This window comes from Coregonus lavaretus (genome assembly GCF_964263955.1).
Source record: "Coregonus lavaretus genome assembly, chromosome: 16".
NCBI classification, from domain to species: Eukaryota; Metazoa; Chordata; class Actinopteri; order Salmoniformes; family Salmonidae; genus Coregonus; species Coregonus lavaretus.
The window spans coordinates 19,170,188-19,314,366 of record NC_140003.1 but is presented as its reverse complement, the minus strand read 5'-3'; the positions used below and the strand labels follow the sequence as shown (position 1 = coordinate 19,314,366).

The 144,179-nt window shown below is 42.5% G+C and overlaps 2 protein-coding genes and 1 pseudogene across 3 annotated transcripts; all 3 read right to left on the bottom strand.

The window, feature by feature from the left end:
- Nucleotides 1-31,432: 31,432 nt before the first annotated feature.
- LOC311143483 (ADP-ribosylation factor-like protein 4C) lies at nt 31,433-33,427 on the bottom strand. The gene has a single exon (XM_084179309.1). The coding sequence runs from the start codon at nt 32,815-32,817 to the stop codon at nt 32,239-32,241; it is 579 nt and encodes a 192-aa protein (XP_084035435.1). The 5' UTR covers nt 32,818-33,427; the 3' UTR covers nt 31,433-32,238.
- Nucleotides 33,428-64,203: 30,776 nt separating this feature from the next.
- Nucleotides 64,204-119,630, bottom strand: LOC311143258 (SH3 domain-binding protein 4). The gene is made up of 5 exons (XM_084179072.1): nt 119,519-119,630; nt 86,078-86,307; nt 83,591-85,980; nt 66,746-66,934; nt 64,204-65,248 (listed from the first exon to the last, which is right to left on the bottom strand). Exons 2-5 carry the CDS (start codon nt 86,202-86,204, stop codon nt 65,024-65,026), a joined length of 2,931 nt encoding a protein of 976 aa, XP_084035198.1. The 5' UTR covers nt 86,205-86,307; nt 119,519-119,630; the 3' UTR covers nt 64,204-65,023.
- Nucleotides 119,631-139,063: 19,433 nt separating this feature from the next.
- On the bottom strand, nt 139,064-139,773 carry LOC311143373 (annotated as a pseudogene). Its single transcript has one exon. The product of its transcript is annotated as an uncharacterized misc_RNA (transcript).
- Nucleotides 139,774-144,179: the final 4,406 nt, after the last annotated feature.

The following is a 144,179-nucleotide window of genomic DNA, read 5'->3' as shown; positions in this document are numbered from 1 at the left end:
ATTTATATATTTACAAAAATATATATATGGGGGATTGGAAATTATGCAGACAATTACATAAAATAAAATAAAACTTAGAAGATGGCACTAAATGCTGAAACGTTGGTTATGTTTACCCACTAAATCGTTGGGCGCATACAGTATATAGAGTGTGTGACTTTCTTTCTTTTTATACAGTTTATTCTCTGTTAGTCAGCACCTCTACAAACATTTTGGGGTGTGCGTCAGCTCATGCTTTTTACTAGTATCTAAGCAACCAACTCAATGACCATAGGAGCTTTGAGTATTCGGGATAACAGGTTGGCCTATGTTGTCATTGTTGAATACAACGCTCTCTAAATTATTACCTTTATGAAGAGACCCTGTCTGGTTTGGTGAGTAGCTACAGTATCAGACGATGCCATTTCTCATTATAGGTCCCAACCAGCTCCTCTGCAGGTATTATTATATGATCCAACCGTTAACAGCCTTCTATTCCCCTGGCCTTCCCATCACTAATCATGGTTAACGAGGTAGAGGCTTTCTGCTCTGCCAAATGTCCTAATCATCTCTAGTCTTTGTAGACTGAGTAGTCTTTGTATTCCTACGGTCCACAGGCTACACAGCCTATAGGATTACACTAATAATATTAAAAGAAAATGGGCTGCAAGTCATTACTACCATGTCACCTCGATTATCAAATAGTGGTATAACATTTTAGCCTTCTTGAGAAAAGGTGAAACCGTAAATATTTTGGTGAAGATGAGTTGTTGTAAGCTTGAGTGTTAAGAACAGAAACATCTAGCGCAAGATACTATCTTTGTGACTTCTTCTAAACTGAAAAAAGGAGGTCTGAAAATTTACGTGTGTGTGGGTTTGGCTGACGTATCAATGATTACTCAAGAGTCATTTGCAGTAAGAATGATCTACCTAGAATTACCAGAGAAAAAAACAGCCCTTGATAAATAAATAAAAATCTCTGTCTGAGGCAACCTTGGAGTCACACATTTTTCTCCAAACTTTCCCATCTCTCACTGTAATTGTCCGTATAACACCACAAATGATCACCCTGCACTGACAAGTTTAGTAGACAACACCCCGTGAACTTTTAGAGCACTTTAGAGAGCTGTTCAAGCTAGAAATAGCAGAACCAGACTCAGCACATGCACTCAAGGCTGACGATGCAAGTTAAGACGTGTGTGCTCACATCCTATACATATACACACCTCTTCACTGATGTGACTCTTGCCTCAGATACAGTAGCTTACCCTTGAATTATCATTTAAACTTCCTGCAGCACCACTGCATATGTCACAACACAACCGTTATGGGCAGCAAGGCACAGCTTTTATTACACCCAGATGCAACCCAATTAGTTACAGTGCCTTCAGAAAGTACTCATACCCCTTGACTTATTCCACATTTTGTTGTGTTACAGCCTGAATTCAAAATTGGTTCAAGATTTTTAAAAATCTCGCCCATCTACACACAATAACCCATAATGACAAAGTGAAAACATGTTGTTTTATTTTGTGCAAATTTATTGAAAATGAAATACAAAAATATCTCATTTACATAAGTATACACACCCCTAAGTCAATACTTTGTAGAAGCACCTTTGGCAGCGATTACAGCTGTGAGTCTTTCTGGGTAAGTCTCTAAGAGCTTTCCACACCTGGATTGTGCAACATTTGCCCATTATTCTTAAAAAAATTATTCAAGCTCTGTCAAATTGGTTGTTGATCATTGCTAGACAACCATTTTCAGGTCTTGACATAGATTTTAAAGTAGATTTTGTACAGATTTTACAGTTTTGACTTGTAACCCAGCCACTCAGGAACATTCACTGCCTCCTTGGTAAGCAACTAGAATGGAGAATTGGCCTTGTGTTTTAGGTTATTGTCCTGCTGAAAGCTGAATTCATCTCCCAGTGTCAGGTGGAAAACAGACTGAACCAGGTTTTCCTCAAGGATTTTGCCTGTGCTTAGCTCCATTCCGTTTCTTTTTTATCCTGAAAAAATCCCCAGTCCTTAACGATTAAAAGCATACCCATACCATGTTGCAGCCACCACCATGCTTGACAAAATGGAGCGTGGTACTCAGTATTGTGTTGTATTGGATTTGCCCCAAACATATAACACTTTGTATACAGGACAAAAAGTTAATTGCTTTGCCAAATGTTTTGCAGTTTTACTTTAGTACCTTGTTGCAAACATCTGAGTTAGGAAGGACGCCTGCATCTTTGTAGTGGCTGGGTGTATTGATACACAATCCAAAGTGTAATTAATAACTTCACAATCCATGATATTCAATGTCTTATTTTTTTTAATATATATTTTTTCAACTACCAATAGGTGCCCTTTGCGAGGCATTTGAAAACCTCCCCTTTGTGGTTGAATCTGTGTTTGTCACGTTCATTTAAGGACGGGTCAGACCAAGGCGCAGCGTGAAAGGCATACATGTTTATTTCATCGATAAACACACGAACAAACCAACGAAACGTGAAGTCCCACAACTAATGTGTGCCACCAGGCTACTTAAGTATGATCCCCAATCAGAAACAACGAGCGACAGCTGCCTCTGATTGGAAATCACACCCGGCCAAACATAGAAACACACAACATAGAATGGGCACATAGAAAATACAACATAGAACTCCACACCCTGACTCAACATACTAGAGTCCCATAAGTCAGGGCGTGACAGTGTTTGAAATTCACTGCTCGACTGAGGGACCTTGCAGAAAATTGTATGTGTGAGGTCCAGAGTTGAGCTAGTCATTAAAAAATCATGTTAAATACTATTATTGCACACAGAGCGAGTCCATGCAACTTATTTTGTGACTTGTTAAGCACATTTTTACTTAGGCTTGCCATAACAAAGGGGTTGAATACTTATTGACTCAAGACATTTCAGCTTTTACATTTTTATTCATTTGTAAAAAATTTGAAAAACATCATTCCACTTTGACATTATGGGGTATTGTGTGTAGGCCAGCGACAAAAAAATGCAATTGATTCTGTTTTAAATTCAGGCTGTAGCACAACAAAATGTTACGGTTCGGCTCTGTTGGTCCTGTTCCTGTTGGTGTTCCTTCCCCTTTTCTCCCCTGTGTGTGTTGTTTGTGTCTGCCTCCCCCTGCTGTGCAGTCAGAGGTTCTAGGTCAGCGGGCGTGGCCATTCTATCATCAGATCAGTTACATCAAGCTGCAGCTCATTGGCACCAATCAAGCAGCAGATATCTACCCGGGCTGGACACCTCTCCAGCGCCAGTTCGTTCCTACACTTCCAGTGGTAACTTGGCCCGTACAGCACTCTCAGTGTAGTTGTACTCTCTCAGTATTATTGTTGTTCCTGCCACGTTTTGTAACCTGTCTCTCCTTCGACCAGATCTCGTCTGTTCCTGCTGCCTGCCTGCCTGCCTGCCTGCCTGCCTGCCATTCCCACGCCGCTACCTGCTCCTCTGTTGCCTGATATCCTCGTTATCCAGCTCTCAGGACTACTGGCTCTCCACCCCACTCAGCTCCTACCCCAGCCTGAAGCTATTCCACCCTGACTACTTCTCTCTGCCAATACACGTTGAATAAACTACATCCTAATTTTACTCTCTTTGTCCGTGTGTCCGTCTCTGCACCTGAGTCCACCACCCAACCTAACACAAAATGTGGAAAAATTCAAGGGCTGTGAATACTTTCTGAAGGAACTGCATATGATAAGGCAGGAAACACACAAAATAATATACGACTCAACGTTCAAACTGCTTGGAAAATGACCCACGCCAAGCTCTTACTGTAATATGGTATGTTTGTTCCACAGGAGGTTCGTGGCACCTTAATTGGGGAGGACAGGCTTGTGGTAATGTCTGGATTGGAATAGGTGGAATGATATCATATACATCGAACATATGGTTTCCATGTGTTTGACGCCATTCCATTTACTCCGATTCAGCCATTATTATGAGCCGTCCTCCCCTCAGCAGCATCCACAGGTGTGTTCAATAATATAGGAAGTTGGGCGTAAAAGCAGCATTATAACTCAGAAGGTCAGAATTTTCACATAAAAAGGGAAACCAGTCCCTGGTGGTGTTCATAAGTAGGACATCATCAGTGTTAGATTGTTGTACCCTGGGACTTTTGTAAGCCCAGAGGGGAAGTTATTTTATAGGCCAGGCTTGATCCCAGTTAACAGGGGGCTCCATCTCCATGCCTCCATTCACAGCGTGGTGGTTTGGACAGGTTTTGGATTTACGTTCTCCATCTGGGGACCTCTCCGGCCCCCTCCCCTGACCCCTCTCCTCTCACCCCACAAAGGGAGGGTGGAGGAGGGTAGGGTGGGCTCTTATCAGGGGCCTGGCTCTGAATAGCAATGTCATCCTGGGAAACCTCTGCTGAAATGAAAGCAGACAACAGGACCTTTGTGTTGGGGTCTCCCTTTACCCCTGACCTCCACCACTACCCACCACCATACACCATACTAACTGCAACTATAGGCTGCCTCTCATCCTTCCCTCTCACATAGCCCCGTACCTAGTCATTCTATCCCAAGGGAGAGGTACCTTTCTTTCCCTGTCTCCCTGTATATCTCTCTTTGTGTCTCTCCCTCCCTCCCTCCCTCCCTCCCTCCCTCCCTCTCTCTCTTGTGCACTCTCTCTCAAGTTACTACCTGGCTAAAGACCTACCAATACCTCCACTCCCTCCCCCAAATCTCCCCAACTGGTAAAGATCCAACGGAGCAATGTACTCCTCCTGACGGATGGCATTTCAGCCCAGGATCAGCCGTTGTGACTTAGTCCAGAGCTCTTTGCTGTGGAAACAAAGGCTGTAGTTCCACCTGTCCCGTCAAGCACAATGGCTGAATGAGGCTCCCTCTCTGTAGGGGATGTTTGCACAGGCTCTGTAAAGGTAGCCCTCCGTCAGTGCTTCAGAATTAGTCAAGCCTTCAAAGGGCTTACTTTACACAGCATATGTTTCTGGGACAGAGGAAGAAACCCTGGGAAAGTGTCTAGCACCGAGACTCAAGCTCGTTCCAGGCAATTATCTAACCTTGTTGTTATATGCACTTTGGCCCTTTACTGGGTAAGTGTCCAACCAAAAACACCATAGGTTTTACTGACGTGTTCCTTTTAGAGAAGGTATAGGTTTACAGAATTAGTTTGTATTTTTGCCTTTATTTGAACAAAGTAAAAGGTGTTACCACACAGCAATGAAAGCCAAAATGCACATTCTGGTTGAAAACAGAACCTTCCCGTCCATCACCCCTTTAAGGACTGGAGAACAGAGAGCTTGGGTCACTGGCTAATATAAGAGTGGAGGGCTAACTTTGTGTCTACAGAGAGTCAGGTATCTGGCACTGACAGACAATATCCTGCTCAAAGCTGTTGATCTCTGCGCAATGATTGCATAGCTGGATGGTAGTAAGCCAATGTGGTTTCACATGATGGTGACATATAGATTTCTCATCCATGAGAGCAGGAATGTTCCAGAGAGGAGGATCAATTAATCTAATTTGAGTGGAGAACAGATAAAGAAATAGGACTGGAGTAGGTCTAATGCAGAGGAGGCTGTTGGGAGGAGCTATAGGAGGATGGGCTCATTGTAATGGCTAGAATAACACGTTGTTTCCATGTGTTTGATACCATTCCGTTGATTCCATTCCAGCCATTACAATGAGCTCGTCCTCCTATAGCTCCTCCCACCAGCCTCTGGTCTAGTGTAGCAGTGAAGGCGTAGGAACAGTCAAAGGACAGGACTTTGGTGGCGTCTTTCACCTACTTCCATCAGTTGGTTTCCATTGGCAGGAATCTCCATGTGTTCCTCTGTTGTTGTTTTCCAGATAGCGTCAGAGGCATCTCTAGTAGTTGAATAATTTAAACTCTTAGCCGCCTGCATTTAAGGCCCGTCTCACAGCTGAGTGGGTAGGGTAGAGTAAGCTTCTGGCAGAATGGATCGGGGGGGAAAGGGGGAGTTCTCGTGACATTTCTCAATGATTCATGGAGCAGAGCTCATTCAATAATTCAAGGGTGGGCTTTATGAATGTGTTCCCCCTGACTTTGAACCGGAAATATCCCTACTACTCCCATAATCCCAACTACTATCGTGCCGTTGCCACTGATGAGGAGTGACATCAAATTGCACGCACCTCCTGATATTGCCATGCTGAGGGTGTCCCAGGGTTAACAACACTGGCAACCAATGAAAAAACTGGATGTCAGTCACCAACCAATGAAAAGATTGGATGCAGTTGTGACATCATCAATGTACGTCACTTTAATTTGGAAGAACATTTAAAATGGTCAAATTGTGGTACCAATATAATAGTAAAAGGTCACTAACAACACCTAATCGACTGGACAGAGATATTATTTTCTACATCACATGGACATCCATTCCTCATTTGTCATGTGACAGGAGCTCTGTTAGCGTAAATTATGTGAAATTGCTCAGATTACAGCCATTTCCTCAAAAGCCATTAGGCCAGTTTCAAATAATCAATTTTCACATCAATAATTTACTTTGAGAATGAGATCATGCCTCTGTGCCTCCTGAAGTGAATGTAGCGTGTCCCCAGAGGAGAGTGGAGGGTGTTTATCACATCACCCCCTCATTTCACCAGATTAGACACCAGCAGACAGCAGGCTCTGGCTTTGGGGAGAAAATGGCCTCCAGTCCCTGGCTCAGCCACAGCTATTGAACTCTGCTACAGACTGATTTCCCTCCCTTTTGATGAAGGTCTTGAGGGCTGAAACGTCAGGGTTTTAGTCTAAATAAAAATAAAACCATCAGCTTTTAATTGTCAGCGAGAGTCACGTCTATTTTTCTCTTCGATGCGTGTGATTTTTGTCTACATCTCTTCTCATGTTGATTGAAGCACTGGCTACTGTACTTCCCTCCTCATTTCCATTACTCACAATGGATTTTGAGAACAGAGTGAGTCAGATTACCATAATGATAAAACTTCTGAGGTAAATTAGTACCTTTCCTCAAGAAAATGACAGTGCTGTCCACCAGGATATTTAGCATGTAACCCTCTTCCTAACAATAGAGCATTGATGGAGGATCATAACCATATTGGAGAGTGACTCTTGTGCCAATTTCCCAACCCTCTATTCTCATGAGAGAACTGCAACACTTACTATAAGCATTACTAAGAGCCAGTGGATACTTCTTGGTCCAGAAGACAACAGCTGTGACTGACTGTGATTTACATTTACATTTACATTTACATCATTTAGCAGACGCTTTTATCCAGAGCGACTTACAAATTGGTGCATTCAACTTATGATAGCAAGTGGGACAACCACTTTTTTACTCCTTTTTTTTTATGGGGGGGGGGGGGGGGGGGCAGTGTGGGAGTGTGGGGAGGTGGTGGGTGTGTGGGGGCGTGGTGGGGTGTGTGGGGGCGTGGTGGGTGTGTTGATTTCTCTACCTTATCCACCCTTAACAGCCAAAGCAAATCGCTGCTAAACCAAATCCATATATATTTTATCTCCCTTTAGTCTTGTGCAGTTGGCTGTTGGCGATGATACAGTTTTCCCCCCTAAGGTTAGCCTCGCGGGTAAACTAAAGGCCAGCCTGAGCTAGTGTACAGTATATGCACCAATAATATAATATAATAATAATATAATATAATATGCCATTTAGCAGATGCTTTTATCCAAAGTGACTTACAGTCATGCGTGCATACATTTTTGTGTATGGGTGGTCCCGGGGATCGAACCCACTACCCTGGCGTTACAAGCACCATGCTCTACCAGCTGAGCTACAGAGGACCAATGACTCATAGACTAGCAGCTAAACTTGCTATACCAGCCAGGATTAAATCCAGGAAAAGAAAACATTTACATAATCAATTAAAAGTCATAGACCAACTGTGATGCATAATAAACTTAACCAAACAATCCAAAGGACTTACAGTGTATGACCATGATGTCATGATTGCGTCATGTCCACTCACTGTATATAATCCTTTCTCAAGATGAAGGCAGAGATGCAGAGTAAAATAAACCATAGGGCTTATTGAGGAAGAAAGGTTTGTGTCATCAATGACGTGAGATCCGTTGGTTAGCTTAGCAAAGACCACGAAGGGTAAAGAAAGCTTCAGAACTTTGGAAAACCCATTCACTTACATGTGTTTTGCTTGAAATTAACATGCTATATTTTTGTGTTTAAATCATATTTCATGCCATCTTAACTGGCTGTATAATAGATCCTTTAGTACAGCACTGATAATATTCAACTTCGACTTGAAGAATGTCTTGTACTATAAATATTTGTCTAGCTGGCTATTGCTAGCTGGTTGGATGGGCAGCTAGGCAGGTTGGAACTGCATAGCTAGCTAGCTAGCTACCATTACAGATCGACAAACAAAGCAAAAAGTATTATGCACGCAAGATAAAGCTAGCTTGCAAACTTAGCTAGATGGGTTATGAAACAAATGCCTAATTCAATAAATAGTTAGCTAGCTAGCTTGTTTGCTGTCTTTGGGTTGCTTGAGAGTTGTAACGTTCAACATGCTCAACAGCTAGCAGTAGCTTCCCCAGATCTCGACACAATCCTGTCTCTAAAGCTCTGTGGACAATTCCTTTGACCTCATGGCTTGGTTTTTGCTCTGACATGCACAGTCAACTGTGGGACCTTATATAGACAGGTGTGTGTCTTTCCAAATTATGTCCAATCAATTGAATTGACCACAGGTGGACTCCAATCAAGTTGTAGAAACATCTCAAGGATGATCAATGGAAACAGGATGCACCTGAGCTCAATTTCGAGTCTCATAGCAAAGGGTCTGAATACTTATGTAAATAAGGTATATATATATTTTTTTTAAATAAGGTATTTCTAAAAACCTGTTTGTCCATTATCTTTTATACATACTCTCTATTTGGTTTTAATAGTTTAAGTTTACACTGACAACGTTTTTCCATCCTGAAAATGTATTTCTAAAAAGTTGTATAATTGTTTTCTATGCACAAAAATGACATCCTGCGACCCACCTGGGCCCCGACCCACAGTTTAAGAACCACTGCTCTATAGGATCACAGCAGTGCTCTTTGAACTGGCTGGATGATTCACCAACATGGAGTAAGTCAGCCCAGCTGGCCAGGGCCAGGGAGGGGGCTTCTATAAACATTATTTGACAGGGTGAGGCTGGACGATGGATCACCAATGCCTCAGGAGAAACCATGACACCACTGTAGGGTCTCCCCCTTTCCCTCTATGCACAGAGACCTTGTGAGCATTTAGGGGTGTTTGCCTGTCTGTAACCCTGACCTCTGTCTAACTGTGATTCTGGGTTGGAGATAAGGCAGAGCTATAGGTGGATTTACATTAGTAAAATATGTCTGGTGAGTTCTATCTCTCTTCTACATCAGATTTGCTACTTTTCTGTTTACACCACCCTTGGATGTGGTGTGACCAAAGCCACATTCCTGCTTCATGTGTGAGTGCAGCTATTGGTATACCGTAAATACCATAGTATACAGACAAACAAAATAAGGATAGCAATTCAAACTATACAGGAGCTTCTCATCTAAACCATATTGCACATACTGCAATGATTCACAAATATTTGGATATTTGAAAAGCCTTTCATTTTTAATTTGGCTAATAGAGCAAAAATGCTGTCCAATAGTATTACGGTAATTAAGGTAATTCTGTCAGGGACATGTGGTGTGGGAGAGCCTTTGTCCTTAAACTGCACCACTCAGCGGGGAGTATTTGGTGTAGATGTCTACCACACTACCTCTGGAGGTAGTGTGGGAGACATCTCTTAAAGAGAGTTTTGAATACAGATCCGTCTCTTTACACTACAGAAGTATCTCTCTTGGACCTAGTTTGTGTCGTCAAAGTAGTGTAGTGTAAAGAGGCCCTAATCCTTTAAAAGCAGACTGGATCAGGGAGCTACAGTATATGATGTAAGGGTTTTTCCTTACACAATCTATCACTGCAAAAAATCACTGCAACACTTAACAAAGAGCTGCAGTCAGTTTCAGAATGGGTGGCAAGTAATAAACTAGTCCTAAATATATCAAAAACTAAAAGCATTGTATTTGGGACAAATATTTAGCTAAACCCTAAACCTCATCTAAATATTGTAATGTATAATGTGGCAATTGAGCAAGTTGAGGAGACTAAACTACTTTGTGTAATCCTAGATTGTAAACTGACCTGGTCAAAACATATTGATGCAACGGTTGCTAAGACGGGGAGAGGTCTGTCCTTGATAAAGCGCTGCTCTGCTTTCTTGACATCACAATCAACAAAACAAGTCCTACAGACAATAGTTTTATCACACCTGGACTACTGCCCAGTTATATGCTCAAACACCACAAAGAGGAACATAGGCAAATTACAGTCGGAGTGATTGACTGCATCACAACTTGTCTTTGTGAGAGGTATTGACCTGTTGAAAGCACTGAACTGTCTGTTCAAACAGCTAACACACCGCTCAGACACCCATACATACCCCACAAGACATGCCACCAGAGGTCTCTACACAGTCCCCCAAGTCCAGAACAGACTCTGGGAAACGTGCAGTACTACATAGAGCCATGACTACATGGAACAACGCGGACAGTGAAGAGAAAAACACACACACACACAAACACACACGCATACGCACACACACTCTAACACACACACTCTACACACACACATTGTAATGTTGTGGTTTTGTAAATGTTATATTGTAAATTTGTAATAATAGAGTAATAATGTAATAATGTCTATTTATTGTTAGATTTTTGATATAGGCTGTTTTTGTGTTTTGTTTTGATATAATTGTTTTAACCCTGTTTGGACCTCAGGAAGAGTAGCTTCTAATGGGGATCCTAATAAATACTATCCCCTTATGAAAGATAGCAAAAAGGATAGTTAATTCTTAAAGAGTTAAGATTAAGAGGATGTTAAAACCACTATACAAGTCTCACTTTCTAACCCTTCATTGCTCTCTCTCTTTCAAATCTCTTTTCATTAATCAGCTTGGTGCGGCTTAGTGAGAGAGATATCCAGGCCCAGCCACGGCTCCGGGAGAGATCAGCGCTGCCACCGTAATTAAATTCATAATGAGAGACCAGAAATCAGTCAAGGACACAAGCACTAATGATGTCCCCTCCACCCCTCTCCACTTTTAGAAATTCTCCACCACAGAGGAATAGGGATATCACTGATGGAATGACCCAGAAAGATGAGAAGGCCCTGTCAAATAAGATCTGTTGTGTAAGATGTGCCATTTAATTAAACCTCAACTAAACTATAAGCTTACAGCTAGTAAAATGAATGTTATTTTGCATGTAAAAGCCTATAGGCCAAGCTATGCTTTGGTTGGTCATTTGGTATGCCTTATTTACTACATTTCCTTTGGCCGATTGGACTAATGAAAAGTCAATATGTCGTCTTTCATGCCTTTCTTAGAAGAAAAGCAAAGTACAAACTTTCCGGATCCTATGTGGGAGCAGTCCACTCCAAACAGTTTGTACACAGTTGTACTTCTTGGTGTTGGGCTTTGTCTGATGTCTGAGTGCAGTAGGGCTGATTGGCTCACTAAACTAGAGCTGTCACCATGGAGAGAGAGAAAGAGAGACACACCCACAGAGAGAGAGAGAGAGAGAGAGAGAGAGAAACAAAGAGAGAGAAGCAGAGAGAGAGAGAGAGAGAGAGAGAGAGAGAGAGAGAGAGAGAGAGAGAGAGAGAGAGAGAGTGCCGCCAGGGCACTGAACTCTATTCACTAGTAATCCGCTGCATTCCGACGGCTGCATAGCCTCTCCTAAACACCCCTACACCGATAGACAGCTGGACTGAGACCAGCTGACTGGTTGCTATACATTTACATTACATTTACGTCATTTAGCAGACGCTCTTATCTAGAGCGCTATGTCAACCTCTTGCACCCTTTCATCCTGAAACAATCGGGCTGACCACAACAATCCCCCTTTAATCCAATCCCCAGTCTGTCAGTCCAACAAAGTCATAGAATAACGACCCAGACTTTTTTGATAGCCTAATGTGTTTTTGAGGTGTGGTTCTGCTCACATCAGTCATTCATTGTATCATTAGACAATTCCAATTCCAATGCCCCACTTTCTACAACAAAGTAATGACATCTCTACAGACCCAAACAAACGGACAATAAGACAGACACCTTGCTTTCATTTGCTTTCTTTCTGCTCTATCCCAAACCTCTCTGTCAGTCTGGTTGCTGGGGAAACAACTCTCCTGATCCACTCGCCAGACAGAGAAAATAAATCGATAGAAGGCTATATCTAGCATGACTCCTCACTTCTCCTCAGAGGCTGGTTATAGAAGTACTGGAGCACTAACATCAGTCTTGCATTGCCACAAAACATTTCATTTCAATGTACAGTATGTCCTGTTTGATATGACATGTATTGGGATTGACAGGAGCTACCTGAATCTCTTCACATAGAAAGACAGCCAGACAGACAGATACAGACAGAGGCCATACCATGTGACCTTTACTATGACTTTATGGTTGATTACTAGAAAAAGGTCTCATTACAATGTGCGAGGAATAGATTACGGTTAAAGACCTAACTGGCTCTATGTTTCCTTGAAAAGACTGACAAATATAAGAATTTCTCTCTGCATATTTTTTTCTTCCCTACCGAGAAGTGATAATGACTTCTTCTTGATATCCTCATCTCACATATGGGATGTGAGAATCTGGTAATCGCACCTCTGAACTGTTGATATCTTCTCTTTAGACGTTGGCTTCCTTTTCCACTCTCCACGTCTCCACGACAACTGCCTACTGTCAGCAAAAAACAAAGACTTAACTAAGATTAGGAAAACACACACGCTGTGGGGATGGAAATATAACAGCTTGCCAGTGAATTGGGCAAACAGACTGAAGTCCAATATGTACACTGCTCAAGAGGCCCCCTGCCTGCGTAAATTGTAAAGTGTGTGGATATGGATATAAAACACCCAGACCATCCGTTTCTCATTCTTGGAAAATCAAAGGCTTCTGTATGAATCAGTGTGTCACGTTCGTTGAATGACGGGTCAGACCAAGGCGCAGCGTGATATGCGTACATGTTTATTCAACTTAATAAACACACGACAAAACAAGAAACGAAACGAAACGTGAAGTTCTAAGGTAGACACACAACAAACCTTAACCGGACCAAGATCCCACAACTAGACAGTGCCAATAGGCTGCCTAAGTATGGTCCCCAATCAGAGACAACGAGCGACAGCTGCCTCTGATTGGGAACCACACCGGCCAACATAGAACTAAACATGCTAGATCCTACACATAGAAAAAGCACAATAAGGAATATACACACCCTGACTCAACATATAAGCGTCCCCTGAGTCAGGGCGTGACACAGTGTCTTTTTTATAAGAACATAATGGCATTTTTTTGCTCAATTTGCACCTCAGCATGAGGTCCTGAGAGGTATTCATATGAGAGATAATGAGGAAGAGGAATCCTAGTGTAATCATCAATTATGCATCTGACATACTGGGCTGGGGTGTCTGCAACCATAGATTTCACTCCTCTGGCCCATCAGTGGTCAGACCTCAGAGGGTGAACAACAAAGCTTTAGGACAGCAGTTAAATCTGGAAGTTCCAACTCCTTGCCAATGGGTTATCACAGTACAGCTCAATCTCTCAATCTGGGGCCAATCGGAAATGGTATGCCTAGTGCAAAAAGTATATCGTGCCAAAAGTAGTGCACTTTGTAGGAAATAGGGTGCCATTTCAGACCAAGCCTGGGTGTTCCAGATCCCGGCCAAAGGGTCATCATGGCAAGCCCTGCCCACACAGACACTCACATACACTTACTGCCCTCTCACACAGTGACTAGCTCTCCAAAGACAGCGCTACATTCTCTCAGACCAAACAAACCCTGAGATGTTTTCATTTGTCTCACCAGCAGGCCAGCATGACGCATCTGTTGGTCCTTCTGTAAACACACTGGCCTGTAAAAGCTTTCCACTCAACTTCTCTACTGCTCTGCCTGGTCTGGTATTATGGCTTGAGGATTTCTTTGGAAATCAAAGTCTGTCAGGATGGAATTAAAACAGATGGCCACATCAACAGATGTGAGACAACTGATGAACACATTTGACATCTTGATATTCATTATGATGTGCATTGTTGTTTGTTGAACCATTCCTTTACAGTACGATAAGAATGTATAATGATTCATATTTCATTTATATGTAAATAATGTTAATTAATTTCACTATAATGTATCTCAGGGTTACAAGTAAGAGATTGGACCAGTCAGAGGGGTCAGGGTGTGGTCTCTAGGGGTTAAAGGTTCAAAACACATTCTGGGTTCATTTCATTGCCATTACATCCCCTTGTCTCTATCAGAGATGGATGACTTATATGTTACATGTGGTTCAATATTAATTATGGATGTTATTGTGCTGTCTAGTGTGCGATCATTCTGCCTGCCATCACAAATGGGTTTCCACCATCCAGACAAGTGCTTCCAAAGCAGCCTACATGTGCCTCCAATTCTGTCCTGTGATGGACACTCTCCTCCATGCTAGCTTTTACCTCTCCCCCACTCTAGTGTGAAGGGTCGGGGGCTCTGCGCTTGCCACTACAACAACAGATACTTTCAGCTCTTTCACAAATGTTGTTCAAAGTCTATACACACAAAACCACACCCACGGACTCCTCTGGGACATCTATAGAGTGACTCACTCTCATGTTAATCTAATTTCAACTCTGATAAACTAGTTACAGTACATCTACTAATCTGGAACCAGACCTGTCAAGAGGAAAGTAAGAGGAAACAAAACTTGTGGCAGAATCTATGCTACACCATCTAATTTACGAGAAAGGGGAGTGTGAGAGCATCAGAACATTGTTTTCACAGCTGAACCATTTCATTCCATTCCACAGCCATTCCATGGTCTGAGTATCATCATCTTTCACACCGGTGTCACTATACTACATCTCCCACAGAAATGATACAATCATTCTTTTTCACAGTAACAGACTGACAGAGAGCAAAGTCAATTATTTGGGGTTAGTGTCCAAATCCATCGCTCCAACCCCTTCACTCCCCTTCATGGTTTAAACTTGTGTTTAATGGACCTTGTTACAACTCTCTGTCTCTACTCAAGTGCTGCATTAAATGGAGCATCCAAGTTATTTTGGCACCGACCGCCTGTATCTCTGCATTTGATAACCAGAAGAAAAGGGCATGTTGCAGCCATTTGTTAACAGGCCCTGATTCTATTCTTCAGCTTTCATGTCTGCTGATGAAAATAACTTGACAACAACCACATTAATCACACTGGTAATGAATCCCAGTTAACATATTTGTTATGTGACTACTTAAAGGAGGATCTTAATTGGATACATTCAAGCTGCAGCTTTGAACTGTTCCAGCTTATCCTGTTTCTTGGTCCATCGATTATTGCGTAGGATTTAAACTCCTCTCCTCATGAACACCTGAGAGATCTACCACCGGAGAAAACCTCTCACTGAAAACTGAAACAGGAAAGCCTTTGATTGTGAATGTAAATATATCAACCTATTGCTATACATTTTAATGTAAAGTAAACAAGAACTCACAGGAAGTTGCAACACCGTGATAACATTAGAATGCTATGTATCTACCCTATTTTTATTTAAAAAATGTAAGAGTACTCTAACAAACAAATGAAACAGTTGAGGGTTATTGTTCAGTTTCCAGGCACTAGCAAGCCTCTAAATCTCTAAAGGTCGGTGGTGTTCAGCATGGCCGAATGCTGTTTGTTTACCCAGCTCCAACAGGGCCTCAACGACCTCTCACCTCTGACCTCTAACCCCTGATCCCCTACCCACCCCCTGACTGAAAAGCACTTCTCCAGAAGGACTCTGGTCAGGGCCTGTGGAATCCTGCCACATTACTTTATACCAGCCGGCCCATTCTGAAAGGTGAACCCTGACCTCTCCTCCAATAGGAATGTTCCACCATGTTCCCCACAGAATGAACTGAGTGTGGCATTTAGCACACGGCTCCCAGCGATGGAGTTCCGGCAGAGACGGCAACAGAGCCTGGCAGAGACAAGGACAAATGAGTTACTCAGAGAGAGTGCAAGGTCACAAGATAGCGCTGTTCATTATAGTCACTATGTTATGCAACAAGTCAGAATGGACTGAGGGGAGAGCAGACATTTACGGGGCTTATACAGTGAGGGAAAAAAGTATTTGATCCCCTGCTGATTTTGTACGTTTGCCCACTGACAAAGACATGATCAGTCTATAATTTTAATGGTAGGTTTATTTGAACAGTGAGAGACAGAATAACAACAAGAAAATCCAGAAAAACGCATGTCAAAAATGTTATAAATTGATTTGCATTTTAATGAGGGAAATAAGTATTTGACCCCTCTGCAAAACATAACTTAGTACTTGGTGGCAAAACCCTTGTTGGCAATCACAGAGGTCAGACGTTTCTTGTAGTTGGCCACCAGGTTTGCACACATCTCAGGAGGGATTTTGCCCCACTCCTCTTTGCAGATCTTCTCCAAGTCATTAAGGTTTCAAGGCTTACGTTTGGCAACTCGAACCTTCAGCTCCCTCCACAGATTTTCTATGGGATTTAGGTCTGGAGACTGGCTAGGCCACTCCAGGACCTTAATGTGCTTCTTCTTGAGCCACTCCTTTGTTGCCTTGGCTGTGTGTTTGGGGTCATTTTCATGCTGGAATACCCACCACGACCCATTTTCAATGCCCTGGCTGAGGGAAGGAGGTTCTCACCCAAGACTTGACGGTACATGGCCCCGTCCATCGTCCCTTTGATGCGGTGAAGTTGTCCTGTCCCCTTAGCAGAAAAACACCTCCAAAGCATAAGGTTTCCACCTCCATGTTTGATGGTGGGGATGGTGTTCTTGGGGTCATAGGCAGCATTCCTCCTCCTCCAAACACGGCAAGTTGAGTTGATGCCAAAGAGCTCGATTTTGGTCTCATCTGACCACAACACTTTCACCCAGTTCTCCTCTGAATCATTCAGATGTTCATTGGCAAACTTCAGACGGGCCTGTATATGTGCTTTCTTGAGCAGGGGGACCTTGCGGGCACTGCAGGATTTCAGTCCTTCACGGCGTAGTGTGTTACCAATTGTTTTCTTGGTGACTATGGTCCCAGCTGCCTTGAGATCATTGACAAGATCCTCCTGTGTAGTTCTGGGCTGATTCCTCACCGTTCTCATGATCATTGCAACTCCACGAGGTGAGATCTTGCATGGAGCCCCAGGCCAAGGGAGATTGACAGTTCTTTTGTGTTTCTTCCATTTGCGAATAATCGCACCAACTGTTGTCACCTTCTCACCAAGCTGCTTGGCGATGGTCTTGTAGCCCATTCCAGCCTTGTGTAGGTCTACAATCTTGTCCCTGACATCCTTGGAGAGCTCTTTGGTCTTGGCCATGGTGGAGAGTTTGGAATCTGATCGATTGATTGCTTCTGTGGACATGTGTCTTTTATACAGGTAACAAGTTGAGATTAGGAGCACTCCCTTTAAGAGTGTGCTCCTAATCTCAGCTCGTTGTCACGCCCTGGCTCTGGGGACTCTTAAATGTTGAGCCAGTGTGTGGATTTTCATTGTTTAGTTTTCTATGTGTTTCGTTCTAGATCGTTTATATCTATGTTGGCCAGGGTGGTTCCCAATCAGAGACAGCTGTAGCTCGTTGTCTCTGATTGGGGACCATACTTAGGTAGCCTTTTGGCATGTTAGTTTTGTGGGATCTTGTTCCGTAAGGTTTTGTGTATAACCTAGGACTTCACGTATCATTTGGTTTATTGTTTTGGTTCGTGTTGTGTACGCAATAAAGTATGTACGCTTATCACGCTGCGCCTTGGTCCGCTTCATCTGTCGACGATCGTGACACTCGTTACCTGTATAAAAGACACCTGGGAGCCAGAAATCTTTCTTATTGAGAGGGGATCAAATACTTATTTCCCTCATTAAAATGCAAATCAATTTATAACATTTTTGACATGTGTTTTTATGGATTTTGATGTTGTTATTCTGTCTCTCACTGTTCAAATACACCTACCATTAAAATTATAGACTGATCATTTCTTTGTCAGTGGGCAAACGTACAAAATCAGCAGGGGATAAAATACTTTTTATTAAAATACTTAAATTATTTGTTTAAAAGCCTTCCTCTTTGGACAAAGTCTAAAAACAGTAAAACCGTGGTTTAAAAGTTGTTTTAAAGTTTGTAGCTCGGCTTTCAACAATAGAAACAGAGTGAGTAAAGATTGCATCTATTTTCAAAGGGAATGCTGAGATGGTGAAATGATACACAGTGTACTGCAGCTGGAAAATGTCTGTTTAATTTCTTATATAAAGGTCACACAGGCTTTGATGCAAACACATCACTTCAAGCTCAGCGTACATCATGAGATTATGACAGTGTCGTCTTTGTGGAGCGATTTCAACACACTTTGGTTACACATGAGGAAATGTTTCAATGTCTGTCACAAGGTAAACGCTAAACATGTCATTTTTTTCTGTACGAAATAACTGCTCAGCAGAAAATTGACATTGGGAACAAAAATTGTTTCAATTCCCAATGTGTGATGAAAATGAGTGTGAAAGTGCTATAAGAAAAAAAGGGGCAGGGACTGTCCTTACAGAACCTTTTCTAGAAGTGGAACAATGCATATTGTGTAATGTATAGCAATGGTTTGTCTAGGTAAAACGGCTTCAATGCACTAAAGCGAGACTGGCTTAGATTTAAGACTAGAGTGAGGTCAGTGAAGCTCTTTCAGAAATGGCTCTTTCATTCAGTAAGGAGGGAAAATACATCAGTACAAAGGCTCCTGTTGTAAACCACACACCTGGCAAGGCAACTGATCAAAGCACTTTAACTAGAGTTCAGGCCCAGGTGTGAGACAATAAGGCAATAAACCTATCAGACTGGACAGATTTACGAACAAACGTGCTGTGTGTTGATGTGTGTGTGTGTGTGCATGCCTGCGTGCGTATGTATCATAGCCGGTGAGTAGGTGTGTTTTCTGCAGCAGTAGACAGCTTGTCTGCTTGTGAAAGTCAGTGAACCACGCAGAACAGAGAGTGGCTACAGACATGAACCAACCCACTGTGACTGCTGCAGTTCCTGCCAATGGGCTGGACCTCACGTCACCTTGCCTCTGGGTGACCTGCTCTAACCACAATTCACCACAATGTTCTAAGTCTGTCTGCCACGTTTCAAACCATGTTGCAGGTTGTTCCACAGGGACATGGTGGATGAAGTCATACTGTACACATCAAAGGGAAATCTGGTCACATGTCGTGTACAGTACTTAGATGGAGCTACAGGTCAGAGGAGGAAAGGACACCACTCCATGTTGTCAAAGATAAGACAAACAACATTCATCAGTGTGTAAACACAAGCATATTATAAACTACTGTATCTTCTCTCAGATAGACTACAGGAGAATCCATACCAACGAGGCCTCTCCATCTGTGCGCACCTTGGCTGTTACGGATGGGAATACTGCTGTCATTCATGGCCAGTTATGTTTAACCCAATCTGCTGCTTATCTTGTAGTCATATCTGTGTCATCTGAGGAGAGATTAAGGAGAGAGGCGAAAGACAGGGAAAGAGAAAGTGTTGCAGTGCGTTCCTAGGGCGTATTTGATACACGTCCACAGAATAATTATATGGACAAATGTTAATGTTTTCTTATTTGAAATGAACTACCATTGTTTCTCTGACCAGTTATGCTAAAATGAGGTGATACTGTAAATCCTTATAAAAACCTAATCCCTTTTACAATTAGTGAAGCTAGCAGACTATAGTAGACTATCAACTAAACTGGCCAAGCATAAGAAAGTTGGCCAGATAGAATATGTGTCCATTTTAATTAATTAATAGGTGCTTGCTGCTTGGCGCAGACCATCATGAAAATGTAATTCCTCTATGAAGCCTTTCATTTGAACTGCACCAGAGGGTGTGTGTGACCGTTCCACAAGAAAGCTCCATGTCTTTCACCAAGATGTATAGGTCACCATCAGCCCTTAGCAAACTAGATTGAGAAAAAGTTGTAAAACGTAGTAAAACAAAAGAGCTGACATCTGCTGATAAACTGTACAAGCTGTGTTTTTAACTGAGGGAAGTAACAGAGGAAAACAGTGATTTGAAACCAAAACACTTGAATATTCTGTTTGTAAGAAGTGTGGATAAGTAAACAGAGATAACAATAGACAATACACATCTGTACCAGTCTGAGGAAGAATGAGGAAGGAATGAAATAAATCAGAAAAGTGAGAGAGCGAGACAGAGTGAGTGGGAGAAGAGAAGCAGAAGAAAACCAGGGCAACAAAGAGTCTGCTTCATTTCCATGTGAAAGAAGTTTCCCTGCTTGGCCCAGCAAGACTCATGGAAGGAAATCATTTTCACTTACTCAGTGAGAAATGAGGCAGGGCACGACACTACTGGGGTGTGTATCCCCTCACCCCAACACACACACACACACACACACACACACACACAACTACACAAACGTACACTTCTCCAAAATCCCCCTCCTGTTGCACCAACTGAACCATTCATACCCACCCACTCATTCCCCTCTACCTCCACTGCAGTCATCCTTATCACTACCAACCACCTCATAAGACTGGTAAATAAAATTTAAATTCCAATATAAGGCATTTGCAGGCTTTCCTCCTCCTTCAAACCCAATAGGAGGTGAAGGTGGTAGAATAAATTGAGGAAACAGGACACTTCTGATGACAAAGTGTGGCACGTATTTTCACCCAGCGAAGCAAAAAGTCAGATTTAAATGTATTAAGCTGCTGAGCTTGCCTACCGGGTGCAGAAAGTGCAGCAGTATGAGCTCTTTAAACTGTTCTGTACCCACACATACATGTCCGAACACAACAAAACACATTGACAACACAGTCATAAAGGAGAATCCTCCCTCTCCATCTTGTACGTTTAATTTGTAGGTTTTGCAGAGGCACTTTAGCTGAGTGACCAGCCTCTAGCCCAGCCGATAATTGATGTCCCCAGTCAGCCATGTCTTCCTTATTCAACGTTTGACAGGGTCCTTTTGTCATCAGATTAAATGTATAATTAATCCACACATTACTGGCCCGAAAGGAAGGACAGGAGCAGAATAGATCCTGATTTCCCAGTGTGTGTGTTGGGTGGAGAGGAGAGTGTTGGTGCTAAGATGGATGTGCTGTAATGCTAGCTTTTGTCCATAGCGTAGCGTTAGCACAAGGTGCTAAGATAAATGGGCTGTAAAGCTAGCTTGTGTTAGCACAAGTCCCAGAAGCCTCTTCTCTCACCATGTAGAGGCATGATCCCTAGAGCACAGCTTTGAGCACGACTCTCTGACAGACTAAACTGTACACCAGCAGAACACATTAATCAGTCTCCTCACTGAAAACACTGCAGTGGGGTCTCCAAGTAGAAGGAAAGTGAAAAACATGGATTTAGTCTTATATGAATGCACGCATACATGCCCATATAAAAAAAGCACTAAATACTGTAGTATTCCTATATTTACATACTATAGCATTCACTGTAGTGGTTTTTCAGACATTACTGTAGTATTTACTATAGTGTTTTTGTTTTATTATCTTTGACACATAAGTGGAGGCTTTCTCCTTGAGGAAACCTACTGTAGAAATACTAAAAGAATACTAAAATGTTCCATAACCTGTAGGTACAGTGCCTTCGGAAAGTACTCAGACCCCTTCCCCTTTTCCACATTTTGTTACGTTACAATCTTGTTCTAAAATAGATTAAATAAAACAATTTCCTCAGCAATCTACATACAATACCCCATAATGACAAAGCAAAAACAGGTTTATAGAAATCTTTGGAAATGTATTAAAATAAAAAACAGAAATACCTTTTGAGACTTTTGAGAACTGTACGTAGAGCTCCGAGACAGGATTGTGTCGAGGCACAGATCTGGGGAAGGGTACCAAAAAATGTCTGCAGCATTGAAGGTCCCCAAGAACACAGTGGCCTCCATCATTCTTAAATGGAACAAGTTTGGAACCACCAAGACAATCGGGGGAGAAGGGCCTTGGTCAGGGAGGTGACCAAGAACCCGATGGTCACTCTGACAGACCTCTAGAGTTCCTCTGTGGAGAACCTTCCTGAAGGACAACCATCTCTGCAGCACTCCACCAATTAGGCCTTTATGGTAGAGTGGCCAGATTGAAGCCACTCCTCAGGAAAAAGCACGACAGACCACTTGGAGTTTCCCAAAAGGCACCTAAAGACTCTCAGACCATGAGCAACAATATTCTCTGGTCTGATGAAACCAAGATTGAACTCTTTGTCCTGAAGTGTCACGTCTGGAGGAAACCTGGCACCATCCCTACAGTGAAGCATGGTGGTGGCAGCATCATGCTGTGGGGTTGTTTTTCAGCGGCAGGGACTGGAAGACAAGTCAGGATCGAGGCAAAGATGAAGGGAGCAAAGTACAGAGAGATCCTTGATGAAAACCTGCTCCAGAGTGCTCAGGACCTCGACCCTAAGCACAGCCAATACAACGCAAGAGTGGAAAAAGTCAAGGGGTCTGAATAATTTCCGAAGGCACTGTAGGTAGGTAGGTAGGTAGGTAGGACTGGGGTTTGAACAGTTAATTCAGAGCTTCTGCTCTTTTCTATAATCTGTAGGAACACAATATGGTCTATATTTGGCATGTAGGTTTCTCACTCATGGGTGGCACAAACTGGGATATGGGGAATGGGCAGGGAATATGCAAATTAAATACTGTAGTATTTGCCATAGTTTAAAAGTGTTGTGTTTTTGCGGACTGTAGTGTTATTGCGGACATTGCTGTAGTAGTTACTACAGTGATTTTTGCGTATAATACTGTAGTATTTACTATAGTATTCTACAGTATACTAAAACATTCTATAGTAAGTAATACACATGATTGAGGGACACTACAGTGTGTAGTGTAGTATTCTACAGTATACTACAGTTTACTACAGAATTCTATAGTAAGCTGTAGTATAGTTTAATGTGGGTGAACACACACATATGCACGCATACACACACCTTAAATCTCACATTCACACTGACCGACTATCCAGATAAACATCTCCCCATCCCGTCCATTTTCTAATAACCCCTACACATACACATAGCCAGGTCGAAGTTGTAAATGAGAACTTGTTCTCAACTGGCTTACCTGGTTAAATAAAGGTTAAATAAAAATAAAAACACACACACACACGTACACCACACACACAGCATTTCCCACTAATCCTGATGCCAATTGAGAGGATTAAATGGTAGAGTGGGGGTGCCGTAGAGTTTACCCAAGACTTGCAGTCAGGGCTCTGTAAACACTTCACCCTCCCCCTGTGGCTCGGCGTGACTCGAGCCTCCGGCCTTGACAGACTAGACTAGATGCCCTCGGCCACGTCTGGGAGTGTACAGGCAGTAAGACCGTGGAGGCTGCTGGTTTGATACCATTCAATTCACTCCATTCTAGCCATAATACTCAGTTCCAGACATTATTATGAGCCGTCCTCCCCTCAGCAGCCTCCACTGCAGTCAGCCATGTTGTGAGGAGACAGAGACAGAGAGAGAGACAGAGAGAGAGAGAGAGCGAGAGCGAGAGCGAGAGAGAGAGAGAGAGAGAAAGAGAGAGCGAGAGAGAGCGAGAGAGAGAGAGAGAGAGAGAGAGAGAGAGAGAGAGAGAGAGAGAGAGAGAGAGAGAGAGAGAGAGAGAGAGAGAAAGCTGCCTGCATGGCTGCATGACCATTCATCCTGTGTGACTCAGCAGCTATCTGCCAGACCTGAAAAGGTCATGGACAAATTATCTGGTGGGAAGACTAGTGGTCGCTGGGCCTTGACAGATGATGTTTGCTTAAACCCCCGGCTGGCTGTACCCCGGCTTCCTCATCCCTTCTCACCCATCCCCATCCCCCTTTAGCCTGTGTGAGCATTTCTGTGCCTGTTTGCTCCACATGCTAATTTCACCCAAAGTGTTCAGCCTCTGTCAGTTTCGCTGGCTGTTCTGCCTGCACCAGCACCATTATTATTTTAATTGAGGAGGCTGTGTGGTTGTGCATGGCTGTGTGTGTGTGTGTGAGTGTGTGTACATTAAATCTATCCATTGTCTTTGTCTGCATTCATTACCTATTACCTGAGTCAACTCAGCAGTTTACCGAATATTACTAACTAATGTTAATGATTACCACCAATCTAAACACCATTTAGCCTTCAGTTGGTCAACGGCAAGTTAAAACTACACCAGTCCAGCTCAGTAAAATAACTTAGCATCCAAACATCACACTACATCTAGTTCAACAGATCAATTTCCCTTACTAGTGTCCATACTAATAGTGTGTACTTAACCAGGGCCGGCCATAGCTTTTTGGGGGCCCTAAGCGAGATCTGGTTTTCGGGACCCCCACCTCACGGGTAAAACTTTTGGTGGTCCCCCTCTTGACGGCAGAGATATTTTGTTATTTTATTTTTACATTTCCTGTAATTCTCTCCATTTTGCCATGAGGCATAGAGAAAATGTTGTGGTTTTAAAGCAAATTGGGGGGGTTGGGGTCCCCCTAGCGGCCGGGAGCCCTAAGCGACCCCTTATATCACTTATGCCCAGGGCCGGCCCTGTACTGTCTTGGTCAGTTCTGTCTTGATCACACTAATGATGTCTGAGGCAATAAATGAAGCTTTAGATAGATATACATGCATACGTCATACAGTGTTTATTTAGGCTGCTGAACACACACACACACACATACACACTGACCTACATATACCATGCAGGGACCACACAAACAATACGTGTCTTATCACCCCTGCAGGACACAATGCAGCTGAGAAAACATGCAGTCACAAGAGCTGTTGTGTTGGCACAGTCACATAGCCACATATCTACAGTACACACACACCAGGGATAATGGTTTTCCATGTGCTATCAAACAGGGTCATGGAAAAAAAGGTTTCTGAATGAAGTAATGCAATTGAGGAACAAAGGAATGAGGCAATGACGGAATGCTCCCAGCCAGCAGCATACCACCCTGCATCTCACTGCTGGCTTGCCTCTGGAGCTAAGCAGGGTTGGTCCTGGTCGGTCGGTCCCTGGATGGGAGACCAGATGCTGCTGGAAGTGGTGTTGGAGGGCCAGTAGGGGGCTCTCTTCCCTCTGGTCTAAGGAGAGCCCAATGCCCCAGGGCAGGGCAGGGAAGGGGACGTAGCCCTGCTTAGGGTGCCGTCTTTCGGATGAGATGTTAAATGGGTGTCTTGACTTTCTGTGGTCATTAAAATTCCCATGGCACTCATCGTAAGAGTAGGTGTGTTAACCCTGGTGTCCTGGCTAAATTTACAACCTGGCCCCTTTCAATCATGTCCACCTAATCCTTACCCCAATTGGCATATATCACTTCTCATCTCTCCAACATGATAGCTGATGTATGGTGAGTGTTCTGGCATAAAATGGTTGCTGTGCATCATCCAAGTGGGTGCTACACATTAGTGATGAAAGAGATGAGTTTCCCCCTTACTATGTAAAGTACTTTGTGCATTTATGTAGGTGGAAAGGTGCTATAAAAATGCAATCAATTATTGCTCTTGGTTCATAACAGACAACTGAATCCATGGGAATTATCAACAGTGAACGATTCAGTGGTATTGATTGCAGGGTGAGTGCAAAAGATTACATTTAGGAATCTGGAATAATATAAATGGCATGTTAGCCTTACTTTTTCTTAGAAATGTAACCGCATTTCTATGACCAATAAGAACAACACAGCAAGCAAAACAGGAAAATAAAGAATGTCATGTTGCTGGATAGTTATGCAGTGTGTTTGTCCTCCTCACTCCTGTTGAGGCGGTTTCTTTTGCCCTGACACGACGACTCCTATTGCTGTGAGTGGATAATTAGAGAGCTAGTGGAAAACAACAAAGAAGGGAGGAGGAGGAAGAAAAATAAACAAAGAAGAAGGTGGGAGAGCAGAGTTAGAGGCGGAATTGCATAGTTGTACTGTAGCTAACAAAGATTAAATGTTTCTAATATGGTCACCAACTTAGTTCTTCTGACCCTATCTGAATATTTTAAAATTGTACATATCATCCTTGAAAGAATAATACAGTATCTGCGAGGGGAGTGCTATGTCCTGCACAAACATGCCTGGGGCACATAAGAGAAAATAGCTACTTTATAAGAACACACTGTCATGACAGAAATTAGTGTACCGCAACTATCCCTCTAGTCTCCAGTGTCCTCTCCCCTCACTAGATGTTATTGTTGGCCTAACTATACATCTCCATCAGCATTATCTTTGCTTCATAAGGTTTATTATACCAGGAGATTAAGGAGTATCTCTTAAACAGACACCCTAACTAATAACATCCTGGACTTCCCCCTCAGATATCCTATTACATATCTGAGTTCAAATTGGGAATGTGCATGAGTGAGTGTGTATCCAACTGTTAGATGTGTGCAACTAACTAACTGCTTATGACCCCTTATTAACCTTCCCTTGTATATTTAGATACAAGCTAATAAAACAAGCATGTCAAATGTCTTGGGATGTTTTGGACTTCTCCGTTCACTATCTCTGGCTTCTTTACATCCTGCATAAACTAACCCATTGTCCAGGTGAGAAGCTATGTTGAATATGTGTCCTGTATGCCAGCCACCATATAGGCTATTGAAGGAGAACAACGAGGAAAAATATAAATCATTCTGAATTGCAAAACGTTCATGATCATCGTCACAGTAGAGTGAGAGTGAAGCATTGCCTTTGGATTGCAGCACACAGTGTTGTTATACTGACATACTGTCATATCCCTCTTCCCCCACTACTTCAGCCTTACCATCTTTCCATGTCTAATTGAAGATTCACTTTTAAAATGGATTACCATTGAAGTTGAATTTCCATCAAGTTTAGGCCGGCGGCCACCACCCACCTCCAACCCTCTTCTCCAGTATCAGACAAGAGGCTGAGGCGAGCCCCTCACACTCCTCCACAATTATACACAGCTCATGAAATAATAATCCCTTTATTAATAGATGTTTGTTGTTACCGTAGGTATTTTGGTAACCGTCTCCCCGGCAACAGCGAGCTATTGACACAACTGTGCCACCCAAAATGGTAATGTGGATTTCACTTATTTGTTTCTCTCCTTCTGTGTCAAATGAATGGAGAATAATTATTAGAGCAAAGAAGAATCAAGCTAAGCAAATAATTACAAACTGATACATTTAGCACATCATTAGCGCCCAGTTGGAGAGCAGGCCCTGTGAAATAGGGAACCATCTGCTTTACTGGTGGGGTGGAGTAACTGTACACTACTGCCTTGCCATCGTCTCTCTTGACCCGTGAAAGGTCTTTGTAACAGTATAACCACGTCCTTATCAAGAGAAACTAGCCTATAGAAGGGACAAAACAAGCACTTTTGGAGGTCACATTGTTGTCCAGGCTCAAATGTACAGCAGATCCTCTTTCTGAATTGCAGAACACTGGAGATAAGATATGATATCAGCTAATTTCCATTTATTAACATATGCATGTTCTTGGTATGTTTTGGCAACAGAATGTTGTTGACTCTCATTGTTATTCATGTGTACACGTAGTCCCGTGTAGCTCAGTTGGTAGAGCATGGCGCTTGCAATGCCAGGGTTGTGGGTTTGATTCCCACGGGGGACCAGTATGAAAAAAAATATTTTAAAAAATGTATGCACTCACTAACTGTAAGTCGCTCTGGATAAGAGCGTCTGCTAAATGACTAAAAATGTAAAAAATGTTGAAGGAAACAACAGTAGTTCATTACCAGGCATTAAGTGTGAGGAGACAAATGGGTATTGGATTCACTCCTGTCACCTCTGACCTTTCCTCTCATTAGCACTCACATCTGTTCGATTGAGTGTAAAATCTATCACCTGACAAATAACCTTTGTATATACAATCCATTTATGATGATCAAACTCCGGTAAACCCTCACAGGCCAAACATTTAGATTAGGAAGTTGATGATTAAAAAATAAAAATAATAGTGAATAATAGTTACAAAACTATTTTTTGTTATGCAGTTACAACCAAACCAAAGGGTTAACAAAATGGCCAGGTCTCTAAAACCACTGAGGGTTTGCCCATTGCTGTTGTTACCATAGAAATTGGATGTCCTAAGAAGACCACCTCAGGCTGTTCTTTAGTGCTTTCACAATGGCTTCCTTTGCTCAGTGTGGTCTCTCTCTTTCTGGTAATACACCAGTTACTATTGAGTCATCTGTCAGAGCCTGTTTACCCAACAGGAAAACATGTGCTGTATCTACAGTACATTTTACATTTACGTCATTTAGCAGACGCTCTTATCCAGAGCGACTTACAGTTAGTGAGCGCATACATTTTTCAGTAAAGAGTAAATAACATCAAAAGGACATGCACACACACATGCTCTCTTTCTCCCTCTGTACTTCACGCAAATCGGGTCAACTGATGGAAAAACAACACATGGCCTTTGAGTGAGGGAATATACTGAAGTAAGAACCGCAGGTTTCTATCCCCATCCTCATGAGTCATGACTAAGAACTATTTTCACAGTGTTAATGGTCAGAATATGGCACTGCCATGGTCGATACATACAAAACATAGTTACACACAGTCTGACTGATCAGGTAACCATCCCCTCCTGATTAACCTCCTGTGACCTGACCTATAGAGCAAATACACTACCAGGGTATGGCTGGCAGGGTCACACACAAAGTACAGCAGGTACTGTTACCTCTCTGACTCAGGGGGAATGTTCACCTACCAAGGGTCATGGCTAGAAGGGATACAGCTTTTGTTCAATTAATGTCAAAAGTTTTTGCATTTTATCTAACCCTAACCGTTTTCCTAACCTTAACCTAATTTTCCTAACCTGCTATGTTAATTATCCTAATCTGCTGCATAAATTCTCCTAACCTGCTACGAAATGTAAAATCTGACTAAAGCTGTATTGCGTCTAGTCAAAACCCCTCCCAAGGAATCTCTTTTCTTATTTCACACTCCAATGGATATCCTAATCACTAACAGGGAGAGGGGATGAGGAGGTTTGTGTGTGTGTGTGTGTGTGTGTGTGTGTGTGTGTGTGTGTGTGTGTGTGTGTGTGTGTGTGTGTGTGTGTGTGTGTGTGTGTGTGTGTGTGTGTGTGTGTGTGAGAGAGAGAAAGAGAGAGAGCACACGCACGTGTATGAGTGCCAAAGAGTGAGAAAGACTGCTGTGTGCGTATGTATGTGCCTTAGCTGAGAGTGATTGAGTAAGTGAGAGTGATACAGCATGCTAGGAAAATCAACAGTTTCCAAACTCTGGTACACACAAAGATAGTTACTGCTACACAACAGGGAATTTAATGACTACTCCTAACAAGGCCTGTGCACGAATACATCTGACAACGCATTGCAGCTCTAAAAATGACACACAAATTAACCTTTGCTTTGCTTGATGTTGGATTAGGAATACAAAATAATGTTGAGACTCATCCAACACCAACGGGTAGGCCTATCCAAAACACCTACAGTTGAAGTCAGAAGTTTACATACACCTTAGCCAACTACATTTAAACTCAGTTTTTCACAATTCCTGACTTTTAATCCTAGTAAAAATTCCCTGTCTTAGGTAAGTTAGGATCACCACTTTATTTTAAGAATGTGAAATGTCAGAATAATAGTAGAGAGAATGATTTATTTCAGCTTTTCTTTCTTTCATCACATTCCCAGTGGGTCAAAATTTTACATGCACTCAATTAGTATTTGGTAGCATTGCCTTTAAATTGTTTAACTTGGGTCAAACGTTTCGGGTAGCCTTCCACAAGCTTCCCACAATAAATTGGGTGAATTTTGGCCCATTTCTCCTGAAAGAGCTGGTGTAACTGAGTCAGGTTTGTAGGCCTCCTTGCTCGCACACGCTTTTTTCAATTCTGCCCACAAATTTTCTATAGGATTGAGGTCAGGGCTTTGTGATGGCCACTCCAATAACTTGACTTTGTTGTCCTTAAGCCATTTTGCCACAACTTTGGAAGTATGCTTGGGGTCATTGTCCATTTGGAAGACCCATTTGCGACCAAGCTTTAACTTCCTGACTGATGTCTTGAGATGTTGCTTTAATATATCCACATAATTTTCCTTCCTCATGATGCCATCTATTTTGTGAGGTGCACCAGTCCCTCCTGCAGCAAAGAACCCCACAGCATGATGCTGCCACCCCCGTGCTTCACGGTTGGGATGGTGTTCTTCGGCTTGCAAGCACCCCTTTTTCCTCCAAACATAACGATGGTCATTATGGCCAAACAGTTCTATTTTTGTTTCATCAGACCAGAGGACATTTCTCCAAAAAGTACGATCTTTGTCCCCATGTGCAGTTGCAAACCGTAGTCTGGCTTTTTTATGGCGGTTTTAGAGCAGTGGCTTCTTCCTTGCTGAGCGGCCATTCAGGTTATGTCGATATAGGACTCATTTTACTGTGGATATAGATACTTTTGTACCTGTTTCCTCCAGCATCTTCACAAGGTCCTTTGCTGTTGTTCTGGGATTGATTTGCACTTTTCGCACCAAAGTACGTTCATCTCTAGGAGACAGAACGCATCTCGTTCCTTAGCGGTATGACGGCTGCGTGGTCCCATGGTGTTTATACTTTCGTACTATTGTTTGTACAGATGAATGTGGTACCTTCAGGCGTTTGGAAATTGCTCCCAAGGATGAACCAGACTTGTGGAGGTCTACAATTAGTTTTCTGAGGTCTTGGCTGATTTCTTTTGATTTTCCCATGATGTCAAGCAAAGAGGCACTGAGTTTGAAGGTAGGCCTTGAAATACATCCACAGGTACACCTCCAATTGACTCAAATTATGTCAATTAGCCTATCAGAAGCTTCTAAAGCCATGACATCATTTTCTGGAATTTTCAAAGCGGTTTAAAGGCACAGTCAACTTAGTGTATGTAAACTTCTGACCCCCAATTATAAGTGAAATAATCTGTCTGTAAACAATTGTTGGAAAAATTACTTGTGTCATGCACAAAGTAGATGTCCTAACCGACTTGCCAAAACTATAGTTTGTTAACAAGAAATTTGTGGAGTGGTTGAAAAACAAGTTTTAATGACTCCAAATTAAGTGCATGTAAACTTCCGACTTCAACTGTACATTCTAACACCAACTCACAAACCACCATGGGTATGAGCATGTGTTAAATAGACACATTTTGGGAGATCAAGTGACAACATTGAATAGATTCCCATGAGTTTACTGATAGACTGTGACCACCCCTCCTGTCTTCCTCTCCCCTCCCTAATACACACCTATGAAATGTGAGGATCTCTCAGGGGAGATGTAGAGACAAACCAATCCATGAGTTCAGGTCAATAGTTCACCACGTTTAAAATACATCTACTGTTGATCACCATCATCCTGGCCAGCTGTTGACATTATCCTCTTACTGTAGATTACATTTACATTCCAATATCACATTATGGAAATAAAAGTAATCAGTCACAATGCATTGTGTATATATTTTAATATTCAAAAAATACTTCAATTTTGGCTTTCTTGTATATACACAGCCTGGTTTATGCTATACAGTGTAGTACTCTACTATTCTGTTAGGAAATGAAAAGTGCAAAGTAGTGGACCACGTTGCAGGCAATGTTATCCTCAGTCCACCACGGCATAGTAAACTTCAACGCTCCAAAGCCTTGTTGACATCTGCATTAATAAACCCATACAGGGACTGAGGTGTGACTTTCAGACATATCTAATAATACAGACATATCTTGGTTTCAGTTTTTTTTTTCTCTCTGAATGAACAGGGTCCATTTCATTGTGACCCACATCCACTTAACGTGCAAAGTAAAACTTGCTGTCCAAAGAAGCATTCCGTCAGAATATCCATAGTCCCATCACAGTATAGGCCTATACTGTATGGGATGCTTCTTCAAAAGAACATGTTGAGCTACAGATGTATAGTCCATGATAAAGCAGCAAATGAGGGGCCAGCCCGCATTCATGTATCAATGCTTTTGTTCCTATGATAAAAGTAATTTCAAGTTTGTTTTGGTTAACCTTAGTAAATATCTTGCACCAATAGAAGCACCCTCTTGCGTGCAAAAGCATCATTCAGCTATAGGATTCACAGCGTCAGCAACTTTTACAATAACCCAATGAAAGGAAATACAACAATCACCGCAAAGTAAATGTCATTTTAGGGCAACATTGGAATACCCAAATAGCATTTAGATACAGTAATTTTGCGTAGGTTTAGGTTAATGCATGGTTCGGTTCATAGGCTACGACCAATGGGCGGTAGTTATCGTTTCTTCTTTTGCTTCAAAGATTTTCTCCGTTTTACTATCATCTCATATAATTTGTCCATACCCTCGTGAAGTCCCTCGCCAATTATGGCGCAGCAAGGTTGGACGTGGTACGTGGTGGATGGGGTGAGCTCGTGGAGAGCCAGCTGTTTTTCAATGTCAGCGACTGGAAGAGATTTGGGCAGGTCCTGCTTGTTGGCTATCACCAGCAGCGGTGTGCCCTGGTTCTCTGCGAATTTGGTAACTTTATGCAGTTCTGTTTTAGCCTCCTCCAACCGGTCGACGTCTACCGAGTCCACCACATAGATGATGCCGTCCGTGCACCGACTGTAGGATTTCCATAGGGGTCGGAGCTTCTCCTGGCCTCCGACGTCCCAGAAGTGACAGCTGATCCCCTTTGCCGTACCATTACTGAGTTTGATTTTCTCCGTGTTGAATCCAATTGTTGGCACGGTGTTTACGAATTCGTTGAATTTCAGACGATAAAGAACAGTCGTTTTGCCAGCCGAATCCAACCCCAGCATCACAATGTGAAGGGATTGGAAAGCAGATATGTTGGAGAAACTGTTGCCCATTTTCAATAGCAGGTGAAAGGAACGTCTAGCTCCTCTGTAGCACCTATGTGATGGCCTAATACAGCGTTTCAATGTTCAATAGGCTCGTCGATTAATCCACAACAATGATAGCCTATCAACAAACGTAATGTCAATGTGTTTACAGGCCCGATGTGCGCTCTGGCTGGTTCATCCTCGTTTTGCCCTCAGAAGCATTGGGGAACAGTGTCCTCGTCTGTAGGATTAGAATTCTCCTCCACACTCCAGTTAAGATTCATTCCATTTTGCAACTGTATAACTCCTAACACTCACCAGACAGCTAAAGGACGATCCTGGTGGGTTATAACAAACACGCTGCTTGCTGTCTCGCACTGCTGTTTTCCCCGTGAGCACTGCGCACTTGTCTCCCGTCCCCGCGTCTCTATAGGCAAGTTGGCTGTCCAAAAAACGAGCCTCCGGTCCGGGATTGAAGAACATAAATCAAATCCACCTGCGAGTCGTGGATGAGTCCAAATTATCCCGAGAAATGGCTACACTGCGCCCATAAACAACATTACAATTATTGCAGCTATGAATTTGGGTTGATGTTATGAGCTCTATGGTAGGCTACGTCACGGCACATGTGGTCCGACTCTTACCACTGCGGCCGAAGCATACACACTGATGAGAGGACGAGGGAGCAGAAAGTAAAACAGCGCAGTAGCCTGCCTACCATAACATACGCTCCACCCATTCGGGCCATGCCAATCAAAGTGCACATTTATTATTATGGTGGCCACATGCACGTTGCTATGGCCACATGCACGTTGCTATGGTCGTCTTTATCGACATGCATATCGAAATCCATATAGCTAGAAATGTATAGGCGTAATAAATAGTCTACCCCTTTGCGTAACTCTAATTTGATTCGATTCACCAATAGGCCTGTGGATGATTAAAGTGAGAATATTCCAGATCAGATAATGATAACGAAAATGTATACAGTGTAAAGCAAAGGCCTAGGTTTAAAGCATAAGCATATACAGCTATACAAGCTAGTGATCAATTAGAAGGCTATTAGTTATTACATTAATAGGTATTTTAATATTGAGAATGAGCACCTTATTGTAGGTATTGGCTACGAATTACTATTTCGATGTCACTTTATGTACATAACATTGGTATAACGTAAAAACGATTGGTTCTAGTAGTATGCCTAATATCGTAAATAAATGCACAATTAAACGAATAACTAGAACTGACATATTCAGTAGATAGCGTTAGTATAGGTTTAACAATTTCAGAAATCCCTCCTGAGATTATAATGCAATATTTTTATAAGGGTAGAGAGGTTTTTTGAAAAAAGGCAATACATGGAGGACGACGCCACCTTCTGTCGAAGCCCAGCAACAACAGACCATAAATAAATAGAAGCATGCTTAGTCGCTTAAGCGCATGTGCGCTTGTTATTTTGTGGGGACTGGGGACATTTCAATGACACATCAAGTCATGTTTGAGTAGGTTCATAAACAAATCCACTCTTATGTGATAGGCCTCCCCTAACCTATAGGATAGAATAGGTTTATGTTCAGAAGGGGTAAAGCATTTCCCTTTGTGTTGGTTAAACCTGGTTAAGCTACAAGAGCATTAGTTTACTAACCATGATACAGGAATTTGAGGTGACATCAATGTTTGATGTTCATGATTATCATTCAGCTATAGGGTTGAGGATTAAACCTTCAAGAGTGTGCAAAGCTGTCATCAAGGCAAAGGGTGGCTATTTGAAGAATCTCAAATATAAAATATATTTTGATTTGTTTAACACTTTTTGGGTTACTACATGATTCCATATGTGTTATTTCATAGTGTTGATGTCTTCACTATTATTCTACAATGTAGAAAATAGTAAAAATAAAGAAAAACCCTTGAATGAGTAGATGTTCTAAAACCTTTGACCGGTACTGTATATACTGTATTCTAGTCATGGCTCATCCCATATAACTACTGCTATACACACCTTTTCTATTCACATACTGTCCATACGGTCTTTACACACCATTCACATACATATATATTATTTATATTCTGGACTCAGGTCTGGAAGCTATTTTCCTGCAATTCTATCCATTTTGCTATGGGGTTTTGTATTGTGTATTTAAAGTGCATTCGGAAAGTATTCAGACCCCTTGACTATTTCCAAATGTTGTTACGTTACAGACATATTCTAAAATTGATTAAATCGTTTCCCCCCTCATCAATCTATGCACAATACTCCATAATGACAAAGCAAAAACAGTTGTTTAGAAATGTGTGCATATTTAAAAAAAATACAAAACTGAAATATTACATTTACATAAGTATTCAGATCCTTTACTCAGTACTTTGTTGAAGCACCTTTGGCAGCGATTACAGCCTCGAGTTTTCTTGGGTATGACGCTACAAGCTTGGCACACCTGTATTTGGGGAGTTTCTCCCATTCTTCTCTGCAGATCCTCTCAAGCTCTGTCAGGTTGGATGTGGAGCGTCGCTGCACAGCTATTTTCAGGTCTCTCAAGAGATGTTAGATTGGCTTCAAGTCCGGGCTCTGGCTGGGCCACTCAAGGACATTCAGACACTTGTCCCGAAGCTACTCCTGCATTGTCTTGGCTGTGTGTTTAGGGCCATTGTCCTGTTGGAAGGTGAACCTTTACCCCAGTCTGAGGTCCTGAGCGCTCTGGAGCAAGTTTTCATCAAGGAACTCTCTGTACTTTTCTCAGTTAATCTTTCCTTCAAACCTGACCAGTCTCCCAGTCCCTGCCGCTGAAAAACATCCCCACAGCATGATGCTGCCACCACCATGCTTCACTGTAGGGATGGTGCCAGGTTTCCTCCAGATGTGATGCTTGGAATTCAGGCCAAATTTCAGGTCTCTCTGAGATGTTTGGTCGGGTTCAAGTCCAGGCTGGGAGACTGGGAGACTAGTCACTGTACCATAAAGGCCTGATTGATGGAGTGCTGCAGACATAGTTGTCCTTCTGGAAGGTTCTCCACTGTGTTCTTGGGGACCTTCAATGCTGCAAACATCTTTTGGTACCCTTCCCCAGATCTGTGCCTCGACACAATCCTGTCTCGGAGCTCTACGGACAATTCCTTCGACCTCATGGCTTGGTTTTTGCTCTGACATGCACTGTCAACTGTGGGACCTTGTATAGACAGGTGGGTGCCTTTCCAAATCATGTCCAATCAATTGAATTTACCACAGGTGGACTCCAATCAAGTTGTAGAAACATCTCAAGGATGATCAATGGAAACAGGATGCACCTGAGCTCAATTTGGAGTCTCATAGCAAAGGGTCTGAATACGTATGTAAATATGGTATTTTTCTGTTTTTTATTTGTAATACATTTGCAAATGTTTCTAAAAACCTGTTTTCATTTTAGAATAAGGCTGTAATTTAACAAAATGTGGAAAAAGTCAAGGGGTGTGAATACTTTCCGAAGGCACTGTAAATAAGGTGTTTCTGTTTGCAAAATGCATAAAAACCTGTTTTTGCTTTGTCATTATGGGATTTTGTGTGAAGATTGATGTGGATAAAAAAAAAAAAAATTCAGAATAAGGCTGTAACGTAACAAAATGTTGAAAAAGTCAAGGGGTCTGAATGCACTGTATATGCTGTATTCTCCACATAGCTCATTCTAATGTTTCTACTACTGTAGAGTGCATTTTAGTTACACTGTTTATACACACCCCATATTTATTTATATACTGGATTCTTGATATAGCTCATGCTAATATATCTACTACTGTACATATAATTCCTAGAATATCCTGTGTAAAGTCATCCAGTGTAAATGCGTATAGATTGCATGTGGATTACTGTTACCGTGCTATTTGGGTTGTTAATTGGATTCTTTCCGACATTTCTTGATTTCTTGTTCTTTCAGTTTTTTGTTTTTTTTCAGTTGATTAGTTGTGTACATGTTTGACATTTTACTGCATTGTTAGGAGCTAGTGACATTTCGCTGCACCTGCTATAACATCTGCTAAACGGTGTACTTGACCAATCAACTTTTATTCGATTTTTAGATCTGATAGGTTTACATTAAACTGTCAAAAACAGTTGAAAAACATTTGTGTCGTCATTCACTCTAACCCTAAAAAGCCACAGAAAACCAACTGTAATCCTGTTGTATTCTATTATCCTTCATTCCACAAATACACAGAGATATGCACATTACAGAACAGAACAGAACACATGCACATACTGTATCTGATAGCAGCCCTATCCTATATGTTCCTGGTTGGGTCTGAAATTCAAAAAATAAGCGGAAGGGCATTAAAGGGCATAGGCTATACAAATGAATGCACCACTTGATCCTAGTTAACAAACAGATCACCGACCATTTCGAATGCCAACGTACCTTCTCCGCTATGCAATCCGGTTTCCGAGCTGGTCATGGGTGCACCTCAGCCACGCTCAAGGTCCTAAACGATATTATAACCGTGATCGATAATAGACAGTACTGTGCAGCCGTCGTCATCGACCTGGCCAAGGCTTTCGACTCTGTCAACCACCGCATTCTTATTGGCAGACTAAATAGCCTTGGTTTCTCAAATGACTGCCTCGCCTGGTTCACCAACTACTTCTCAGATAGAGTTCAATGTGTCAAATCGGAGGGCCTGTTGTCTGGAACTATGGCAGTCTCTAAGGGGGTGCCACAGGGTTCAATTCTTGGGCCGACTCTTTTCTCTGTGTATATCAATGATGTCGCTCTTGCTGCTGGTGACTCTCAGATCCACCTCTACGCAGACGACACCATTTTGTATACATCTGGCCCTTCATTGGACACTGTGTTAACAAACCTCAAAATGAGCTTCAATGCCATACAACACTCCTTCAGTAGCCTCCAACTGCTCTTAAACACTAGTAAAACTAAATGCATGCTCTTCAATCGAACGCTGCTGGCACCCGCCCACCCGACTAGAATCACTACTCTCGACGGGTCCTAGAGTATGTGGACAACTACAAATACCTAGGTGTCTGGTTAGACTGTAAACTCTCCTTCCAGAATCACATTAAGCATCTCCAATCCAAAGTTAAATCTAGAATCAGCTTCCTATTTCGCAACAAAGCCTCCTTCACTCATGCTGCCAAACATGCCCTCGTAAAACTGACTATCCTACCGATCCTTGACTTCGGCGATGTCATTTACAAAATAGCCTCCAACACTCTACTCAGCAAATTGGAAGTAGTCTATCACAGTGCCATCTGTTTTGTCACCAAAGCCCCATATACTACCCACCACTGTGACCTGTACGCTCTTGTTGGCTGGTCCTCACTACATATTCGTCGCCAAACCCACTGGCTCCAGGCCATCTATAAATCACTGCTAGGCAAATCCCCGCCTTATCTTAGCTCATTGGTCACCATAGCAACACCCATCCGTAGTATGCGCTCCAGCAGGTATATCTCACTGGTCATCCCCAAAGACAACACCTCCTTTGGCCGCCATTCCTTCCAGTTCTCTGCTGCCAATGACTGGAACGAATTGCAAAAATCTCTGAAGCTGGAGACTCTTATGTCCCTCACTAACTTTAAGCATCAGTTGTCAGAGCACCTTACCGATCACTGCACCTGTACACAGCCCATCTGAAATTAGCCCACCCAACTACCTCATCCCCATATTGTTATTTATTTTGCTAATTTGCACCCCAGTATCTCTATTTGCTCATCATCTCTTGCACATCTATCATTCCAGTGTTAATACTAATTGTAATTATTTTGCACTATGGCCTATTTATTGCCTTACCTCCATAACTTGCTACATTTGCACACACTGTATATATATTTTCTGTTGTATTTTTGATTTACCCCATATGTAACTCTCTGTTGTTGTTTTTATTGCACTGCTTTGCTTTATCTTGGCCAGGTCGCAGTTGTAAATGAGAACTTGTTCTCAACTGACTTACCTGGTTAAATAAAGGTTAAATAAAAATAAAATAAATAATACAAACCTAAAATAGCCTACGCATATTCAATTTCAGCAACTGATGTTTGATGAAGTTCGATATTAAAGTCCTTCCAACCCTTTCCATGCCATGTTTCCTCTAAAATGATCAGACAAATCTTTAAAGTATTGAATTTTGTTGTTGAATATTGATTTAATTGAGAACATATGGGAATAAGGAAGTGATTGTTAATTGCCGTTAGCGGAGTTGCTATGAACCCAGATTTATATGAATGTAAAAGGGATCCTCCTTAGTTGGCTGTCCTCCACAGGCCTTGTTTTATATAATATAATGGAGTAGCAACAGAGGAGTGCTCACTCTGAGACTGATGACTGGAGGGGAGGGGGCCTCTCTCTATCTTTTCTCTCTCTCGCCCTATCTTTTCCCTCTTCAGTCCTCACCCTCCATTTCCCTTCCTCCCAGCAGACATGTGCGCGTGCACACACACACAGTTTTGTATTGCTATCCTTGTGGGGACCAAATAATTGATTCCCATCCAAAATCATATTTTCCCTAACCCTAAATATAACCCGAACCATAACCCCAAAATCAACCCTTAACCTAACCGTAACCCCTAACCCTAACCTTAATTCTAACCCTAACCCTAATTGTAAACCTGACCCCTAAGCCTAAAATAGCATTTTTCCTCATGGGGACTGGCAAAATGTCCCCACTTGTCAACATTTTCCTTGTTTTACTATCCTTGTGAGGACAAACACACACACACACACACACACACACACACACACACACACACACACACACAATGTATTTCTCTACGTTTCAAGATTTGAAGGCTTTTGTGAGGAACTCATTATCACTGCCTCATCGGTCTGAAATTGTAAGGTTTTCAGTACATTATGCTTCAGGTTTATGGTGGAGATCAGCAATGTGACATTAGGTTGGCTGGTAATAACTTCATACATTTATGATGGCAATAATGTTTTAGCACTTCATCACTTCACTGAAACTTTAACGCTCAAAGAACCTAAATACATTTGAATAGTTGTCCACTAGATGGCAGAATCTAACACAAAACACATGCATTAAGTTGTCGCTATGTTCTCGAGAGGTTATACCAGTAAGCTAAAATTGCACTATTTACACTAGCCAGGATCCGAGATTAGGGTCAGGTCTAGTTCACAACTGAAATAGAGTTGGTTTAATACCATCTTTATCTTGTATTTTCACAGCCGCAGTAAAACACACATGCATACACTTGTGTCTCCAAAGTCAACCACCATACCATGTAACACCAGTCAAAGCAGCAAAAACACACTCACATGCTAACACTCACACTCCCCCAGGTATTACTGTTTATCACTATTCCTATGTGCAAAAACATTGCATCACCTCCTCTCTCTCGCACACACGCACACACGGACGTACCCACGAGTGCACATACACACATACTCCCAGGTGTGTTTCATCCTGCAGCAGGAGTTAGAGGGAGGGAGGAATAGTTTTTTTCAACCTGGAGTCTTAGAGGAGACCCAACAGATGTGCTGTCAGTAACGATCCATCTCCTTTTAGTTACCTCCGCTCCTCCTGCTTTTGATAAGACCTCTTAAAGTTTCATTAAAGTTTCATTTCAAGAAGCTGCAATCATTGAGTGCTTTCGGAGTAAATCCTACAATTTCCCATGAGAATAATAAAAACGAATATTTTGTTATGTGATTTATTCATTTCACCAAGAATTTCGTTGTAAGATTTTTCTTTGTGTGGGAGTGAGCCTTACCCCAAATATTTGGACCGTGCTTGGACATGTTTTTTGTTAGTTTCGGTCAGCCTAAGTCTTTATAGTACACCACAAGGTGTGGTTAAATCGTGTTAGTCTACACTCCAGTTACTACGTTGACTTGTGCAAATTTCATGCCTAGTTGCAGCTCATCATGTCTAAACATGGTATCGTTTTGATACAAAGACAAGATATTAAACATTCATGAGTTAAACGAATGGAACTAGGTCACATTGAACTGTGTGCCATGGTACAAACCAACGGCCAGTGCTGGAAAAAGTACCCAATTGCCTTGAGTAAAAGTAAAGATACCTTAATAGAAAATGACTCAAGTAAAAGTGAAAGTCATACAGTTAAATACTACTTGAGTAAAAGTAAAAAAATATTTGGTTTTATATGCACTTCAGTATCTAAGGTAAATGGAATTGCTAAAATATACTTAAGTATCAAAAGTTATGTTAAGCAAACCAGACGGCACCATTTTCTTTTTTCTACATTTACGGATATCCAGGGGCACACTCCAACACTCAGACATCCTTTACAAACCTGTTTAATGAGTCCGCCAGATCAGAGGCTTTAGGGATGACCAGGGATGTTCTCTTGATAAGTACGTGAATTGGACCATTTTTCTGTCCTGCGAAACATTCAAAATGTAACAAGTGCTTTTGGGTGTCAGGGAAAATGTATGGAGTTAAAAGTACATTACTTTAGGAATGTAGTGAACTAAAAGTTGTCAAAAATATAAATAGTAAAGTACATATACTCCAAAAAACGACTTACAGTAAGTAGTACTTTAAAGTGTTTTTTACTTAAGTAATTTACACCACTGCCAACAGCACCATCTTTGTAGCTCTGGTAACTACTGTACTTCTTCCATAACTAATATGACACACCAGGTTTTCCACCATCTAGAACCAGTACGAGTACCAACACACCAGGTTATCCACAATCTTGATTCAATACCAACACACAATGTTTTCCACAATCTAGAACCAGTACCAACACAGCACACCAGGTTTTCCACAATGTAGAATCAATACCAACACACCAGGTTTTCCACCATCTAGAACCAGTACCAACACACCAGGTTTTACAACATCTAGAACCAGTACCAATACCAGCACACCAAGTTTTTCACCATCTAGAACCAGTACCAACACACCAGGTTTTATACCATCTAGAACCAGTACCAACACACCAGGTTTTACAACATCTAGAACCAGTACCAACACACCAGGTTTTTCACCATCTAGAACCAGTACCAACACCAACACACCAGGTTTTACACCATCTAGAACCAGTACCAACACACCAGGTTTACCACCATCTAGAACCAGTACCAACACCAACACACCAGGTTTTACATCATCTAGAACCAGTACCAACACCAACACACCAGGTTTACCCCCATCTGGAACCAGTACCAACATACCAGGTTTTACACCATCTAGAACCAGTACCAACACACCAGGTTTTACACCATCTACAACCATTACCAACACCAACACACCAGGATTACCACCATCTAGAACCAGTACCAACACACCAGGTTTACCACCATCTAGAACCAGTACCAACACCAACACACCAGGTTTACCACCATCTAGAACCAGTACCAACACCAACACACCAGGTTTACCACCATCTAGAACCAGTACCAACACCAACACACCAGGTTTACCACCATCTAGAACCAGTACCAACACCAACACACCAGGTTTACCACCATCTAGAACCAGTACCAGTACCAACACACCAGGTTTACCACCATCTAGAACCAGTACCAACACCAACACACCAGGTTTACCACCATCTAGAACCAGTACCAGTACCAACACACCAGGTTTACCACCAGCTATAATTGATGAATAGATTAAGGAGGACAAGATAATGAGAATAATAATGCCTAGATCTTCAAGGACACACACACACGCACGTATGCACAACACACACACACACACACACACACACACACACACACACACACACACACACACACACACACACACACACACACACACACACACACACACACACACACACACACACACACACACACACACACACACACACAACCCCCTGTACAGTGCTCCATTTATCTCTAGAAATGTCTCCTGAAGTTCACTAAGACATACCACAGACTTCTTTCAACCAATGCTCTTTGAGGATGTTCTCATGCTGCCATGCTAACCAATGCGCCTTTTAATGTCCATCTTTTTAATCATTCACTACTATCGCTGGGGTTGAAATTTACCTGCTGAGGTTGAAATGAATACAAGTGAGATCGTATCTATAATACACTCAAATTACTTCTGATGTAACTATGGACTTTTAGTGTATAACGTTAGTCCTCAAGATTCTTATAGGCCCCATTTTCATGAGCTTCCTCATTCATAGAGTACTACCACCCATGTTTACCCCACCCATTGAACAACACACATTATACATTCTTACACATTGAACAAGAGGAACAACAATTCTGTATCTGAATGAATATCCATAGATTTCTACACATGTAGCATATGCTGCTACATTATCACAGGCACACAGGACCACCCACCCATGCTGACTTTAAAAGAGGTCCATGTTGATATTCTTCTGAGGCTGACAGTTGGAGAAAAAAGCCTAGGTTATGTCATGGTAGGTACACCTCGCCGTAAGCTGTGATGGGGGATAATGGTAGCTGACATCCCCAGCTTGCATCCCTGAAGAGAGCATCCTGTCTTCTATCCTCAGGTGGAGCGTGAGAGTGCTTTCTGGGGGTTGGGAGAGAGGGAGTGGGGATGTATGGAGGATAGGAAGATTAAATGAAATCCCACTTTCATGCTTCATGTATCAACAAAAGCATTGAAATGCTTTGATGGAAAGGTGGAGGATGGAGGATGTAGAGTGTGTGTGTGTGTGTACTCACACATTGTACTTGTAGTTGGTGTACTCGCACATTGTATGTTCAGCAGAGACAAGGCCGAGGAGGTAAGATGTGAGAAAAAGCTACTCAATGTATGGCAGTAGTGTATACGTTGTGGAGGGTTGGTGTTATAGCATTACATGATCTGAGAAAGTAGAGCAGACACCACTATGACATGGAGAACCTGTAGACCTCTGCACAAAGCCGAGCAGCCCATAAAGTGGCTTTTAATCAATGATGCTACCTAGGTCTTACAATGAGTGTCATGTATGATTCTGGCCTATTGGCTTTGCAGAGGGAGGATGGGAAAACCGGTGAAGGTAGTTGAGTCCCAACTGTGACAGATACATTTTTCAACTTTCTACAGAGAAAGAGATTACTGATATGGTGAGTTTGGGTTCATGTTTGGGAGGGTAGCCACTACGTTACTGCTGTTGATATCAAAGCTTGGCCTAGTTCATCAACCTCCCATCCCATGGCACAGAAATGTACAGTAGTAGCTGAAAGGGAAGCTGTGCCAAAGAGACTCTGGGATGATGGCATCCATTCAGGCTGTGGCCTCGTTCCCCACATGTTAACATGGTAAATGTTTTATGGGCGGCATGGCGGCAGACAATCAGCTGATTCACCAGGGTCTTGTCAGAGAGGGGCTGCATGGGAAGGAAGGGACGGAGATGGCTTCTGTTTGACATGGGCTGGCCTACTAGAGAGCATTCTGGGAAGGTTGGAATATCCATTAAGATCAGGCCGGGGGGGACATGTTTTGGATACAGGAGTAGGATGCCATTCGTACTTGTGGTCCTCTGTAGCTCAATTGGTAGAGCATGGCACTTGTAACGCCAGGGTAGTTGGTTCGATCCCCGGGACCACCCATACGTAAAAATGTATGCACACATGACTGTAAGTCGCTTTGGATAAAAGTGTCTGCTAAATGGCATATTATTATTATTCATTTTCCGCCCTGCTCTTACACACTTCAAGCATAGTAATATCACCTCATTGCAGAGATAAGAAATTCAAGTTTCCACAAAGAAAATTACCCTAGTATTAGAAGCCAGCAGCCTTTCCAAATGTATCCCAGCCAAATCAACATAAGCTGGCCATACATTACACCATTTTAAACAGCGATTTTGCAACGATTTGGGTATCCACAAGCAATTTCTGGGATCGCAGGTGAATTGTATAGTCGCAGGCTCCGACCAAGATGTCGTAGGTTGCATAATGTGAGCTGATGAAAGATATGCAAATTATGGTTCTTGCTCTCTCCCGATCCGCATCTTAGGTCCCGATAGTTCTTCTGACACGCTAGCCATTTTCATATCGTGTGTAGTGAAGGAGGTGCTACAATGCGACTTGTGCGACTTGTGCTCCTTTGCTCGGCTACAACCACAGATAAGAAGGGGCATTCATATCTTGTATAGGTTGTTATCAATAAAATGTCACAATACAGTGCAGAGCGTTCGATTTGCCTGCTGGGGGACAAGGAGCTCTCCCAGCTCCGCTAAAACCATTGACAACTGCGTGCCGTTTTCAAAGGATTGTTAAATTCATTTTAACTATTTGGTTGTAATATCATCACCTCTTCAAGAGCATAGTCAGAACTACAAATGTCAGATTATTCCATGCAAAACAATTGCGCACATTTAGCTCCATCATCAGAGTTATACAGCAAGTAACTACATGCTTTTCATGATCAGTAAACATCAATTGATCATGTAATTTCAGATAGGTGAGGGTAGCCTCACGATATCTCTCAATATTGGCCACCATGAATTGGATATTTGAGTGATATAAAATAAAAGTGAACTATACCTGACAAATATGAGTGGTTTAGATTAACTTCCCATCCTTGTGGACTCTGGCTGTCAAGCAGCAGAAGGGAGAATTTGCCGATGTAGCCTACTGTTAGCTGATCATGTTTGCTTTGCAAGCTCAGTAGAAATGTTGTACAGTTGGCTAAACATAGTGGTAAGTAGACCTAATGTACTTTTTTCTACAAACAGTGTAGGCCTACCTAGCGAAGTTACCTAGCGTCCTCTTTTCAACATAGTTTTTGAGTGTTTAATCACGATTGCTGCTGACAGACATGATAGGCTACATTGATTGATGGACCACGTCAAATTGGCTAGCTAGCTAATAACTTTCAGAGGATAAATTAGATGGCTATATCCAAATATTGCTTGATTTGCTTACCATCTTGCTTGCCATCTATAATGGTGATGACAGTAGTCCGACTTATAACTTTATCAGGATGAGGACTTGCCGATGTCAAGCTCTTTCCAAATGCCTAAATGAGACATGTTGTTTGCTTAGCTAGCTAGCTACATGCCAAATGAATAGGTTACCCTCATGTATCTGAAATTGCATGATCAATTGATGTTTATTGATAATGAAAAGCATGCAGTTACATGCTGTATAACTCTGATGATAGAGCTAAATGTGGAATAATCGTAAATGTGTTGTTCTGACTATACGATTCAAAGGTGATGATATTAAAACCAAATAGTTAACAATTATTTAACAATCCCTTGAAAACGGCACGTAGTTATCAATGGTTTTAGCAGAGCTGGGGGCCTCCTTGCCACCCAGCCACCAAATCGAACGCTCTGCACCGTATTGTGACATTTTTTTGATAACGATCTGTAGCTCAAGGGCCACGACACATCTGGAAATCCCAGGAAAGGGGAGGGGTCTAGACAGGTCGCAATGTGAGAAAACTTGCATAATGTGAGCACACTGGTCAGCAGACTTCAGGATAACAAGATTATGCAGACAATTTGCATAATGTGAGTGCTCCCAAGATGTAAAGATTTTTGTTGTCGTCTAATGTATGTCTAGCTTTAGCTGTCACTCAAACTGGGGGACATACTAATAGACTCTGCCTCAGGATGCAACACATTTCCCACTGATTTTACCCTTCCACACAGCTGTCTGCAGAGATGGCAATCTAATAGGCGGACATTACTCCTCTATTAATGTGAATATGCCAAGCCATCTCGCAGCCACAGTTTGCTGATTTCATTTACATACCATGTGGCGTATAAATAAATGGAGAGGCAAAAAAAATTTGGATGCAGAATTAATAGCGTCAGTTAATGGTGTCTGTGATGCCAACTAATAATGAACATTCATGCTCTAACAAACCCCATCACTCAATGTTTAGATATTTTAGTTTACTGGTATATTATTGTTGTTCATTAAAGCCATTTGTGCACTTTGTATCACAAACACTAGTAATTGAATACATCAATCGCCTGTGGTTTTTGACAGTAATACATCCTATAGTTCTCATTTGCATTCTCAGATTCTGTCGCTAGGAACAGCATATAGCACCCCATACTTCCCTCTCTATTTTCCTCTATCCAGCTCTATAAACCCCCTGCTGTGTCTCTCTCTCTCTCTCTCTCTCTCTCTCTCTCTCTCTCTCTCTCTCTCTCTCTCTCTCTCTCTCTCTCTCTCTCTCTCTCTCTCTCTCTCTCTCTCCCTCTCTCTCTCTCTTTCTCTCAATTCAATTTGAAGTGGCTTTATTGGAATAGGAAACGTGTTTACATTGCCAAAGCAAGTGAAATAAACAATAAACAAAAGTCAGAGGACACAAAACAACATCAACAATATTGTAAATCCCTTCTCTTCTCTTCTCTTCTCTTCTCTTCTCTTCTCTTCTCTTCTCTTCTCTTCTCTTCTCTTCTCTTCTCTTCTCTTCTCTTCTCTTCTCTTCTCTTCTCTTCTCTTCTCTTCTCTTCTCTTCTCTTCTCTTCTCTCTCTCCCTTTCCCCATCTCTCTCCCCAAGCACTCACAAACACACACACTCTTCAACACAAAGGCTAGGGAGATTTGCTAGTGCGCTCTGGGGGTTGCCATGGCTTCAGTGTTTACTAGGAGCACAGTAACTGTGTTTCTTTCAATAGGTGGTCTCTCTAGTCTCTCTGCCTCTAGTAGCAGGGGAGAGAATATAAGATTGGTTTTCATGTCCTCTGATTGCATCTCCATTTACAGCAACAATACAGTTGTTGTTCGATGGATAACGTCTAAATAGGAAAGAGATCATAATGACAGAGGGAAGCTATCATCAATGTAATTGCTTTAGCTCTTCTTCACGCCTTTATTTCTCTGAGAAGAGTTAGAGAGAAAGTTAGACAGATAACGTTAGAGAGAGAAAGCGAGATACAGAAAGACACTGTCAAAGAGAGAGACATGACAGTACACGCTGATCCCTTCCATTCTCCAGCTCCTGCTCCAGACAGTCATCAGACTCACTCCAAACAACCTCAAAGCTGGACTGAGGCCTAAGCTGCAAGCCCCATAAGAAATCACGAGGCAGAAACAAGACAGGGTCCTCTCTCCTTTGCCTTATGTGGCAACAATTTACCTCCTTTATCCTGAGATGAGCAAATGTCACTGCCACACAACACGGTTATTATCCCCTTTCACCAAAGTTTGGAGATGATAAATGGCTAATAATATATTAAATGTATTCACCATTTTCTGATTTACTTCATATTTTTGCCTATTGAGATAAAGTGTATATTTCCAGAGAGAGCTAGATATGATACCAGGTGTCACACCCTGGCTCTGGGACTCTATATGTTGAGCCAGGGTGTGTTCTTTCTGTTGTGTTTATTTCTATGTTGGCCAGAGTGACTCCCAATCAGAGGCAACGAGTGTCAGCTGTCGTTGGTTGTCTCTGATTGGGAGCCATATTTAAACTGTCTGTTTTCCTTTTGTGTTTGTGGGTTCTTGTTCCGTGTTGGTCATTGTTACCGTGGACTTCACGAGTCTACTAAAGATAATAAAGTTTAAACATGTTCGTTCATCACGCTGCGCCTTGGTCTATTCCCTACGACGATCGTGACAGAAGAACCCACCTTACAAGGACCAAGCAGCGTGTCCAGGGGCAGATCTTGGACTGGACATGGGAGGAAGCGCCGGGAAAGGAGATGGAGAGGTTGGCAATGGCCCAGGTGGGCAAATCGTGGTCCTGGGAGGACATGCTCGGGGGCAAGGGACCTTGGGCTAGGATTAAGGCCCTGGCGAGAGAGGAGCAGCGGCGTCAGCAGTGTCATCGTCGGACGGACGAGAGGCAACCCCAAACATTTTTTAGGGGGGGGCACACGGCATGGGCGGCTGGGCAGCAGGAGGCTGCCACAGGGCAATTTGGAGAGGAGGCCACCGGGTTAGGGGGGCCAGAAGGCAGGTTGGCGGAGCCTGGATGGAGAGCGGAACCAACTTCCCGTACTCAGGCATGGCAGCACGGGACGGGGCAGGTTCCGCGGTATGCGGAGCGGCGTACTGTGCCACGAGTGGTCCGGCATAGTCCTGTACGTCCTGTGCGAGCACCCCGCACGTGTCGTGCGAAGGGGGGTATGCAGCCAGGACGGAGTGTGCCGGCTCAACGCTCGTGGTCTCCAATGCCTCTCCGCGGTCCCGGATATCCTGCTCCAGTGTCACGTGCTGTTATGCCAGTACGGGTACACAGCCCTGTACGTCCTGTGCGGATGCCTCACACAGAGTGTGTGAGGGTAGGCATTCAGCCAGGACGGGTTGTGGCCGCTCTTCACTCCAGGTCTCCTATCCGTCTCCACAGCCCGGTTCGGCCTGTCCCTGCTCCACGCACCAAGCCTACGGTGTGCGTCGCCAGCCCGGTCCGGCCTGTCCCTGCTCCTCGCACCAAGCCTACGGTGTGCGTCGCCAGCCCAGTCCGGCCTGTCCCTGCTCCTCGCACCAAGCCTACGGTGTGCGTCGCCAGCCTGGTCCGGCCTGTCCCTGCTCCACGCACCAAGCCTACGGTGTGCGTCGCCAGCCCGGTCCGGCCTGTCCCTGCTCCACGCACCAAGCCTACGGTGTGCGTCGCCAGCCCGGTCCGGCCTGTCCCTGCTCCTCGCACCAAACCTACGGTGTGCGTCGCCAGCCCAGTCCGGCCTGTCCCTGCTCCACGCACCAAGCCTACGGTGTGCGTCGCCAGCCCGGTCCGGCCTGTCCCTACTCCACGCACCAAGCCAGGGGTGCGAGTCGTCAGCCCGGTCCGGCCTGTTCCTACTCCACGCACCAAGCCAGGGGTGCGCATCGTCAGCCCGGTCCGGCCCGTTCCGGCTCCACGCACCAAGCCAGGGGTGCGCGTCGCCAGCCCGGCCCGGCCTGTTCCTGCTACTCGCACTAAGCCAGGGGTGCGAGTCGTCAGCCTGGTAAGGCCCGTTCCTCCTCCACGCACCAAGCCAGGGGTGCGCGTCGTCAGCCTGGTAAGGCCCGTTCCTCCTCCACGCACCAAGCCAGGGGTGCGCGTCGTCAGTCCAGCACAACCTGTGCCTGGGTCACCGGTGCCTGGTAAGGTACCGGTCAACTGCTCCACTACGGAGCTGAAGCTAACCGCTCCTGCTGCGTCCAGTTCAGCTCCAGCCAGCGGGGCCAGACTGGACCAGGGGCGCTATGGGGGGTTTATTGGAGGGTGGTGGGCAAGGCCGGAGCCAGAACCGCCGCCGAGGAGGAATGCCCACCCAGCCCTCCCCTGTTTTGTTCAAGTTGAGGCGTGGTCGCAGTCCGCGCCTTTAGGGCGACTCGCACCCCTGGCTTGGTGCGTGGAGTAGGGACAGGCCGGACCGGGCTGGCGACGCACACCGTAGGCTTGGTGCGTGGAGCAGGGACAGGCCGGACTGGGCTGGCGACGCACACCGTAGGTTTGGTGCGAGGAGCAGGGACAGGCCGGACCGGGCTGGCGACGTACTGTCACACCCTGGCTCTGGGACTCTAAATGTTGAGCCAGGGTGTGTTCTTTCTGTTGTGTTTATTTCTATGTTGGCCAGAGTGACTCCCAGTCAGAGGCAACGAGTGTCAGCTGTCGTTGGTTGTCTCTGATTGGGAGCCATATTTAAACTGTCTGTTTTCCCTTTGTGTTTGTGGGTTCTTGTTCCGTGTTGGTCATTGTTACCGTGGACTTCACGAGTCGTTTCTTGTTTTGTTTATTGTTGTCTATTATCACTAAAGATAATAAAGTTTAAACATGTTCGTTCATCACGCTGCGCCTTGGTCTATTCCCTACGACGATCGTGACACCAGGCTATCAAGGATATTACTTTTTTCATGGCTGGATACCTCTGTCTTAGGATAAATTAAAGGGAAGATCAGGTAGTAAAGACAGTACGTCTAACAGCCCTGAGAATGTCTCTGCAGGAGAAGGCAGAACGAGAGAGAGAGAGAACGAGAGAGAGAGAGAGAGAAAGAGAGAGGGAGCAGCCATCTGAATCCGGTGAAGTCCAGCCTCTCTAATGACACAGTGAGAAAAGCCTCCCTCCCCTCTCTGCTCAGCCTAATCATCAGATTGTCCAATATTTATTTTCTCCATTGTTACTTAATTCTGTCCTATGCCCCTTACAGTGGGGGAAAAAAGTATTTAGTCAGCCACCAATTGTGCAAGTTCTCCCACTTAAAAAGATGAGAGAGGCCTGTAATTTTCATCATAGGTACACGTCAACTATGACAGACAAAATGAAAAAAGAAATCCAGAAAATCACATTGTAGGATTTTTTATGAATTTATTTGCAAATTATGGTGGAAAATAAGTATTTGGTCAATAACAAAAGTTTCTCAATACTTTGTTATATACCCTTTGTTGGCAATGACACAGGTCAAACGTTTTCTGTAAGTCTTCACAAGGTTTTCACACACTGTTGCTGTTATTTTGGCCCATTCCTCCATGCAGATCTCCTCTAGAGCAGTGATGTTTTGGGGCTGTCGTTGGGCAACACGGACTTTCAACTCCCTCCAAAGATTTTCTATGGGGTTGAGATCTGGAGACTGGCTAGGCCACTCCAGGACCTTGAAATGCTTCTTACGAAGCCACTCCTTCGTTGCCCGGGTGGTGTGTTTGGGATCATTGTCATGCTGAAAGACCCAGCCACGTTTCATCTTCAATGCCCTTGCTGATGGAAGGAGGTTTTCACTCAATCTCACGATACATGGCCCCATTCATTCTTTCCTTTACACAGATCAGTCGTCCTGGTCCCTTTGCAGAAAAACAGCCCCAAAGCATGATGTTTCCACCCCCATGCTTCACAGTAGGTATGGTGTTCTTTGGATGCAACTCAGCATTCTTTGTCCTCCAAACACGACGAGTTGAGTTTTCACCAAAAAGTTATATTTTGGTTTCATCTGACCATATGACATTCTCCCAATCCTCTTCTGGATCATCCAAATGCACTCTAGCAAACTTCAGACGGGCCTGGACATGTACTGGCTTAAGCAGGGGGACACGTCTGGCACTGCAGGATTTGAGTCCCTGGCGGCGTAGTGTGTTACTGATGGTAGGCTTTGTTACTTTGGTCCCAGCTCTCTGCAGGTCATTCACTAGGTTCCCCCGTGTGGTTCTGCGATTTTTGCTCACCGTTCTTGTGATCATTTTGACCCCACGGGGTGAGATCTTGCGTGGAGCCCCAGATCGAGGGACATTATCAGTGGTCTTGTATGTCTTCCATTTCCTAATAATTGCTCCCACAGTTGATTTCTTCAAACCAAGCTGCTTACCTATTGCAGATTCAGTCTTCCCAGCCTGGTGCAGGTCTACAATTTTGTTTCTGGTGTCCTTTGACAGCTCTTTGGTCTTGGCCATAGTAGAGTTTGGAGTGTGACTGTTTGAGGTTGTGGACAGGTGTCTTTTATACTGATAACAAGTTCAAACAGGTGCCATTAATACAGGTAACGAGTGGAGGACAGAGGAGCCTCTTAAAGAATAAGTTACAGGTCTGTGAGAGCCAGAAATCTTGCTTGTTTGTAGGTGACCAAATACTTATTTTCCACCATCATTTGCAAATAAATTCATAAAAATCCTACAATGTGATTTTCTGGAGAAAAAAAATCTGGAATTTTTTTTTCTTCTCAATTTGTCTGTCATAGTTGACGTGTACCTATGATGAACATTACAGGCCTCTCTCATCTTTTTAAGTGGGAGAACATGCACAATTGGTGGCTGACTAAATACTTTTTTCCCCCACTGTATATCCCTTCTATAATCCATCTTTAATGAAAAATAAATGCTTAAGAGTTTGACTTGAAATTAAGTGATTGAGGTAAACGGGTGTTGGAAAATAAAGTATAAAATGGGCATAGAAGTATCAAGGAAGTGTTGATGAAGTCTGATCAGGTAAATATATGAATCATCTCCATAGGAACATGGCACTTTAACCAAGTAGTGTGGCAGTTTATCTGACTATTGTGTCGGTAGGGTAGAATAGAACCTACATTTATTATGTAGTGGAAATGTCAGGAGCATCTCTCACACACTCTCACTGTTCTTTCTCCCTGTAGCCAACGACATTGGAGCTGTTTCCTTGGAGACCAACAATTCACCCCTACATCCTATAATGCCATTTCTGTCATCTAAAGACTGAAAAATGGACACTTGACTGGCCTTCAGGTGGAGCGGAGTCAGCTGAGGTGAAACTGACAGTGACACACGTTGCCACCATAGGATTTGAAGGAATACAAAGCCAAAGCCTTTTAGCATGTCTCTCACCTCTAAACCTAGCTCTTTTAAAATGTGAAACCAAAACCGAATTCCTGTTCACTAAAAACTGTTGCACAGGTTAGATGGTTAGATTACCTATCGATTAGAAATATTGTTAATCTCTCTTTGAAAGACAATAGAAAGTGTTAAGCGGGTCCATTGCCATCCCACTAAGGAGATGCCAGAAGGGGGGTCTACACAGGGTCTTATGTATGCAGGCAGGAGCAGGACAGAGTTTCGATAAAGAGTAGGACAGGGTTTCGATCTTGTTCACCTTATGAAACACCGACACACACAGAGAACAAGCAACCTATTGTTTACCTAATGTCAGATGAAATTACTAATAAAAATTCAGGAGGGACCTGTCTGGGAAAATGTCTGGAAAATGTCAGTGGCTAACCCGCCGTGAAATTGATGAGTCTATATAGCTCTGTCTCAATCAACAGCCACTTTAAAGCCTCTGGGAGAGAGAGAAAATATCATCACACTCACCACAGCTGAGTTCTGCTTGCTATCACTGGCTCACCTTATTGTTCAAAGCCAGCCAGTCGGACCTACCTAGACACATTAGAGGAACAGGTTTTATTTGGCTTCAGAGATAAACAATGAGCTCTGATTTATGTCATTTGGATAAGTAGACAGTAGGTGTGATTGCAATGCCTAAGTACAGTGGGGAAAAAAAGTATTTAGTCAGCCACCAATTGTGCAAGTTCTCCCACTTAAAAAGATGAGAGAGGCCTGTAATTTTCATCATAGGTACATGTCAACTATGACAGACAAAATGTGGGAAAATAAATTCAGAAAATCACATTGTAGGATTTTTAATGAATTTATTTGCAAATTATGGTGGAAAATAAGTATTTGGTCAAAAACAAAAGTTTCTCAATACTTTGTTATATACCCTTTGTTGGCAATGACACAGGTCAAACGTTTTCTGTAAGTCTTCACAAGGTTTTCACACACTGTTGCTGGTATTTTGGCCCATTCCTCCATGCAGATCTCCTCTAGAGCAGTGATGTTTTGGGGCTGTCGCTGGGCAACACGGACTTTCAACTCCCTCCAAAGATTTTCTATGGGGTTGAGATCTGGAGACTGGCTAGGCCACTCCAGGACCTTGAAATGCTTCTTACGAAGCCACTCCTTCGTTGCCCGGGCGGTGTGTTTGGGATCATTGTCATGCTGAAAGACTGCAGGATTTGAGTCCCTGGCGGCGTAGTGTGTTACTGATGGTAGGCTTTGTTACTTTGGTCCCAGCTCTCTGCAGGTCATTCACTAGGTCCCCCCGTGTGGTTCTGGGATTTTTGCTCACCGTTCTTGTGATCATTTTGACCCCACGGGGTGAGATCTTGCGTGGAGCCCCAGATCGAGGGAGATTATCAGTGGTCTTGTATGTCTTCCATTTCCTAATAATTGCTCCCACAGTTGATTTCTTCAAACCAAGCTGCTTACCTATTGCAGATTCAGTCTTCCCAGCCTGGTGCAGGTCTACAATTTTGTTTCTGGTGTCCTTTGACAGCTCTTTGGTCTTGGCCATAGTGGAGTTTGGAGTGTGACTGTTTGAGGTTGTGGACAGGTGTATTTTATACTGATAACAAGTTAAAACAGGTGCCATTAATACAGGTAACGAGTGGAGGACAGAGGAGCCTCTTAAAGAAGAAGTTACAGGTCTGTGAGAGCCAGAAATCTTGCTTGTTTGTAGGTGACCAAATACTTATTTTCCACCATAATTTGCAAATAAATTCATTAAAAATCCTACAATGTGATTTTCTGGAATTTTTCTTCTCAATTTGTCTGTCATAGTTGACGTGTACCTATGATGAAAATTACAGGCCTCTCTCATCTTTTTAAGTGGGAGAACTTGCACAATTGGTGGCTGACTAAATACTTTTTTTCCCCACTGTAGATCTGTGTCATTATATATAGGTGAAAGGATGTTTACTTACCTTGTTAGGTTGATTGAGTGAATGATGGTCAGGATTGATTCAGGAGTCAAAAACAAGTCTTACGGTGAAATTCAGCCGTATACACTTTATTGCCAACAGGGGGATTATAGAAAGAACCATTCCACTTCCAAGCCCACTAATCTCTGTCAAAAAGAAGTGAGTGGCTATCTTAGCCTGCATCAGATGTCAAAATGAACAAAGATATTCTTCACACTTTGTGTGTCATTTCCTTGCAAAGATGATGGAAAGGATAAAGTGCATAAGCAATGATTTGAGGACATGTGAAACCTTTCTATGTCCCGTTTTTTAAGCGTAAAAGGAAATTGTCCCATTACCTGTCTGAGATGGCCTCAGTTTGCTCAGTTTGAGAGGATCATCCAGGGGCTGACCTTTATTTGGTTCTCCTGATAGCTGCCAAAAAAAATGGCAGAATTATAAAAAATCTACTCAGACAAATCATACTGTGCTTTTCCTTTTATGAAGTAGACCTTCCTCTATGGTCTGGTTCTGGTTTACAGCCATGAGCCAAAGTATTTTGATGTGCATGGCAGCTGCCTATTCCTGCTCATTGTAAATCATTCATGACTGAGTTAAAATATAAAGTTGAGTAATAGTGTTTTACTTTTTAATCTGTGCTATTATTTTGTGTGGAACATTAGAAGTCTTTGAACGCAGTGTGAGTGTGTAAGGAATAGTGATGCTTGGTGAAAATGTCACTGGCAGCCCAATCAAAGTTGGATCTTTCTTAGCTTTATTTTCACAAACCAACTGTGTTCCCTCTGTTTTTTCCCCTCATAAAATGTCACAAAAGGTGTGTTAAGATTAAAACTAGGCTGTCTACAGAGATCAGACGTATTTCTTGGCTTTTGTGTCAAATCTGCACTTTGATTGGATGTGTTTCCTGTCTGGTCACCACAAAGGGCCACATTTAGATCAGAGCTATGAGAGAGAGAGACAGAGAGAGAAATATACAGAGAGAGAGAGCGAGAGAGCGAGAGAGAGCGAGAGAGAGATAGTAGCAGGGATGGAATTAATGAGGGATCACACTTATCCCTCCTCTCTAACGAGAAGAGAGTATATGGGTGTGTGTAAGAAGTTAGGAATTATGTTTTCCTCCCTCAGATCTTTAGCGCCCAAGACAGTAATGATCTATGCATTTCCATTACTACATCAGCTCAGACTAAAAGCTTAACATTTCTGTCCAGTCACTGGTTAGAACCAAGAGGCCTCTGAAGCTGAGCCATCTCCATACTAAGCAAAAAAATGCTATGCTAAACATTAGCACGAGGAGCTAAATCACAGGCAACTGACTAATCACAACTGAACAACACCAAGTTGGACAAGTGTCATTTCAAAACACCAAGACAAGCTTAAACTTGACCCCGAAACACAAAGAACTCACATCATTGTATGATTATCCAAAATTAAACACACATTTAGAAAGTGTATATAGAAAATTGCCTGTGTCATGCGTGAGGTGCCAAACTGTGTATTCCCTGCCATTGCCCGGGGGGAGCTCATTACCCACCCTCAAAGCAGGGTTTTGATGCATGTCTGCCCATATTCTGTTGTAATTAATTCCAGTCCTTTTGGCTTTTTTTCTCCTCCATTAATCTGTGTATTTAATTAAGGCACTGCTTGCTTTTATGGTGCAGGGAGAGAGAGACACCATCGGAACCGTTTTGCTGGAGCTGTAAACGTTTTCACGGTTGCTTTCAACATCAGACGTATCGAGTGATGGGAATGCTTGCCAAGCAGAAAGTTAGATAAGCAAACCGGCTGCTGGAGGTCATCCAGACTGACACTTAAACATCCCCCCTCCTCCTCTGTTCCATACGTGTCTTGATCTCTATCTCTTCCTCTCTTTCATGGGTGTCTATCCATCCCTCTATCTGGTGTATTTTGACCTCTCTTTCACACCATCTGTATCACTCAGTTAGTCGTTAGACAAAGGTAAGATGGGGTGAGAGATTATCTCCCTGTGTGCCAGTACATCTCTTTTGTTCTCAGCAGAACATGCTGTATTCTCTGGGATGTTGTTGGGTGGTCTGCACAAACCGAATGCTGATTAGAAACTAAACATAACCTGTCACCTTGCCTTCAGATAATACATTTCTTGTAATTTTCCATCTCTATAACATTATTTTATTTATTTATTTGTATTTTTTTATTTCACCTTTATTTAACCAGGTAAGCCAGTTGAGAACAAGTTCTAATTTACAACTGCGACCTGGCCAAGATAAAGCAAAGCAGTGCGGTAAAAACAACAACAACACAGAGTTACATATGGAAAAAACAAAACGTACAGTCAATAACACAATAGAAAATCTATATACAGTGTGTGCAAATGTAGTAAGTTATGGAGGTAAGGCAATAAATAGGCCATAGTGCAAAATAATTACAATGATAATTTAGTATTAACATTGGAGTGATAGATGTGCAGAAGATGATGTGGTTAAGTTGGTGGTTGGGGATATCCCTCTAGTGGTGCGGGGGCTGTGCTTTGGCGGAGTGGGTGGGGTTATATCCTTCCTGTTTGGCCCTGTCCGGGGGTTTCTTCGGATGGGGCCACAGTGTCTCCGGACCGCTCCTGTCTCAGCCTCCAGTATTTATGCTGCAGTAGTTTATGTGTCGGGGGGCTGGGGATAGTTGGTTATACCTGGAGTACTTCTCCTGTCTTATCCAGTGTCCTGTGTGAATTTAAGTATGCTCTCTCTAATTCTCTCGTTCTCTCTTTCTCTCTGAGAACCTGAGCCCTAGGACCATACGTCAGGACTACCGGGCATGATGACACCTTGCTGTCCCCAGTCCGCCTGGCCTTGCTGCTATTCCAGTTTCAACTGTTCTGCCTGCGGCTACGAAACCCCTACCTGTCCCAGACCTGCTGTTTTCAACTCTTAATGATCGGCTATGAAAAGCCAACTGAGAGACCTGAGCCCTAGGACCATACGTCGGGACTACCGGCCGTGGTGACTCCTTGCTGTCCCCAGTCCGCCTGGCCTTGCTGCTATTCCAGTTTAAACTGTTCTGCCTGCGGTTATGGAACCCCTACCTGTCCCAGACCTGCTGTTTTCAAACTCTTAATGATCAGGCTATGAAAAGCCAACTGAGATTTATTCCTGATTATTATTTGACCATGCTTGTCACTTATGAACATTTTTGAACATCTTGGCATGGTTCTGTTATAATCTCCACCCGGCACAGCCAGAAGAGGACTGGCCACCCCTCATAGCCTGGTTCCTCTCTAGGTTTCTTCCTAGGTTTTCGCCTTTCTAGGGAGTTTTTCCTAGCCACCGTGCTTCTACACCTGCATTACTAGCTGTTTGGGGTTTTAGGCTGGGTTTCTGTACAGCACTTCGAGATATTAGCTGATGTAAGAAGGGCTATATAAAATAAAATTGATTGATTGATTGATGTGCCTATAGAGATACTGGGGTGCAAATGAGTAAAATAAATAACAATGTAAATAACAATATGGGGATGAGGTAGATGGGTGGGCTAATTACAGATGGGCTGTGTACAGGTGCAGTGATCGGTAAGCTGCTCTGACAACTGATGCTTAAAGATAGTGAGGGAGATAAGTGTCTCCAGCTTCAGAGATTTTTGCAGTTCGTTCCAGTCATTTGCAGCAGAGAACTGGAAGGAACGGCAACCAAAGGAGGTGTTGGCTTTGGGGATGACCAGTGAGATATACCTGCTGGAACGCATACTACGGGTGGGTGTTGCTATGGTGACCAATGAGCTAAGATAAGACGGGGATTTGCCTAGAAGTGATTTATAGATGACCTGGAGCCAGTGGGTTTGGCAACGAATATGTAGTGAGGGCCAGCCAACGAGAGCGTACAGGTCACAATGGTGGGTAGTATATGGGGCTTTGGTGACAAAACGGATGGCACTGTGATAGACTACATCCAATTTGCTGAGTAGAGTGTTGGAAGCTATTTTGTGAAAGACATCACCGAAGTCAAGGATCGGTAGGATAGTCAGTTTTACGAGGGCATGTTTAGCAGCATGAGTGAAGGAGGCTTTATTGCGAAATAGGAAGCCGATTCTAGATTTAACTTTGGATTGGAAATGCTTAATGTGAGTCTGGAAGGAGAGTTTACAGTCTAACCAGACACCTAGGTATTTGTAGTTGTCCACATATTCTAAGTCAGACCCGCCGAGAGAGCGACATCATTGATATACACAGAGAATAGAGTCGGCCCGAGAATTGAACCCTGTGGCACCCCCATAGAGACTGCCATAGGTCCAGACAACAGGCCCTCCGATTTGACACATTGAACTCTATCTGAGAAGTAGTTGGTGAACCAGGCGAGGCAGTCATTTGAGAAACCAAGGCTATTTAGTCTGCCAATAAGAATGCAGTGATTGACAGAGTCAAAAGCCTTGGCCAGGTCAATGAAGACGGCTGCACAGTACTATCTTTTATAGATCACGGTTATTATATCATTTAGGACCTTGAGCGTGGCTGAAGTACACCCATGACCAGCTCGGAAACCAGATTGCATAGCGGAGAAGGTACGGTGGGATTCTAAATGGTCAGTGATCTGTTTGTTAACTTGGCTTTCAAATACTTTCAAAAGGCAGGGCAGGATGGATATAGGTCTGTAACAGTTTGGATCTAGAGTGTCACCCCCTTTGAAGAGGGGGATGACCGCGGCAGCTTTCCAATCTCTGGGGTTCTCAGACGATACGAAGGAGAGGTTGAACAGGCTGGTAATAGGGGTTGCGACAATTTTGGCGGCTAATTTTAGAAAGAAAGGGTCCAGATTGTCTAGCCCAGCTGATTTGTAGGGGTCCAGATTTTGCAGCTCTTTCAGAACATCAGCTATCTGAATTTGGGTGAAGGAGAAGCGGGGGGGCATGGGCAAGTTGAGCGGAGGGTGCAGAGCTGGTGGCCGGGGTAGGGGTAGCCATGTGGAAAGCATGGCCAGCCATAGCAAAATGCGATTATCGTAGATTTATCGGTAGCGACAGTGTTTCCTAGCCTCAGTGCAGTGGCAGCTGGGAGGAGGTGCTCTTATTCTCCATGGACTTTACAGTGTCCCAAAAGTTAGTGCTACAGGATGCACATTTCTGTTTGAAAAAGTTAGCCTTTGTTTTCCTAACTGATTGTGTATATTGGTTCCTGACTTCCCTGAAAAGTTGCATATCGCGGGGGCTGTTCGATGCTAATGCAGTACGCCACAGGATGTTTTTGTGCTGGTCAACGGCAGTCAAGTCTGGGGTGAACCAGGGGCTATATCTGTTCTTAGTTCTGAATTTTTTGAATGGGGCATGCTTATTTAAGATGAAGAGGAAAGCACTTTTAAAGAACAACCAGGCATCCTCTACTGACAGAATGAGGTCAATATCCATCCAGGATACCTGGGCCAGGTATATTAGAAAGGCCTGCTCGCTGAAGTGTTCTAGGGAGCATTTGACAGTGATGAGGGATGGTTGTTTGATCGCGGACCCATTATGGACGCAGGCAATGAGGCAGTGATCGCTGAGATCCTGGTTGATGACAGCGGAGGTGTATTTAGAGGGTAAATTAGTCAGGATGATATCTATGAGGGTGCTCATGTTAACGGATTTAGGGTTGTACCTGGTAGGTTCCTTGATAATTTGTGTGAGATTGAGGGCATCTAGTTTAGATTGTAGGACGGCCGGGGTGTTAAGAATATCCCAGTTTAGGTCACCAAGCAATACGAACTCTGAGGATAGATGGTGGGCAATCAATTCACATATGGTGTTCAGGGCACAGCTGGGGGCTGAGGGGGGTCTGTAGCAAGCGGCAACAGTGAGAGACTTATTTCTGGAAAGGTGGATTTTTAGAAGTAGAAGCTCAAACTGTTTGGGCACAGACCTGGATAGTATGATAGAGCTCTGCAGGCTATCTCTACAGTAGATTGCAACTCTGCCCCCTTTGGCAGTTCTATCTAGACGGAAAATGTTGTAGTTGGGATTGGACATTTCAGAATCTTTGGTGGCCTTCCTAAGCCAGGATTCAGACACTGCTAGAACATCAGGGTTGGCGTAGTGTGCTAACGCAGTGAATAACTCAAACTTAGGGAGGAGGCTTCTGATGTTAACATGCAAGAAACCAAGGCTTTTGCAGTTACAGAAGTCAATAAACGATAGCGCCTGGGGAGCAGGAGTGATACTGAGGGCTACAGCGCCTGGGTTAACCTCTACATCACCAGAGGAACAGAGGAGGAGTAGAATAAGGATATGGCTAAAGGCTTTAAGAACTGGTCTTCTAGTGCGTTGGGTACAGAGAAAAAAATGGCAGATTTCCGGGCGTTGTAGAATAGATTCAGGGCATTATGTACAGACAAGGATATGGAAGAATATGAGTATAGTGGAGGTAAACCTAAGCATTGGGTAAAGATGAAAGAGATAGCATCACTGGAGGCACCGATTGAGCCGGTCTCCGCGTGTGTGGGGGGTGAGACATATTGACATGGGATATAGGCATAAAGCAGTCACAGGTGTTATTCGAGAGAGCTAAGACAACAGCTGGTAATGGCGACGAAAGTTTGAGCTGAGGCTAAACAGATAAACAGGATGGGGTACCGTATAAAGGAACAGTCCAGCAGGCATCAGCTGTGTAGCTGAGTGATCATAAGGTCCAGTGAACAGCAATAAGTAAGTCCGGGAGCAGTTCAGTGGCTGCTACGCTACAGGCGAGCTGGAGGCACGGCTGTTGATTGCGGGTGCTAGCAGGCCGGGGCTAGCAGATGGATCTTCGTGGTCGTCACAACGGGAAGCCTGTTGAAACTACGTCGGCAGACCAGTCGTGATGGATCGGCGGGGCTCCGTGTCAACAGTAGGAGGTCCCGTCCGGTTGACAGAGAGGTAGATAGCCAGGAGATGGGCCTGGCTCGAAGCTAGCTCAAGGCTAACTGGGGTTAGCTTCAGGACAGTGGTGATTAGCCAACAACGACAAAAGCCATTCGGTTGCAGCTAGCTAGTTGCGACGATCCGGTGTTAAGGTCCAGTGATTCAGTGATTCCGGCAAAAAATCCGATATGCTCTGGCTCGATAGCGCGATGTGCAGACTGTGCAGACTGGTCGATAATTGTCCAGGATAGAGCTGGCTGGTAGGTAGTGCAGGCCACGGCCATGGACAATGGTGAAGACCGCTAACGGTGGCTAATAGCAAGTAGCTAGTTAGCTGGCTAGCTGGCTAGTTTCAGCCAGAGTTTCTGGATAAAAATGTATGAAGAAATAATAGAATCTGTTCCATATTGGGTGAGGCGGGTTGCAGGAAAGTATATTTAGTTACAGGATGGAAAGTGAGATTGAGAAATATAAACGAAAAAGACAAAAAAACTAAAAACTGGCTATTTACATGAGGACACTACAGAAAACACGACCAAACTACTATGCCATTTGCGCACTTGTAAGGCAAAATTGAAATAGAAAAACGCAAACAAATCTGACATGAATTGTCAGCATAATGAATTGTGTATAAATATTTACATTTTATTTATATTCTTCTCCACAAAAGTATGCAGTCAAAACGGATGCAAAATGTGTATGAACATCTAGCTAGCTATACAGTACTCATCACTGAATTCAACACATACAGGGGACAAAACATATCCATAATCTTTAACATAGAGTCAGCATTGCACAACAGTGGTTAGACATTGAATCAGGCCATCTACAGTAGCTACAGTGGGGAGAACAAGTATTTGATACACTGCCGATTTTGCAGGTTTTCCTACTTACAAAGCATGTAGAGGTCTGTAATTTTTATCATATGTACACTTCAACTGTGAGAGACGGAAAATCACATTGTATGATTTTTAAGTAATTAATTTGCATTTTATTGCATGACATAAGTATTTGATACATCAGAAAAGCAGAACTTAATATTTGGTACAGAAACCTTTGTTTGCAATTAAAGAGATAATACGTTTCCTGTAGGTCTTGACCAGGTTTGCACACACTGCAGCAGGGATTTTGGCCCACTCCTCCATACAGACCTTCTCCAGATCCTTCAGGTTTCGGGGCTGTCGCTGGGCAATACGGACTTTCAGCTCCCTCCAAAGATTTTCTATTGGGTTCAGGTCTGGAGACTGGCTAGGCCACTCCAGGACATTGAGATGCTTCTTACGGAGCCACTCCTTAGTTGCCCTGGCTGTGTGTTTCGGGTCGTTGTCATGCTGGAAGACCCAGCCACGACCCATCTTCAATGCTCTTACTGAGGGAAGGAAGTTGTTGGCCAAGATCTCGCGATCCATCCTCCCCTCAATACGGTGCAGTCGTCCTGTCCCCTTTGCAGAAAAGCATCCCCAAATAATGATGTTTCCACCTCCATGCTTCACGGTTGGGATGGTGTTCTTGGGGTTGTACTCATCCTTCTTCTTCCTCCAAACACGGCGAGTGGAGTTTAGACCAAAAAGCTCAATTTTTGTCTCATCAGACCACATGACCTACTCCCATTCCTCCTCTGTATCATCCAGACGGTCATTGGCAAACTTCAGACGGGCCTGGACATGCGCTGGCTTGAGCAGGGATCCCTTGTCTGCGCTGCAGGATTTTAATCCATGACGGCGTAGTGTGATACTAATGGTTTTCTTTGAGACTGTGGTCCCAGCTCTCTTCAGGTCATTGACCAGGTCCTGCCGTGTAGTTCTGGGCTGATCCCTCACCTTCCTCATGATCATTGATGCCCCACGAGGTGAGATCTTGCATGGAGCCCCAGACCGAGGGTGATTGACCGTCATCTTGAACTTCTTCCATTTTCGAATAATTGCGCCAACAGTTGTTGCCTTCTCACCAAGCTGCTTGCCTATTGTCCTGTAGCCCATCCCAGCCTTGTGCAGGTCTACAATTTTATCCCTGATGTCCTTACACAGCTCTCTGGTCTTGGCCATTGTGGAGAGTTTGGAGTCTGTTTGATTGAGTGTGTGGACAGGTGTCTTTTATACAGGTAACGAGTTCAAACAAGTGCAGTTAATACAGGTAATGAGTGGAGAACAGGAGGGCTTCTTAAAGAAAAACTAACAGGTCAGTGAGAGCCGGAATTCTTACTGGTTGGTAGGTGATCAAATACTTATGTCATGCACTAAAATGCAAATGAATCATACAATGTGATTTTCTGGAATTTTGTTTTAAATTCCATCTCTCACAGTTGAAGTGTACCTATGATAAAAATTACAGACCTCTACATGCTTTGTAAGTAGGAAAACCTGCAAAATCGGCAGTGTATCAAATACTTGTCCTCCCCACTGTATATGTAGATCCATATTAACTGCTGACAAGCTTTGGTACAAAATATTTTTTCAAAAGGAGTAAAAAAAAACAACGGCAGGCAAGAAAGGTTCACTTTAAAAGAGTGTTAAATAGGTGATAAAGAGGTGAGAGAAGAAGCAGAAAGACTTTATTTGAAATATACACAGTTATGACCTCGGTCCTAAAAAATATGTTCCCAAACAAATTAGTTGAAATAAAAAAATTGACCACAGTTGGAGGAAACCCTGAACAATAAGAGTGCGTGTTCATCTTAACAATTATAAAGCTTTATAAATAAACACATTATATTTAGCTTGTTTGACACACGTGACAAGGCTAAAGAACATGGATACCATTTAAAACGTTTTCTTCTCTTAGCAATGGGTCGAGTCCACAGTTATGAACAGGTGTCAAAGAGTCTTTAAAAAATGTGGTGCCATATTTAGAGTAAAAAAATACATACTATGCCAGACAACGATGATTAAAATAGTATTTGTGAATACTGAGACCGTAGCATTGTGTATTTTGGCTGGTGGCCATACGAAGGGGGGTGGGTGAGTGGGGCAGTCTAGCGGTCTAGTCCTCCTGGTGGTTAGGGACTGAAGGCAGATTCGGAGGAAGCAGGACACAGAGGGAGCAGACAGACAGGCAGCCGTTGTGCAGAATCTCCAATACAAACAGGGAATAAGGTATTTTCTACATTTTAGGTTGATATGCAAAATGATCCAGAAGGGTAGGGTAGGGAGTTGGGTTAGGATGGTGATGGACGTTGGAAGGACAGCACTAGGCGGTCTAACTCAACAGTATAAAGTGGCTTCCTCTCCTCCTCTTTTTTTCATCTATACTGATGGGAAATAAACTGCTTTCCAATTAGTGGAGAAGAAAGGGGAGGAGACGAGTTGCACCCTGTGATTGATGACAATGGTGATGATGATGGCCAGTTTGGTCTAGATGGCACAGTCGTCCTGAGAGGCGGGGCTGAAGGCGGAGCTCCGGAGCGTATCCAAGCAGTTGACGAGGATGAGCGTGCCCGTCAGGTGTTTCCAGCGCTTGGTGATGGGGCTCTTCATCTTGTCTAGGCCCATGTGCAGCTCCTGGATCACGTCCCGGTAGCTGTCCCCGATCTGGGCCGCCCACGTCAGCAGGAAGTCATAGGCTGGCTTCCACATGGCCTACACAGGGAGAGAGTGAAACAGAAAGAGGTGGTGATTGAAGGGAGCATATTTAACTGAAAGTAGATCACATAGGACTTGCATGCTGTTTTCTGATGTTTCTATGACCATAATTATGTTGTTGGCTTATAAAGCAATTTTACACGAGAGGGCTTGCTAAACAACTGTTTTCATCACGGCTGTGCTGCGGTCATAGATACGATGCGGAGCTGAGTACTGTAGATCAGCACAGCAGTGCTAAAAAAGTATTTTTGCACAACCTCGAATGTACAATTGCTTTTCTACAACTGGTTAAATAAAACACTTTATTTAGATACATCTGTATTTATAGGCTACTATTTCATCCCTCAACGAAAATATAGGCCTAGTCCCGACACATCTATGGTTTCTATGGTTGCTAGCCAAGCAGGCTGGCCATTCATTGTATCGGTTAGGTTGCCAGAGACGCAACCTAGTCGTAAAGTATTTTTGTTCTATATCCAGTCGTTCATTCTAAATGTTCCGTTGCTGGCAACACTCTTATCCCTTGCTAGCTACCTAACTATGGCTAACAGTCCAGCTAGAATAACCACAAAGAAGCTGCATTTGAATTTGTTTAAGCTGTTTTGGATACATCCATAACAATGAGCTAATTATACGCGATTTCGCCTCTCGTCAGGACATTGTTCAGAGGAACTAGCCAACTACACAGCTAACGCAATGACTTCAAACTGAAGCTGGTAAGACAGCAGACTTGCTGCATTTCATATCGTTTGACCTGTTTTTCTATTGACATTTATTTTTATATATCCATAAAAATTATGTTGATTCATGATATCGACTGGCTGAGAAAATATGTCTGTCTCGTCCTGACACGTTAATCCTCAATAGGACAATGGAGATCGACTTTCAATATTGAAACAATGTTGCAAATGTCGAGAGACAGACAGCATCGTTTGTACAACCCCCCGTTGTTGCAAACCAAATGTTAGGCTAGACGCAAGGGGAAATAATGTCTAGATGCTTTTTACAGTGGAGATCAAGTTAAAGTTAATAAATTGACTGGCTGGGCTGATGGGACAGAAAACAAGATGCACATTTTTGCGTCATAGGCTTACCCGTGCTAAACAGATTTTTTAGTATGGCTTAGAACGCGTCTCAACCAATCACAATGCTTCTTTTGACCAACCCGTTGTAGAACACACAGTACAGCACAGGGAGAGATAAGGTCAGAGGACAATGAGGAGTGGCAATTGAAGACAACATATTGAACAGTGTGACAATAAATCACATGGGTCTTGCATGCTGTGTTCTGCCAGTTTAATTGACTATGGTCATGGTTATATGGCTGACATTCACAGTATATCAATCCAAAAGTATATTAAAAAAAGAAGTACAAGTATCTCACTATCTATAGATCACAGGTAATATAATTTCAAACAGCTATATCTAGTGCTCCATTTTTCAATATGGTTGCCAACAAAGTTTCAGTAGGATCGTGCCATCCAGACCACTCACCTCATTGTCCACTACTCCGTTCTTGTCTCTGTGGGGTGCCTCGTATGCATCCATCTGCAGACGGGACACCTTGGCCAGCCTCTCAGCCAGCTCCCTCCATCGCCCGGCCACCTCCACCGCTGTGGTCAGCAGGACAAAGTCCATCACCAGCCTGGCTACCAGGCCCTGGCAGTCCATCTTCAGCAATGCCTGAGAGGGAAGACAGAGAGACAGACTGGTCAGGATAAAACATTTAAATAATAAACAAACTGTACATTCTTGTCAATACAATTCCATGAAATGATTGGCTCATAGACAAGGAGATGCTGGTCAGTACAAGATAACATTCAAAACCCACAGGAACAAACACACAAGAACACATGAAATTCCATGACTTTCTCCTCTGCATTTTGTTTCTTGGCTATGCTTCACATTGTTCCCAAACATCCTCTTTTCCATAATCTCATGTCTGTGTAATTTCTTCAGATGTATTCAAGAAGGTCTGACGGGAACTGAGCCACTAAGCACCAGCTCACCAGGAGGGCTACAGCGTTCCAAGGCCATGCAGGCTCCAACTCTCTGGCTCCAGCTAGCTAGCTGGCTGTGCTACTTGGCTAAGAGCGATTTCTGTTTGATTAACTCAGCGATAGGCAGGGGAGCAGAGCAGGGGATTACGTGCCATTATGGAGCACAGCTAACAGCAGGGAACCAAAGCTGTACTATACTACTTGAAAAGGAGAAAGAGAGACGTTTGACTGGCTAGTTTGGCTTATGTTTCTGTACATCTAATTTGTTTGGAGTGTCGTCCAGACCAATCCCTCACCCTTTAACCCCCTCTGTCTTGTCAAGTTGGGGTGAAACTAAACTCTGCGTGTGCTCATGGAATCTGAATAATATTTTCATGTAAGCACAACCTCAGGCAAAGAGTATCATAGGGCAGGACTGAAGTGCTGCACACGTGTACATTTGCAAAGTCAAATGCAGCCACACAAACAAACGCAAATACATGAACACACAACAAACCCATGCACACGCCAAAGAGCCTTCCCTTAATGATACTCAGCAACCACAGAATACATGGTTAAACACAGTGAGCTTCTCTATGACTACCAGACTCAACAGAGCCAGGGAGAATAAACGGGACATTAAAGCGCTGCCAACTAAAGCTCTGATTTGGGCTTTAGTTGCATGGGCAGGAATGCATGGAATGACAGGAAACGGGGAAGGGGGATGAAGAGGTGAAGGAATGTGGTGATGCTAGTCTCACACACACACACACACACACACACACACACACACACACACACACACACACACACACACACACACACACACAGGAGGATGAGATAGCAGGAGCTCCAGCACACTAACAGTTAGCCAGGAATGCACTGTTTTGGCCCAGATCAGAGTAAAAAGGCAGAGGGGATTTCCACTTCAGCCCAGCCCAGAATCTGATTATTTCTGCTAAAGCAACATGGAGTTAATTTCCATTTGAGTAACTATGCAGACATTCTTATGCAGAATGATTTAGAATAAGGACATTCAACGATCCCACCTGTGTGCATTTGTTAGTATGTATTTCGTACGTGTGGTTCTGTGTGTTTGTGTATGTTGTGGAAGGGAAGAGTCCTCCTGAAAGATAAGGCCTCAGACAAGCACCTGCTTCCTCTCTGGATAACAGCAACAGGAAATCCCTGCAGAAATCAAGGAGCGCACTTCCCATGTCACCTCCAGCTAGATCCTGACACAGCTAAGAGTCGTGCTAACAGACAAACAACAATGCTCCACATATAAAACCAGTAAAGTTGACTTTACAAACAATGCACACAGAGAGTAGTTCAGTGTTGACCAACTACACTGTTTGCTTGGGTTGACAAAAGCAAATACTTATTGAGAACTAGGTGAAGGCCCTCTTCTGACCACAAAGCTAACAACTTGTTACTGGTTCATTAAGGAAACAGTCAGGAACAAAACAAACATTCTTAATTACATTCTTATTAAGTTATTATTTGTGAGTTGAACTCCTGCTACACAACTGTGCGTTTCCATTATAAACACGTCTCTCTTCATTGTTAGAACTAAGAGATGAATAAAGCATTGACAGAGCCAGTAAGCCCATTCCACTATGCTCTGCTCCCATGTGCCTCATTGTTCTCCTCACACTGTTAATACTGCAAGCTCCAGTCAAATTGCAGGGTAATCTGTGCCTGATCCCTCCCCTTCACTGTGACTTGGTGCTGAACTGTGAAGGCTGCTGCCAAGTATTACCAAAGATTATGAGGGCAAGAGTGGAGATCCAAAAATGACATCTATTCACACTAAGGGTTGGATATAGTCGACAATATGTCCACTGTTGAGGGGTGAGGGGCTGAATGGATGTGTGGTGAGCTATTATGATCACAGAATATAATGAATATAGCAACAGGCTTTAAGACTTAATAGGAGATGCAGTGTTACTACTGTAATGACGCGTGACACACTTGACATGTCATAAAGTCATGCTGTCAAGAGTCGTATGATAACCACGTCGGCATTGTGACAGGATTCAATGAAGTTTGAGCTAACTGCCATTTACACAGCTTTAGGCCAAATACCATCATAGACGGCTGAAGAGAAATTATACAAGTATAGTATACAAAACATTAACAAAACCTGATCTTTCCATGACATTGACTGACCAGGTGAATCCAGGTGAAAGCTATGATCCCTTATTGATTTCACTAGTGTAATCAAAGATGGCGTAGCAGTGCGGTCGTGTACTCTGTGTGTGTCCGTGTAAATAGCCTGTCTTTTTTGTATATTTTTGTATTTTTCGTACATATTTCCCTATCACACTTTTCATCCTTCTACTAAATATACTTTCCTGCAACCCGCCTCACTCAATGTGGAACGGATTCTATTATTGACTTACCTTTTATCTAGACTCCAGTTGAAACTAGCTAGCCAGCTAACTAGCTACTTGCTATTAGCCACCGTTAGCGGTTTTCACCCAGAACATCGGATTTTCTGCTGGAATAACTGAATCACTGGACATTAACACCGGATCGCAACTAGCTAGCCGCAACCGAATGGATGTTGCTGTTGGCTAATCACCACTGCCCCTGAAGCAAGCACCAGTTAGCCTTGAGCTAGCCTCGAGCCAGGCCCATACCCCGGCTATCTACCTCTCTGTCTACCGGACGGGAGTAGCCAGCTAACTAGCTACTTGCTATTGGCCACCGTTAGCGGTTTTTCACCATTGTCCGAGGCCTGCACTACCTACCAGCCAGCTCTAGCCTGGACTATTATCGGCTAGTCTGCACTGTCTGCACAGCGCATTATCGACCCAGAACATATCGGTTTATCTGCCGGAATCACTGAATCACTGGACCTTTAACACCGGATCATCGCAACTAGCTAGCTGCAACCAAATGGATGTTGTTGTTGGCTAATCAGCCTTGAGCTAGCCTCGAGTCAAGCCCATCTCCCGGCTATCTACCTCTCTGTCAACCGGACGGGACCTCCTAGAGTCGACACGGAGCCCCGCCGATCCATCACGACTGGTCTGCCGACGTAATCGTCTGTGGTTTCAACAGGCTTCCCGTTGTGACGACCACGAAGATCCATCTGCTAGCTCCGGCCCGCTAGCACACGCAAACAAAAGCCGTGCTTCCTGCTAGCCTGTGCTGTAGCACCAATTCGAACTGCTCTCGGACTCACATATTGCTGTTCACTGGACCTTATGATCACTCAGCTGCACAGCTGATGCCTGCTGGACTGTTCCTTTACACGGTACCCTGTCCTGTTTATCTGTTTAGCCTCAGCCCAAACTTTCATCGCCATTACCAGTTGTTGTCTTAGCTCTCTCGAATAACACCTGTGATTGCTTTATGCCTCTCTCCCATGTCAATATGCCTTGCCTATTGCTGTTCCAGTTAGGTCTTATTATACCGTTTCACTGTAGAGCCCCAAGTCCCTATCAAACTGCCTCAAATAGCTCCTTTGTTCCACCCCCCATACACGCGGAGACCAGCTCAATCGGTGCCTCCAGTGATGCTATCTCTTTCATTGTTACCCAACGCTTAGGTTTACCTCCACTGTACTCATATCCTTCCATATCCTTGTCTGTACATAATGCCCTGAATCTATTCTACAACGGCCGGAAATCTGCAACCTTTATTCTCTGTACCCAACGCACTAGAAGACCAGTTCTTAAAGCCTTTAGCCGTATCCTCATTCTAGTCCTCCTCTGTTCCTCTGGTGATGTAGAGGTCAACCCAGGCCCTGCAGCCCCCAGTATCACTCCTACTCCCCAGGAGCTATCATTTGTTGACTTCTGTAACCGTAAAAGCATTGTTTTTTTGCATGTTAACATCAGAAGCCTCCTCCCTAAGTTTGAGTTATTCACTACGTTAGCACACCCCGCCAACCCTGATGTTCTAGCAGTGTCTGAATCCTGGCTTAGGAAGGCCACCAAAAATTCTGAAATGTCCATTCCCAACTACAACATTTTCCGTCTAGATAGAACTGCCAAAGGGGGTGAAGTTGCAATCTACTTTAGAGATAGCTTGCAGAGCTCTATCATACTATCCAGGTCTGTGCCCAAACAGTTTGAGCTCCTACTTCTAAAAATCCACCTTTCCAGAAATAAGTCTCTCACTGTTGCCGCTTGCTACAGACCCCCCTCAGCCCCCAGCTGTGCCCTGGACACCATATGTGAATTGATTGCCCCCCATCTATCCTCAGAGTTCGTACTGCTTGGTGACCTAAACTGGGATATGCTTAACACCCCGGCCATCCTACAATCCAAACTAGATGTTTGACTTTGTTTTGTTTACCCCATATGTAACTTTGTGTTGATGTTTTTATCGCACTGCTTTGCTTTATCTTGGCCAGGTCGCAGTTGTAAATGAGAACTTGTTCTCAACTGGCTTACCTGGTTAAATAAAGGTGAAATAAAAAAATAAAGTTAAATCCACTTCAAATCAGTGTAGAGGAAGGGGAGGTGACAGGTTATAGAAGGCTTTCTAAGCCTTGAGACATGGATTGTGTATGTGTGCCATTCAGAGGGTGAATGGGCAAGACAAAAAATGTAAGTGCCTTTGAAAGGGGTATGGTAGTACGTGCCAGGCGCACCCGTTTTGTCAAGAATTGTGCGTGCAAGTGTTTGTGTGTGTGTGTGTCTCCCTGCGACTGGTTTAGCTAAATGTCACAAAGACATCAATGCAGACATCAGTGCATAGAGACACTGCATCTTCTCAACTCAATAAATCATCTCACTGTCAAAGTGAGAATGCAAATCTGTCAGGCATATTTCTGAAAGGGGCAGTCAGGCAGGGGGATCTCTGCGGTATGCGTCTTAACACAGTGTGAATCAGTCTTTGAGGTATCGTCTTCTAGTTGAAAACAAAGTGTATGAAAGTGTATGAAAGCAAGATCTAAGGATAGCTCCGAGTGATCAATGGCAGGTTGAGAACTGAGGCAGTTCATTTGAGGAACGTGATGCTTCTTGAAGAATAGCAATCTCGTCTCTCCAGCCTCCTCCTTATCTTTCCATTTTCTCCCATTCCTTGACTTTGTCAATATCTCTACTTCCATCTTTTTCTCTTTCATCATCTCGCTCTCCATCTCCATTTCTGTCTGAAATGTTCCCTTGTCGCTCTTCCCATCTCAGCCACTCACTCTAATGTGTCTCTCAGTCACACTCTTGCCCTCTACTTCAGGGGTTCTACTGCAGGGGCCCGCGGCCAGATCTCAAAATAACATTTCATATTTTTTATGAGTATTTCTACCAACAGATTAAACACATTTTGGCCAAGGGATCTGTATAATAATTTGAGGGTGTAATAAAATACAATGAAATACAATACAATGTAATATTATTAATCTACAATGTATGTTCTTGTATTTATTTAACCCTGTGCAACATGGGCCTGGGAGGGTGACAGGGATATTGGTATCCACAGTGCTTCACCAATTATACATTTTCAACCAATTATTATATATTTTTTAAAATAAATGCACAGTAATTTAAAGCTAGAATCTTTAGTTTCTACATCAATTTTTGGTATGGCATACCATGATATACCCCATTTATTCTTGAAGAATATAATTTATAAATGCCTCATGTGCTTAGTTCAACTGTCATACCCAATCAGAACCCAAAATATAAGCTTGTTTTACTCCTATGTTTGTAAACAATGTAAATGTAAACAAACAATACATAGCCTGAAAACATTGTTAAAACTATAATGTTGATATTATGGATGGTCAATCCTTGCATCCATAGCCCGGTCTATGAATTTGAGAGTGGTTACATTGCTCCAGGCCCATCCCTCAGCTTTTTATCAAAACAGAGGCCTGTAGAATTAGCTTAAACTGCTCAATGTTATCTCCAATGCCAAGAGGTGGGCCTTTAAAATGTTCCTACCCAGGGCCCGAAACTTGGTTTGTCCGGCCATGCACTGCCAAAGTCATAGTTTAAACTCCTTGTATGCTATTTCTATCTCACTGGAGTTATGAGGGGGTCCCTGATGAATTTGCTATTACAAAAGGGGTCCCCGGCCCCAAAAAGTTTGAGAACCCCTACTCTACTTAGTTCTACTTTCCCTTTCAACATGTACTATATCTCTTCCTGTTTTCCTGTTCTGGATACACAAATCCAACTGATCGCCTTTATACTCTCAACCGAACAGGAGTCTGCTGAGCTGAGATTAGAGAATTCTGGGTTCTGTTCGTGACACTCTGCCCTCTGTGTGAACCTCGTCCATTCTACCCAGACTGGCAGAAGAGGAACACACAAACAACGTCTCTTCGGAGAGAGACAGATGTGTAGAGCTGTCAACTGTACCAGCACAGCAGTTGGCCACACCCTACTGCTAAAGGAAGTAGGAAGGGAGAGTGTTGAGCAGGAAGTGAAGAACAGAAGATGTCTAGGGATGCAGAAAAAAAATGGGGTCTGTGTAAAGAAATGGCAACACAGAGCTAACTGCACATAATCATCCCGATGGCCGCTTTCAAAGTAATCTTCTAGAAATAGATTGTTATTATTACTCCCGAGTGCTATCAACTGCAGGGATCTCTTGCTCGCTCTCTCTGCAAATAATTCAAAGCATGAGGATTAGGACTCGGGAGGGGTCTGCTACAGAGTTGTGTGCGTGAGTGGTTGGGAACTAAATCCCTTTTAGTGTAGGACACAATGGGGTGCCCACCTGCGCAGTTTAGAACCTCCTCCAGATTTTTCCTCTTTTTCCAAATCCTATTTGTGGAATGGGTGCAATGGTGGCTCAGAACCCGTCTTAAAACTGAAGTCAGTATATATACACAACAGTACATAGCACACTCACTGGTCTCCAATTCATGGCTCAACAACACCAGACAGAACAGGCAGTTCTGTAGAGTGTTTCTGCATAGTTGTCTGGTCATAGCCGAGTTGAGGTAGAGGGGCTATGTGAGGGGCAAGGGGAGGTGGTGTGGAATGCAGGCGCCTCTTGGTCCATAACTGGCACTTCTGTTTAGTCTTAACAATGAGACAGGAAACATCTGTGGGACTGTGATCCTCCACAGAGACATGTCCTTGCCCACGTCCATCAGACGCCAAACGCCACGGCCATTACACACAGACCTCTAGTCCTCAGACTGGGGTTGATACAAGCCCACTAAGAGTCTATAATACTTAATACACACAATAAACAACAACAATGTGGTGTTTCTGCTTCTTTTAGTCTCTCAGTCAGTGACAGGGCTGGATGTTTGATGTCAGAGCAGAGACGCCACAGCTGGAGCTTGATTTCATACATACAGTAAGGAAGGTCTGACAAAATATGAGTGAGAATCTCTCTATCTCACAGAATATTGGGTTCTTTCTATTTGGGATTACATAAAACTGCCAGACAAAACAGAGCACAAGAGAGTATGTGTCAAGTAACCCTTGGGAATTGTTTTAGTATTATTATTGTGCTGATGATCTTGTCCAGCCCTAAATCTTAAAACAGTTGGGAAACATAACTGAAGAAGCTTAATGCTGAGGACAATTTACAGTTTTAATTTCATCTAGACTCAAGTGCATTTGGCTGAAATGGTAAAATCAATAGCCAAGCGTTAATGTGGTGATTATTGCACACATGGGGCGGCAGGTAGCTTAGTGGTTAAGAGCGTTGTGCCAGTAACCGAAAGGTCGCTGGTTCTAATCCCGAGCCGACTAGGTGAAAAATCTGTCGATGTGCCCTTGAGCAAGGCACTTAACCCTAATTGCTCCTGTAAGTCGCTCTGGATAAGAGCGTCTGCTAAATGAATAAAATGTAAATGTACATACTATGCAAGTGGCCATTTTGTAAACACAGGATGCATGTGCAGTTTAAATGTGTTAAAAAGCAGGGCACAAATATGAACTTAGACTAGGTGACAGCTGGTACATACATACACACACACATACACACACACACACACACACATACACTATGCACACAGCCAGACACATGCAAATGTGTGCAAAAAGAAGTGGCCAATATTTCTTTTCTGGATAAACGTCCTGTTCATACCTATGTTGATTTAAAGATATTTGAGCTTTGTTGACTCATGGATACTGGAGAAAAATTAGTGAGTGCAGGTTAAATGGGGTAGGTCTAAATCTGCCAGTAAACAAAAACAGTCAATATATTCAAAACTATGAGGGTCGTAAGCAAAGTCTTTCATATTTTCTGTACCAGCATAATTTTACAGTCCGTCTCTTGCTGAGGTGTACTGTAGTCCACCACTGTTTCATCTGTTTGGGCAAGTCTGTACCTGACAAAAATATGCACTAAATAGAGGGCATTCTGTCAATGTTACAATGTAGTGCTGCTGAAAGGATATCTGATGTGACAGAGTGAACGTTCCACTCTTTCTATTTAGCTTGCTTGAGGCTTCGTGTTTGTAACAAATGGTCCATCATGCCTGTTAGCAGAGCAATGCAACATGATCGATCTCGACACGTTCCCTTGATGAGCTCCTTATTTCACTACCAAAGTCTACCGTGAATCTGGGGGCTTGTTCTCCAAAGCCTGGAGGATTGTATGTATGTACCAGGAAGAGAATACTGTCTGGTTGTGGTCGGCTTAATTATCAGGCTCAAAACCTGTTTTGTTTTTTTGTTGTCAAATGCAGATTAGACTGAACTTCAATTAGTACTTGATTAACCCAGCTCTGAATTATACATTCATAGCTCAACTCCTACACAATCAGTCATGGGCAAATTTGCTAGGTCACAAAAGCATATCAGAGCTGAGTCTTGAATGAAATAAACATGCACAATTAACAGAATGTACAAAACATACTTTATCATATGTGGTCATAAGATAACCTCATAGGCATTGCAGGTTTCATTAAAACAAAGTTCACAAGCTCGCTGCTAGAGATGGATTTAGCACGGGCACTGAAGTTTTGTGGTTTAGCAGTGGAGTTCAATTGGTGGTCACCATTACCATATGCAAACTCATTTTCCATATATTTGTTTTGGAATAGAAAATGTTTCTAAGTAATTGGATTATGCTTCAATAGGCAATAACTACAGGCAATGCAGAGCAATGCAGTTCCACCGACTAAGAAAAGGTCAAAAGGGGGAAGTAGAGGGGGGAAATAACAGGAATCTCTCTCTATTTGGGATGACTGGATATAGGCCCATGTCTAACACATTGCTGATAATTCATTTTTTCCTGAACAATGAGAGAAAATGTGCATGCCTTCAGATGCTCAAGCACAAAGGCTGTCATCTCTCTCTCTGAGGCGCACACAATCCTTTTGATTTCCTTTGCTTTGTATCTAAAAATACGCTCTCAGCTCTCCGTCAAATGATATGCAAGTGAATCAGGAGGGATTATTTTCAGTGTCAGAGAAAATACTTAATTGCAGAGAGACGGTAATTAAATTGACAGCCACATACTAAGACTCAGACGACCGCAATTGAAGCCCACCACAATGTAAGCAATCTATTGTTTGAGGGATAAACAGCTGCAAAAAGATGCTTCTTATAAAATCGCACACAATATATGCACTTAAAAAGCCACAGTGCCCACTTTTCAGTACACAAAACTCCTCTTGAAAAACCAGGGTAAACAAGCAACAACTGTTAGTTATTGTTGTGCACACAGGAACAGCGGTTACCTAAATTAGATTTGACTAACCTAGACATCAATCCTAATTTGTGAAGCTGGATAGGTGGGTTGGTGTAGACACACTGGTTGCTAACAGATATCCATCCGGCATGCGTTGGTTCCCTTGTAGCCTGCCTTGGAATGTGAGGATATCTCAGTGGGGCCTCAATAACACTAACATCCTCTCAGTGGGAGGAAGTGGATTCTAACTTTATAGTCCCCCATTTCAACTCTTGTTGCATAAGTACCAAATAACCTTGTGTGAAGTTGTATAGACTGCGGTATTTTCCATAAATAAACTAAAAGAGTGTTTGTGAATGTCTTTGGTAGTTATTAATCAGGAGTTGTACATTCTATGCATGCAAGGCTGGATTAGTTTGCTCTAAGTATGCCACTTTGTGAATACTTTTGAATTCAGTGATGATATCAGTATTACTGGTTGCTGCACCATCGCTTCCAAAGGTCCATCCAATGAAGTACATCCTATTTTCCAAGATGTTCTATGTACATTGGAAAAGGGAAAACACACCCAACTAATTGTACTGATTGTATCACATCATTACAAAGTGTACACCAAACAACTGAGCCTGAGAAATGGGAAGTGTTGTGGAGGACACGTCTTTATCCAGCACGGACTCGTCTTTATATATAGTTCTTCTTCTCCACAGTGAAGCTCCACTATGTCTATACATGGTTGTAATTAGTGTTTACAATCCGAAGTTAATTATATAGTGTTTATGTTCCATCTTACCTCAGAGCCTGTTCTATTATGACCATGACCTCTAAGGGACTTCAACAAAGGAATGTTACTGAAAAAAAGAAAATCATTACGAATGTACTGAGAGCGAGTGAGGCTGACGTTTTGAGTATTCTTGCACTTTAAGTTTGTGAACATTCTCACATAGCACATACTGTTTCGAACTTGAATTATATTGACACGCAGATGACAAAAATCAATGATTTAAAATCGACATCACATCTCAGAGGTTGTCAACACTTTGAAACATGAGGGAAGGAGAGACTACATATTGAAAAATGTTTAAATATAGGTCTGAATAGAAACTTATTGCAGGACCTGCTGCCAATTTTCCCAGAGGCAATACTGGGAAATACTGAATGAAACTGTCTTGAGGACAACATATTTGCACACAATAATGTGAGAAAGGGAAACATACAGAAAAGGGTTGGGTTTTCAGGAAACGTTTCCAAGTCAGTCCCAAACCAGCTGGTTTCTGGTCTATTAGTGGGTGTGGTGAGGCTACAGTGTTAATGAGAGTCTTGACACGCCAGGGTCACCAATGGGGACAGTGCTGACTGAATAATGCAGATGTTAAAAGATGACAACAATAGTTATATCTGGTGTGTGCCCTGTCTTCCGTCTCAGACACATTTGAGGGGAAACAGTCTCACCTAATATCAATGTCATTGTTACGGCGTGACATGAATCTCACCTATGAAAGAGAACAGGGAGCACAATGATACTCTCTGAAAGGGGCACTCCCTCAGCAACATGAGGGGAACAGTATTCATCAGATATATTGCTAATCCATACAGTATAACATGCTTCTATGGCTCTATTCTTCAATCTGTCTGTGAATTTATCATGTTCAATGTTTCCCCTATATTCATTTAAAAGTGGCGGGGCTAAATTGTTGCCTCCACACCCAAAAATGTGTTTTATCGGGACGACGAAACCATGATATAAAGTATGTAGAAAAAGATAACGGAGCTACAGTATATATTTTTTAAATAAGATAATCTTTAAGAACTAACAATCACCAAAATAAAAACTAGACAGTCAGGGAGAATCTAAAATTCAAAAAATGTCATGGCATGGGGCCCCCATTGATTTTTTAAATAACGTTTGAGTCACTCAGCAAGCATAAATAAGAACATGGCATAAGCCATGGTAAAATGTGTAGAATTATAGGAAATTAGCTTTAAACCTGTAAAATGTTCTCTCCGCCGCATGGCAAAATGTGTAGAATTGCAGGAAATTTGCTTTAAAACAGCAACATTTTGTCTCTGAGTCCAAGAGGAGGGCCTCTAAAACCGCACCATTTGCCATGCCCACTACCACGGCCTCCCCGCTAACTTTGCAACTGCTGCTGATTTACACATTATGACTTGAAATGAAGACGGAGCATTATCAAGGCAGGGTGAGCCATCATTTGGATTTACGAATGCAGCACATACAGTATCTCTAACTCAATGTGATTTACAAGACCGAAGTGGTGGTTGGACTGTACCAAAATATTCTGCTGCTCTACACAACTCCCTAGTCCCCATTAGACCCTGATGCCCACGCAGCACTTATTGACTGCACTCTCAACAGAATTAGCCCACTGGACCATAGCCTCAATCAGCTGTAAGTAGATAAGGAACCAAAGCCACGACTGACCTGAAAAATACCAAAGCTAGACACACAATGACAGAGACAGGTGCAGGCACAGTGCACACACAAGACCAAACACAAGACACAAACATGCAAACTAGAACAAACAGAAGAAACAAAAGTTATAAACACATAACCTAGGTTTCCATCCAATTGGTGACAGATTTTCCTGCAAATATTATAAAATCTGCATAAAAACAATATGCACATTTTCCCACCAGCAAAGTGATTCCATCAAATTGACTTGTTGCGGATAAAAGGCTGTGCGTGATGACGAAGTGCACATAAAATAACTTTTGCGGTTAAATTCCCGCATTTTCAACTCTACTGATGGTTTTGTCAAAAACAAAATGCGTTATATAGCGAATGTGCCCACTCTGGTCTTGGCATGTGCACTCTAGCCAACAGCTTGCAGATACAGTGTGGGTATAGTCTACATCAGTGTTTCCCAACTCCAGTCCTCCAGGATCCATAACAGCACACATTTTTGTTGTAGCCCCGGACAAACTCACCTGATTCAACTCATTGAGGGCTTGATGATTAGTTGACAAGTTGAATCAGGTGTGCTTGTCGAGGGCTACAACAAAAATGTGTGCTGTTGGGGGTACTCGAGGGCTGGAGTTGGGAAACACTGGCCTACATGATGAGATTATTATGGACAAAAAGAGCAAGATTCTTTTTATGTCAAATGGCAGCCCAGCTCAATCATCATGTCATCAGAATAAGACCCTCAATATTTATTAGAAAGGCACATCAACCTCATCACCATGCACATTCACCACCCAGTGAAGTTCTTCAGAATTTATTTAATCTGTAGACTAATGTACTGCATGCTTTCCTGAGTCGTAGTGGGAGGACCACACAATATCATCGCGTGACTCCAAGTTTACTTCGATATGATATTTAAGACTGAAGAATAACTGAAAGGAAACGCTAACTCATCTGCGACAAAATAGAAAAAAGACCTCAAGGCCCTTGGCCAGGGTTCATCAACTAGATTAAGCCGCGGGAAGATTTTTTATTGAGCGGATGGTCGGGGGGCCGGAACATAATGACAAATAATTTGTAGACTGCAAATTGACCACAAGAAGCCCAAACATATATAATATTTGACTAAAACATAATAATTTCCAACTTTGCTTACATTTGTATACGATCACGTCTCTCTATTATGCGTGGGAATACTTGGGAACAGATTTCCAAAATTGTAATCACTTGAAGCTGATTTGCTGGTGTCTTGAAAGTATTTTATGTCCAACAACGAATAAAAAATATATATACAGTACCAGTCAAAAGTTTGGGCACACCTACTCATTCCAGGGTTTTTCTTTATTTTTACTATTTCCTACATTGTAGAATAATAGTGAAGACATCAAAACTATGAAATAACACATATTAATCATGTAGTAACCAAAAAAGTGTTAAACAAATCAAAATATATTTTATATTTGAGATTCTTCAAATAGCCACGGCTTTGCCTTGATGACAGCTTTGCACACTCTTGGCATTCTCTCAACCAGCTTCACCTAGAATGCTTTTCCAACAGTCTTGAAGGAGTTCCCACATATGCTGAGCAAATGTTGGCTGCTTTTCCTTCACTCTGCAGTCCGACTCATCCCAAACCATCTCAACTGGGTTGAGGTCGGGGGATTGTGGAGGCCAGGTCATCTGATGCAGCACTCTATCACTCTCCTTCTTGCTAAAATAGCCCTTACACAGCCTGGAGGTGTGTTGGGTCATTGTCCTGTTGAAAAACAAATGATAGTCCCACTAAGCCTAAACCAGATGGGATGGCGTATCGCTGCAGAATGCTGTAGTAGCCATGCTGGTTAACTGTGCCTTGAATTCTAAATAAATCACAGACAGTGTCACCAGCAAAGCACCTCCACACCATAACACCTCGTCCTCCATGCTTTACGGTGGGAAATACACATGCAGAGATAATCTGTTCACCCACACTCACAAAAACACGGCAGTTGGAACCAAAAATATCCAATTTGGACTCCAGAAAAAAGGACACATTTCCACCGGTCTAATGTCCATTGCTCGTATTTCTTGGCCCAAGCAAGTCTGTTCTTCTAATTGGTGTCCTTTAGTAATAGTTTCTTTGCAGCAATTCGACCATGAAGGCCTGATTCACACAGTCTCCTCTGAACAGTCGATGTTGAGATGTGTTTGTTACTTGAACTCTGTGAAGCATGTATTTGGGCTGCAATTGAGGCTGGTAACTCTAATGAACTTATCCTCTTGGTCTTTTACCAAATAGGGCTATCTTCTGTATACCCCCCCCCCCCCCTACCTTGTCACAACACAACTGATTTGCTCAAATGCATTAAGAAGGAAATAAATTCCACAAATGCACTTTTAAGAAGGCACATCTGTTAATTGAAATGCATTCCAGTTGCCTACCTCATGAAGCTAGTTGATAGAATGCCAAGAGTGTACAAAGCTGTCATCAAAGCAAAGAGTGGCTATTTGATGAATCTCAAATATAAAATATATTTTGATTTGTTTAACAGTTTTTGGTTACTACATGATTCCATATGTATTATTTCATCGTTTTGATGTCTTCACTATTATTCTTCAATGTAGAAAATAGTAAAAATAAAGAAAAACCCTATAATGAGTAGGTGTGTCCAAACTTTTGACTGGTACTGTATACAGTTGAAGTTGGAAGTTTACATACACTTATGTTGGAGTCATTCAAACTCATTTTTCAACCACTCCACAAATGACTTGTTAACAAACTATAGTTTTGGCAAGTCAGTTAGGACATCTACTTTGTGCATGACACAAGTAATTTCTTCAACAATTGTTTACAGGCATATTATTTCACTTATAATTCACTGTATCACAATTCCAGTGGGTCAGAAGTTTACATACACTAAGTTGACTGTGCCTTTAAACAGCTTGGAAAATTCCAGAAAATGATGTCATGGCTTTAGAAGCTTCTGATAGGCTAATTGACATAGTTTCAGTCAATTGGAGGTGTACCTGTGGATGTATTTCAAGGCCTACCTGCAAACTCAGTGCCTCTTTGCTTGACATCATGGGAAAATCAAAATAAATCAGCCAAGACCTCAGAAAAAGAACTGTAGACCTCCACAAGTCTGGTTCATCCTTGGGAGCAATTTCCTGACGCCTGAAGGTACCACGTTCATCTGTACAAACAATAGTACGCAAGTATAAACACCATGGGACCATGCAGCCGTCATACCGCTCAGAAAGGAGACACGTTCTGCTTCCTAGAGATCAAATCAATCCCAGAACAACAGCAAAGGACCTTGTGAAGATGCTGGAGGAAACAGGTACAAAAGTATCTATATCCACAGTAAAACGAGTCCTATATCGACATAACCTGAAAGGCCGCTCAGCAAGGAAGAAGCCACTGCTCCAAAACCGCCATAAAAAAGTCAGACTATGGTTTGCAACTGCACATGGGGACAAAGATCGTACTTTTTGGAGAAATGTCCTCTGGTCTGATGAAACCAAAATATAATTGTTTGGCCATAATGACCATCGTTATTTTTGGAGGAAAAAGGGGGATGCTTGCAAGCCGATGAACACCATCCCAACCGTGAAGCACGGTGGTGGCAGCATCATTCTGTGGGCGTGCTTTGCTGCAGGAGGGACTGGTGCACTTCACAAAATAGATGGCATCATGAGGAAGGAAAACTATGTGGATATATTGAAGCAACATCTCAAGACATCAGTCAGGAAGTTAAAGCTTGATCGCAAATGGGGCTTCCAAATGGACAATGACCCCAAGCATACTTCCAAAGTTGTGGAAAAATGGCTTAAGGACAACAAAGTCAAGGTATTGGAGTGGCCATCACAAAGCCCTGACCTCAATCCTATAGAAAATGTGTGGGCAGAACTAAAAAAGCGTGTGCGAGCAAGGAGGCCTACAAACCTGACTCAGTTACACCAGCTCTGTCAGGAGGAATGGGCCAAAATTCACCCAAGTCGGAAGATTACATACACCTTAGCCAAATACATTTAAACTCAGTTTTTCACAATTCCTGACATTTAATCTTAGTAAAGAGCAGTGGCTTTTTCTAAACTTCTGACCCACTGGAATTGTGATACAGTGAATTATAAGTGAAATAATCTGTCTGTAAACAATTGTTCGAAAAATTACTTGTGTCATGCACAAAGTAGATGTCCTAACCGACTTGACAAAACTATAGTTTGTTAACAAGAAATGTGTGTAGTGGTTGAAAAACTAGTTTCAACGACTCCAACCTAAGTGCATGTAAACTTCCGACTTCAACTGTATATTATTATTTTTGCTCAGAAAACTTGGGGCGGGGGGGGATAAAACCACCCATGAGCCAAATTCGGCCTGTGGCCATTACTTACAGTCATCAGTTCCTTCTGGAAGGACTTCCTCTCCTTGCCCTCTGCATTGTTGCAGTCCTCCTTCAGCTTCTCCAGAACAGACGCCACCCTCTCAGGCTCACTGTCCGGCTCTGTACGGCAGAAATGTGTCAGTGGTAGGTTGACGTAACCCAAGGCATCAGCAAACGCCCTCCAGCTTCCTACGTTCTCCATCAGTATAGTCCTCACAGAGGCATAGATGTACGTCAGGAACTTGCTGGGCTTTAGTATCTGCGTCAGTAAGAGTGTAGTGGTAAGTTCAGCACCGCTGAAGTAAATGGGCTTCACTTTCCCCACCACCAGAACATTTTTTGCATGGACAAGTCCCGTCCTACCATGATAGTAACCGATGTACCATTCCTTAGTCCACAACTGTCCCTTCAGTTTGATTTTCTCCTCGCTCAGAAGGGCAACGTAATCCCCCTTTTTGTACTCCAGTAAGTATTGGTTCTTGGTCTGCCGGATTACTGTTTTGACAAACTTGCCAAACTTCAGGTTGTGGATTCGTCGGTCATGGAACACAGGGTACTTGGTAGTGATGGCCAGCGGGGACAAGACAATTTTCCCTACTTCCTTCTTCTTCAGGAAGCGCCTCTGCGCAGACGTCCGTGGACCAGTCTTGGGTGGAGGTGTTGGTGTTTGAACGCAGAACTGGGCGAGAATACAGTCCTGGTCATCCTTGACCTGGACCCGCAATGTAAAATCTGAGATATCGTCAGCAGTGCGTGAGGAGATCACATAGACAAGCCTGCTAACCTTTCCTAGTTTGACCTGGAACCCCCTGACCACCCTGGCCTGCTCACTGGCCTTGACCTCATAGTTGGCCATATTGGAGTAAACCCCGACCAGTAGATCCTGTGGTCTAGCCAAGACAAACTGGTGCTTCCCCCAGAGCTGAAGGGCCACTGGAGGGGCAGAGTGGGCCTGCCTCCCCACCTCACTCACCAGTAATGTCTTTGGGGCACAGTCATGGCCGAAGATAGCCACCACAGTCTTAAAGGATGGGTGAATGTGCTTGGGCCCATAGACGCCCAGGGTGACCTTCTTCACCACGTTATCCCAAACTGTGGTGTCTGGAGCAACCAACTGGGCCTTGGCCACAACAGACACATACATGCAGGGCTCAAGGTTATCCAGACAGACCTGGACGGTGTCCCCATACATGTACGGCTGTGGGATTGGTGTGTAGGGGCCCTCCTTGCAGTCACTCCTCACACACATGACCTCTGTCGTCTGTCTGCTCTCCTTCTTCACCACAACTGACACTTTCATCTCAAGGGTGACAGTGGTTTTGGTCTCCATGTTGCTGAGTTTGATCTCCACAACTGGGCTCACAGTGGTGCAGCGGTCGTTGTTGAGCTCCAGAGGTGGGTCCAGCAGGGCCTTCATGGAGATCTGCTGGGTGTCTCCAGGGGCCACGTGGCCCTCAGGGATGTGAATGCTGATGCTGGTGTCTGGAAGCTGGACGGCTCCTCCAGAACTGTCTAGACGGCAGACAATGTTGGTCTCCACCGGCTGCGTTTGGCCCCAGCCTGGGTTCTGGCCCAAGGAGTCCAGGTCATGGCAGGACCTGGCTTGCTTGCGGTGATTGAGCCATGCTTCCCGGAAATCCTCTCTGCTCTGGAACTGCTCAGGCGCAGGGGCTTTCAGGCCTCCAAAGAAACCTGAGGATGCCTGTGGGGCGTCATTCTGAGCCTGCAGGATGGAAAGTTCTGAGAGACTGTAGGATCGCTTGCTCCTGAAGAATGGGTTGTCCCTGCGTAAGGTCTGGCCCACTCCCAGGCTGGGGCTGATGGGGTTCAGATCAAAGATGCCACTGCCAAAGCCATTGATGTTGACAGTGCTGCTGGTGGAGTTTGGTGGGACAGAGGGAGCTAGGGTGTCAAAAAGAAGAAGATCCACTGACTTACTGTTCTCATTACTGTTCTGATCCAGCGAACCCTGAAAGGCTCCATTGAGGAAAGGGTTGGTGGCGCTACGACAAAGGGGCTGGTGATGGGGGGCAAAGGGGTTGCCGTTTTGGGGGGCAGTGGGTTTCAGAATCACACCGGTCCAATCTCCAAGGAGGTCCAGCTCCTTGGCTCCCTCCTCAACAGAGCAGTCTCCTAAGCTGTCGATCATACCGCTGTCACTGAAGGAGGAGTCCCGGTAGTTGATGGGCTGGACGTATGCCGCAGGGATATAACCCATCTCAGTGTTGTTGTGGGCGTACCACCACTCTCCACCCGATGTGTCCAGCACAAAGAGATGTTCTCCCTTGGAGAACTTGAGGGTGGTAAAGCTGGAGGGACAGTAATCCTTAATGGCAACGACTTCCCTGGCAGTGCCAAAGGAGGCAGTGGCGTCCAGTCTTAAGGCACTGGGAGAAGGCACTGCAAAAAACAGAACACCAAAAAATATCAATCTTTTATCAGATTATCAATACTACGACAGAATATCTCAAATATTCAATCAACCTCATTAGCGTACCTTTGATGTCTGTGAGGCAGTTAGATTCAGACACTCCATCACTGAGATCAATGAGTGTCCCCTCTGACTTGCAGCGTGGCAGTGCAATGTTGTTGTTGTTGGTCGCTCTGATTCGATGGGCGGCCATTGTTGGTTCTTTCCCTGCGCACCCAACCTATGTGCTCAGGCTGCTATCCTGGGTTCCCTTTCAGCCAATGGCAAAGTTAGTCGTCAACAGCCTTTCATAGTCTCTGGAGGTGAAATAGAAAAGAACAGGATTAACTAAATGGCTTATTTCTATCTAATTAACTTTTAGCGACAAATGAAAATCTCATTAAATGGGCCTGATTCATTCTGATTAGAACAATATATCAGACTTGCAACCTGCTCACTAATATAATTTAGAGGCAAAATAATGGATTGCCAAATGTTGACACAATGTAAATATCCCCCAGATATTTACAAGTTCCACATCCCAGAAGATAGGATTTTGCATTTGGCAATTACAATGTGTGTTTGTGTGGTTGGGGGTGGGTCTGACCATGTAATTCCTGCACACACAAAACACAAATTCCTCTACCTCAAGGTGGGTGGAGAGGACATTCAATGTGAGATTTCAAGGTATGCATTACTATTATTGGAAATTCAGGTGAAACTGTGAAACCCTATAGACACTGAAGTGTATTAACCTCATCTCTCTTTGGTCTACAACCTTGACATTCTACATTATGTTATACTATACCAAAGGCAGGTCGCCCTGAGAGAATGCAACTGACAACTTAATAACTTTTTTTGCCTTCTCTCGTCTTTGAAATATATCCTGTTGATGTTAGCAGGGCCCTTCATTATGCTATGCTTGAAATAGTAAACCCTTGAGTCCTCCAAATGTTGTTTTAACTTTGAAGCGTTTGTGGTTTTTGCTCCACTCAGTTCTCCTGTACTTTGAAAAAAATATCGAACCATCAGAGGATATATCAGTGAAAGCGATTTCTAGAATATGTATGTTACAAATAGTGTGTAGAGCTAATTTCCATATCCATTCCCTTCCCTGTGAAACTTTTTATCCTTGATCATCCTTTGGAGAGGACGGTTCTGCACTGAAGGCTATCAAAAAGGACCTGGAGAAAGAAAAGGGATAGCGAAAGACCCATACGGAAACAGAATGATAAATGAAGGGCATATCCAAAAAGGTCAATTTGATTTCAAGTAAACATTTTAGCCCACAGACTCAGATTCTTCAGAAGGGAGAGTAGACAGCACTTTGAGCTGCAGCCCAAAATAATCTGACAAAATTTGCATGAATCACATTATAACAACTTTTATTACAGCCTACTTTTTGGCTAAAACAATGTTTTGGTCAAGACAACCTATATGAAGCCCTATATTTATTACTGCTTTTAACAAAACAACAGACCAGGTATTGCTTCTCACTGATGACTTACGGTAAAATCCAGACCTCATCTCAGCTAGTCTCCGTTCTCTTTCCGCATATTTTTTAGATGACCCAACGGCAACACACATCAAAACATCAGTCATATCTGCTGCCTCTCCCACACTCAAGGAGAGGTGGCTTGTGTAAAGTGCCAAAACTCCCTCTGCCTGCTCCCCTGTGCAGTATGAAGGCAATAGCACACAGTGGTTTCTGACAAATAAATAGGCTGTAACTGTAATATGACTTAGAGCAGTGGTTACCAACCTTTTCTGAGTCAAGATCACTTTCGAAGTCAAAAAGCAAGCCGAGATCTACCTCTCAGATTTTTTTTTTTACATGACTTAAAAGATGTAACATTAACCTAATAAAAACAGATCTATAAGAATGAGGTTTGTGCAGTAGGCCTAATACATTATCACAGCATGTTGGCTAGATGCCTGCAAATATTGTTCTTCTCAGACCATATTATATTTAAAAACTCGAGCTTTGATTATAAAATAGATCAGTCGGTGTAGCACTTGCAAATTACAGCTGAGCATAAATTGAAATAATTAAAAAATGTATTTTACTGGACTGATGGTACCTGTATCTGATGGTCATGGTGCTTTCAAGACAACTGGGAACTTCATGACGTCAGTGATCTTCAGGTCGGAAAGTCAGGGGTCTAGAAAGATGCCAGAGTTTCCAACTTGGAATTTCGAGTTCCCAGTTGTCTTAAACGCACTGAAGTCAGAAGTTAGAGATTTCCGAGTTCCCAGTTGTTTTAACATGGCATTAGTCTCAGCTGCAGCTGCAGCGTGAGTGGAAGTAGGGAGAAGCGCATTTTATGTTTTGTAATAGTGTTGAATAATAACAGTGTTGACAGTGCTGAATAAAAATTTAACATGAACGCTCTTATAAAAACAGCAGCTCTTTGCTGTATTCTATGACAGTCTCTCTGTGGTCATGGTTTTAAAGGTTATTAAATCTTACTTAGGCTAGTGTCAGACTTTGCTGTGGTCGGGGTCGTAGAAGCTCTGTAGGCACTGTGATTTGAGCTATCCGATTGGCCAGCGCAGTAGACACACTCAATTTAGCCACAGATCTCGCGGTTTGTCTTTTCAGACAAATGAAATGGTTCAAAATGGGAACACTTTGCTTACCCGGTGCGCAGGGCTTCTGAATCAACTGCACCTACCTCCAACAGTTGAACATTAATAATACAATAAAAAGGAGCGCAAGCCTTTATCACAGCCTTTATCGTTGGCTTTTCAACTGAAATGTTTGTTAATCGACTAGGAATGGTCGACCGGTTGGTGACCACTGGCTTTCAGTTGTGACTATTATAGACGCTCTCCTGACAAAGAGATTATGTACCAATAACACCAAACTCTAAAACCTCTTTGCAAAACCAGACTGAAGAGGTCAAAATGCAGCAGAATACTATTAACAAAACGTATCGCTCAACTCTTTTGCCCTATTGTTGTAACCAGATGTGGGTCAGTGGAACACAGCACTGTTTCTTGACACACAACAAACTACAATTCATCTATAATTCAGTAACCTCATAGGCTCTGGGGAGGGGGTTTTCATGGAGGAAAGGTCTTATGACACCACTGACATGTTTTTACTAGAGCATGATTGATTCTAAGGGCGCTCCTCCAGGCACCAGCAAGTGAAAGAAAAGTATGATGTGAGGAATGCAACATTGCTTCACAAAGTGGTGAAGATGAACTCCTCTGTCCTTAAGACTGCCAACACGAGCCTTTGATAAAGAGTATGGGGGAATTTGATGGTCAAATGTATGTGTCCATGCAGTGGTGTAGTGGAGGGTATATGCACTTATTTTTCAGTGGGCATTGTGTTTACTCACTTCTTAATCCCCACGATAGATATTAAAGTACAGTAGTGGAGGTATACGCCATATCAATGAATAAGGCTGATGGAACAGATCAAAATGTTGATCAACTATTATTTCTTCACATTTTCAGCGCAGCAATGTACAGACGGCGGTAGGCCTATGTGCGCATGTTCCAAAATGCAGGACAACACAGTTCTAAAATGTGCACCGCACATGCAAGCGGTTTCATGGACAGAGATGGAAATATCCATTAGACATGTAGAAAGAGATCTAAAGACGTAACAACTATCATGGGTTGCTAATATGACTAGGATAATGCCTGCTGCTGGACAACGAAAGAAAGATTAAAGAAAAACACTAGAACAGGAGAACGCATATGAGGACGTCTTTATAAAATAATTGCCTCAGGTTTCTATGGTGGGCTATAGGCTACTTGGCTATAGGCTACTTTGAAGCAAGGTAAGACATGCCTCATAATATGAAGTAAAACATACAGATCTCAAACAATTAAGAAACAGGAAAACATTTATGATTCTAATGATTGGCCTAATCCAAAAACTTTTCGCAATTAAAATGTTAACTAGCTACAAAATAGCCTGTGCTTACCTGGCAGAAACCTGTGATAGGCCTACTATTAGCCTACTTGCACAGTACAGCTTGGCTTGTCCTGACTGTGAAAGACCAATATGGCATTTATATTTGTATGTAATTCAGAATGTATGTCACTGTTTCTCATACACTTAGAAAAAAGGGTTCAAAAAAGGTTATTCGGCTGTTGCCGGCCCCAGACTGGGCACCGGCACGCTAAGGTGCTCCGTGCAGAGGACAGCCGAATGTAGAACCCTCTGTAGAAAGGGTTCTACATGGAACCAAAAAGGGTTCTGCCTGCAACCAACAAGGGTTCTTCAAATGGTTCTCCTATGGGGACAGCCGAAGAACCCTTTAAGGTTCTAGATAGCACCTTTTTTTCTGAGTGTAGAATTTTTCACACAGGGCGCCTTTCCGTCGCCAGGTGGGCCGTTTGGGAGTATAGCCAGATCTCCAGGCAGCATTACACCACTGTGTCCATCTGGGTGGTCTACATCTCTCTAGACCTATCCCCTGGCCTTGACCAGTGACCACCCTGCAGTACTTACTTAACCTCACAGCAGCAGATCAAGAAGGACAATAGCGGGAAGCGACATCTGGAATGTAACACACAGAAACAATTGGTAAAGAGGATGATACCCGAGATGTAAATCTAGTTGCAAAAGTAGCAGATTAACAAAGCGTTTGGAGAGAGAAAGCTAAATGATGTTTGAAGCCAACTTCACAAACAATGGCATGTCATTTGGAGTCTCACTTCACATCTCAGATGCCCTTTCTGCTCTGCTTAGCTGCTCAGCCATAATCTCTGCCTCGTTGATTCACGTAATGGGAAGATACAAAGTTAATATGGCTTCATGCAACTAGTCAGGGATTTATTTCAGTAGGGTGATTCCTCATAAAACTAGAACAAAAGGCCAAGGCGGTTTTCACAAAATGACATTTCAGACCCTTTACTCAGTACTTTGTTGAAGCACCTTTGGCAGGGATTACAGCCTCAAGTCTTCTTGGGTATGACGCTACAAGCTTGGCACACCTGTATTTGGGGAGTTTCTCCCATTCTTCTCTGCAGATCCTCTCAAGCTCTGTCAGGTTGGATGGGGAGCGTTGCTGCACAGCTATTTTCAGGTCTCTCCAGAGATGTTTGATCGGATGCAAGGACGGGCTCTGGCTGGGCCACTCAAGGACTTTCAGAGACTTGTGCCGAAGGCGCTCCTGAGTTGTCTTGGCTGTGTGCTTAGGGTTGTTGTCCTGTTGGAAGGTGAACCTTCGCCCCAGTCTGAGGTCCTGAGCGCTCTGGAGCAGGTTTTCATCAAGGATCTCTTTGTACTTTGCTCCGTTCATCTTTCCCTCGATCCTGACTAGTCTCCCAGTCCCTGCCGCTGAAAAACATCCCCACAGCTTGATGCTGCCACCACCATGCTTCACCGTAGGGATGGTGCCAGGTTTCCTCCAGACGTGACACTTGGCATTCAGGCCAAAGAGTTCAATCTTGGTTTCATCAGACTAGACAATCTTGTTTCTCATGGTCTGAGAGTCCTTTAGGTGACTTTTGGCAAACTCCAAGTGGGTTGTCATGTGCCTTTTACTGAGGAGTGTCTTCTGTCTGGCCACTCTACCATAAAGGCTTGGTTGGTGGAGTGCTGCAGAGATGGTTGTCCTTCTGGAAGGTTCTCCCATCTCCATAGAGTAACTGTGGAGCTCTTTCAGAGTGACCATCGGGTTCTTGGTCACCTCCCTGACCAAGGCCCTTCTCCGATTGCTCAGTTTGGCTGGGCGGCCAGCTCTAGGAAGAGTCTTGGTGGTTCCAAACTTCTTCCATTTAAGAATGATGAAGGCTACTGTGTTCTTGGGGACCTTCAATGCTGCAGAAATGTTTTGGTACCTTTCCCCAGATTGGTGCCTGAACACAATCCTGTCTCGGAGCACTACGGACAATTCCTTCGACCTCATTGCTTAGTTTTTGCTCTGACATGCACTGTCAACTGTGGGACCTTATATAGACAGGTGTGTGCCTTTCCAAGGGTCTGAATACTTATGTAAATAAGATATTTCAGTTTTTTATTTAATACATTTGCAAAACATCTAAAAACCTGTATTCACTTCATCATTATGGGGTATTGTGTGTATATTGTTGAGGAAAACAATTACATTTTATTCATTTTAGAATAAGGCTGTAACTTAACAAAATGTGGAAAAAGGGAAGGGGTCTGAATACTTTCCGAATGCACTGTATGGTGTAAACACCATTTGCCTCATGCAACGCAACACATCTCCTTTGCATAGATTTAATCAGGCTGTTGATTGTGGCCTGTGGAATGTGGTCCCACTCCACTTTAATGGCTGTGTGAAGTTGCTGGAAATTGGCGGGAACTGGAACACGCTGTTATAAACTTGCTCAATGGGTGACATGTATGTTGAGTATGCAGGCCATGGAAGAACTGGGACATTTTCAGCTTCCAGGAATTGTGTACAGATCCTTGCGACATGGGTCCTTGCATTATCATGCTGAAACATGAGGTGATGGCGGCGGATGGATGGCACGACAATGGGCCTCAGGATCGCCACGGTATCTCTATGCATTCAAATTGCCATCGATAAAATGCAGTTATGTTCGGTGTCCATAGCTTATGCCTGCCCATACCATAACCCCACCATGGGGCACTCTGTTCACAACGTTGACATCAGCAAACCACTCGCCCACACGATGTCATACACGCTGTCTGCCATCTGCCATCTGCCCGGTACAGTTGAAACCAGGATTAATCTGTGAAGAGCACACTTCTACAGCGTGCCAGTGGCCATCAAAGGTGAGTATTTGCCCACTGAATTCGGTTACAACTCCGAATTGCAATCAGGTCAAGACCTTGGTGAGGATGAAGAACACGCAGATGAGCTTCCCCGAGACGGTTTCTGACAGTTTGTGCAGAAATACTTTGGTTGTGTGAACCCATAGTTTCATCAGCTGTCCGGGTGGCTGGTCTCAGACGATCCCACAGGTGAAAAAGCCGGATGTGGAGGTACTGGACTGGAGTGCTTAAATGTGGTCTGCGGTTGTGAGGCTGGTTGGACGTACTGCCAGATTCTCTAAAATGTAATTGGTGGCAACATTCAATATTCAATTCTCTGGCAACAGCTCTGATGGACATTCCTGCAGTCAGCATGCTAATTGCATGTTCCCTCAAAACTGCACATTTTAGAGTTACCTTTTATTTTCCCCAGCACAAGGTGCACCTGTGTAATGATCATGCGGTTTAATCAGCTTCGTGATATGCCACACTTGTCAGGTGGATGGATTATCTTGGCAAAGGAGAAATGCTCACTAAAGGGAATGTAAACACACTGTATACCAGTGTTTTCCACTAGCGCTGGCTGTCGGCTATGCAGCCGGTTACACACTCATTTTCAGTTGGGTACTTTTTCCACTTAAATTAACAAGGCTACTTTTTTACAATTCAAGTGGATGGTCCTATGTCTGCTGCCCTAATTTGACTCGTACTTTTACTTTACCCATACTTCCTGTCAGCATTCTCAATTTCAGATGCTTGCTTTATAGACTGCCTATCAAGATCTGTCTACAGTGTGTGTAGCCTGTTGTGTGTGCATGTGTTTGAGCCTACGTTCAAAGAGGAAAGAGTGTGTGTGTGTAAAAGAGAGACAGATAGAGAGAGAGAGAGGTGAAAAACCACAATATACAATCAAAGCAGCAAGATTTGTGACCTGTTGCCACAAGAAAAGGGCAACCAGTGAAGAACAAACACCATTATAAATACAACCCATATTTATGTTTATTTATTTTCCCATTTGTACTAACTATTTGCATATTGTTACAACACTGGATACAGTGAGGGAAAAAAGTATTTGATCCCCTGTTGATTTTGTATGTTTGCCCACTGACAAAGACATGATCAGTCTATAATTTTAATGGTAGGTTTATTTGAACAGTGAGAGACAGAATAACAAAAAGAAATCCAGAAAAACACATGTCAAAAATGTTATAAATTGATTTGCATTTTAATGAGGGAAATAAGTATTTGACCCCTCTGCAAAACATGACTTAGTACTTGGTGGCAAAACCCTTGTTGGCAATCACAGAGGTCAGACATTTCTTGTAGTTGGCCACCAGGTTTGCACACATCTCAGGAGGGATTTTGTCCCATTCCTCTTTGCAGATCTTCTCCAAGTCATTAAGGTTTCGAGGCTGATGTTTGGCAACTCGAACCTTCAGCTCCCTCCACAGATTTTCTATGGGATTAAGGTCTGGAGACTGGCTAGGCCACTCCAGGACCTTAATGTGCTTCTTCTTGAGCCACTCCTTTGTTGCCTTGGCCGTGTGTTTTGGGTCATTGTCATGCTGGAATTCCCATCCACAACCATTTTCAATGCCCTGGCTGAGGGAAGTAGGTTCTCACCCAAGATTTGACGGTACATGGCTCCGTCCATCGTCCCTTTGATGCGGTGAAGTTGTCCTGTCCCCTTAGCAGAAAAACACCCCCAAAGCATAATGTTTCCACCTCCATGTTTGATGGTGGGGATGGTGTTCTTGGGGTCATAGGCAGCATTCCTCCTCCTCCAAACACAGCAACTTGAGTTGATGCCAAAGAGCTCGATTTTGGTCTCATCTGACCACACGCTTTCACCCAGTTCTCCTCTGAATCATTCAGATGTTCATTGGCAAACTTCAGACGGGTCTGTATATGTGCTTTCTTGAGCAGGGGGACATTGTGGGCACTGCAGGATTTCAGTCTTTCACGGCGTAGTGTGTTACCAATTGTTTTCTTGGTGACTATGGTCCCAGCTGCCTTGAGATCATTGACAAGATCCTCCCGTGTAGTTCTGGGCTGATTCCTCACCGTTCTCATGATCATTGCAACTCCACGAGGTGAGATCTTGCATGAAGCCCCAGGCCGAGGGAGATTGACAGTTATTTTGTGTTTCTTCCATTTAGGAATAATCGCACCAGCTGTTGTCACCTTCTCACCAAGCTGCTTGGCGATGGTCTTGTAGCCCATTCCAGCCTTGTGTATGTCTACAATCTTGTCCCTGACACCCTTGAGAGCTCTTTGGTCTTGGCCATGGTGGAGAGTTTGGAATCTGATTGATTGATTGCTTCTGTGGACAGGTGTCTTTTATACAGGTAACAAACTGAGATTAGGAGCACTCCCTTTAAGAGTATGCTCCTAATCTCAGCTCGTTACCTGTATAAAAGACACCTGGGAGCCAGAAATCTTTCTGATTGAGAGGGGGTCAAATACTTATTTCCCTCATTAAAATGCAAATCAATTTATAACATTTTTGACATGCGTTTTTCTGGATTTTATTGTTGTTATTCTGTCTCTCACTGTTCAAATAAACCTTGTTACCTGCTACCAACTAGCAGGTAACTCAACTGCAGCACCAGGCAGTGTAAGCGGATTAGTCTATCACACTCTGATACAGTGCTGAGGCCATGACAGAACAACCAAATTGCCCTTTCCCTTTCACTAAAATCCCTACAGGGGAAATGCACTATGAATCTATAATCCACACCACTCCTTATAGCCAGTGATTTGGTTCCTACCGTGTTCAGGCCCCCCAGGGGAAGGCTGGTGCAAATGGGTTTTATTACAGAGGAGCAGATGACAATGCTATGCCTGTCTTTTACTTCCAGGTCAGATACAGGTGCTCATATTCCTCATCTAAGGTGTAACATGAGGAAATATGTCATTAAATACATCCCGCAAAAACACAAAAGCCATCAATATGTTCACTGAAATGTAAATGAATGGGCTTTGGTAATTAAATATAGTACAGTTAATAGGCTTGGGCGGTATCAAGATTTTCATACCATTCTTCTGCTATCCCGGGATTTACGGTATTACTGGCATAGCATACAAGGGGGCGCTAAAAACGGCAAAAAAATACATTAAATTATAATAAAATTAGCACAAGTAATAGCGAAATCACAAAGATGCTGTTAGCTAAATGCTAATGAGCGAAAACGAACATAAACTAATTGCTAAGACAGGCAAATCCAGCTCATAAAGTTATTCAAGCACAGCTAGTAGCTACCGAATGTCATTTTCGGTGAGTGTGGATATTTACAAGCGAAAGTGAACGAGAGAAATTGTGCAAATGAACAAAGTTGTGATGCATGCTTTTCTGAAGGAAGAGCCGCATGTGTATACGGAGAAGAGGGGAGCAGAGGGGAGAAGAACGGAGGAAAAAACGCTAGTAGGAAGCACAGGTAAAAAATGGCAGCTGTACAGATAACTCAGATAACAGAGCTATTTGACTTCTAAAACATGGCAGAAATCAGTTATAAGATATCTGATGGCAAACATTTAGTTGTGAATTACCTCATGTGCGCCACACAACAGAGACTCGCCGATAGAATGCTGTGGACTCACCAGCTCACGCTTCTCTTGTTGTGCTCTTTATAACGAACACGTGACTGGCTCAACTGTTCTGGGGAACTACGGTAAGCTTGAGAATGTAAAATAATGTGACAGGTGAAATGAAGAACTGCTTTATCGCCTAACATATTGCACAAGTTGACTGCAGGTATTAACTTAAAAAATAGCTACAAATAATCACATTTCTTGAAAAACTCCAAATAAATAGTTTTGAAAAACCATCCCGTGGGTTTTCAAAATACGGTATACCGCCCAACAGTAGTACAGTATATCTGTCCTACCATGCAAGTGCAATACTATAAAAGATAGGCTACATAATTAAAATAATTCCAGAAAGTGTGTTTCTTGAATTGGCACTTTATTCTCCACTTAATACCACAAAATCTAGGCTACTCTCTGTTATCAGACAATCTGCTGAATGTGAAAATGTAAAAAGAGCTCTACAGTTTTCCTTGTTTCGGTCTGAAGTTGAGAATTAGTGTGAAACTCAATGGATCAACTGAAATAGGGAAGGGAGGTGACCCTTCTTTCAAGTTTCAAAGTGAAAGGGTGCCCAAGTAAAACAAAGCAAACCAATGCCTACAAAGGACATTGTGTTTTGTGTAATTGTTCGAACAGTCAAAACAATGAGAACCTTATCAGCCAGCTACATCAAAACCACTTTGTAATTTTCTAATTGCCTCTTTACTTTTTCAAGATAATGTCTTCAGTTATAAAGCTATTCTCAATCCACCATCATTCTCCACAGGATATGGACTCAGACACCAAGGTGATGTGATTAATGTTCAATGTAGAGCCGTCCCTCTGTAGGAGAGTAAGGGGCATTGTGTTGTATCCCTATAGACAGTGGCGTTGCATCCCTGACTGACTGTGCACATTGTGCTCCCGAATTTGATTAAAGAATGAAGCTGATAAACTTACTAGCCTGACTAATTACATTGAAATGTTTACTGACACCAGATGGACAGAGCAGTCCTATGATAAGATTTCACTGGTGTGTACCGCGTTTGTAAATAAGGGGTTGGAACCAGTTCAGGGAACAGAACCGAAAACAAGAAAATAATGTTATTTTTCGATGAACAGAATCAGAAACATGAATGAAAGTGATCTATACTGTTGCGGAACAGAAACATTATCTGTTCCAGTGTATGCCTGCCTGCCAGAAATTTTTTGCAAGTGTGTGTGCCAGGGTTTCTGTTAGGAAATTTTGGCGCCGGACACGTAACCGGGAAGATTTCAATTGAGAAATGTACCATACATCCATATGCATTCAGATCCGACCTTCCGCAGCCAGCACCATCAATAAACAAGGGATATTGGCCAAATGAGCCACATTTACGTGTCCTTAAAAACAGCCTATAACAAATTACAAAAACACTTTATTGATATGCAAAACTTTATAGCCAAATTTTGGTTTCGTTTTTTACTTTACTAAAACAATAATTGTACACCTCACGGTTCAGCTGTCAGATTTGAGCACTAAACGCATCAGGGCATTGCATGCATAGGCCTACAGGCTTAGGTGTGCACTGTATGAGTTATATATATACAGTTGAAGTCGGAAGTTTACATACACTTAGGTTAGAGTCACTAAAACTCATTTTTCAACCACTCCACAAATGTCTTGTTAACAAACTACCGTTTTGGCAAGTCGGTTAGGACATCTACTTTGTGCATGACACAAGTAATTTTTTCCAACAATTGTTTACAGACAGATTATTTCACTTATAATTCACTGTATCACAATTCCAGTGGGTCAGAAGTTTACATACACTAAGTTGACTGTGCCTTTAAACAGCTTGGAAAATTCCAGAAAATGATGTCATGGCTTTAGAAGCTTCTGATAGGCTAATTGACATAATTTTAGTCAATTGGAGGTGTACCTGTGGATGTATTTCAAGGCCTACCTTCAAACTCAGTGCCTCTTTGCTTGACATCATGGGAAAATCAAAAGAAATCAGCCAAGACCTCAGAAAAAGAATTGTAGACCTCCACAAGTCTGGTTCATCCTTGGGAGCAATTTCCAAATGCCTGAAGGTACCACGCTCATCTGTACAAACAATAGTATGCAAGTATAAACACCATGGGACCACGCAGCCGTCATACCGCTCAGGAAGGAGACGCGTTCTGTCTCCTAGAGATGAATGTACTTTGGTGCGAAAAGTGCAAATCAATCCCAGAACAACAGCAAAGGACCTTGTGAAGATGCTGGAGGAAACAGGTACAAAATTATCTATATCCACAGTAAAACGAGTCCTATATCGACATAACCTGAAAGGCCACTCAGCAAGGAAGAAGCCACTGCTCCAAAACCGCCATAAAAAAGCCAGACTACGGTTTGCAACTGCACATGGGGACAAAGATCGTACTTTTTGGAGAAATGTCCTCTGGTCTGATGAAACAAAAATAGAACTGTTTGGCCATAATGACCATTATTATGTTTGGAGGAAAAAGGGGAACACCATCCCAACCGTGAAGCACGGGGGTGGCAGCAGCATGCTGTGTGGGTGCTTTGCTGCAGGAGGGACTGGTGCACTTCACTACATAGATGGAATCATGAGGAAGGAAAATTATGTGGAAATATTGAAGCAACATCTCAAGACATCAGTCAGGAAGTTAAAGCTTCTTTTATTTACATATTTTACATTTTAGTCATTTAGCAGACGCTCTTATCCAGAGCGACTTACAGTTAGTGAGTGCATACATTATAGATTTTTTTCATACTGGCCCCCCGTGGGAATCGAACCCACAACCCTGGCGTTGCAAACGCCATGCTCTACCAACATCCCTACCGGCCATTCCCTCCCCTACCCTGGACGACGCTGGGCCAATTGTGCGCCGCCCCATGGGTCTCCCGGTCGCGGCCGGCTACAACAGAGCCTGGATTCAAACCAGGATCTCTAGTGGCACAGCTAGCACTGCGATGCAGTGCCTTAGACCACTGCGCCTGCAGTAGCTAAACACAGCATTAGAGTTGGAACTTAATTTGGCCAAAGAAAATGGCTCAACAGAATGAAACAAAACACTTACGAACTGGTTTAAACCTTCACAAAAGTTTTGAACAGGCTATATTGCAGCAATTACCAACAGCTAGTGCTTACCTTACCCAACAAATGATAGCAATAGCCTACAGTTATTTATTTTAAAACAGGCCTACTTATAACCTATCCTAAACTAAATATGGATCACACAACTAAAAACACAGATCAACCTTAATTTAGCCAACAAATGTTTTTCAATTTAGCATATTTAATGAACTGGTCTTGATAAATAAATAGGCTTATAATAATAACAATGATCTACAATAATAATGATAAAACAAATTATATTATAAATATGAAAATAAATCAATATAAGTTCCAAAATTGCATTCTACCTTAATAGCGAGATGCACAGTAGCCTGCATTTGGCCGCACCAAAGTTATTCTCATCTTAGTCCACTACAATATTAAAACTTGTCCACATGGAGGACATTCCTCTTGTAGGCTTTTCACTGTAGGACTACGTTTTTTCCTCTAACGTTTGCTATACTTCAATGAAAAAGGCCTCCATCTTCGTATCCAACAGTAGCCTAGGCCAAGGCTCGTCTCTTGTTCTCTCTCTCTCCTCAGCCGAATTCGGGGTGTAGGCTATGATAGACAGGCTCTCCAGGCAGATTGTCCAGCTACAGATTGTCAAGCAAAAGTCGGCAATTAGGCCTACAGGCTGATGGAAACACTGGCGTGTGCGTGTGTAGGCAACCTGCCCTTAACCCTCCCCCTCAGAATCATAGTCTAGTAGCCTACTGACATTACAAGCATGATTCAGAAATGGGAGATCAATTTTTTTATTAGAGAAGAATGAATTAACCTTTTCAATGCTAGTTAAGGATACTATAGTTACCACGTTTCACATTGGATTTATTAACTACAAGAAATTCTGGTGCCGCTCTGTACAAAAAAAAGGAACAGAAAGGAACGATATGAACATTTAATTATTTTACTGTATTTTTTTTATTGGGGGTAGATCAGCATTAATATATCAGATAGATTGTAACTTCCATCAATGTAATTGTCTGCATCACTTCCAATCCCCCATTTGTTTGTTTTTTTCTCTCGCAAATATATATATACACACACACATATATACATATAAATACAGTGGTGTGAAAAAGTGTTTGCCCCCTTCCTGATTTCTTATTTGTTTGCATGTTTGTCACACTTCAATGTTTCAGATCATCAAACAAATGTAAATATTAGTCAAAGATTACACAAGTAAACACAAAATGCAGTTTTGAAATGAAGGTTGTTATTATTAAGGGAAAACTAAATCCAAACCCACATGGCCCTGTGTGAAAAAGTGATTGCCCCCTACAACTTAATAACTGGTTGGGCCACCCTTAGCAGCAACAACTGCAATCAAGCGTTTGCGATAACTTGCAATGAGTCTTTTACAGCGCTGTGGAGGAATTTTGGCCCACTCATCTTTGCAGAATTGTTGTAATTCAGCCACATTGGAGGGTTTTCGAGCATGAACTGCCTTTTTAAGGTCATGCCACAGCATCTCAATAGGATTCAGGACAGGACTTTGACTAGGCCACTCCAAAGTCTTCATTTTGTTTTTCTTCAGCCATTCAGAGGTGGACTTGCTGGTGTGTTTTGGATCATTGTCCTGCTGCAGAACCCAAGTTCGCTTCAGGTTGAGGTCACGAACAGATGGCCGGACATTCTCCTTCAGGATTTTTTGGTAGACAGCAGAATTCATGGTTCCATTTATCACAGCAAGTCTTCCAGGTCCTGAAGCAGCAAAATAGGCCCAGACCATCACACTAAGACCACCATATTTTACTGTTGGTATGATGTTCTTTTTCTGAAATGCTGTGTTACTTTTACGCCAGATGTAATGGGACACACACCTTCCAAAAAGTTATACTTTTGTCTCGTCAGTCCACAGAGTATTTTCCCAAAGACCTTGGGGATCATCAAGATGTTTTCTGGCAAAGATGAGACAAGCCTTAATGTTCTTTTTGCTCAGCAGTGGTTTTCGTCTTGGAACTCTGCCATGCAGGCCATTTTTGCCCAGTCTCTTTCTTATGGTGGAGTTATGAACACTGAACTTAACTGAGGCAAGTGAGGCCTGCAGCTCTTTGGATGTTGTTGTGGGGTCTTTTGTGACCTCTTGGATGAGTCGTCGCTGCGCTCTTGGGGTAATTTTGGTCGGCCGGCCACTCCTGGGAAGGTTCACCACTCTTCCATGTTTTTTGCCATTTGTGGATAATGGCTCTCACTGTGGTTCGCTGGAGTCCCAAAGCTTTAGAAATGGCTTTGAACTCAGGTGTGATAAACCACAGTTGAGTTGTGTTATAACAGGGGGGGCAAACACTTTTTCACACAGGGCCATGTAGGTTTGGATTTTGTTTTCCCTTAATAATATTTAAATTTGTTTGATGATCTGAAACATTTAAGTGTGACATACATGCAAACAAATAAGAAATCAGGAAGGGGGCAAACACTTCTTCACACCACTGTACATATAAACTCAGCAAAAAAAGAAACGTCCCTTTTTCAGGACCCCGTCTTTCAAAGATAATTCGTAAAAATCCAAATAACTTCACAGATCATTGTAAAGGGTTTAAACACTATTTCCCATGCATGTTCAATGAACCATAAACAATTAATGAACATGCATCCGTGGAACGGTCGTTAAGACACTAACAGCTTACAGAAGGTAGGCAATTAAGGTCACAGTTATGAAAACCTAGGACACTAAAGAGGCCTTTCTACTGACTCTGAAAAACACCAAAAGAAAGATGCCCAGGGTCCCTGCTCATCTGCGTAAACGTGCCTTAGGCATGCTGCAAGGAGGTATGAGGACTGCAGATGTGGCCAGGGCAATAAATTGTAATGTCCGTACTGTGAGATGCCTAAGACAGCGCTACAGGGAGACAGGACGGACAGCTGATCATCCTCGCAGTGGCAGACCATGTGTAACAACACCTGCACAGGATCGGTACATCCGAACATCACACCTGCGGGACAGGTACAGGATGGCAACAACAACAACAACTGCCCGAGATACACCAGGAACGCACAATCCCTCCATCAGTGCTCAGACTGCCCTCAATAGGCTGAGAGAGGCTGGACTGAGGGCTTGTAGGTCTGTTGTAAGGCAGGTCCTCACCAGTCATCACCGGCAACAATGTCGCCTATGGGCACAAACCCACCGTCGCTGGACCAGACAGGACTGGCAAAAAGTGCTCTTCACTGACGAGTCGCGGTTTTGTCTCACCAGTGGTGATGGTCGGATTCGCGTTTATCGTCGAAGGAATGAGCGTTACATGAGGACTGTACTCTGGAGCGGGATCGATTTGGAGGTGGAGGGTCCGACATGGTCTGGGGCGGTGTGTCACAGCATCATCGGACTGAGCTTGTTGTCATTGCAGGCAATCTCAACGCTGTGCGTTTCAGGGAAGACATCCTCCTCCCTCATGTGGTACCCTTCCTGCAGACTCATCCTGACATGACCCTCCAGCATGACAATGCCACCAGCCATACTGCTCGTTCTGTGCATGATTTGCTGCAAGACAGGATTGTCAGTGTTCTGCCATGGCCAGCGAAGAGCCCAGATCTCAATCCCATTGAGCACGTCTGGGACCAGTTGGATCGGAGGGTGAGGATGAGGGCCATTCCCCACAGAAATGTCCGGGAACTGGCAGGTGCCTTGGTGGAAGAGTCGGGTAACATCTCACAGCAATAACTGGTAAATCTGGTACAATCCATGAGGAGGAGATGCACTGCAGTACTTAATGCAGCTGGTGGCCACACCAGATACTGACTGTTACTTTTGATTTTGACCCCCGCTTTGTTCAGGGACACATTATTCAATTTCTGTTAGTCACATGTCTGTGGAACTTGTTCAGTTTATGTATCAGTTGTAGAATCTTGTTATGTTCATACAAATATTTACACATGTTAAGTTTGCTGAAATTAAACGCAGTTGACAGTGAGAGGACGTTTCTTTTTTTGCTGAGTTTATATACATATCCTTTTTAAAAATATATTTCCCTTTATTACATTCAAACCCCACCAACCTTTCCCTAATTGGAGTAAACTAGTGAACAACAACGCTTAGGCCTCTACTTCCAGCTTATACATACTATATACATTTTATGGACACAGTCAATTTTACAATAATTATATTTTGTTTGTTTTTACGCCTGAACTTCCTCTACCCTCAACCTCTCCAATCATTTTCTTGATGTCCATCCGGTTTGCTTCTATATGCCATTATTTCTAACTGTGCTTTTTCACAAAAGCTCTCAACCTATAACCCATATACTTATTATGGACACAGTATGCTTTACATTACTTATCTTGTTGTTATTAGTTGTTGTTAGTTGTTATTAGTCCCATCCTTCAGCAACATTCAACACCTCCCATCTATCTCTTAACATCATCCATATTGGATTTCTATTTGCCATATAATTTTTCAACTGTACTGTGCTGTTTCACAAAAGTTCTGAACCCTTCTATTCTCATTGTTTCTACAGATTGTAAATGTAAAATTTACAATCTGCAGGGTTTGCTCCAGGTACATATTGCAATCCTTCAGCCATTCCTGGACCTGTGACCAAAAACAAGTTACAAATGGACAGTACCAAAACAAATGATCTAATGATTCTGTCTATTCACAGCTAGAGCTGGGAAGCTGGGAAGATTGTATCCCCCATATAAATAACATTATATTGGTAGCAAGAATTTTGTATAATAATTTACATTGAAAATTCAAAGTTTTGATTCCGGTGTAGTTTTGCGTATCAATTAATAAACACTATGCCATGGAATCGGTACGTAAAAAATCTCTTCCCAACTATTTTGCAATCTATATGGGACGGCTGTGAATCCTTTGGTCCTGAAATGAAACTGGTATACTTTTTTATTTATCACAATTTTCTTTAACCAATTATGCTCTTTAATGCAGGGCCGACACACAAGTTCCTTACTTTTTCCTCCTTCCACTTTCCTCTTCCATTTTTGCGGTAATGCTGTAATTATTTGGTTGTAATTTTGGGTAGAGCAGACATTTCCATATGTTTTTGTTAACTGCATGTGCGACATAACTCCACCAGTCCTACCTATGATATCATTTACGAAGATTATACATTTTTTAAACATCTTTTCAAAAAATTATGTTTTTTATCAATTAGTATATTTGAGTTTAACCACAATATTTGTTGCATTATTTGTTCGGTCGTTTCTGGAAGATTTAATTGAAATTGCAACCAACTTTCTATGGCTTGTTTTAGAAATAGTGATATTTGGGAGATTATTTCCTTTTCAAATAACTGAAAGTGAGAGTTTGTAATCTGAATAAAGGGAAAAAGGGGTGAGACAATCTTACTAATTTGCTAGAAAACCAGTTCGGATTTAAGTATAACTTTTGTATGACTGAAGCTTTTAGTGATAGGTCTAATGCTTTAATATTTAATAATTTCTGTCCTCCGATTAGACATATGGATTATATAAATAGGCCCGTTTAATTTTGTCTGGCTTGCCGTTCCAAATAAAATTGAATATTTTTTTTCTCATATAATAAAAAAAACTGTTCGCTAGGCGTAGGCAAGACCATAAGCAAATAGGTAAACTGGGATAATACTAAAGAGTTAATCAGGGTGATTTTTCCACAAATAGACAGGTATTTTCCTTTCCATGGTAGCAAGATCTTATCTATTTTTGCTAACTTTCTATTAACATTTATTGGAGTGAGATACTTTATTTCATTTGGGATATGTATTCCTGAGTATATCCACATCACCATCATACCATTTTATTGGTAAACTACATGGTAATGTAAATTTTTTATTTTTTAGTGATCCAATACGTAATATAGTACATTTATCATAATTTGGTTGTAATCCAGAGAGGTTAGAAAATGTATCTAGATCCTCTATGAGGCTGTGGAGGGATTCAAGTTGAGGCTGTGGAGGGATTCAAGTTGTGAATCAGAAGCGTACAATGACACCTTTGTTTTTAAGCCCTGGGTTTCTAATCCCTTGATATTATTGTTGGATCTGATTTTAATAGCTAACATTTCGATGGCCATAATAAATAGATATGACGATAGTGGACAACCTTGTTTTACTCCACTTGACAGTAAAAAATTATTTTACACCTAGGGTTCCTATACATGATTTTAACCCAATTTATACGTCCAAAATTGAAATGCTCCAGGCATTTATATATAAACCCCAGTCGTACTTTATCAAATACTTTTTCAAAGTCTGCTATGAATAGCAGGCCTGGTTTCACATATTTTACATAGTATTCTATTGTTTCCAGTACTTGCCTTATGTTATCTCCAATGTATCGCCCATGTAAAAAACATGTCTGATTAGAATGAATAATGTCCGACAATACCTTTTTTAAATCTATGCGCTATACATTTTGCTAGAATTTTTGCATCACAACACTGAAGTGTAAGGGGCCTCCAATTTTTTTAATGGACTGGATCTTTATATTTTCCACTTGTATCCTGTTTCAGTAATAATGAAATCAGACCTTCTTCTTGAGTGTCTGATAATCTACCATTTACAGGAGTGGTTAAAACATGCTAATAGCGGTCCTCTGAGTATATCAAAAAAGGTTTGGTATACCTCGACTGGTATGCCATCCAACCCTGGAGTTTTCCTGGACTTAAAGTCTTTAATTGCATCCAGAAGTTCCTCCTCTGTAATTTCACCTTCACATGAGTCTTTCTGTATGGCTGTTAATTTTACATTATCAATATGAATAAAATTCCTACAATTAGCTTCAGTTAGAGGAGATGGGAGGCGACTGAAACGAAAACATATGCTTAAAGTACTTTGCTTCCTCCTTCAAAATATCATTTGGTGAATCATGGGTGACTCCGTCAATTGTAACCAGTTTCAGTAAATTATTTTTGGTAGCATTTCTATGTTGAAGATTAAAAAATAATTTGGTGCATTTTTCCCCATATTCCATCCAGTTTGCTTTATTTTTTATAATATATTACACTTGATCTTTCTTGAATAAGTTTCTTCATTTATTTTTGTTTTTCCCCTTATTTATTCTGAGCCTCTATGTTACAGTTTTTATTGCTATCTATCTGTTCTGTTAGACCTTCTATTTCCTTTGTTAGTATGGACTCTTTTGACCTAAATTGCTTTTGCTTTCAAGATGAGTACTGAATTGAATGACCTCTAAAGGCACATTTAAAAGTGTCCCATACAATAAGGGGATTTGCTGTACCAATGTTATGTTAGAAAAAATCAGTTATAAATTCCTCTTTCCTAGTTAAAAACAAGTTATCATCCAATAGGCTTTGATTACATTTCCAATATCCGATTTTGCAGGTTTTCCTACTTACAAAGCATGTAGAGGTCTGTAATTTTAACATAGGTACACTTCAACTGTGAGAGACGGAATCTAAAACAACAATCCAGAAAATCACATTGTATGATTTTTAAGTAATTAATTTGCATTTTATTGCATGACATAAGTATTTGATACATCAGAAAAGCAGAACTTAATATTTAGTACAGAAACCTTTGTTTGCAATTACAGAGATCATACGTTTCCTGTAGGTCTTGACCAGGTTTGCACACACTGCAGCAGGGATTTTGGCCCACTCCTCCATACAGACCTTCTCCAGATCCTTCAGGTTTCGGGGCTGTCGCTGGGCAATACGGACTTTCAGCTCCCTCCAAAGATTTTCTATTGGGTTCAGGTCTGGAGACTGGCTAGGCCACTCCAGGACCTTGAGATGCTTCTTACGGAGCCACTCCTTAGTTGCCCTGGCTGTGTGTTTCGGGTCGTTGTCATGCTGGAAGACCCAGCCACGACCCATCTTCAATGCTCTTACTGAGGGAAGGAGGTTGTTGGCCAAGATCTCGCGATACATGGCCCCATCCATCCTCCCCTCAATACGGTGCAGTCGTCCTGTCCCCTTTGCAGAAAAGCATCACCAAAGAATTATGTTTACACCTCCATGCTTCACGGTTGGGATGGTGTTCTTGAGGTTGTACTCATCCTTCTTCTTCCTCCAAACACGGCGAGTGGAGTTTAGACCAAAAAGCTATTTTTGTCTCATCAGACCACATGACCTTCTCCCATTCCTCCTCTGGATCATCCAGATGGTCATTGGCAAACTTCAGACAGGCCTGGACATGCGCTGGCTTGAGCAGGGTGACCTTGCGTGCGCTGCAGGATTTTAATCCATGACGGCGTAGTGTGTTACTAATGGTTTTCTTTGAGACTGTGGTCCCAGCTCTCTTCAGGTCATTGACCAGGTCCTGCCGTGTAGTTCTGGGCTGATCCCTCACCTTCCTCATGATCATTGATGCCCCACGAGGTGAGATCTTGCATGGAGCCCCAGACCGAGGGTAATTGACCGTCATCTTGAACTTCTTCCATTTTCTAATAATTGCGCCAACAGTTGTTGCCTTCTCACCAAGCTGCTTGCCTATTGTCCTGTAGCCCATCCCAGCCTTGTGCAGGTCTACAATATTATCCCTGATGTCCTTACACAGCTCTCTGGTCTTGGCCATTGTGGAGAGGTTGGAGTCTGTTTGATTGAGTGTGTGGACAGGTGTCTTTTATCCAGGTAACGAGTTCAAACAGGTGCAGTTAATACAGGTAATGAGTGGAGAACAGGAGGGCTTCTTAAAGAAAAACTAACAGGTCTGTGAGAGCCGGAATTCTTACTGGTTGGTAGGTGATCAAATACTTATGTCATGCAATAAAATGCAAATTAATTACTTAAAAATCATACAATGTAATTTTCTGGATTGTTGTTTTAAATTCCGTCTCTCACAGTTGAAGTGTACCTATGATAAAAATTACAGACCTCTACATGCTTTGTAAGTAGGAAAACCTGCAAAATCGGTAGTGTATCAAATACTTGTTCTCCCCACTGTATATGCCAATTATATGATGGTCCGACCGCATTCTGTCCCCTATGATATAAACTGTTACTTTTTTGGTGTTTGATCTTTATTTTGCTGGTCGGAACAGAGGAACGGAACAAAAAAAAATGGTTCTGTTCAGAACGAAACGATGGGAAATACATTTTGGTTCCAACCCGTTTGTAATAAATATGTCATACAGCATATTTGGGTAAAGTACTACAGTCTTTGTGCTGTTGTTATTAATTTCAACTCTAGGCTTGAGATGCTGCTGACCTGTTTTGGCAATAAGAGTGCACATCAGACGTGTGGAACAGTGCTGGCTGGCAGAGGAAGTTGCTTGACATCACAGCTGTAAAAATGAGTGAGCAATTAGCATGAGTAACAATTTCAAAATGATATTTTGAATATCATGAAAATAGATTATGATTTCCTTTCTGTTGTACTGCACATCACTTTGCGTAATGACAATGTTCCACACAAGAGGAAGGTTAACTGTCTGTAGGTAAGACTGGGAAACACTCTCAGAACATTAATCAGGCTGTGTACAGGAAAAGACAGAGGACGAACACTGACAATTATTGTCATTACAGTTGTAGTAAATCTGTGTTCAAGGCCAAAGATGCACAGACACAGTACATGCTAGCACCCTGTTGTGAGAGCAGGACATTGATAGCTGAGAGATTTGGGTTCATGTTCTCTTTGGCGTACAGTACAGACGAACTGAGGAGGTTCTTGCCTCTGTGTTTGAGGAGGGTTGTTCGTGAACAGAAAGTGCCTGAGGAGCAGCAACAAGGAGGAAATGCCTTTCTGATAAGGGGCAACCAGATCCCCCATGCCTCCCTCCCATCCCTCCAATCCCCTAACTTCAACTGTGACTCAGCTTGACTTGTTCTTGACTTGTGCATTGTACTCAGTTCTTGTGGTTAAACAGAAACTCCATGCCATTATTGAGAAATACAAGCACTTTAAAAACCAATGGAATATGGCATTAAAATGGATACAGTCCTATAAACTAAATTCATGGGAATATGATGGAATTTATCTTTGTCAAAGTCAAGATTGAGGTACTTGAAATTGCTTGGGAATTGACCAAGTAGTGCTGATGACACAGATCCCCAGGAAACAGATGGTGTTGTTAACCACACCTTGGCCTTGGCTGGTCAAAGCCAGACCTCAGTCTCAGATCTGAGGGTAGTCTTCGCTAATAATAAGCTCTTGTGTAAACCATTTTACTACCTATCTGTGGCCTGAATACCTGTGGCTACCACTGAGCCTCAAATGTACTAAAAGCATGCACTAAAGAATAGGTGTTATAACAGAGGTAAACGTTTCAGTATCGGTCTAGACTCCTCTGTGTCGTAAGTTTTATAACCAGCCTGTGGTCCTGATAGTCTGCAGAAAAATAGAGCTCTAACATATTACAGACATACACTCTTCATGGCACTATGTGGGGCTATATTGACCATTGGCAAGTCTTTAAAGATAATGTCATCAAAGACATGTTGATGAGAACCATAACAGACACCTCATTGTGTACATAGACTGATTTTGTCTGTGAGCTCTGACAGCTTCATAATCTGGATTCTTCAGTGACATCAACTCAGTCTTACATGGTAGGGTACTAGAGGATAACTAGCCCCCCTTAATGTAATTCACATTAAGACCACAAGATGTTCCCAAATTATTTTCACAACACTTTCCCTGGCTGCCACTGCTCTTGCTCAACAAAAATGATCATCTGTGTCATCACAACTTTTGGCGATACTTCAACAAAACAATTTATAATCCACTTGTTTAGAGAGAAAATTGTAGATCATTTTTGAGTAAAGTCGTAATATGTTGGATCAGTGTTTTGAGGGCAACTCGCCCTCCGGGGGCTAGTTACACCTTTATGGTTATAAATGTGTTTCTACCTGTCATTTAGACAATGACTAGCCAAGTTTGCGCTAGTTTATGCTAACTTGATAGCTAGCAACTTCACTAGCAGTAAATGCTAGCCAGCTAGCTAGTTAGCATGAGGTGCTAGGAGTGCTAGATAGCAACCTTACTACCAGATCGTCTGAGGTAAAATACATTAAAAAAGATAACGTAACTTAATTGCAGTTGTAAATGTTTCCACTAGTGACTGATAGCTTTACAGTTAATGTTACTTTATAGCCTTTTAGCTATTTTACACAGCATTTTATGTCATATAGCTAGCTACGTTTTTAAGAGAGAGCTTTTCAATTGGCATCTCTCCCCCTGTTTACAGTCACAGGTGGGGACTGGATTAGGTGTGAGCAGTGGGCTCATGAGTTGTGCTCCAATTTTACTGAGGATAGCTTTATTTGTGACCTATGTAGAAATTAGAATTGTGCAATAGCAGAGCATAAGAGAGTTGCCACATCAATGTTACACTGAATTAATTAGTTAAGTTATTGTTATTAAATGTTATATTCCAATATTATTTAATGTTATTAGTTATATTCCATTCCAATATTATATTCCAATAAATATGTTTTTTTAGGAATTAAACACAACTATTGAAAACCTTGTGCTCCTGAATGTCATTTTAAAGACTGCTGGGATTTAAAATCTTGCATTATTCAAATAATATTTAATGCAATTGTACATAATGGATTGAATAGAAAAGGAACAACAAAGAAAGAACAAAGAAAATGAATTTTCAGACATTTCAGTGGACTTCTCATCACAACGCCAGTCTTGCCATGCATGGAGTATGAGAAATGGTATAGAAACATTGGAATGCAAGGGACACTGTACCCTCTGGTTTCTCTTCCTAATCTCACTTTCAACAAGCCGCTCTGCATGTTCCAGGTTGATAACACTCTCGTTGTGCACAAAGACCAATAATTTGATAGGCTAGTGGAATGAATACAAATAAAGTGGAGAGAAAAGTTATCCAGTTAATATAGTTTATAAATCCCTGTGGAGATGGGCATTCAAAATATTGGAACAAATAAAACAGAAGCTACAGGGAAGGTTGGTCTGCTCCCTCTTCAACAATCAATGTTGATTAAAACTGTTCAACACTTGGGAGAACACATTTCCACTTAAAACCCAAGCTGATGCACAGCATGAGGGGAACGATACAGAATGAGACAACCAAATCTCTAGCATGAGTCACACCTGGTAATAAGTGGCTATTATCCCATGTATCAGAGAGAGTGCCAGAGTGCCCTGGGGCCAACGCAGTTGCCCTGGCTCATGCAACTGTGCCAGTGTGCCCTCTATGTTGTAATGCATGCTGTAACTAACCAACTGGACTCTCGCCTCAGCGCTAATGTACACCAAGAGACAGCGGAGAGGCACGTTCTCACTGTGGGAGCAGCTTATCTGGAATCACAAACATTCATTCACACAATGAACTCCATTTAAATCCAGTTTTCACTCAAGAGCAAGCTGAGAGAAGGAAAAATAAGTTATGCTTGGGCAGAGACTTTGGCATTAAACAGATGACCTGAACACAACATCAGAAGTAGGCTGAAGATGGGAGATGGAGATAAACTCCATCCATTAGAAATTAAATGATATCACCAGATTACAATTTCAAATGTCATACCCACTCATTTTTAGTTGCACTATGTTGACATTGATATCTTATATCAATCAGTGGCGGTCGGTGCCATTTAAGATTAGGGAGGACAATAATTTTTATGAGCATGGCCTTATTTCCATTACAGCATATGGATGACTGTCTTTCATATTCGCAGTGGCGTGTATTCATGGATGCCAAGGGAAGCCAGGCTTCCCCTAATGATTGACCAAGCAAAAAAGAAAAAAAAGAAAAATATTGTATCTTTCGTCTCTCTGTATTTCATAATTTTCCTTCAATTCGCAAGATGCTGAATGTATCTCACTGGAGAAAGCACCCGAGCGAGTGAAACAGAGCCCTTATGTCTCTGTATGTGTAGGCCATCTATCTGATGCTGTCTGGTCCAAACGAGTATGTCATAACAGCTGACATAACTTGTCATAACCTGTTATAATATGGTGTTAACACTGTCATGACACATACACTACCAGTCAAAAGTTTGGACACACCTATTCGTTCAAGGGTTTTTCTTTATTTTTACTATTCTTTACATTGTAGAATAATAGTGAAGACAGCACAACTATGAAATAACACATACGAAATCATGTAGTAACCAAAAAAGTGTTTAAAAAAATCTAAATCGATGTTATATTTGAGATTCTTCAAATAGCCACCCTTTGCCTTGATGACAGCTTTGCACACACTTGGCATTCTCTCAACCAGCTTCAACTGGAAGGCTTTTCCAACAGTCTTGAAGGAGTTCCCACATATGCTGAGCACTTGTTGACTGCTTGTCCTTCACTCTGCGGTCCGACTCATCCCAAACCATCTCAATTGGGTTGAGGTCGGGGGATTGTGGTGACCAGGTCATCTGATGCAGCACTCCATCACTCTCCTTCTTGGTAAAATAGCCCATACACAACCTGGAGGTGTGTTGGGTCATTGTCCTGTTGAAAAACACATAAATTATAGTCCCACTAAGCCCAAACCAGATGGGATGGCGTAGCGCTGCAGAATGCTGTGGTAGCCATGCTGGTTAAGTGTGCCTTGAATTCTAAATAAATCACCAACAGTGTCACCAGCAAAGCACCCCCACACCATCACACCTCCTCCTCCATGCTTCACGGTGGGAACCACACATGCGGATATCATCCGTTCACCTACTCTGCGTCTCACAAAGACACAGACTCATCAGACCAAAAGACAGATTTCCACCGGTCTAATGTCCATTGCTCAAGTTTCTTGGCCCAAGCAAGTCTCTTCTTATTATTGGTGTCCTTTAGTAGTGGTTTCTTTGCAGCAATTCGACCATGAAGGCCTGATTCACGCAGTCTCCTCTGAACAGTTGATGTTGAGATGTGTGTGACTTGAACTCACATTTATTTGGGCTGAAATGTATATTGCTGGTAACTCTAATTAACCTATCCTCTGCAGCAGAGGTAACTCTGGGTCTTCCATTCCTGTGGCGGTCCTCATGAGAGCCAGTTTCATCATATTGCTTGATGGTTTTGCGACTGCACTTGAAGAAACGTTCAAAGTTCTTGAAATGTTCTGTATTGACTGACCTGCATGTCTTAAAGTAATGATGGACTGTTGTGTCTCTTTGCTTATTTGAGCTGTTCTTGCCATAATATGGACTTGGTCTTATACCAAAAAGGGCTATCTTCTGTATACCCCCCCCCCCCCCCCCCCCTACCTTGTCACAACACAACTGATTGGCTCAAATGCATTAAGAAGGAAAGAAAATCCCATACATTCACTTTTAACAAGGCACACCTGTTAATTGAAATGCATTCCAGGTGACTACCTCATGAAGCTGGTTGAGAGAATGCCAAGCGTGTGCAAAGCTGTCATCAAGGCAAAGGGTGGCTATTGGAAGAATCTCAGATATAAAATATATTTTGATTTGTTTAACACTTTTTTGGTTACCACATGATTCCATATGTGTTATTTCATAGTTTTGATGTCTTCACTATTATTAAACAATGTAAAAAATAGCAAAAATAAAGAAAAACCCTTGAATGAGTAGGTGTGTCCAAACTTTTGACTGGTACTGTATATTTAGACCTGTTTTGACATATATTGCATTATTTTATGGCTGGTTATGAAATAAGAGTGTCAAATACCTCACAACCTACCACACAGGGCAAAACATTCCATTACACCATAGCTTACATGTCAACAATATGTTTGTTATCTACCCCAATGCTCTTTTTCTGATGACTGGGATGAAAGCAGGAGCAGATTTCAAGAGCAGGACAAGACATCCTCTTTTTCACTGATGACTGATATAAGGGAATTTACAGTTGAAGTCGGAAGTTTACATACACCTTAGCCAAATACATTTAAACTAAGTTTTTCACAATTCCTGCATTTAATCCTGGTAAAAATGTCCTGTCTTAGGTCAGTTAGGATCACCACTTTATTTTAAGAATGTGAAATGTCAGAATAATAGTAGAGAATTATTTATTTCAGCTTTTATTTCTTTCATCACATTCCCAGTGGGTCAGAAGTTTACATACACTCAATTAGTATTTGGTAGCATTGCCTTTAAACGTTTCGGGTAGCCTTCCACAAGCTTCCCACAATAAGTTGGGGGAATTTTGGCCCATTCCTCCTGACAGAGCTGGTGTAACTGAGTCAGGTTTGTAGGCCTCCTTGCTCGCACACGCTTTTTCAGTTCTGCCCACAAATTTTCTATAGGATTGAGGTCGGGGCTTTCTGATGACAACTCCAATACCTTGACTTTGTTGTCCTTAAGACATTTTGCCACAACTTTGGAAGTATGCTTGGGGACATTGTCCATTTGGAAGACCCATTTGCGACCAAGCTTTAACTTCATGACTGATGTCTTGAGATGTTGCTTCAATATATCCACAGAATTTTCCTTCCTCATGATGCCATCTATTTTGTGAAGTGCACCAGTCCCTCCTGCAGCAAAGCACCCCCACAGCATGATGCTGCCACCCCCGTGCTTCACGGTTGGGATGGTGTTCTTCGGCTTGCAAGCAACCCCCTTTTTCCTCCAAACATAACGATGGTCATTATGGCCAAACAGTTCTATTTTTGTTTCATCAGACCAGAGGACATTTCTCCAAAAAGTATGATCTTTGTCCCCATGTGCAGTTGCAAACCGTAGTCTGGCTTTTTTATGGCGGTTTTGGAGCAGTGGCTTCTTCCTTGCTGAGCGGCATTTCAGGTTATGTCGATATAGGACTTGTTTTACTGTGGATATAGATACCTTCGTACCTGTTTCCTCCAGCATCTTCACAAGGTCCTTTGCTGTTGTTCTGGGATTGATTTGCACTTTTCGCACCAAAGTACGTTCATCTCTAGGAGACGGAACACGTCTCCTTCCTGAGCGGTATGACGGCTGCGTGGTCCCATGGTGTTTATACTTGTGTACTATTGTTTGTACAGATGAACGTGGTACCTTCAGGCGTTTGGAAATTGCTCCCAAGGACGAACCAGACTTGTGGAGGTCTACAATTCTTTTTCTGAGGTCTTGGCTGATTTCTTTTGATTTTCCCATGATGTCAAGCAAATAGGCACTGAGTTTGAAGGTAGGCCTTGAAATACATCCACAGGTACACCTCCAATTGACTCAAATGATGTCAATTAGCCTATCAGAAGCTTCTAAAGCCATGACATCATTTTTTGGAATTTTCCAAGCTGTTTAAAGGCACAGTCAGCTTAGTGTTTGTAAACTTCTGACCCACTGGAATTGTGATACAGTGAATTATAAGTGAAATAATCTGTCTGTAAACAATTGTTGGAAAAATTACTTGTGTCATGCACAAAGTATATGTCCTAACTGACTTGCCAAAACTATAGTTTGTTAACAAGAAATGTGTGGAGTGGTTGAAAAACAAGTTTTAATGACTCCAACCTAAGTGTATGTAAACTTCCGACTTCAACTGTACGTGATAGGCCTATCTGGCTTATATGATTATGATGGTCATAATGCTTCTTGACAGTGTCCTAAAGTGTATTTTCTTAGTCCAAGTAAAGGGACACACGATGGTCATAATGCTTCCTGACAGTATCATAAGGTGTATTTTCTACAGGTTATTTAAAATATGATGAAAAAAACATGACTGTAGATAATTCATTACAACAAAGGATTTAAGAAAACCTTTCAAACGAAAGGAAAGTTCTTGATCTGGAAAAAACGAATTTCAATAAATTTCACTCTTATGTAGGTGTCATAACCAGCCATAAAATAACGCAATAGATGTCACAAAAGGTGTAAATATATGGGTCATGACAGTGTTATTACCATATTATGACAGGTTATGTCAGCTGTTATGACTGGGTGCCAAGTAAAGTGTTACCGACATATTAGTAGTTCAGCAGATGTTGTTATCCAGATCAACTTATAGCAGTGAGTGCATACATTTTCATACTGGTCCCCTGTGGGAATCAAACCCACAACCCTGGCATTGCAAGCGCCCTGCTCTACCAACTGAGCCACACAGAACCCGTTGCACAAAGTTTTAAGTTATTTATCTACAAATGATCATTTGAAGAAACAGCTGTGCAAACTACTTTTGTAGAGATTTTGTTCCAATTATAAAGCTTGAAGGTGACTGACACTATGTTGGGAAAAGGCAAGCATTTTAGATTATATGCTGTTCCGCAGGCCTGGCAGTTGAATTATGCCCACTGATTATTATTCTCCAAGGTGTCCCTCTAATGCAGATAGGTGAAAGTAAACAAATAGAACATAGGACAGACATGACAGCAATCATCCATGGCTACAGTTTTTGTTTTACTGTTAGTACTGTGTGCTTATTTGCACCAATGGTCCACAGAATCCCAGCTGGTCTCATAGACTATATGTAACATAGTAAACGAAAATCCGGGATATTCAAATTAGTATAATATGTTACGTTTGGTATGGTTATATAAGACAGAAGGTTACTTAAGGCAAAAATCAAAGGAAGGTGGTTGGTGGGGGTGGATGGGTGGGCGTTTACTACTTTTTAGCTACTTTGCAACTACTTAGCATGTTAGCTAACCCTTCCACTAACCTTAACCCAACTACTAACCCTAACCTTAACCCTAACCCCTATCCTAGCTAACATTAGCCACCTAGCTAACGTTAACCACAACAAATTGGAATTTGTAACATATCATACGAATTGTAATTCGTAACATATCATACGAAATGGATGATGGACAACCACAAATTAATACATACCATACCAAATGTAACATATCATACTAATTTGAGTGTCCTGGATTTATGTTTACTGTTACGTCTACCCTAATAATGGACTAAACGGAGCCTAACGTTACTCCTTATAGTCCAAGGACCTTACATGTTCTGTTTAGAGGCGAATTGGCTCTGGCAGCCAAAACAGCCAAATACTCCATCTAAACGTGAATCGATTCTCAATTGTGGTACGGTTCTAGAAACATAAAGCCCTTTACTTTCATATCACTTTAAAATAAATTCACAAATGCAAAATGTACACTTACTGTACACCACAGGAGGTTGGTGGCACTTGGATGGACTTGTGGTAATGGATGATGCAGAATGAATGGAATGGTATCAAATATATCAAATACATCAAACACATGGTTTCCATGTGTTTGATGCCATTCCATAACTCCATTCCAGACAATATTATGAGCCGTCCTCCACTCAGCAGCCTCCACTGCTGTACACTGTTTTAACCGGTTTTAACACAGATGCAGCCGACAGTATTTTTCAGTGACAACACATTTGTGGCGTCCGTCTTCCATTTACACACAGGTGTTCGGAGACACAGATAGCTAATTCGCACAGGTAGTCAACTCTGTCTTCCGTCTGTTTTCCGTAAACAAGCGCTGTAACATGGAAATATGGCCGTGTGGGAACCCTATAAAAGGTGTGTAGTAATTTAACTTTTTGTTTTTGAAAACTATTTCTAGCTGATATGAAAGCTAAATTCCTTATGTTTCCAAAACTGTTCCGAAAGTGTCAGGGCTCTTAACAACCCCCCCCCCCCCCCCCCCCCCCCCCCCCCCCATCCAGCCAGAAGATACTATCATCAATAGTCACTAAAGGTAGTTAGCATCTATGAATGGGCAACATCTACCCCAGAGTCCAGTTTTCAGAATCACACCATACCCACAGTAAGAGCCAATTCATGCTTGATCGAAATGTGGTCGGAGGCGCCATATGGATGGTGTGATGCAAGGCACGCAGAGGCCAAATTGAGCTTCATACCGCATCGCTGTGAGCCTCTCAAATTGTGTAACAATGCGGAGGGCTCCATATAGCTCCGCATTGACATGATTGGTTGACCATAGGTGAGGGCGGGAGGTCCTGTATAAACACAAACTCACTTTCATTACAACTTCCTTCATTACAGCTCTGCGCTGCTCCGCGAAGCACAAGAAGTATGAATGCCCTGACTTCTGCAGAGGTCATATCACCCACAGTAAATGCGGACAATGCAGACGTCCGATTGACCATGTAGCGCCTTTAACTGTAGCCTTGTTCAGTGAGGAGAGAGCAAAATAGCATATAGAGGAATGAACAGATAAATAGGCGAACTGTTTAAAAAGGTCGAAAAAGGTAGTGAGATTTCCCTCTTAGCGTCCAATGCATAAATTAACATTCTGACCAATGAAGCTTTCTCTGCTAGCAAGCTTTTAGAATAGAACGCAGTGACTCACAATGGAATATTGAATGCAATTCGGGAAAATTTAACACGAACAGCAGAAAGCGCACCATATCCACACGACATCAAATCACTGCTTCATGGGTCAAACTCTTAATTTTCATATTGGGTGAGTTGGATTGTTTGATACCATGGCAATTGGCAATGAATGTCACGCATGCGAGCCCAGTGCCGTTATACCAACTTTTAAATGGCGGGGGGAGACTTGATTAGGCACCACTTGTAAAACATTGTAAGTTGTGTTCAATAGGTGATGGAGAGTGGACTCAATTCTACTCAAGAAGGCAAAACTGGTTTTTCTAACTGTTGGGAGCGAAACTTGAGCGGTGGCAGACAGACATTGTATTAGTGATGTATAGGCTGCATTTCGTGGTAAAAATAAATAAAAATAAAGCAACAATGTAGCTAGAGCTAGTTATAAATTGTTACAAATTAGCACCTCAAAGACAGATATGCCCACCCACCTTTGCTCATTAATGTAGCTGCTCGAGAGTAAATCCGCGTTCACGTTATAGTCGGAACTCGGTAACTCGGTCATTTCTGACTTGCTACCTGGTTGAACGCGTCACGTGTATAACTACAACCAGTTAGCAAGTTTGAAATATCAGAGTTTCCTAGTTCCAACTTCCTATGAACGCGGCATTACATTTACATTTACATTTACATCATTTAGCATTACCCCTCACACCTTGTAAAAATGTCCAAGTATTAAAACGACAACAATTTCCATTGATACAGCATTACAACTATATGGTCCACATTCTGAATTTACCTAAAGTTATTCATACATGTGGTAATAACCTGACTCTAATGGTACTTTCAAGACAGGTCGGAAAGTCGGTGCGCTAGAAAGCTGTCCGAGTTTCCGACTTGGAATATCAAGTTGGATGACCGTTCAAAACAATTTTCCCAGTCGTTTTGAACATACTGAAGTCGGGGATTTCCCAGTTCCCTGTTGTTTTGAACGCGGCATAAACTACGAGAACGCACATAGATGATGCAAACGGTTTTGCCGAAGTGAGCACTTCTGTTTGGATGAGAACATACGTTTAACATTTGAAAACATTGGAATAAGAACTTTAAAATATTAGCTCACCTGGTAAAAGTCCTGTAAATAAGTCCATTGAAATAAATGCATCAAATGGGTGTAGTTTTGCGAGCTCCGACTATCCAGTTGTAGCCTAGCGTGAGTCCAGTCTTTGGCGAATGGCTTGGCGATGGGAAGAGAGAGCGAGAGTAGGACCCTGCTGATGTCACCGCGAGAGGGAGGGGCGTGGATCGGAGTAGTTTCAAATGGAAACGATGTCATTATGAGTCAGCTAACTTTTAACTGTCTTGACTTTAGTGTAAAGAAGAAATATGATAATAGGCTGGCCTACTATTCTCATTCTCACCATACTACTATTTTGGTTGAAAATACCACATAACAGATATGTCAGGTCAATAGCAGAGTTCTCATAAACAGATGGATGTGAAAATCAAATGTGTGAAGTTGGCTTGTCATGTAGGCCAGGGTCCCCCAAAAGGAAGCCCTATTTAGGAAATACATAAATAGAGAGGCATAGGTGATCGTATCCCAATGTAATAAAGGTATGACATTATTCTGTTTTAGTCAAATACTACATGTGTGGGATTCTTGTGGACATTCTGCAGTGTACAAATTATTTATAACTATGTTCTGGCCCCCCGACCATCCCCTCAAGGAAAAATTGGCCCATGGCTGAATGTAATTGGGGACCCCTAGGCTTAACCCTAATTTGCTCCAGTGGTGCCGTACTACTATGACCCTGTAAAACAACATATTTAACTGCACGTTCTCAAAGCATTTGCTGGTAAGGGTCTTCAAGGACATTTTCAATATCTCCTTGTCCCAGTCTGTAATCCCAACATGTTTCAAGCTGACCACCATTGTCTGTGTTCCCAAGAGCTCCAACATAACCTGCCTAAATGACTATCGCCCTCACATCTGTAATAATAATAATAATATGCCATTTAGCATATATGAAGTGCTTTGAAAAGCTGGTCATGACACACATTAACATCGTCATCCCAGACACCCTAGACCCACTCCAATTTGCATACCGCTCCAACAGATCCACAGATGACACAATCTCAATTGTACTTCACACTGACCTCTCCCACCTGGACAAGAGGGGAAATAACTATGTGAGAATGCTGTTCATAGACTACAGCTCAGCGTTCAACACCATAGACCTCTCCAAATTCATCACCAAGCTATGGACACTGGGACTGAACCCCTCCCTCTGCAACTGGATCCTGGTCTTCCTGACGGGTCAGCCCTAGGTGATGAGGGTAGGCAACAACATTCTCCGCCACGCTGACCCGCAACACGGGGGACGCTCAGGGGTGTGTGCTTAGTCCCCTCCTGTACGCCCTGTTCACCCACGACTGCGTGGCCACGTACGACTCCAACACTATCGTCAAGTTTTCTGACGACACGACGGTGGCCTGATCACCGATGGCAATGAGACAGCCTACAGGGAGGAGATCAGAGACTTAGCAGTGTTGTGCTAGGACAACAACCTCTACCTCAATGTCCGTAAGACCAAGGAGCTGATCGTGGACTATAGGAGAAAGAGGGGAGAGCATGCCCCCATCCACATTGATGGGGCTGTTGTGAAGCAGGTCAAGAGCTTCAAGTTCCTTGACATCCACATCACTAAGGACTTAACATGGTCCACAAACACCCGCACAGTTGTGAAGAGGACACGGCAGTGCCTCTTCCCCCTCAGGAGGCTGAAAAGATTTGGCATTGGCCCTCGGGATCTTCAAAAAGTTTTACAGCTGCACCATCAGCATCTTGACTGGCTGCATCATCGCTTGATATGGCAAGTGCACCGCCCTTGACCGCAAAGCGCTACAGAGGGTGGTGCGGACAACCCAGTATATCACTGGAGCCGAGCTCCCTGCCATCCAGGACTTCTATATCAGGCAGTGTGAGAGGAAGTTCCGAATATTTGCCAAAGACTCCAGCCACCCAAGCCATAGACTGTTCACTCTGCTACTGTCCGGCATATGGTACCGTAGCATTGGCTCTCAGACCAACAGGCTCCTAGACAGCTTCTACCCCCAAGCCATAAGACTGCTAAATAGCCAGACTGCTAAATAGCCCATGAATGGTACCCAAACTGTCTGCACTGACTCGATCTTGCACTGACCCAACGCACACTCACTAGACTATACAGTGCCTTCAGAAAGTATTAAGACCCCTTGACTTTTTCCACATTTTGTTAGGTTACAGCCTTATTCTAAAATTGAATAAATTGTTTTTTCCCCCTCATCAATCTAGGCACAATACCCCATAATGACAAAGCAAAAACAGGTTTTTAGAAATTTCTGCTAATTTATTACAAATCAAAAACTGAAATATCACATTTACTTAAGTATTCAGACCCTTTACTCAGTACTTTGTTGAAGCACCTTTGGCAGCAATTACAGCCTTGAGTCTTCTTGGGTATGACGCTACAAACCTGGCACATATGTAGTCCGCGCTCTGGCTGGGCCACTCAAGGACATTCAGAGACTTGTCCCGAAGCCACTCATGCGTTGTCTTGGCTGTCTGCTTCGGGTCGTTGTCCTGTTGGAAGGTGAACCTTCGCCCCAGTCTGAGGTCCTGAGTGCTCTGGAGCAGGTTTTCATCAAGAATCTCTCTGTACTTTGCTCCGTTCATCTTTGCCTCGATCCTGACTAGTCTCCCAGTCCCTGCCACTGAAAAACATCCCCACAGCATGATGCTGCCACCACCATGCTTCACCGTAGGGATGGTGCCAGGTTTCCTCCAGACGTGACACTTGGCATTCAGGCCAAAGAGTTGAGTCTTGGTTTCATTAGACCAGAGAATCTTGTTTTTCATGGTATGAAAGTCATTAGGTGCCTTTTGGCAAACTCCAAGTGGGCTGTCATGTGCCTTTTACTGAGGAGTGGCTTCCGTCTGGCCACGCTACAATAAAGGCCTGTTTGGTGGAGTGCTGCAGAGAGGGTTGTCCTTCTGCAAGGTTCTCCCATCTCCACAGAGGAACTCTAGAGCTCTGTCAGAGTGACCATCGGGTTTTTGGTCACCTCCCTGACCAAGGCCCTTCTCCCCCAATTGCTCAGTTTGGCTGCTCTAGGAAGAGTCTTGGTGGTTCCAAACTTCTTCCATTTAAGAATGATGGAGGCCACTGTGTTCTTGGGGACCTTCAATGCTGGAGAAATGTGTTTTTGTTCTGACATGCACTGTCAACTGTGGGACCTTATACAGATAGGTGTGTGCCTTTCCAAATCATGTCCAATCAGTTGAATTTACCACAGTTGGACTCCAATCAAGTTGTAGAAACATCTCAAGGATGATCAATGGAAACAGGATGCACCTGAGCTCAATTTCGAGTCTCATAGCAAAGGGTCTGAATACTAATGTAAATAAGGTATTTCTGTTTTTTATTTTAAATACATGTATTGCTGATGATTTTTTAAAAATGTAATCAATTTTAGAATAAGGCTGTAACGTAACAAAATGTGGAAAAAGTCAAGGGGTCTGAATACTTTCCGAAGGCACTGTATATACATACCATATACACAATCACTCCCACACAAAACACACACACACAAGTTCACATATACTACATATTTACACACACACATAACACACACACGCATTCCGACACAACACAAACACACATACAGTGAGGGAAAAAAGTATTTGATCCCCTGCTGATTTTGTATGTTTGCCCACTGACAAAGAAATGATCAGTCTATAATTTTAATGGTAGGTTTATTTGAACAGTGAGAGACAGAATAACAACAAAAAAATCCAGAAAAACGAATGTCAAAAATGTTATAAATTGATTTGCATTTTAATTAGGGAAATAAGTATTTGACCCCTCTGCAAAACATGACTTAGTACTTGGTGGCAAAACCCTTGTTGGCAATCACAGAGGTCAGACGTTTCTTGTAGTTGGCCACCAGGTTTGCACACATCTCAGGAGGGATTTTGTTCCACTCTTTGCAGATCTTCTCCAAGTCATTAAGGTTTCGAGGCTGACGTTTGGCAACTCGAACCTTCAGCTCCCTCCACAGATTTTCTATGGGATTAAGGTTTTATAGATTAAGGCTAGGCCACTCCAGGACCTTAATGTGCTTCTTCTTGAGCCACTCCTTTGTTGCCTTGGCCATGTGTTTTGGGTCATTGTCATGCTGGAATAACCATCCACGACCAATTTTCAATGCCCTGGCTGAGGGAAGGAGGTTCTCACCCAAGATTTGACGGTACATGGCCCTGTCCATCGTCCCTTTGATGCGGTGAAGTTAAAATTATAGACTGATCATGTCTTTGTCAGTGGGCAAACGTACAAAATCAGCAGGGGATCAAATACTTTTTACCCTCACTGTACATACACATTACACACGCACATTCACACACTTTTACACTCATCATTTGCTGCTGCTACTCTGTTCTTTATTTTACTCCTATTATTATCTGTCCTGATGCCTAGTCACTTTACCCTGCCTTCACGTACATGCTGTATCTACTTTAAATACCTCTTACCTTTGCACATTGATCTGGTACTGGTCTTCCCTGTACATAGCTCCATACTTGTGTATTTTATTCCTCTTGTGTTACTATTTCTTTTAAATTTGTATGATTCTTTTAAAAAATCTGCATCGTTGGGAAGGGCTCGTAAGCAATCATTTCACGGTAAAGTCTACACCAGTTGTTTTCGGCACGTGACAAATACAATTAGATTTAATTTGTGTATGTTCGAAAAAGTACAATAAGAACATCTGCTAAATGACTAAAATGTCAATGTAAACCTATGTGACAATAAAACATAAATGTTATCTTCATCTCTTTTAAGTAAAGGGGGAGGATATACAGGTTCTTAGAAGGTTGAAAGTAATTCCATCAGATGACACACACACACACTTATATATATTTGTTCGCAAGGTAGGCAATGCTATCATGTATTGCTCAGGGGAGGACTGCCCTCTCTCATCGAAGCTACGGAAGTTCAAGGCCGACCGCAGTACTGCAGGCATTGTTAGGAGAAAACAGCATCCCCCATTATAGTGAATGGAAAAATGGCAATCTTTGTGGTCACTATTTTTTTTTTAAAGATACTCATGGTACCAGTAATTGCTTCTAATACACCAGATGTATGTCCTTGAACCGATTATTTTAATATTGCACACAGAAGACGTTATAAGGGGAATTTAGTTGCTAATGCAGAATCCCAGTTGGCCTTCAACTTGAGTTACATTTTAGCAGACGCTCTTATCCATACATATTTATTTATTTTTTCCATACTGGCCCCCCGTGGGAATCGAACCCACAACCCTGGCGTTGCAAGCGCCATGCTCTACCAACTGAGCTACATGGTTACTCAATGAGAGGGGGCAGCACTGAGCGAGCATTGCAGCGTCACTTCCTGGAGTAGCTCAAAGTGTGCATGTTATGTCTCCATGAATCGCCATCTTAGCCGACTTCATTTGGCTTTAATGTGCTATTGAGTCTTCACATAGGAATGAATGGTGTCGCATGATCAATGGTTTTGTCCATTCACATATACAGTCATTGGTATTGCTATCCATTGGTCTTCTGGGTTTACAGGGAGTTGGGAATGAGGAGACAATGGGTAGGAAGGGTAGCCTACTGTGTCTAACGGTCAAGGAAGGTGATAGGCAGGCACTTGCCCATTCATAAACGCTAACGCTAGTGCGTTAACGTATATTCACAAACATATCTGCCGGGCCGAGGGAAATGTACAGACGCTTAATGCTGCCTCAAAGCTCTGTCTAAACGTTAATACACATCACTTGCGATACGGTTTTGGAAACATTTGGAACTTAATTTTCATATTGGACAGAAATAATGTTTATTTATGTGTCCATTTTGTCCATGACTTTCTAGTGGATAGACCACATGGTTCAAGAGAAAATAGACGAATTAATCAAAAAGCATCTAATCAACAATAAAAATATTTACAACAACGACATATTGACATTGGTAAAATAAATAAAAGTGTAGAAAAATATATATAAGGATATTTCATTCTGAAACCCTCTTAATAAACACCAATGGTATCCACCAAGTTTATGTTTAATTTTTTGGATAATGTTTTACAGCTTTGTCATTCTATTTTTTTATTTTAAAATAATCTTATTTGATTTTATATATTTTACATGTGATAAGGCCCATAGAGATGTATAGAGGACTCTAGTGCCCAAAAGCCAGTTTTAGCATTGGCAGGGCCATTGAGGACTTTCACCATTTTGAAGTAGTCAACTGGGTGGGTCTTCCTATTTGTTAAGGAAGGATCACATGATTCCATCCAGGGTCAAAGGTAGAGAGGCAGCGAGGAGAGTGAACGTGGAAGAAAGTGCGCTTGTATGAAATGAGAAGCTCCTTCTCCACTCGCGTGTCATCAGGTATATTACGATTACATGGGTGGATCACAAAATAAATGTGTAAAGTGATAAAAACTAAATAATTTAGTTGTGCGCAACATTTTATAGGTAAAAGGTAGCATATTGTTTTTAAGTGTGTGCATGATTTTCTCCTCCGACAATACAGCTGATTCAAAGGGGGTGTGGCTCATATCAAAACTTTACCGAGGTAGGATACAATTGTGCTTCCTTGCCAGAAGGAGGCTATCGAGGCAGGGAGGACCGTCTTCCGTTTACCTACTAACAAATTGACACACTCCTCGACCACTTATCGGTTTCCGTGTCACGGAGGAGAGAGATCGGAGGACGGACTTTTGCCCAAACGGGAAATCAGCCAAAGGATTATACTCGTGAGCAAACATTCCACAACTGCAGGTGGAAGTAAATTGCCAACCTTGGCTTTATACCTGTTCAAACACACACTCCAGGTGGCAGAATGCACCCTTTCAGTTTGTTGACAAACTCATAGAAGTTGTAGAAGAAGAAAATGGACTACTTCAAAATGGAGATGGCCTCAATAGTGCTGCCCATGCACTCATAGACACCATAATAGGACAGATACAATGTTGCGATCTCTATACATCCCTATGGATAAGGCCACACAGAGGGCCAGAGATAATTACAGACACCTGTGATAATCTGAAGTACCCCAAAAAAAGTTCACTAAATGTCATGTGATATAATTCCACCCAAAACTTGAAAGTTACCAAAATTCTGGTAGTTTGATGGTAAACTTCAAACGTTTCCAGTAATATAGGCCTACCCTCCCTTTGCAACCCTAACCTGTGTGTAATGGAAGAAGGACTTGTAACTGAAAAATACTGTCAGCTGCAACTGTGTTAAAACAGTGTATATTTGCATTTCTACAATTATTTTGATGTGATATGAAAGTAGATGGGTTTATGTTTCTAGAACCGTACCACAATTGAGAATCGATTCACGTTTAGATGGAGTATTTGGCTGTTTTGGCTGCCAGTGCCAGTTTACCTCTAAACATATGACATAAGGTCCTTGGATGTTAATGGAGAAGTTATTAAAGCTATCCCTTTAACAGTACATTTTGGGCTAAGCAGGCGCAAGATCATTTCCAGTCTGATGACTGCATTCATGTGTTTAAGACAAAATAAAAACATACTTACAAGAAAATATACAGTGTACTTAATTTGTAGGTAAATATATTGGCCCAGCCCAAACTTCAAATTACGCACCATACACATCTGTTCCCCTCCTTCACTGTCAAACTCAATTAAAATACCCTCCTTACCACCAGGAACCATGTGCTAGTGGAATATGCTACTGTACCTACATATATCATATTTGATGTGGAATATAGTTCAATGTAGTCATGGCTCTATGTAGTATTGTGCATTGCCCAGAGACTGTTCTGGACTTGGGGACTGTGAAGAGACCCCTGGTGGCATGTCTTGTGGGGTATATATGGGGGTCTGAGCTGTGTTAGCTGTTTGAACAGTCAGTTCGGTGCTTTCAACATGTCAATACCTCTCACAAAGACAAGTTGTGATGCAGTAAATCTCTCCTCTACTTTGAGCCAGGATAGATTGACATGCATGTTATTGATATTAGCCCTCCGTGTATGGGCCAGCCGTGCTGCTCTGTTCTGGGCCAACGTGCCTCACACTTATATCAGCACACTCGTAACAACCTAAGCATTACGAAACTTCTATTAGATCAAGTAAGCCTCACGTATAAAAATAGCAATTCATTTTTATCTTAAATAAATTCAACACTCTCTCATTGCCCCCATACAAAAAAAACCCATAAAAATTGTAGTGGTTATCCCACTGGCTATAAGGTGAATGCACCAATTTGTAAGTCGTTCTGGATAAGAGCGTCTGCTAAATGACGTAAATGTAAATGTAATACAAAAACGCAGCACTTGCTTAATAATTTATGAGGCGAAGTTCGCAGAGTGAAGTGTCAGGACAGCGAGGTTGGTAGACGGAATGGAGATGCTAGCTAGATACAACGAGAGGACGAGAAGGATGACAGTTTGGAGGAATATGGAAGGTGGATGGACAAACTTGAATATGAGGCGTGTTGAGCAAATATAGTGAAAAAGAGTGGAAGGCGGTAATAAAGGAAAATGTAACAAAAACTAATACAATTGTAAATCAACATCGGTTTTTGGTTTAAGTAATTTTTTGGGAGATCAGTTTGAAGTATCGAGGATAATAATAATAATATATAATAATAATATGCCATTTAGCAGACGCTTTTATCCAAAGCAACTTACAGTCATGCGTGCATACATTTTTGTGTATGGGTAGTCCCGGGGATCGAACCCACTACCTTGGCGTTACAAGCGCCGTGCTCTACCAGCTGAGCTACAGAGGACCACCAGGATGTAAAGGATGCATTAGGAAAGGTGGAGTCGGTCGGAGTGACCAGACGTGGTTTTGTTTTGATTCTTGTGTCGAAAGAGTAGAAGGAGAAGGCATTATGGCTCTACTAAACTATCGACATATGAAGTGGAGAGTTTAGATTTTTGGAGAAGAGCACCATTAAAAGATGTCATCAGTGGCGTCACATTGAATATTGAGGCCTTGTGGTTTTACTAATACCAGCATTAGTTGGAGCACGCTGTCTGAACCATGTAGTGGATGGAAGAAAAGAGGAAAGCCTGTCGGTATCATTGATGTTTGACAAAGAGTATCTCCCCTTCACGTGTGAAACTGGAATATGTGAGATATGCGGTGAGAGCATTTGTGTCCAAGCCATTGTTTTGCTGGAATTGCAAAAGGTATGGTCATGTATCAACTGTGTGCCGAAGGAATGTTGTTGAAGAATCTGAGGATGTACGGTGTTGCAATTGTGCTGGAAATCACGTTCCCAATTCCCCTGAGTGCCCGTTAAGGGTAAAGGAGTTTGAAGTGGCAAGGATCAGGCATGTACAGCAGGTCTCCTACACGGATGCACGAGAAGTAGCTGAAGGAGCGAGTGGAGCTGAAGATATGGCAACGGATGCCCCACAACCTGTGGAGATTCTGAGAGTCGTTTAACATTTGAGGGAAGCTGATATACAGGAAAGTATAATTAAATCAACTTTTCAAAACGCTGATAGTGCGTTTACATTTCTATCACCTGAAGCATTCACACAAGATGAAAATACATGCATACATACATTGTTCTGCGTATGCTTCAGGTGATAGAAATCTGAACTCACTACCAGCGCTTTGACAAGTTGATTTAATTATACTTTCCTGTGGATATATTGTCTCACATCACAGGAGGTTGGTGGCACCTTAATTGGGGAGAACGGGCTCGTGGCAATGACTGGAGCGGAATTACTGGAATGGGAAAAAATACATCAAACACATGGTTTCCAGGTGTTTGATGCCATTCCATTTGCTCCGTTCCTGCCATTATTAGCAGCCTCCTGTGTCTCACATTCCTACCTGCAAAAGGACCAACCTCACCGACTACTGGTAAAGTTAAAATATCATTTTATTCAACATTCTGGCCTGTAGAGTTCGTGAGAGGAAACTTTCCTGATTCAAACTCTCATGAATGCCCGACATAGAAATGTTTGCCTGGCTCCCCAAATGCTACGCCATGCCCACGGATGTTAGTTTCTTGTCCGCAATGAGTCTGGACAGAGAGGAAGAGGCGAAGCGAGAGGTTTTACTCTGCCCAAAATTTGTCATAAAAAATAAGCCCACGAAGTGAGGAATTTGTGTATGGAGGTCAATGAGATTAATTGCTAATTTGCTACGTGGGGTTTATTTGATCTAATACAAGTTTCGTAATGGTTAGGTTGTTATGAGTGCACTGATGTAAATGGCATTTCGGCAACTTTGAAAACAACAACTTTAGATCAGAGTTGTGCCTGTTGTAATAGAAATAGATAGAGGACTCATCGTGGATATAACCCATTTTAGCATGGACATTGCCAATGAGGGCTTCCTAACCCATGCATAGATCCTAACTACCTTTAGCGCCTATTGACAACAGTTTTTTCTGGCCGGGGGAGATTTGTTAAGAGCCCCGACGTTCATTCTGAATGTTAAAATGCATCGCTTGTGGTACAGTTTTGAAAACATAAGGAACATTAGGGTTATTGTTCCCATACGGCCATATCTCCATGTTACAGTGCTTGTTTACGGAAGACAGAGCTCGCCACCTGTGCTAATTAGCTATCTAGTGTGCTCCAACACCTGTGTGTAAGTGTAACTAGCGAGGAAGTGTAGTTCATAAACTGGAGGCACACATAGCATATGGATCTGTGCAAAACTCCTACAGTAAGTGTACATTTTGGATTTGAAAGATTATTTCTCGCTGATATGAAATATAGGGGGCATATCAGCATATGCAAGCAATGATTATTGACGTTTCTACATGTTAAAACACAGTGGCGGAATTAATAGTTCACACACAGCCAACTGTGAGCAAAGCTAACCACTGAAAACCCTACAGAGAAGGGTTTTCGAGAGCTTCCACCAATTTAAAGTAGTCAACTGGGTGGGGATTCCTATGAGTTGGGAGCAATCAGCCAATGAAGAAGAAGAAAATGGACTACTTTAAAATGGAAATAGCCTCAATGGCGCTTTACATGCTGTCACAGACGCTATAATGGCACAGATACAAAGATGAGTTCTCTATCTATCTCTATGGCCCCTTGTTCACACGCGTATCTGCCCTCTCACTGGCTAGAATGGTCCCACCTGATCTCGCCTCCTCCTGCCTGCCTTCCCATCTTTGAGGACACACATTTCCATTGTTAGAGCGGCCACTTGACTATCTTGTCAATATAATAGACAATCTTTGGTCTGGATCTGAGTACCTCCCCAACAATTTCTAGAACGCATACACATTCTAACCAGAGGGTTGGTCCCAGATGGGTTGAGCCAGAGCCAGAAAACACGTGGCTAAAGCGGCGTTTTGAACATTTGTCTCATAATAATGTCTGGAACGGAGCAAATGGAATGACATCAAACACCTGGAAACCACGTGTTTTATGTGTTTTTTACCATTCCATTAATTCCACTCCAGTCATTGCCACGAGCCCGTTCTCCCCAATTAAGGTCCCACCAACCTCCTGTGTTTGATACTCTGATTGGTTTGAGATGATCCGATCGCAGATTACTTTGTTTTGTACAACACCCCTCATTTTGACATCACCACAAACTACTTCAAAGATGGCAGTCTCAGACTGAAGTATGTAGCGAACATTAGGGCAGCGGAAGAATTCAGTTTGAGTTGTCAGTCAAGCATTCTTTACTAGGTCTGTTTTTGCCGCCATAAGGTGCCAATTATAATTACAGTAATAAAGGCATTGCTAATTGGATATACTCAAAGATAAGCTGTGCCCTTGATATGGGTCTTTGCACAATGCTCATTAGCTAGCATTCATAATTAAAGGTTTCATTATGGTGAAAAGGGTTCTATAAAATACTGTAAATATTCGGAATGATTTTCTATCATTATTTGAATTCATTGCTCGAATAAATAATTAAATATATTTACATAATTTGGTTCAGAAGCTTTTGCAAAACGTGCCTGACAGAATGAAATGTGTGGTATAGCCATCACCAGAGTTGAAATACAGCCCTAGACATTTTCCAGAAATTCCATGAACAGCAGAATATGAATTAAACAAGACTGCATACAAGCTTATGAATCCTAATACTATTGTATTGTATGGCGTCTCATATCAAACCGCACAGTGGGCCTATTGTATTGCAATGTTCTATTGAATTAAGTTGTAACATATCAAATCATATTGGATAAAATAATTTCATATCGTACCATGTCATGATGACTTGTGTCATGTCATTTCATATGTTCATTTCACAAGATCTCCTGGGATCTCCTGGCAAGAAGCAAAAGCCCTCGCACCGAAGATAGTGAGGTGGAGATTGACCCATGGTGGACGCCCTATGCTCCCAAGGGGGCCAAGAAGATTAAGTTAGGTAAGTCATTTCAGACGTTTCAAATAATTCTCATAAAAATTAAACTTCAAATGGAAAGTGAGGCGCCAACTGATTTATGTGTTCTGTATTATCATTATTAACTCCATAAATCTGCTGTCTCAGTTGATAGATGATGAGTAAGGGGTGTGTTGAGTAATTGGCTTTGGGAGCCAGTGTCTCAATTTAGAGAGTGGGGCCTGGCTGCCTATCCAACTCCACATCCTGAGTGACAGAGCTGTTATATAAACATACAACAGCTGCAGGCCAGCAGCAATAAGGTAATGAAGCAAGATGACACTGTGCTCACAGAATAGAGAGAAAGACATGTGATGCAGCCTGTGTAAAGTCTGAGGCATATAAATATCATTATTTCATTTCTATGGACTGAGAGCCCAATTCAATCCGAATTCAATTCAATCAAAGCGTTTCTGGGTGGGGCAAGACAACTGTCTTCCTTGGCAGAGAGAGTTTGTGTTATTCAAGTTGATATCCAGTTGATTTTAGTCTTGTTTCACAGAGTAAATGTTGCATTTCAGATTAAACTAATAGAAGTTGTGTGATGAATTAGGTATAAAGCCATGATACAGATTTAGTCAAATGTAAGCAACTGGAATGAAGGCCTCATGACTAACAAAGTCATAAGCAATGTCTATTTATAAATATAATACATATTTACTGCTCTCTTGTGACCCTTGCAAGTAGGTGGAACTGCTCAGGGGCAATGTGTGTGAGGCACAAATTTAGAATTACATAATGTAGTGAGGACCACATGCTGTGTCATGTTTCCTATGCGTGACAGTGTGTTGTGGTGTTCGCTCATGTTGGAGCATTGACTGGGTGTGTCATCACCATGCTGTTTACAGTATCGGTTATTATCATCCAAGCAAGCTTTTACAGGTGAATGTGTTTTTGGTGTAAAATTAGTCAACTGTTGCATGACAGTCCAGCTAATCTATTCAAAACAGCATTTCAGACCTTTCAGAGTTTGAGGACATTTAGAAAGGTCAAAATGTGTTTTGCCAGACAGGAAAATGGTTACCATCAAAACAACAAAAAAACTCAAACATTTGGCACAACCCAAGAGGGCCAACTACTGTACCACCTCTGAAAGAAAAGGTGGAAGCAGCAACACAAAGAACAGGAACACCAATTTCTTCACAGCCATTGATAAGCAACACACATTATGCATTCCTCCACTTCCTGGTATACTCAAATTGAATTAGGTCATTTAAAAGGTACTGTAGAGGAAAATATAGCCACACGCACACACACACACACACACTAGTGAGTGCTACAGTGTAAAACATTCTACAACCTCCAAAGGCTTCTGTATGTCTCCTCTCTCTTAAGTAGTCTGCGAGACAGTCGACATGCTTTAACTCAGATGGTAATAAAAAAATTGTCTGCATTGGGTGAAATGCTGAAAAACAACATTAAATATTGATTGAGGAATCCCAAGGCTTTGCTTGCCCCCCTATGGAGCAAGGAGAGAGTAAACACACTTAGGAGTCCTGATCATTCACTTCGAGTTTTAGAGGTTCAAATGTTTCTCTGAGACATCCCTCATGCAGCTATTGGATATTTGCCAATGTTTGAATATAATCTCCAAATTAACTTATCACACACCTAGAGCTCTCTCTCTCTCTCTCTCTCTCTCTCTCTCTCTCTCTCTCTCTCTCTCTCTCTCTCTCTCTCTCTCTCTCTCTCTCTCTCTCTCTCTCTCTCTCTCTCTCTCTCTCTCTCTCTCTCTCTCTCTCTCTCTCTCTCTCTCTCTCTCTCTCTCTCTCTCTCTCTCTCTCTCTCTCTCTCTCTCTCTCTCTCTCTCTCTCTCTCTCTCTCTCTCTCTCTCTCTCTCTCTCTCTCTCCCATCTTTCTATCCCCTAGTTTGTATTCTTGTAATCCCTTAAATTTGACTGGGTTTCCATGGCGAGTAATGGCAAACCCCACACACACCCCTCAAACACCTTCTTTCTCATTCCCAAACTGATCAGTATTCTGGATTGAACCTCAGTAAAACAGTAACAAAGTCTGTCTGCAGAAAAAAAAAAAAAAAAAAAAAAAAAAAAAAATATATATATATATATATATATATATATATATATATATATATATATATATATATACCCATACTCTTCAACACTGCAATTTCAATCAAATTGTTCCAAGAGGAAAACGCGGGATATCATGAATATAAAAAGGCATAAACACATTCAGTGTTGGACATAAAGAGGATGGAGAGTCATCAAACATCACCTTGGGGAGTTAGAGAAAAATAATGGTTTCATTCCATAAACATCTCATCAGCTACAGAGACAGAGAAAATATACAAATAATAACCTACATTTAATGACAGAAAAATCCACGGAGGAGACAATTCATTTGTTGTCTATTACATTTGGAAAATGTAAAGATAATAGACTTTTTCAGTGTTTCAGTCAGCTGCTTTTATGAATACATTTACGTTACCCTCAATCGATCTACAGTATGTAATGTACTTCAATTAAAAATGTGGTATTGTCACAGATACGGGATGTAATGGAGGTATTATTGTAAAATACCACGAAGGGCAGTGAGGACAAAAGGGTGTTACCACGTTTTTATGTTGCAGATAAACAACACTTTCATATAGGAATGGTATACTTTATCTTGATTCATTACATAATACATCACAATACAAATCAAGGAAATACTGATGGATGTTAACTCTGCAAGGGGAAGCATCATCAGATCAGTGTTTGCCCATGATAGCTCAATCTCATCCTGCAGTAAAAGCAAATGTATAAAATTGACATCGTCTGTATCCATCCCTTGACACCAGTCCCATAGCAGTCTGTTCATTTTGTGGATATAGCTTAAGACACTCACTGTGAGCGGTGATATGAGACATCTCCCCGCTCTCAGCAAGGCCAAAATCATTGAAATTCTGTTCATCAGAAGTGTATCATGTCTCTCAGGAAATAGGAGTTCAAGCACTCTCAAGGGAGATGGGAAGAGCTCAAACTCCTCATGTTTCCAGGAGCCTCACAGGCCTGGGATCTGTTCAGGGACCTCTTCTACAAGGAGACACATGCAAATACATGCACACACGCTCAGACACACAAGCACACACGACCGCACAGTACTCCTTGTAGAATAAAAACCTATTGATGTATTATTTCTATACAGAAGTTGAGTCGTTTATTATTTCCTCTGTCCTCCATTCCACTACAAACACTTAGTTCACCCTGAAGAGTTTTAGCCTGAGTGATAAAAGCGAAAGAGCTAATGACAAACAGATTGGCTCTTATGCGCATCCAATTATTATGAACCTCGCTGTGGTGGGCCCTGCTTCTCCCTCCCAGACTCTGATGGAGTTAGTCACGGCCATCAGCCCAACAAAGAAGACACATTGGAGTGTCATCAAAATGAGACAGGCACTCTATCCAAACCACTGAGAAGCCTGATAAGTGAGCGGCATTAGGACTATTTGCTGAACACTTTTAAAGAAAAGGTTAGAGATGTGTGGGAAGTCCTGCTAGTAGATTGTGATTATAGGTCAAGCATGGTCTCTGCAGTGACAGGATATTTAGTTAGGTTCCTTTTGCCAAATGTGTTAACTTTCTGATACCAAATCAATGCACTATTAAAAGGCATCCTGAGAAAGCTTATTGGGGGAAAAGAGTACGTATTATTATCTTCAAGGTCATAAACAACAGTAAATATACAATATAAACAAAAATTCATACACAGCTTATGTTTGGGTCATGTAAAATTACATCAACAGGAATACAATAGCAAAACAATAATATAATTATCAGCCACTGTACACAAGGGCATTCAAACTCCACTCCTCAATGCTCTCTCTGGCCCGCTGTGGAAGAAATGGCCTTTCAGATGAATCATGTTAGCCCACTGAAGCTGAACAGGCTGTGACAACTACCTCCTCGGTGTTGCTACGGACACGGGAGCCAAGGGGCTAACTGAGTCGATATTCAGCATATGGCTTGATGTCAGTTACACTCAAACTGCATGTGGCTTCCGGGGTGTGACATTTCTTTTTGACATTGCCTGACAATAGAAGTTCCCAGACCCAGGCCAAGACCCCATCTTGGTGAGAAGTAAAATCTTTATCCTCCCTTTTCTTCTGTTTGCCTGACAAGTTCAGAGGGAATAGACCACAGTGTAAAAGTCAACAGAGAGCCTCGCCAGTCACCACAATGTTTTGCACATATCTAAAGGTTACTGTGGGACAGGTGGCCGATTAGATTGTCATGGAAACAATCCTTAAGGCACCTCTGGACATTCAGGGAAGAATCAGAGCAAGAAAACTGTCTGCTTTATGGAGATGAAAGACGTTTAACACTCAAACCTCTGATTCAAGTCTTTGAGCATTTGAACCTTGTTCTGCATTGTAATATAATTTGAAAGTCGTTTATTCCAACGGCATGTTTGTCCAATATCTTGGTACAAACAGTCTTGCTGAATCCTAGCTTTCCCAGCCAAGCAGAATACAGCAGGCCAATATGCTCCCAGCCAGGCAAAGAAACAATCCAACAAGCACAATAACAACAACAGAGCTGTCCCACCGTGCATGGTGACAGAGGCAGCTTAGTGGAATTGAAGTGTCAGATTGGTGGCCAGGATACAGGATTTAGAAAGAGGGATCCCACAGCCAGACGCAGACCATGAGGAAGAGAGATGAATGGGTTAAGAGTGATTAAAGTGTCATACTGGTGGCTTGGGAGTGGACAAAGCAGGAAGAAAACTACATTATACCATACTTCACAGCCTAAGAATGTCATGGAATGACATGGCATGTTGTTAATCTCAACACAAACAATAGGCTGTGTAGGATGAAGTACCAGAGTACATGACAATTTAAAGTACAGTTTTCTTCAGGTGTCCTTTTAATCTACGGAAGGATGTGCATGCCAAAATTAGCAACTATCTTTCACTCCGGTCTAGTGGCGCAGAGAAGATGCTTGTGGTGCTCTTCAGGTCAATCAATAGGCCTACTCGATAGGGGCCATGCCACTTCTTTCTATTGGGTTGGCATTTCCCACCTCGTATCCATCCTCTGAGTTAGTGCCATGTTTGCTGGCTGCAGTTGAGGTAAATGCCCTGGGAGAATTATTGGTCCTAATTGCAATGAGCTTGGCCAGGCTTCAGAGGGTGTTGATGCTTTCTACCCACCATTTGATTCTGACCCCTGGGACGTTGTTGTGGTGGATTCTGCTGAGTGGGACACTTGTCCATTAAACTAACGCAAGAGTGAGGGGCCTTTTATAGCCAGATAAATCCCATTGAATGGCCTAACTGGACTTATTATAGACTTAAGTGAAACCAAGGGAAAAATCAAAAGGCTCATTAGTCTGGTCTTGTGGTTTTCTGTTGGCCTTTAGACATTTATGTATTATTCTTTATGTCTGACTTCTCTCTCTCTTCTAGCTATTGCTGTACCTCAGAGTAAGATGATAAACCAAACGACTTTATTACATTCAAGTGGATTTTGTTGTCCTTTCTAGGTGTCACCACAGTTCGTATATTGTATTCTCTCTCAATATCTCAGACAGAAAATGGCATTTTGCAATATGAAATGGAAAACACTAACTGCTTGTTTTTCCACATCCATGCACAACCACAAAAGGTTTATTCATCTATCTGAGTAATCTCAAATATCACACAGTCTCACAATTTATATTATTTGGATAAATGGTATTCTTTTGAATAAGCAACCCATGAATGGATTTTAGTTACTTTGCATGATTGACAATCATTTAGCAGTTGCCTGGAATGAAACGCACAGAAAGCCTTAAGTGATGCATTTTTAAATATTATGCACAAGTAATTTGTTTTACAAATTCAGATACATTGATGGGGTTTCTCAGTGATTTCCCTTGTGTTTTCTTCAATCTTAATCAGAGACAACATTCAATCCGGTCTGTCTGTCCATTTAACATCCTTCTCTGACATCATACTTCCCTGATCAGTCATCCTTACTTCCCTCTTGTCAGCTGGAGACAAGGACAGAGTCTGAGCTGAATGGCCTTTAGGGTCTTATCTGAGTGTTGTTGTTGTTGTTGTTGTTGTTGTGATGAATGGGACAACATGTTGGTAATGTGCGCACTACAGTGGTTTAACCCCTGGTTGTTTGCTTTACAGGTAGTCTTGACAACAAGATGGATAATAGTCAAAGTCTTTGAAATCACTTGATCTTGAACATCCCATTATTACAAGGTAGTAGCAACAGAATAATCAAGGAAGTGAAAAAACACTAGCTCCCGGAATACAGGTAGGACATTTATGCCTCTCCCACCTTAAGATCTACTACACTCTAGTGGCAATTTTGTATGGTACACTATTTAGAGAAGCCTTTGAATAAAAACCTGTAGTTTGACCATCTTTAGTGCCCTCTAGTGTTGGAACTTCACATTACACAAACTGGATCAAGTTGTTGAACTGGCATTATAAGAAACAGATAGCATGTTCTGTTTATGATATAGCTATATACACAAAATACATTATATATTTTTGTTAGATAGCTACGGGTGCTTTCTCAGTTGTTGACATTATTAAGATTCCATGCAGGCCTAATTCAAATGCAAATTGTAACCTATCCCCATAATTATACTAGTTATAATCAGACTGTGCTGCTTCAAAACCAGCAGAATGAATCATGTAATCATCTGTGGATTAATGGAATCACTTTTACCTCATTCTGAGAGGTAGCCTAATGTAGAGCTGTGAAACATGCTGGATGGGAGCCAACCAGGACACGGTAACAGCGATATTGGTGGGCCATGATGATAAAATGTGTATGCTGAAGTGGAGCAAGATAAATAATTCAGATACTAGTACCAGACTAACACCAATCTAATCAGAACACCATTAAAACAACTGCTGGAGTGAAGAGAAAAAAAGGTAATTTGATATCTTAAAACCCTTGGTAACCTATTCAATTAATCTTATATGTGTGTAATGTATTATGCAAGCATGTGTAGCCTATATGAACCAATAAAGGATGTAATGTAATGAATGCTTATAGCATTGTGTGTGATATATTGGTGGTAATGTCAACTTCAAAGAAAAATATTAACTTGTCAAAACAAGCCTTTCATTATATGATTAATGGAAGTAGGATTTCATATTCGGCACTTTAAAAAAAAGAAGACACCTCTTTGAGGATAATTATTATCTGATAAAATCTGTTTGTGATCAATAAAGTTAATTAGCTCACACTGTTCATTGCGATAAACCTTTCATTATGTTCTCATGGGAAGTAGACAGCCCTAATTGTCATTGTCACAGTAGGTGTCCAGCCCCACACTTTCCTCCCAGTCCTTGGCCACGCTATTCTTCTTGTTCTTCTCCACCATGATAATGGGGCTACCACGGTGATCACCACAGTGACCGTTAAAATGAGCACCATCACGGTCCCCCCGACACACAGCTCATCATCCACCTCTCCCATGGACCTTCCTTTTAGCTCGACGGGATCGCTGCACTTCAGCTCCTGGTAGTCATCCAGGAAGACCCTGTGGATGATGCACAGATTCCTGAACACCCTCTGCAGTTTGCAGTCACAGTGCCAGGGGTTTCCCTATAGCAGGACGTGGAAGCTGGGGGTGTGGATGATCAGCAGGGTCCTGTAGCCCAGGGTGCCCAGATGGTTGTGGACCAGGTCCAGCAGGTTTAGGGAAGACATAGGGGTGAAGACCCCTGGCTCAGTGTAACTGATCATGTTCCCCTGAAGGCCCACCACCACCAGGGAGCGCAGTGTCGTGAAGAGGCCTGAGCCCAGGGAAGTAAGATGGTTTCCCTCCAGGTTGATCTGGCACAGGGCTGTCAGGTAACCTAGGGCTCGGAGCTTTACTGTGGAGATGAGGTTGCTGCTCAGGTTCAACTTCTGGAGGCTGTCCAGACTGTGGAAGGTCCCGCTCTCCAGGACTGTGAGATGGTTGTGATCCAGCAGGAGCTCTGTAAGGGAGCCATGTAGCATCTGTCTGCACAGAGCCCAGACGGCCAAAAGTTGAACCACATGGAGCAGACAGACCAGACAGCTGACCTGATTCGTCTGTCAGGCGGGAAGGGGTAGTTTTACATCCCTCCTCCCCTCCACCCCTCTACCTCCCCCTCCCCTCCACCCCTCTACCTCCCCCTCCACTCCCCTCTACCTCCCCCTCCACTCCCCTCTAGTTCACCTGTTGACAGGTGAGGGCCACTCTGACAATGGCAGTATGAATAATTCACACAGAGGCAGGAAAAGAGACGACCTCCCGCCCATGCCTGGTCATGGTCACACACAGCACCCAGGGAGATGGAAGTCATGGCAGCTGAGAGAAAGGAGGAAGCCTTGGCACCTCATCAATAAACAACACTTACGATACTACGAAGGAGTTACAGTACACCCAGGTCTATAGTAGACTAGCCAATGATAGACACAGGAGCTGTCTGTTATCTGTTATCAACCGTCATTAAAGGGGCAATCTGCAGTTCAAACAAGAACTAAATGGGGTGCATTGGTAATAGTGTTAGCGCAATCACATGCTAGCTGTTCCCATAGACTTCCAGTCATTGAGCCAACAACTATCAATTTAAAAGCATGTCTCGGCAGAAATATATATTTATACTGTATATATACAAAAGTATGTGGACACCCCTTCAAATTAGTGGATTTGACTATTTCAACCACACCCGTTGCTGACAGATATATATAAAATTGAGCACACAGCCATGCAATCTCCATAGACAAACGTTGGCAGTAGAAAGGCCTTACTGAAGAGCTCAATGACTTTCAACGTGGCACCGTCATAGGATGCCACCTTTCCAACAAGTCAGTTTGTCAGATTTCTGCCCTGCTAGAGCTACCCTGGTCAACTGTAAGTGCTGTGATTGTGAAGTGGAAACATCTAGGAGCAACAACGGCTCAGCCGGGAAGTGGTAGGCCACACAAGCTCACCGAACGGGACCAGCGAGTGCTGAAGCGTGTAGCGCGTAAAAATAGTCTCTTCTCGGTTGCAACACTCACTACCTGCCCCAATGCATAGAGGATAATAATGGTCTGGGGCTGTTTTTCATGGTTCGGGCTAGGCCACTTAGTTCCAGTGAAGGGAAATCTACAGCATACAATGACATTCTAGACGATTCTGTGCTTCCAACTTTGTGTCAACAGTTTGGGGAAAGCCCTTTCCGGTTTCAGCATGACAATGCCCCCATGGACAAAGCGAGGTCCATACAGAAATGGTTTGTCAAGATCGGTGTGGAAAAACTTGACTGGCCTGCACAGAACCCTGACCTCAACCCCATCGAACACCTTTGGGATGAAATGGAACAGGCCTAATCGCCCCCAACATCAGTGCCCGACCTCAATAATGCTCTAGTGGCTGAATGGAAGCAAGTCCCTGCAGCAATGTTACAACATCTAGTGGAAAGCCTTCCCAGAAGAGTAGAGGCTGTTATAGCAGTAAAAGTGGGACCAACTCCATATTAATGCCCATGATTTTGGAATGAGATGTTCGACGAGCAGGTGTCCACATACTTTTGGTCATGTAATATATATATACAGTGGCTTGTGAAAGTATTCACCCCTTGGCATTTTTCCTATTTTGTTGCTTTACAACCTGGAACCTTGTATCATTTGATTTACACAACATGCCTACCACTTTGAAGATGCAAAATATTTTTTATTGTTAAACAAACGAGAAAAAAGCTTAATAAATAAATAATGAGCTTGAGCGTGCATAACTATTCATCCACCCAAAGTCAATACTTTGTAGAGCCACCTTTTGCAGAAATTACAGCTGCAAGTCTCTTAGGGTCTGTCCCTATAAGCTTGGCACATCTAGCCACTGGGATTTTTGCCCATTCTTCAAGGCAAAAGTACTCCAGCTCCTTCAAGTTGGATGGGTTCTGCTGGTGTACAGCAATCTTTAAGTCATACCACAGATTCTCAATTGGATTGAGGTCTGGGCTTTGACTAGGCCAATCCAAGACATTTAAATGTTTCCCCTTAAACCACGAGAGTGTTGCTTTAGCAGTGTGCTTAGGGTCATTGTCCTGGTGGAATGTGAACCTCCGTCCCAGTCTCAAATCTCTGGAAGACTGAAACAGGTTTCCCTCAAGAATTTCCCTGTATTTAGTGCCATCCATCATTCCTTCAATTCTGACCAGTTTCCCAGTCCCTGCCGATGAAAAACATCCCCACAGCATGATTGTTACGCCCTGGCTCTGGGGATTATTGTATGTTGAGCCAGGGTGTTAGTTTCTTTGTGTAGTGTCTATGTTTTGTTTTCTATGTTCTGTTCTAGGTTTTGTGTTTCTATGTTGGCCGGGGTGGTTCTCAATCAGAGGCAATGAGAATCAGCTGTTGCTTGTTGTCTCTGATTGGGAACCATACTTAGGCAGCCTTTTGTGCACTTGTGTTTTGTGGGATCTTGTTCCGTGTTGGTTTGTGTTGTTAACCGAGGACTTCACGTTTCGTTTGGTTGTTTTGTATTTTGTATCGTGTTGCCAGTACTCTATTAAAAAGATGTACGCATATCACGCTGCGCCTTGGTCCAATCATTATGACGATCGTGACAATGATGCTGCCACCACCATGCTTCACTGTGGGGATGGTGTTCTCGGGATGATGAGAGGTGTTGGGTTTGCTCCAGACATAGCGTTTTCCTTGATGGCCAAAAAGCTCAATTTTAGTCTCATCTGACTAGAGTACCTTCTTCCACATGTTTGGGGAGTCTCCCACATGCCTTTTGGTGAACACTAAACGTGTTTGCTTATTTTTTTTCTTTAAGCAATGGCTTTTTTCTGGCCACTCTTCCGTAAAGCTCAGCTCTGTGGAGTGTACGGCTTAAAGTGGTCCTATGACAGATACTCCAATCTCCGCTGTGGAGCTTTGCAGCTCCTTCAGGGTTATCTTTGGTCTCTTTGTTGCCTCTCTGATTAATGCCCTCCTTGCCTGGTCCGTGGGTTTTGGTGGGCGGCCCTTTCTTGGCAGGTTTTTGTGGTGCCATATTCTTTCCATATTTCAATAATGGATTTAATGGTGCTCCGTGGGATGTTCACAGTTTCGGATATTTTTTTATAACCCAACCCTGATCTGTACTTCTCCACAACCTTGTCCCTGACCTGTTTGGAGAGCTTCTTGGTCTCCATTGTGCCACTTGCTTGGTGGTGCCCCTTGCTTAGTGGTGTTGCAGACTCTGGGGCCTTTCAGCACAGGTATATATATATACTGAGATCATGTTACAGCTCATGTGTCCACACAGGTGGACTTTATTTAACTAATTATCTGACTTCTGAAGGTAATTGGTTGCACCAGATCTTATTTAGGGCTTCATAGCAAAGGGGGTGAATACATATGCACGCACCACTTTTCCTTAAATTATTTTTTAGAATTCTTTGAAACAAGTTATTTTTTTCATTTCACTTCACCAATTTGAACTATTTTGTGTGTGTCCATTACATGAAATTCAAATAAAAATCCATTTAAATTACAGGTTGTAATGCAACAAAATAGGAAAAATGCCAAGGAGGATGAATACTTTTGCAAGGCACTGTATATATACAGTTGAGTCGGAAGTTTACATACACCTTAGCCAAATACTTTAAACTCAGATTTTCACAATTCCTGTCTTAGGTCAGTTAGGATCACCACTTCATTTTAAGAATGTGAAACGTCAGAATAATAGTAGAGAGAATGATTTATTTCAGCTTTTATTTCTTTCATCACATTCCCAGTGGGTCAGAAGTTTACATACACTCAATCAGTATTTGGTAGCATTGCCTTTAAAATGTTTAAAATGTTTAACGTTTCACGTAGCCTTCCACAATAAGTTTGGGAAATACTTTTGTACCTGTTTCCTCCATCATCTTCACAAGGTCCTTTGTTGTTGTTCTGGGATTGATTTGCACTTTTCGCACCAAAGTACATTCATCTCTAGGAGACAGCACGCGTCTCCTTCCTGAGCGGTTTGACGGCTGTGTGGTCCCATGGTGTTTATCCTTGCATACTATTGTTTGTACAGATGAATGTGGTACCTTCAGGTGTTTGGAAATTGCTCCCAAGGATGAACCAGACTTGTGGAGGTCTACAAAAAAAATTCAGAGGTCTTGGCGGATTTCACGTCATTTAGCAGATGCTCTTATCCAGAGCAACTTACAGTTTGTGAGTGCATACATTTTTTCATACTGGTCCCCCGTGGGAATCGAACCCACATCCTTGGCGTTGCAAGCACCATGCTCTACCAACTGAGCTACACAGGACCCATGATGTCAAGCAAAGAGGAACTGAGTTTGAAGGTAGGCCTTGAAATACATCCCAGGTACACCTCCAATTGACTCAAACGATGTCAATTAGCCTATCAGAAGCTTCTAAAGCCATGACATAATTTTCTGGAATTTTCC

Coding starts and splice junctions, on each gene's coding strand:
- LOC311143483 (XM_084179309.1), bottom strand. CDS start 32,817: ATGGGCAACAGTTTCTCCAACATATCTGCTTTCCAATCCCTTCACATT.
- LOC311143258 (XM_084179072.1), bottom strand. CDS start 86,204: ATGGCCGCCCATCGAATCAGAGCGACCAACAACAACAACATTGCACTG. Junction 85,981..86,077: donor CTGCCTCACAGACATCAAAG/GTACGCTAATGA, acceptor TGTTTTTTGCAG/TGCCTTCTCCCAGTGCCTTA. Junction 65,249..66,745: donor ACGGAGTAGTGGACAATGAG/GTGAGTGGTCTG, acceptor CTCCCTGTGTAG/GCCATGTGGAAGCCAGCCTA.